This window comes from Chenopodium quinoa, unplaced genomic scaffold, assembly GCF_001683475.1.
Source record: "Chenopodium quinoa cultivar QQ74 unplaced genomic scaffold, ASM168347v1, whole genome shotgun sequence".
NCBI classification, from domain to species: Eukaryota; Viridiplantae; Streptophyta; class Magnoliopsida; order Caryophyllales; family Amaranthaceae; genus Chenopodium; species Chenopodium quinoa.
Window position 1 is genome coordinate 4,903,624 of NW_018742205.1, and position 110,647 is coordinate 5,014,270.

The 110,647-nt window shown below is 35.5% G+C and overlaps 9 protein-coding genes across 11 annotated transcripts; 3 read left to right on the plus strand and 6 right to left on the minus strand.

Moving 5' to 3' along the window:
- Positions 1-5,742: 5,742 nt before the first annotated feature.
- LOC110732399 (uncharacterized mitochondrial protein AtMg00810-like) lies at positions 5,743-6,252 on the plus strand. Its single transcript, XM_021912337.1, has one exon. The coding sequence runs from the start codon at positions 5,743-5,745 to the stop codon at positions 6,250-6,252; it is 510 nt and encodes a 169-aa protein (XP_021768029.1).
- Positions 6,253-13,561: 7,309 nt separating this feature from the next.
- On the minus strand, positions 13,562-14,849 carry LOC110725798 (transcription repressor OFP6-like). Its single transcript, XM_021905272.1, has one exon. The coding sequence runs from the start codon at positions 14,514-14,516 to the stop codon at positions 13,914-13,916; it is 603 nt and encodes a 200-aa protein (XP_021760964.1). The 5' UTR covers positions 14,517-14,849; the 3' UTR covers positions 13,562-13,913.
- Positions 14,850-17,240: 2,391 nt separating this feature from the next.
- On the minus strand, positions 17,241-26,639 carry LOC110730183 (lipid droplet-associated hydrolase-like). Of its 2 annotated transcripts, none has more exons than XM_021909962.1 (13): positions 26,177-26,639; positions 25,912-26,013; positions 25,507-25,580; positions 25,347-25,418; positions 25,229-25,257; positions 24,202-24,252; positions 23,316-23,366; positions 22,462-22,518; positions 22,273-22,355; positions 21,048-21,192; positions 19,983-20,033; positions 19,255-19,359; positions 17,241-17,585 (listed from the first exon to the last, which is right to left on the minus strand). In XM_021909962.1, the coding sequence occupies exons 1-13, from the start codon at positions 26,248-26,250 to the stop codon at positions 17,454-17,456; spliced, it is 1,026 nt and encodes a 341-aa protein (XP_021765654.1). In that variant the 5' UTR covers positions 26,251-26,639; the 3' UTR covers positions 17,241-17,453. The 2 variants fall into 2 exon arrangements, with proteins under 2 accessions (XP_021765654.1, XP_021765662.1); XM_021909970.1 differs by having other exon boundaries at positions 26,104-26,189.
- A 6,847-nt stretch (positions 26,640-33,486) lies between these two features.
- On the plus strand, positions 33,487-38,581 carry LOC110730200 (putative HVA22-like protein g). The gene is made up of 6 exons (XM_021909982.1): positions 33,487-34,013; positions 34,223-34,321; positions 36,949-37,005; positions 37,112-37,175; positions 37,256-37,468; positions 38,095-38,581. Exons 1-6 carry the CDS (start codon positions 33,982-33,984, stop codon positions 38,470-38,472), a joined length of 843 nt encoding a protein of 280 aa, XP_021765674.1. The 5' UTR covers positions 33,487-33,981; the 3' UTR covers positions 38,473-38,581.
- Positions 38,554-40,766, minus strand: LOC110730209. Its single transcript, XM_021909994.1, has one exon. The coding sequence runs from the start codon at positions 39,218-39,220 to the stop codon at positions 38,696-38,698; it is 525 nt and encodes a 174-aa protein (XP_021765686.1). The 5' UTR covers positions 39,221-40,766; the 3' UTR covers positions 38,554-38,695.
- A 7,054-nt stretch (positions 40,767-47,820) lies between these two features.
- On the minus strand, positions 47,821-48,795 carry LOC110732407. Its single transcript, XM_021912350.1, has one exon. It carries the CDS (start codon positions 48,793-48,795, stop codon positions 47,821-47,823), a length of 975 nt encoding a protein of 324 aa, XP_021768042.1.
- A 7,138-nt stretch (positions 48,796-55,933) lies between these two features.
- Positions 55,934-57,267, minus strand: LOC110730219 (transcription termination factor MTEF1, chloroplastic-like). Its single transcript, XM_021910004.1, has one exon. It carries the CDS (start codon positions 57,056-57,058, stop codon positions 56,060-56,062), a length of 999 nt encoding a protein of 332 aa, XP_021765696.1. The 5' UTR covers positions 57,059-57,267; the 3' UTR covers positions 55,934-56,059.
- A 4,983-nt stretch (positions 57,268-62,250) lies between these two features.
- LOC110730230 (2-Cys peroxiredoxin BAS1, chloroplastic-like) lies at positions 62,251-66,907 on the plus strand. Of its 2 annotated transcripts, XM_021910015.1 has the most exons (8): positions 62,251-62,616; positions 63,288-63,362; positions 63,519-63,600; positions 63,690-63,769; positions 65,298-65,384; positions 65,818-65,943; positions 66,294-66,407; positions 66,508-66,907. In XM_021910015.1, exons 1-8 carry the CDS (start codon positions 62,389-62,391, stop codon positions 66,622-66,624), a joined length of 909 nt encoding a protein of 302 aa, XP_021765707.1. In that variant the 5' UTR covers positions 62,251-62,388; the 3' UTR covers positions 66,625-66,907. The 2 variants fall into 2 exon arrangements, with proteins under 2 accessions (XP_021765707.1, XP_021765715.1); XM_021910023.1 differs by lacking the exon at positions 65,298-65,384 and having other exon boundaries at positions 62,259-62,616.
- A 1,704-nt stretch (positions 66,908-68,611) lies between these two features.
- Positions 68,612-74,378, minus strand: LOC110730245 (cytokinin riboside 5'-monophosphate phosphoribohydrolase LOG7-like). The gene is made up of 7 exons (XM_021910035.1): positions 74,038-74,378; positions 72,738-72,835; positions 71,044-71,074; positions 70,473-70,572; positions 70,270-70,340; positions 69,324-69,467; positions 68,612-69,031 (listed from the first exon to the last, which is right to left on the minus strand). Exons 1-7 carry the CDS (start codon positions 74,146-74,148, stop codon positions 68,936-68,938), a joined length of 651 nt encoding a protein of 216 aa, XP_021765727.1. The 5' UTR covers positions 74,149-74,378; the 3' UTR covers positions 68,612-68,935.
- Between the last annotated feature and the right edge of the window lie 36,269 nt (positions 74,379-110,647).

The window sequence follows — 110,647 nt, forward strand, 5'->3', positions numbered from 1 at the left end:
GGCTTGGGACCCCCTTTGGAATTTCTGGGCTTCTTAGCCTCCTTCTTCCCGGAATTTCCATGTCCCTTACCACCACTGGCCATTAATTCAGAGGCTTAATTGTTTGTACCTGTACTACCAGATGCCTTATGGCGCAATTCCCTAGTATGAAGAGATGATTTAACCTCTTCTAGGGACACAATATCTTTACCAACAATGAAAGATTGCACAAAATTTTCATACGACAGAGGCAAAGAAACTAACAAAAGTAAAGCAACATCCTCATCATCAACCTTAACATCAATATTACGCAATTCTATCAAAATCGTATTTAATTGATCTTGGTGATCTCTAAGAGGTGTGCCTTCATTCAGCAACTTGTTGTTAGAGACTTCATCATGTACAAACTCTCCAATTTCAACCACAGACCCGATACGGTATCCTCCTCTGTGACCTCGGTAATGATGTCGTCTTCAAGACACAACATGATCGTTGAATGGGCCTTCTCCTCCAGAATGGCCATCTCAGCGGTATTCGAAATTGATCACTTCTTTTCCAATGGTGTCCATAACCCTTGTTGCTTCAGCAACGCTCGCATCTTAATTTGCCACAAATTAAAACTATTCCTCCCAATGAATTTATCAATTTTCACATTCATCCCAGACATTTTTCCCACTCAGATTTAACCTAAGCTCTTGATACCAATTTGTAGTAACGGATGTGAGAAAGAACAAATTAACGAATGCAAAACAAATAAATAACACACATATTTACGTGGTTCGCCAACAGTGTGTTGGCTAAGTCCACGGGCAGGCGAGAGTAAAGCTTTATTGATCTTGAGGAATTCCAAATTGCAGATTCGATGATGTCAATTATCACCAGACTTAAACTATGAAAAAACCCTAACTAGGTTTATATATAGCTACCCCAAATAAGATAGATAAACGCATTAAAAAGACTCACACAACCCTAAGGAGTTGTGTGGGCTCCACCGCATGAAAATAGAGAGCTCTCGCTCACAATTGAGCGAGCTTTTACTCGGACCCCAGCCGAGCTATCGCTCATGGTCGAGCGAGCTATCGCTCGACCCCTAGCGCACCTTCAACCTTCGCGAGCTACCAAGCGAGCTACCGCTTGGCCTAGTTGAACCAAACTATCTTCGTGAGCTATAGCTCACTTGCATAGGAGATTAGGAACTATAGCTCCAAATTCGTCGCAACTTCAAATGCTTCCGAAACTACTGAGCGACCTCACGAGCTATAACTCGCTGCTTCTAAACCCAATTCAAGGCATATTTCAACATTTACAAATAAGGTCTTTCAGTTACTACAATAAACTTCAATACTGTACTTCATTGGCTAAACAATGCACCAAATTTTTCCTAAAAAACATGCATGACCTCAACCAATGTAAAAATGTTATGCCAACGTTTTGCACTAAAAGAGACACAAATGTACAAAAGATGTAATGTTGATGATCTATGTCTCTATAAATTACCTTTTTTAATTTGAAACCTCTCTATAAATTACTTGTACAAAAGATGTAATGTTGACGATCTCTAATCCCTAGTTCTCTACAAATTACCTTTGTTTCTGGTTTTTCCACTTGATATGCCCTTATTTAAGCTAATTATGATAGAAAATGATAAATATTCTAGATATTATTCTGTATAGAAGGATGTAGTTTTGTGAATATTATGTAATTATCTTGTGAGATTTCCTAACGTGATTAGGTCTCACATTTGTAACCCTATATATTTGGATCAATGGAATACACTCCAATATGAGGAGTTTCACAAAATCTAACATGGTATGATAGCTTTAGGTTACAATCTAGCTTCCGCAAATTTTTTTTTTTTTTTCACCCAGCCGATTTTTTCCTATTTAGTTTACCAATGTCTTCTTTCTAAGGCAACAATTAATTCGGTCCACCTTCTTTCTGTCCATTCACTAAATTAATTGGTTCACCAATTAGTTCTTTGTTCTCTTTTTACCTTTTACAATTAATTTGGTGTACCTAATTTCTTGCTACCATCATGGGTAAGGGGTGGTGATCCTTCTTCTTCCGACTTCCACCCAGCTCTAGGTGTTAATAATATCAAGAATGCTATTCTTCTTATTCTTGACTGAGAAAACGTACAATATTCAAATTTGGTGGAATTGTTTGAATGTCATGCTCACGCTTTTAATGTGCTTGATCATATTGACCCTAAAATGCCAAAGCCGTCGGACTTATCGGATGCTATGTGGAAACGTCTTGATTCCGTTGTCAAGAACTGGATTTATGGTATAATTTCTACGGACTTGCTCGAGACAATTCTGTGCAAAGGGGATACGGCTCAGCAGACTTGGAACAAAATCAAGGCCATATTTCAAGATAATTAATCAACTAGAGTCGTTTATCTTGAAAATCAATTTAATGCCTTGCATCTCTCTAATTTTTCAGACATATCTTCGTATTGTCGTCAACTGAAAATCTTAATGGATCAACTTGCCAATGTTGATCAACCCATATCGGAACAAAAGTTGGATATTTGTTTGGTTTCAAGGCTCGCGAATACCGACTTCGATACTGCTGCTGCCATGATATATACAACAAACAGAACCTCTTCCATCATTTGAAATTGCGAGATCCCGCTTGCTCCTTGAAGAAACTAGACGAACCAATGATGCTAGCACACAACAGTCATCATTTGTGGCTCAGGAAGCCTCTACAGCATCACCCACCAATGCCGCATCAACACAGCAACAGCAACAAACCTCGCAGGCAGGCCGTGGTGTAGCATCAGGTGGGCGTGGCCGTGGTCGAGGCAGGGATTGTGGTCGCGGACCAGCCCAACAATAGCAGTCCCATGGCCAGCAGCAGCAGTCCATTGCACCATAGTGGGGACAGCAGTAGCACTACGGTGCACTACAGTGGGGACAAGTCCAGTAGGGGGCACCTCAGTGGGGTCAGGCCTCTTTTCCATACCCGCAACAATGGCCTGAGCCCCGGCCTGGGTATGCAGCTCAGCAAGCCCTCCCCCCACCTGCCAACTATAGACCAAGTCAAGGTGCTTTCCTGTACCAGCAACAACCTCAACAGGCGTATATGACTCATGGGTCGGAGTACGGTTCAACTATGATGCCAACTAATTTAGGCAACGCTTTTGCAACAATGGGTCTTCAAATTTATGACCCATCATGGTACATGAACTCCGAAGCAACTTCTCACATGACCAACAACTCTGGTAATCTCTTACCTCTTTTTAATTTAAGCACTCATAATCATATACTAGTAGGCAATGGTCATCGCATTCCAATTACAGGTTATGGTCACTCTACTATTGCAAACAAATCCTTTTCCCTTCGTGATGTATATCTAGCTCCCTAAATTATTAAAAAATTTATTTCTATTCGCAAATTTACTACCGATAATTCTGTTTCTATAGAGTTTGATCCTAGTGGTTTTTCTGTGAAGGATCTTTAAACGGGGAGAATTCTAACCAAATGTAATAGTGCGGGGGATCTCTATCCAGTCACAAACACACCATCAACCTATCTAGCCTCATCTCTCACAGCCTTGTCTTCATCTACATGGCACAACCGTTTAGGACATCACGGAGCACCCACTTTAAGCTTTCTTAGGAGTAGAAATTTGATTGATTGTAATAAGGAGCAAGACTCCAATTTTTGCATAGGTTATCAGTTGGGAAAAAATGTTTGATTGCTTTTTCATAATTCTAAAAGTAGTATTGTTTCTACCTTTGATATTATTCATGTTGATTTGTGGACTTCTCCCATTCGTAGTGACAAAGGTCATAAGTACTATTTAGTTTTATTAGATGATTACACTCATTATATGTGGACTATTCCTCTTTTTTACAAGTCTCAAGCCTTCCAAACCTTTCTTAATTTTGACAATATGTGCTTACTCAATTTGAGTGTCTAATTAAGTCATTTCAAACTGATCATGGTCGTGAATTCGACAATGACCCGTTTAAATTATTTTGTGTCAAAAATGGATTGGTTTTCCACTTTTCTTGTCCACACACATCTTCCCAAAATGGCAAAGTCGAACGTATGATTCGTACAATTAACAATGTTAAAAGTACACTTCTATTCCATGTTTTCCTTCCACCATCATTTTGGAGTCACGCTCTTGAAACGGCTACATACCTACTAAATATCTTGCCTACCAAAACTCTAAATCAAATCACTCCGGCTCAAGCTCTTTTTGGGATCACTCCGTCCTATAGTCATCTCCGGTTATTTGGGTGTCTTTGTTTCCCTAACCTTTCCGCGACTGCTAAGCATAAGTTAGCTCCGCGTTCTACACCATGTGTCTTTTTGGGATATCCGTCTGAGCATAGGGGTCATAAGTGCTTGGATCTTTTCACCAACAAAATCATCATATCTCGTCATGTTGTATTTGATGATAAAACTCTTCCTTATCAAAATATTAATCAATTTAGAAGCACAGATTATGATTTTTTGGGGAATGATGAGCCTTCACCTTTATTTCAATACCAGCACCTCTTACATACCCCACACTCAAGCCCGACACCCCCTACATCACCCACAATGCAGAGCAGTCCGCAAGGAGGCCACAGACCTTATCCCGCAGCCAGAACCGACCTACGGAGCTCACTGCAGTGGCCTGGACAAGCTGCCGCTGGAAAACTAGCGCACACAGCAGTGTTGCCGAGGCCTAGCCCAACGACAACTGGTTCCCCTGCACCCCGGGCAAACCTCACGGCTGGCCCAGCAACAGCTAGTTCCCCAGTGCATTCTCCAGCCTGCACCACCACGCAAAGCCCCATTACACCTCCCTCCAACTCAACAGCCTATACTCCTCCTCCTCTACAAGGTCAACCAGCAATCACTCCCACTCGACCTTTGCCATTATCTCCACAAATGCAAACGAGAGATAAACACGGGATATTTAAACCTAACCTAAAGTTTGGTCTTGTTACTACTCCCGCGCATGCTACCTATCGATCTCCGCTTCCCAAAAATCACAAACAAGCCCTATCCGGTCCAAATTGGAATGCGGCAATGGTTGATGAATATAGTGCTTTAATTGAAACGGAGACATGGGAATTGGTGCCTAGGCCTACCGGGGGTGAATATTGTCAATTGTATGTGGTTATACTGTCATAAATTGAATGCTAATGGTGATCTAGAAAGACACAAAGCTCATTTAGTGTGTGATGGCAGGTCTCAGGTTGAAGGTGTTGATTGTGATGAAACTAATAGCCCGGTTGTTAAACCGAAAACTATTCGAACGGTGCTGAGTTTGGCTATGGCTCGTAAGTGGTCTATTCACCAACTTGATGTAAAAAATGCCTTTTTACATGGTGATTTGAATTAGTATGTTTATATGCATGAACCCCCCAGGTTTGTTGACAAGAGATTTCCAGGTTATGTTTGCGGACTTCGCAAGGCACTGTATGGCCTAAAACAAGCTCCGCGAGCTTAGTACCAGCGATTTTCTAACTATCTATTGCAAATGGGGTTTGTCATTGCTAAAATGGACAATTCATTATTTATTTTCCGGCATGAGAATGATATGGCATATTTGCTGCTATATGTTGACGATATTGTGTTGATTACATCCTCAAATAGACTACGTGAGAATATTATTTCTCACTTACAGAATGGGTTTCCGATTACTGACTTGGGTACTTTGAACTATTTTCTTGGTATTACTGTTACTCGTATTCCATCATACTTGTTTCTATCATAGCAAAAATATGCATAGGAAATTCTTGAGCGCGCGGGCATGAGCAGTTGTAAACCTGCACAGACTCCAGTGGATACTCAATCCAAACTCAATGTAGACTCTGGACATAAGTTTCATGATCCAGCACTTTATCGTAGTCTTGCAAGTGCATTACATTATCTCACTTTTACTCGCCCTGATATAGCTTATGCAGTTCAACAGGTTTGTTTATTCATGCATGATCCCAGAGAGGCTCATTATGATGCATTGAAACGAATTCTGCAATATATTCATAGTACCATTGACCATGGGTTGCATTTATATCCTTCACCTCCTACAAACTTGATTACTTATACTGATGCAGATTGGGGCGGGTGTCCTGACACTCGACGCTCTACTTCCAGATACTGTTGTTTTTTGGGTGACAATCTTATTTCTTGGTCGTCAAAATGTCAGCATACTCTTTCCAAATCAAGTGCCGAGGAAGAATACAGAGGCGTCGCAAATGTTGTTTCCGAGGCCTGTTGGCTTCGTAATCTGCTTTTAGAGCTACATTGCCCTCTCCGGTAGGCCACACTTGTTTATTGTGATATTGTCAGTGCAATTTATTTATCTCATAACCCCGTACAGCACCAACGCATCAAGCACGTCGAAATGGACATTCATTTCGTTCGAGAAAAGGTGGTGTTGGGGCATGTACGGGTCTTGCACGTTCCTTCTGGTATCAGTTTGCAGACATTTTCACGAAAGACCTACCTCGACAACTATTTTTGGATTTCAGATCCAATCTTAGCATACGTCCTCCTCCGCTATGACTGCATGGGTGTAATAAAATATGATAAATATTCTAGATATTATTTTATATAGGATATAGTTTTGTGTATATTATGTAATTTTCTTGTGAGATTTCCTAACGTGATTAGGTCTTACATTTATAACCCTATATATTTGGATCAATGAAATACACTCCAATCTGAGGAGTTTCACAAAATCTAACAAATTAAATTTGACTTATATGAAAGAACCAAACCTTATCTAAGCTTTCATAATTATTACTTTAAAAAATTCGTAATCAAAATCAAGACTTTTATTTTTAAACAAGAATAATAACATGGAGAATAATTCGAGATAACATTGATATGGGTAAAGGAAAACCATTTCTAAATGTTGAGTCAATGTTACAAATTATATGTCATTGAAAGAATTGTGTCTAGTAAATACGAGTACTTGTTAGTTGTTAGTTGCACATAATTAGAAATGACATCTTATTCAGTATGATCGAAAGCCATTAGCCAAATGTCATGGTAAGCCTGTCTAGTCGCGAGGCAGCAAGCTGACGGGCAACATACTACTATATGCATGAGTCCATGTCTAATTGACTATATCACATTATCAATGGTTATTACTGAATTAAATTAGCCAATAAAATTTTATAATATTTAAGACATTTTTAAAATTTAATGTTATTATTATTACTAACTTTTCTGTAACTAAGGCAGCTAATATCGCGATGCGCACACCATATCTAGCCATGCTCGGGGAGCTCTTTCGATTTGGTATAATATCCAACTTTAGTTCTTGGTAGTACTAATTAGAGAAAAGTTTTCCCGAGAGTTAAAAAAGAGAGACAATTAACATTAATGAGGTCAAAACAGAAAATAATTATTTTAAAGGGTATGATTGTCCAAACATTATTTATAAGAGTTATCTCGAACTTTTTAAAAGGTAGGATTTCAAAGGTTAAAACGTGAAAACAAGGCTAATTACACTATTATCTTTATTTACACAAAGAATTCATTTAGCTAGGAGATGATCGATAATAACTTCCACCTAACGATCAAGGGTTGAGCGAGGTTTGATTCTCATCACCTTCAATAATCCCCCAATACCTAGTGACTAAATGTTACTATAAGATAACCGACATTTTTACTACTAGTCTTTCGATACGCTTTTCTTTATTTAGGATTCAAATTGGGATAATCTCCTTCAACTTCAATTCATGTTACATTATTGTACCTTCCATAGTACGTAATATAGTACAAGTAGACTCCCAAATTATTACTAAATAAAGAAGAGATTTTTACGTACACCTAAATATAATTAGAAACCAATGCACCCGAGTGTCTATAAGAGTTACAGAGTATCAATATCAATAAGATCTTGTTCTCCTAGAAAAGGAAAAAAAACACAGCATCAACTTGAGGTTGATAGACTACACACTTTACTTATAAAAAGAAGCTTTTTTAAAAACTATTGATAGAAAATGACCAATTGGGTTAGGGCGTGTAATACCACGAGACTTAAGCAATGATAGTTTTTAACTTTTTTGTTGTTCAACTTTTTGATTATCTGACATTTTACTGGCATCTTAATATCATTGCACACAGCAATCTAATGGCAAGCACTGGAGCTCGATCGATATAGCAGCTTAGGACATGTTTCTTTCAATAAGTGGTAGTGAGAAACTATATTAACTTTTCAGCTACTTTTCTATTAAAAGTATAAAGTAAAAACAAAACGGCCATATTGTATCTATCGGGCTTGTTAGCTATCTTAATTGACATAATCCGAATAAATGAACATTGTTTTGTAAAGTTGTCATTTATGTGATTTAAGGCTTTAATTTGAGTGAAATTAACTCTATCCCATTCAATAATGACATACGTATGTTGTTTACAATACAATTTTTTTAATTGGATTTATTATCTTATATTATACCATAGGGATAGAGTTACATAGAAGCTATTCCCATACAACTACGATAGGGATAGAGTTACATAGACATTATTTCCATACAATTACGATAGGGATAGAGTTACATAGACGCTATTTCCATACAATCATAAATCATCTACTTCGTACTCCATACTATCTTTCAGAATATAAACGCTGATTTAATTCAAATATCTTTTACTTCTAAACATTAATTTAAATATGAAATACCACCTACCCATGTATATAAATCCATGCACAAAAATACTCTTCTCAAATTTAACAAAACATGGATGATTCTTATGATTTATACTATTAAATGTCATTTGAAATATCAATTCCCTATTACTCTAGCTTGATGTTGAAGTGCAAGTATTATTGTTTGTCGTTTTCAATTAACAAAAGTTACTTATAATCTCAAATAAACCAAGGTATGTGTAATTACTAATTAATATGAAATGGAGAGATCGAGTTTAATCACTATGTGTTTCAATAGAGAAGCAAAATATTAAAATTGTGGTACACTTGTACTTGTGAGACTTGTGTCCTTAGAGATCAGACCCTAACATTGACTACAGATTGAAACCTCAGTAACTGACTTATCACCAAGTTATCTCCATTCAAATGCAACATGCATACATGACATCCTCATTAATTGGAATTTATGGTTTCTACTTCTAATGCAAGTTATGCAACATTTGGTGAACGAAATCCAAGATATCTTCTGTAACTTTTTATTTAAGAATTAATTATACGGGAGCTTTAATTTACTCTTTTCTTATAACTAACTAGGGTGGTTAATGCGCACACATAGCTAGCCATGTTTTGGAATCTCTTTTAATTTGGTTTTATGTCACAACTTTAGTTTTAAAGGGTATAATTTTCCAAACACTATTTATAAGAGTTATCTAAATTTTTTTATTTTTTTTTTAAAAAAAAGCTAAAAAACTATGACGGTAAAAACAAAAGGAAAAAAAGAGAGAAAAATGTCACGCATGTGATTTGCATGCGTAAATGGGGGTATATATGTAAATAGACATTTTAAAGGGATATAGTTGGCACAAAACTAAAAAAAAAAAAAAGCTAAAAAACTATGACGGTAAAAACAAAAGGAAAAAAAGAGAGAAAAATGTCACACATGTGATTTGCATGCGTAAATGAGGGTATATATGTAAATAGACATTTTAAAGGGATATAGTTGGCACAAAACTATTCATAAGCATTTGGTTAAACTTTTAATAAGGTAGGGATTAGCAGCAATTTACATAAATCATATCCAAATTTTATATTTTCATACCCTTTAATTTTCAAGGGGAGAAAAATAATAATTACTGTTTTCATTCATATAGCAGTGAGCTACTGAATTTTATGAACTTTAAACTAAGGGCTTAATTGTTTGATTCCTATTATAGTTTTTAGTCAAATTTATTGACTGATTTTTAACTTATATCACATAGTCAAGTATAAATGGTAAAGCATTCACATTATTAAGTCATCTTTACAACTTATTCACCAATCTACATGAGGGATTAATGGTATAGTATAGGTAAGCCATTAGCAGTGGCGGAGCCACGTAGGAACATGGAGGGACAGTTGTCCCCCCATTTTTCAAACAAAAAAATTAATAATGTTTTATGTTAGCTTAAACAGATGCTGTAAATAAGAATAAATATCTTACATGTATACCTTGTATAACAAAGATAACATTTGGTCTGGTGGTTGATCGGCTTGAGTAAGGCTTGTATTTCTCTTTGATCCTAGGTTCGATTCTTTACCCAATCATATTTTTGTTTCTTTTTGCTATTTTTGGACTTTATTTTAATTTCATTTTATAGTTTATACAAAGTGCTCCATTTAACTTCTTTTTCTTGTTTTTGGATTTTGCCCTTTTTTTTTTACTTGTTTTTGAACTTCATTATATAGTATATAATTTATATATACAAAGTATTATAAGTCTTCAAACCTCTAACTACTCTCATTTAGCTGTTTAATCAAGTATCGCCTTGTTGATAGTGAATACTAATGTGTTATTAAACTATTTGTAATGAACACATGTCTCCGTATTTTTTTTTTTATCTCTTTAATTATGTGTGCCTAAATTCTATTCTTTTTTATAGCTTGTTTGGAATATAGCTTGTTTGGAACTAAGTTTCCAATTTTTTACCCAATCATATTTTTGTTTCTTTTTGCTATTTTTAGACTTTATTTTAATTTCATTTTATAGTTTATACAAAGTGCTCCATTTAACTTCTTTTTCTTGTTTTTGGATTTTGCCCTTTTTTTTTTACTTGTTTTTGAACTTCATTATATAGTATATAATTTATATATACAAAGTATTATAAGTCTTCAAACCTCTAACTACTCTCATTTAGCTGTTTAATCAAGTATCGCCTTGTTGATAGTGAATACTAATGTGTTATTAAACTATTTGTAATGAACACATGTCTCCGTATTTTTTTTTTATCTCTTTAATTATGTGTGCCTAAATTCTATTCTTTTTTTATAGCTTGTTTGGAATATAGCTTGTTTGGAACTAAGTTTCCAATTTTATTTTTAGTCAAAGAAAGATTTTTTTTTTTTTACCCAAATCCCTTTACATCTACTATCAATTTGTTTAAATGCTTATCATTTGATAAATCGTATTTATCGATTATTGAGAATTACATACCTTAAAATTGGGGTTTACCAGCAAAAAAATGATTTTTTTGGTTAATAATTTTCTTAATATGCAATTAATCTTTTAACAACTCCTCTTTCACCATATCAGAATAATTGTCATATCTCATAAGCGATTTCAAATATATATTAAACAATTTATGTGATCAATTTTTTTTCTTAAAATTATTGTCGATTATTAAACATCTAAAATTTGTTCCCCCGAATTACACATCCTAGCTCCGCCACTGGCCATTAGCCACATATCTATGAATACTCTATATGATTTTTGATGTCACAATACAACCAATTAAAACACCATTTTTTCACATCCCATCTATCATGACGTACATATATAGTCATTTTTTTAGGAAACAATATGGAGTTGTCATATTTGACACATACATCATAATAATGCATTACACGAGATTAAGAATAACTCCGTAGTCTTTTTCTTTTTTTTTTTTTTTATTTTTTTTTTTAGGGAGCAATATATTATACGAGATACACATGACATATTTGACATACACGACTGATGCATCACACGAGATTAAGAACAACCCCGCAGTTGATAAGTAACGCTAAAGAAAGTATCATTTTATGTAATGAGTTATTTCTTCTTCATTCATCACAACTGACAAAGAAATAAAAACATTAAGCCGACCTAGGGTTTTAAATTTTAATCTATTGTTTCACAAAATTAAGACACTAGGAGCTGAAAATAATCATAACATTAGACAATACTGTTTTATGAAAAAAAAATAAAAAAAATAGTAAGAGATTCTAGGGAGAAGAGCAAAGTTTGAAATAAGTAAAATTATAATTAAATGAGCATTAAAACGAGCTCAATTGAAGCAGACCCATTATCATAGCACTTCTTTCAATTGAATATTGATACTTCTCCTATGTAAACTCTACAAGACTACAATTATTATTCTGTTCCAAATCCCTATGTCTTTATTTCATCAAATTTATGTTATAAGACCATTCTCAGCAGTGAGGAAAAAAAAAACCTCTCAATCTCTCTCTACCCACTTTCTCACTCCTCCCATACAATTTCTCTCATCAAATGTTTTTTTCACCACAACAATGAGGAGAAAAAAAACCTCTCATCACTTTCTCCTCCACTATTTTTTAATTTATTTTTTAATTACGTTTAAAAATAATTTAATAAAAATTTATAATTACGTTTAAAAATATTAATAATACTAACTGGAAATTTTTTTTATAAGAAATAATTATAATAATAATAATAACAAGAAGAAATTGGGAAAATATGTTAATTTCTCTAATTTATGGGTTTTTTTGAAAGTATATCAAAATGCATGTCTATTTATAGAGAAAAAAATTTTATGGTCGTTGGTGAATTTTTTTTTTTTTTTAAAAATAATTACAACGGTTATATTTCAAATACAAAATATAACCGTTGTAAAAAAAACAACAAAAGCAGTGGGGGCCACATGTTACTGTTCATCACCAAAAGCCCTCAACTCTTGAGGGTTTTTATTTTCACTCATCGGTGAGTGTTTTTTCACTCACTGATGTAGTGTTCGGATTTTTTTTTTTACACCCTTATTTTTACTCGTGAGGGCTTTTCTCCTCACTGCTGGGAGTGCTCTAAGTCTTATAACTATACTTTAACCTTCTGCTTATTTTTTGGCTTTATCATTACTCAAGGCTCCAACTTATATTTTTTTTTTATTTGATAATAAAATAAAGATAAAATCTCAAGGCTCTTTGGGGGACCCATTGCCTCTCTTTTAGAAAAGATTTTTTTTTTTTTTAATTTTTTTTTTAATATTTGGAAAAGGTTATGTAAAAGAGAATGAAATACCACTTTTGACCAAAAATCAGTGGGCCGTTTTATAAAGATTTTATCAAGGACCTACAAATATTGAAAATACTACAATGAAGATACACTTGTCTCTTCCAAGGATTGCACTTAAACATACAAATTAAAATCTGATAATGTTAAAAATAAATAGAAACATAAAAAATTAATAATAAAAATAAAATAAAATGGTGAAAAAAAGACAAATCATGGATTTGAGTATAGTACGTTTGAATGATACACCAAAAAATGGGAGATTACAAATCCCAAGTCCTAGTATAGAATAGAATTTTAAATCTTCCCTTCAAGAATTGGCAAAAGAGCACTATATAGAGTTAAAGAAAAATTAAAAAAATACTTTTTCCGTTTTTAAATACTTGCTCTATTTTTACGTGTGCGGAGTTTTAGGAGAAATTGGAGAAAATAATAAAATATAGAGGTAGTGGGGTTGGTGGAAAAATAAAAAAATTGTAAAAAGCAAAAGTATGTGAGAGAATTGGAGGAGAGAAAATATGAAATTAATAAAATATGATTTGTGTTGGATCCACTAGTTGAGAGAAATGAATCAAATATTGTAAAAGCTTTTCAAATAAAGAAATGGAGCAAGTATTTAAAAACGACCGAAAATAAAAAGTGGAGAAAAGGGAATATAGATATACACATAAATTAAAAAAAAAAATAAGTAAAATCCGTTTGATTTCATACCAAATGGTAAAACATCTTTACAATTACTAGTCACATCACAATATGACATGATCATGACTTACAATCCTACCAAGTTAGAGATCTTATATATGTGCCTCAAAAAAGGAGGAATATTTAAGATCATACCTACAACCTAATACCTAATGCACTACTACTATTAATCCATCCTACTCATACTAATAATAACACCAAAAGATGATTACAAATGCTAACCAAATCAACTAAAAATCAAAGTAAAATTCTAGGACCCGTAGCCATCACTCTAGTCGTTCGTAGATGAGACAGAGTTTCAGATGTACGCAATCTTATCCCTGCTAGCAGCGGCTACTTAAATCTCATAGGAACTAGGCCGAATGAAGAACCGAGGGGAAGAATGATCAGGTCTCCCATTGAAGAAGAAACTATTCCAAATCTCGGTAAAAACCCGGATTATAGTCCCATGAAGAGAAGGAGAGTTCAACTGCAAGAAACAGTTCAAAAGCTCCTTAAGATCATTTTTAGTATAAATTTGATTCTCCATTATCATTTGTAACATAGATTGCCTGAAATCCAAATACGGGTCAGTCGAATCCTTCTCCACGGCCATTGATTTAGTCCCAACACGGCCGAACCCATCAACTGATGAGGACGGCTGTGAAGAGGAAGAGGAGGAGGTTGTGGTGTCCACGTAAGGAGAAAAGGTAGTGGAGTTAATAGTCGGGTAATAACACTCATAAGGGGAGGATGAAGAGAAGTTTCTAGTAGTTTTATCCCAAGTAGTGTTAGTACTAGAAGTTGAGGAAGAGTAGGAATAATTTTGGTATTTTTGGTATTTGGGTGTTTTTGATTTTGGTTTTGGGCTAAAAATTGAAGAAAGTTTTGGTTTTCTACAATAACAGCCTAGGTTTACTGAGACTGTGTTTAGGAGAACTTTTCTTTTGTTTGAGGACATTTTTTTAGAGAGAGAAATAGGAGTGAGTGAATTTTTGGTTAAATTGGTGGGAGAGATATATAATTTGTGTGCATGTATGTGAGTGTGAATGTGTGTATATATGTATGTATGGAAATCTAGGATGACATGTGGGTGTTTGGAGTGAAGGTGACAGCCAAGCCTACTATAGTTATAGTATGGGGACCCAATGAGTAATTAAGGATCCGTGTGGTGCATTTATCTTATTAATTAATTATCAAAGACATCATATAAAATCTAGGCATCATTTGATATAAATGAAACTTTTGATCGAATTGTTTATGGATGCAGGTTCAATTGGATCATTTATCTTACTTTGACAAATAGAATATTAAGATGCGCGAAAATGTTAAATTGCATAGTTAGTTGTGTTTGATGCATTATATATTCTTCGTTTTGTTTATGGCTAGTTAGTTTTACTTATATGATATTGTGTATTATTACATCATTACATAAATTATGAATGTCAATTAGTTTAGTTGGTAAAAGTCTTAGAATAATAATATTCAAGATTTGACATTAAATCACGTCTAAATCATTGTCCATATGGAGTATGGAAATACCTTATCACATAAACTATCCATAAATATGGACTAATGGAGTACATAGGCTTTAGATACGGGGTATACTACTAAATTATGAAAAGGCCTTATGTGAGTTTTATTAAAGTATAATATAATAGATACCCGTGAAATTTCCATGCAAAAACAAAGCCTTTTAAAAAAGTTTTGGTAGAAAGTATAATGGATTAAAGAAAAAGCCATGATAAACTTTCATATTCATATACATCTTTAATTAATCGTCTCTATCAAAATTAAAATTTATAAGTATAAAATTGTGAAGAAGCAACTGGGGTAACACAATTGATGCATCTTTAATTCAGTGTCCAACAAATAAAGCACGTATATAAAAGAACTATTACAGTACTTTATTCTTAAGTATACTGGGGGCCAGTATTAGCACCTTCTTAAATCATTCATAAACCACTCTTAACTTTTAAGTACTTTGTCTTTTTTCTACATATATTTTAGATAATACAGGCATGTCTTGTTATTAATGAAGTTACTTAGTAGTTTCAAGAAACATAAATCATAATAATATTCTGTTTTATGCATTATTAAAATCCTGAATGATTCCTGTAGTAGAGTACAAACTCTGTTTGCAGACAAGAATTATTATATTAACCTGTAGTTTACCTAATTAGTACCTTCTTTATAATATAATTTAATTCCTTGGTTTAATTTTTCTAAATCTGAAATTTTGTCAGGGAAGATTTTATGCTAATTATATTGTTTAATAATATGATGTTTAAATAATCAAGTAGGAGAATAAAGTACTGCTGCTACATTATACAAAGATCTAAAACTCAAAAGCTTAATAACTGTATAATTTAGAGATGAGATTAAAAAGTCTATGTAATTAAAGTGAGTAGATTTAATTAAGGCATTAATTAAAGCACATGAGGTAGCTAGATAAATTGCATATACATTAATGTCCATATCACTAAAAATTTAATATGATTTTGGCTTTGAAGTTATCTATGTCCCACAATGTTCACTTAATTTGTAACATGTGATTGTCTCACCTCAAAACTTATATGCTATGGAAGTATTTCTATCATGGTAAAGAATATCGAAAGTAGCATTGCAGTCGTAAAGATTGGATTCAATTCGAGTCATATAAGTTATTGGGTTAATTATGATAGATACACAAATCGATCTAATTTTATGTATGGTGTTTAGGGATTCTATACGTGCATGGTTTGGTTAGGGGTAAATAGCTACTCCAATCATGTTCGTTATTTAACACTTAGTAAATTAATTGAACATCCGAGTTTTGGTGAAGGTTTGAATGGAAGGGGCGCATATAGTATTTCGATACCGACATACCGTGATCCACACATAGTATGACTCTAGACTATGGTCCATAAACAATAAGAAGGCTATATACGTTGGTAATTATATGAGAGGCGCAAACTACCAACCTAGGATCCTCTTTGTATGGCTAGACAAAACTGCAAGTAGACTTCGACATTGCTGGGCCTCGGTTGAGGAAAATAACTCCAGCAGGCAAGACAAATATTTAGACTGATTGACATGCATGCTATGTATTAGTGACAAAATACAACCTTTAACTACAAAACTACCAAACAATTCATCTTGTCTTCTTATGAATTATGTATGATTAGCATATTTCACTAAAAAAAAAAAAAAAAAAAAGCTGATGTCCTAATATTTTGAGGTAGTTCACAAGACATCCCCGGCGATTTAAGTAGTTAAAAGGTTCCTCTAATCAAAATTTTAAATGCTAATACACTTGGATGCTCTAGTAATTAAGGTATTACTTTTTATTCAAGCATAAAACAGGTGGCCATAATGTCTAATTGCCGATCAGTTTAAGAGTTGGACAAGCAATATGATCAAGGAAATAATTAGCAAACCTGCATATAGTACTCTGCAGCAGCAGCAGCAGCAGCAGCTTACATGTTTGCATTTCGTTTACACGTATGATGAGGCCTCACCGTAGTCCGTAGACATGGATGGCTGCTGATATCCTTCAGAAGATGAAACAGACGATTGTAATGAAACTGCTGAAAAAAGACAATTTCTGTAACTTCCAAACTGATTTTTTTTTTTATTATTTGCATTGACTGTTCAGATAGAAGTAATATTTGATCAATATCTCAGAAATACAGGGACCTAAGGATAGAGCAATTCATTATTTCATTATGTACACAGGTGTAGCAGCAAACGAAACGTACATATGACAAACTTGTATCACTTAAGCCATTACAGAATCTATAACCAGTTAACTTTCAGAAGAAGTGTGGAGAATAAAGTAAAAGAAATAAGGACCAGGAAGGTAACATTCTCTTCATTGTTTACTCATCAAATGGAGAGCCAGACGACAGTACAGTGTTTACAAATGTTTCTTAAGCAAGCCAGCTACATGCTGGGCAACCCAAGTGGAGCCAGCCTCAGTGCAACTAAAAGCATGGTCGTGACCCTCTTTTTCGATTGACAAAGAAACATCAGGAACTTGTTTGGAAATCTGTAATTAGTGCAGAAGAAAACAGAGTTAGAAAAAATTTGTCCAACAGACAAAGAAACATCAGAAATTTGTTTGGAATATTCACATCATTGTCTGTTTATTTATCATCTGTCAATCTGTCATCACATAAGATATTATTTGTCTCTTATATCTAACAGAATACTGGACCTTCTAAGCAAATACTAAGTATGAAATGTGCTTTCTGCCATGAGACAACACTTGCAAACTTCCAGTTTTGACTAGAATTTAAAACTGTGACAGTTTAACTTTGCAGAGAGAGGGATCAAAGTCTTTTTTGCTCCACCTTACAGAGCTCTTTCTAGTAAACAATAAGCTCAATTCTCAGATACTAGACTTCTTCATTTTGTCTCAAGTACCACCATTAGATACCTGACACCCTATATAGGCACGGTCACTTGGGCACTTCAACTTCAGTCAGAGAAGGGAAATTTGAAACTCTCTCCGTTCCATAACATTTTGCATGCTTGTCTTTAGTATGGATTTTAAGAAGAGGATAAAAAGAGAAAATAAGAGAAACTTCACCTTCATAAGCAAGTGTGCAAAAAATTTGGGACACCCAATACAGGCAAATGTGCAAGAATATATGGGATAGAAAGAGTAATTCTCTACCAACACTATATGCCAATAGAAAAGGATATTGTCCTTTTCCATGGGCTAAATGATAATCGAATAATTCTAATTCTGTCCAGTATCCCCTTTTCTCAAGTTAAGGTAATGTATTAATGGAAGAACTCTGGATCTATAACCAAAGTTGACATTTGTACAAAAGAACATTGAGCATCACAGCATACAAAAGAAGCAACTACTATCTTAAACTGAAATCGGCATTTTGATTAGGTTTAGGTGTTAACCTGCTTCAAGAAGAGACTTATTGATCAAGGACACATTGTACAAGAACAAATAGAGACTAGAAGATATGACACCACAGTTAGAGAAATAGGGGAGAGGATTCTATTCATCAAATTTCCGTTTCAGACAATAGTTCAGCCTAATACTAAATTCCAACCAAAGCAACATAGATCTAAATCATACTGTACAATATCAAAACGGCTCAATCAACTATACAATACACACTCCGTCGTCAAGGTTAAGCAGCAGACAGTAAGTAAGTTCTACATCAGCAGTTAATCATAAACAGGCCCTGTTATTGTTTGGGTAAGGCTGTGTATATCTGAACCCCCCTTATCCTAGAATGAGCAAAAGAAGACCCCTTCAGAGGATTTGAGGTGATGCCTATCTTGATGTATTGTGTCTTAAGCTCCCAACTGCCCAACTACACAACTTTGACAACATTCCCAAAGAAGTGAGAATAAGAATACTATGGTCTCAGCTCAGCAGAAAAGATGTGCTCAACAACATTTGCATTTGGACATATACATATGCCATACAGAATGCAATTACAGTCACAAACTGATTTAAGTTTATGGTCAGAATCAACAAAATTTTCCAGAGTATATGAAGAGGCAGAAGCAACATTTTGGACGTGAATAAGGATCCAAACCATTTATGCATCTGCTGATATAAATTTACATAGACGTTAAATACGTAGTATGCAATTGCAATCAACAGGTACACAGCTAGGTGCTGAGGTGTAGCAGTATGGTTGAACAATTGAATATCTTAGAATGACCAGACTTGAATCACATACCTCTTCAAACAATGACAACGGACCCCAATGATCATCAATGCCAAATAAAAATGCTATTTGATTTGGCTTAGCTTTCAGGAAGTCCCAGTCTGGTGCTTCTGAAAACTGTTATAAAAAGCAATCAGAAAGCACTAATTATTCTTCTTCTACCCAATTTATCCAATCATTACAAAAAGTAAGACACTTCATTCATTTTTTTCACATACCAGAAACTTTATTAGATTTAGTTAAAGTTGCAAGGGTAATGCAATGTTGGCATATAATATTGCATTGTTTATGTAAATTAGCATATATTCTTATGTTGATTTGACTAAGTAGAGCATATAATGTTATGTTGTTAATGCAGAGTTACTGATATTTAGAAACAAGAAAATCAAATTAATATGGCTTAATGTAAAATAAGAGAGACATTTTCTTATGTACAACAAAGCTTTACATTTATTTACTAGTCTTCCAATAGTATTCTAACCAATGAGTTGTCTACAAATATACATTCTTGTTTAGACGGCAGAAAACTCTCAAAATAGAGAAAGATCTTCCTCAGAAATTGCAAACTATACAAGACACAATATATTAAATTCAATTCTAGGAAATTGTATTTCTCTTCCTACCAACCAAGTACTGCAAGGACATCCATAGCATCATGCTATCATATAAAACAAGAGAAACCATATTAAAAAAATACATATCAGAAGTATACCTACAGACAAATAATTAGACAAATTTACCTTCTCAAACTCTGTCTTTGCCATAAACAGCATATTTTGCATTGTATGGTACTGCATTTTTTAATATGAACAAACAATAAATAAGAATTCTTTCATTTCAAAATGTATATAACTTGGCAAAAAAAAAAAAAGGAGGAAGATCCCTCAAATATGGCATAATACAAAACAATAGAGTTCTCTTGTCTTAGCAAAAAGCATTCAAAAAGGGATGTGTTGAGTTCCAATTATTATGATCAAGAAAGCATTTAAGCTGCACAGAAGAACATAAATTTCTTGGTAGATGTACAGTCTGATTTATGAGCAAAGCCTTCATAAAACTGCCCCCAGCCTCATCGTACTGTCCACGGGAACGGAGGGAGCAATTTATGACCATCAAAGTAAATACTGATTCTAGGCTGTAGTGTAAGTGAAAAGTAAGAGAAACATAATCCCACATACAATAGATCTGAAGAAAGTCTAGTTGACCAGACCATCCTATGCTGGTCAAGATCACATTTTATGACCCAAACAAGTCACAGTTTTCTTTCGTCTAACTTAAGCTAATTTTTTCTCTCAAAAATTGAAGGGAGGATGGTGGATATGGTTTAAGCAAAGTTAATAAATTTTAGCAATGAGATGTAAATAAACAAATTGGATTACAAAATGTTTTGATGGCGTGAAATAAAAAAAAACAGATAAAACTAGTCAAGAAGTGAGTTCACTTGTGTCTCATTTAACATGTTTAAAATCCAAGCCCGACTCAATATTGTAGACCTTGTTTAATAACATCTCGATGGAAACTTCTAGGTAGACATCTATTCCTAACTTGTTACTTCCTCCGTTTTTTATTAGATGCATCACTTTCTATATATGGAAGTTTCAATTTAGATGCATCACTTTCCCTTTTAGTGAATAAATTGTCTCTATCTCTCTCATATCACATGGGCCCCATTTATTTTTTTTCTCTCTGTCTCTCTCTACTCCAAAAATTGCCTAGGAGTCCGCAATTTTCAAAGTGATGCATCTAATAAAAAACGGAGGAGGTTATAATAGCACACCTTCTTATCCAGATTTTGGAAGTCTTACCTTCAACAAGTGGGAGCAAGCAGCATCTATAGCAGCAGCAGACCATGAATTGCCTAAAGTCGTCTTCACAATAAACCTTGATAAACTGGGGACAACACCCAGCAGAGCTACTATAGAGCTTACCAATGAACATACTATTGAAGACCTGGAAATTTGACCAAGAAAATGGACCGTTCAACTAAGGTATGTAGGGTAAGGGGGTGGGGGGACAGCAGGATGCAGTCAGGAGCAATAAGTCTCGTGAAATCTCAATCTAGAAAAGAAATTATAGACTGCCTCATTTGTGCAAGCCTCACATTGTACAAAGATAATGCAAATAATGCCCACCACAACAGGCAGCAGCAGGACTGGCCCTAAGACAGAACGATAGCTCTTGCAGGTCTTAAACAAGAATTTTTTTTATCAATTTAGTTAGTGAAGCAACTCAATAGCCTACAAGTTGGCGACTTAATATCTAAGTTTGACAAAGCATGATTTTCTACACATGACGCTCATCACATTCAACTAGCTAAGTGAATAAAGACCTAAAGTGCCAAGGAACATAAGAGTAAAATTAATGTGCTATACAGAAAGCAAAGCACAGATCACCACTCATCCCTCATCTTTGTGCCGACTAAACACAAAAATTGCATCTGAGCAGTTGATCCAGGATGTGAAAATATAAGAATAAGCAGTGACGTCATTAAACATCAAGAAGTAAAAGCAAATTTGCAATATATATACCACACCATGCCATTGCCCAACACCTAGCATATCACTCCCACCTAAGGCGGGATTAAGGGTGTTCAATGTATGCAGAAAGAAGCTATTCCTGATGGACTCACAATGGGAAAGCCTACTACTTAATGTTTTATAAATACTCCATAAGCAATAATAGAAAGTCAGATATACATTCAAATTTGTTCATTCAGATGAAAATATGAGATATGAAGAATTAAAGGGCATAACACAAAGACAAAATATCTGCACAATAGCTAACAAGCAAATGTGTAAATATGTTAGAAAACTCCTAGACAATAATCAGAAGAAACTGAACAAAAAAACATTATAATTGTTTTTTTTTTAGTCATTTGAACGTCAGTAAAACAGCAACAACCTGGTATAAATACCATCAACACAAGAGCAATGCAGCAATTGTGTTTAAGCAACATTTTGAGTTGTGTAAAGTTGCTAAAATTAAAATGCAACTCTTATCTTGACGTGGAGTGTAAAGATAAAAATTTACTCTGCTAGCTTCCTGATTACAGTTTGCTTTGATGATTTGGAATTTAAAGCCAAGAAAGGGTATAGCCCAATGAAGTATATAACCTGGAAAGATAAATAGCATCCAGATTAATCAATTGAGAATAAGAAAGAAAAGGTATGAAAGTAGTAGTATATGATGATTTCTCCAACATAGTTAACTAAACACCACCTGTGAAGCTCTCTTAAACATTTCAGATGCTATATGAGATCCAATAGAGTGCCCAACCTTCAAAAGAACATACAAGTCAGATAGGATACTTCTGAAAGGACAGCTGATACAGGGCAATGAGAGAACCATCCCCAAAAGCTAACTCAAAGGGTAGAGAGCCCATATATAAACCCCACGTCAGCTTCCCATATGTCTGATATGGGACTGGGTCCCATACCTTGCAATGAAACCATATCAACAAGACAACAAGTATTGCTCAAAACTTTTAAAAGGCTAACTCCGTAGAACCACGCAAAAGTATTAAATTATGCATTTGTAACATTTGTATTTCTACTACATTATTGACCAATGGTTGCTAGAGTATTTCACCAAGATTACAGGGTAATCAGAACAATGACAAGCTAATGGAGAAAAATACACTCAATAATTAAAATGTCAGAAAACTATAATATTCTGCATTTTTTTTTTTAATTTACAAGTGCTCATAATGTCAAAGCTATAACAAAAACAAATTTTATTTCAGAAAAAAAAAAAAAAAAAAAAAAATATTAAATAAATTTATTAATCAAACAACAGTCCCAAAAGCTAAGACAAGCATTCAAATATCATATGACAACCAATAATGTTCAATTATCGCCAGGACTGTGCAACTACTTGGTAACGTGGGCTAAATGGATTTTTATTGCTTTTGGAAATGATGAGAACTGCTAAAAACCTAACATGAAGCCCTCCAATAGGTGCTTGTGGATATTGTTCTATCAAGTCACAGGGATTTAAATTCTTATCTGAAGCTTATTAATAGGAATCCAAAAAAAAAAAAAAAAAAAAAAAAAAAAAAATGGAAGTTCACCCACCAGTATGATTGGAGCACTATTATTTTGGAGTTCATGGGCAATATAATCAATCTGCAGCAACAAAAACATAGCACATCAATGATTCATCTTGCACCTCAAAACAGCTTTGCCAAGTAAATTAACTCTTTAACTCGACACAGAAAATTACTGTCTGTAACCACAAAACAGGTACAGGGCTTAATCAAGAACAATTACACATTTACATGACAGGAGAAAGTTCCCCCTGCAGTCAGCAATGCTCAATTACACTACTTTAGGGACGTATGCAAATAAGAATAAAAAGAATGATACTTTCGATGTGTCAGAGCTTGATCATAAGAAAATTGGAAAAAGTATTTTTGGTTCTTTCCACTCGCCTAATTGGTGCTAATGACTTGACTATTTATGAAGCAAAAATTAATTTTTAAAAATGGATGGAATTAAGGCCTCAAATCCATTTCCAACTAAGCATAATAAAATAATTACCAACACAATCACAAATAAATTACAGTGCAACGCAAAGCCAAAGCTAAAATTTCTCTTGTTCTTTATTTTATTTAGTGGAGTTTACGAAGCCAAAGCAAAGCTAACCCCAGAAAAAAAATCTCTAGTTCTTAATTAATGTACTGACTCCCATGTCCCAACCCTTTGTCATAGTACCAACAACGCCTAACTCCAGGAATAGAGAAAAACGGTATACAGAATAGTACATAAGTTTAAACTCAATATGCAAAGCATGTATAATTTTCTATTATCATATAAAACCAAATTATCCTTCGCCTTGTGGTTTTAGCACAATGTACTCGACAAATTAAAATCCAAAATGATATGTGTTAAATGGCCCCATCTCAGTAAACTGCAACCTTACAAATAATAACAAAATAGTAAGGGAACAAAAAAAGCCAACCTTGTGGTTAATTTGGTCTTCCAATGAGAATAAGCGTCCATGCTCCCAATCCTAGCACACAATCAAATGCAATAAGAAAGGCAGTCTGAAGCATTAAGTTATCCAAAAGAGAGGTGCCACGCCATATTTTCATTCATCGATTTTACACGTATACAAAATATTATTATAACAAGCCAAGGAGTATGCACACACCACTCCACAACTTTCTTTCTTCAAACAAGAAAAATTAACCAAAAAGGTATTTCCATCCATTAAAGGAAAAATACAACGATGTAGCCTAATATTGAGCTAATTACAATGAGATAACCCCATGAATTAATAAGTACGGGATACATATTTACAGTAAGGTAGCCTATTTGAAATACAACTATTGGCTAAAAATAAATGTTAATGTCCTTAATAAACTACCAACAAGATATTGGGAAGAGGGGGGGGGGGGGGCTGTTTCTTATTTTCTTCGCCGATCCAATACCACCACTTTCCCCAAATTATCGACCTACTTCTCCTCCCAACTCAAGCTCACAACATGGAACAATCATGGAGCTCTTTTTGCATTCCTTCACTAAATATCTCTCCACCATAGTCACCGTCATTACCCCTTTCCATCTACTAAGTGCTTAAACACATATTTACATAGAATATTGGAGTTGAATGAACTGACCAAAAAATGGAGGCACGACAGCTTTTTACACCAGATAGTTATAGAAAAATCAAGTATTGAGTTAAGTTTCTAAATAGACACCCTTAATAGTACTAGCCCAAATGTTTAAAAGTCAAGCCACTCACTCAAAATTTTCCATCATATAAAGAAATCCCATCATCAAATCACTACACGCCGTGTTTTAACAGTATCTATGTAGCTATTCGTAGCTATCATATGCATATCATCATGCATAACTATCATAACACGTAATCTTCATAACTTTTACTTAGAGCAAATAGTAATACAATTTCTCCTACAAGGATCAATTACATTTTAATAAGCAAGTCACTACTCAGACATAAGGTCTCAACAGTCAGCAAGTACCTTGCTTGTGTGGGATATGTGCCCAATAGCTGTGGATCAACACAACAGAAACAACTCCATTGATACATTTCGGGTCGAATATAAATGGTTTAAAAAGAGAAGAGAAGCCAAATCATGCCTGTAATTGATGCTTTTCCACCAAGTTCCTCATACAATGACTCCACAAAATCGTTGTAAAATGTTACAATACCTGAAATACAACCACCTAAATCATTGTTTACCAACCCAAGTTGAGGAATAAATCACATAAACCATAAAGAGAGAAAAAACAACAAAACCTGGATTTCCAGGGATAAACAAAACATGCATTGTGGGATTTGGAGCCTGAATTTCCAGCAACTCTGTCATATAACTGAATCCAACATACTTAGTACATAACTATGTAAAAACCAATTTACACAAACACATATTCCAAAAAGAATTCAGTCTTTTACAGACAAAAATAACAAGAACACACAAAATCGAAAATCCATTGCAATTAGAGAAAGGCAAAAACTTGTACACAACGCGTATGGGGTGTATTGTATACATCAGGATTAGTTTCCCAAACACGAGAGTACAGTAACACTTTTATGTGATCTTAAGTGACTAAAGACAGTTGTATAAAATACACCCGTTTTGTACAAGACCTATCTTCGGATTAGTATCACAGTATATATCACAAGAAATTGACCATCACTTACCCAGATACATTGCACATTCGAAACTTTGCAATTTTTGAATACTCAGGATTAACACTGCCAGCACCCATCTGTACCCACTTGCAATGTATGTTGTTCTTCAATCTGAAATAATCACAACTTGTGGAAATTAAATTAAGTAGCTAATCGGTGAAGATCAAAGTTTTAGGTTTTTTTTTTTTTTCAATTACTCACTTCAATTCAACTAATTTTTGATAACTCAATTTAACCACAAAAATTAGCAGAGAAAAATACAATGGAGAATTACCTGGAGAAGAAGAGTGGGTGTTGGGTGTTAAAGAATGATCGAGCAATTAGAGAGCATAGTAATAACCTGAACATGATCTAAGATTTAAACTACATTTTAGTAAATTTTTTATTTTTTATTTTTATTTTTGGACAGGAACGAGTGGAGAATTGATTCCAAGATCACCTGATTGAGAAGGGAGCTTTAAGCACTTGAGGTATCCCTCACTCTCTGGGCTTAGTCAATTGTTATTTCACAATTGGCATGATATCTCTTTATTGTGCTAGGAGGTGTTTTTGGAAGCTTGGTATGAGGAAGTTATGGGTCTTTTATAGTTTTAGTAATGTTGGATTGTTCTCGGGTTTGGGATTTAACCTCTATTCCTCAAATTCTTGTTTTCACGTAGTAATTGCCCCATTTGTACTAAAACAATTGGATGTTGCTTGAGTGTTTTTTTTTTTATTTTATATTTTTTGTGAAACATGATGTTGGTAGAGATGTTAAAGGAGAGGTGTAAAATAGATTTAATTCAAGTCTTGTAAGATCACCGGGATTAGGCTATATACTTATATCACATTAGGCTCATGTTGGGCCATGTGACCACATAGATCAAATTTTGATTGGGATAGCTTGTGGAGTTGATCTTGAGTTGGGTAAAGTTAGATAATTTCAACAACGGGGTAATTTATGTACTATTGTCTCATGAAAAAGCAATTTCATTAATTGAATAATGTGGATATCAAATTGTGTCTCCTCGATTAACACCCAACAATTGGGCTATGCTGTTTGCTATTAAGTTCGGTCTCAAAAAATTGGCAAAAAAAAATACTTATGTTATCAATATCGTAATAGTTGATGGGCCTGGAATCCAAGATTAAATTTATTTTAAGAGCCTAACTAGACCTTACTAGGCACATAAGGCTTTTCAAGACCCTCTTCGCATTCCTCTTGATATATTATGCTCTCTTCCACGTACACCAATTTGAAACATGAACGAAATATATTATTCCCTCCATTTCGAATTAATCGCAACAGCTGACATATATGTCAATACATAACTAAGTTAAACCATTATTATATTATACAAGACAACATTAGTTTTATGATTATACATCCTCTACTTTCGATCTTTTAAATGTAACACTTCTTATTACACCCTTGTTAATGCATTATTTTAATCATTAATATCTTATATTACTATTATGTAAAAATTATTTTTAAAAAAAATGATATTAATAAAGTATAAACGAAGACGATTTTACAAGATCACACATGATCAATGGCGGATATTTAAAGGGGCTTGTGTGGGCTTGGTCCCTGAAGCAATTGGAATATTTTGTTAATCAAAGTATCTAATGCATGGTAATTTGCATGCCAATTGACAGAAAAAGGTTAAAATATCAGATATTTATTTTTTTTTACATGTTTTTTAGCACAATATTGAAATTTCATTTAATTAGTTTGAGTACTCAATCTTAAGTTGACAATAGTAACCAATCATTAATGCAGTAAGAAAAAAATTCAAATCGATAATATAAAGATATATATTGAGATGTCACTGTTAATGGTTTGAAAATAATTTGAAAATAGATTAATCTAATAAATTCTTACATGACTATGTATTTCTCATGTATACTTCACAATTAATGGTCAACGAAAGGTATGTGAATAGTGGAATGTCCAATTGTTACGATATTTGAACGAAGTATAAGTTCGGGAGAAATGTATTTTTAATTTTTTTATGTTTATCTTAACTAACTTTAAGTCTTGTATATATATACTACGACATTCTATCTTAGAACATATCGGCCCCTAAAAGAAAAGGTATGAAGATCCGTCACAGCACATGATTATATTTAGTCTTAATCATAAATCATTAAAGCTAGTCAAAGTGGAGTATATAAATAGTGTAAAAGTTAAAGTGTTGCATTTAAAAGAATAAAGAGGAAGTATATTGGTAAAAAAAAATTATAATTGTAGTCAAAGTAAGTATGTAAATAATGCAAAAGTGAAACCGTTACGTTTAATATAAAGTACAAGCAAATCTAGAAGACTAAAATAAATTCTGAAGCAATTAAGTAACTCTTTTTAACAAAAAAAAATACAAAATACTTCTACATTAGGTAGCCCTTCTACAAGCTACTATATCCACGGGTGGCTCTTCATAAAGACATTCTTTTAGCTCTTGAGCATGGGATAAAAATATTCTAATTGAAAGTGATAATACCTTAGTAATTTAATGCTTCGTCATATCTTTCAGGAGTCAAATTAAGCAGTGGATTGAATTGCAAATGTTGGTCATTTAATTAGTAATAATATTTAATTTTTCTTTATCCTCATCCTTACTTTCGACTTATTAGGAATTCCCTTTATGAGGGTTTCTGGATTTTTTTTCCCTTATCATTATTTTTTTTCGAAAAAATATCCACAAGTATATGCATTTTAGAATGGGACATGCAGACGTATGACTTCTAATATTGACTACTTGGTCAACATAAATTTAATACTCAATTATGGAAGAACCTCCCAAAAAAAATATTTTAAAAAAAACGTAATATATTTACAAGGGTGCATGCCACATAATCAATTTTACAAATTTCATTAATTAATCAAATGATTTCATTACCGTGTTGATGTAAAATTTAAAACATGAAAAAAAAATATATTAAAAATAAAGAAAACAGCCGTTTATTTTCATTATCAGAGTTGCTGAAGTATTAATAAACAAAAAAATAATACTAAATCCAAGTTGTTGAAGAAAATTATAATATACTCGGTAGTCAACTGAAAATACTTCAATTCAAACACTCAAAAGAGATATAGAGACGATAATCGGTGAGTCATACACTCATACAAGAGTACATGACCAATAACACTACTAATAACTTTTTAAACTCAATCATATGTTACATCAATTAGTATTACACTTTTTTGTTAAACAATGCTAATACATTAGCTTTGAAGGAACGTTAAGGTATGCAACTATTATTCCTTTTTTTTTTTTTTTTGACAGGATAACTATTATTCTCTTTTTAATTTCCTCTTAAGCTATACAAGTTCACTCGCTCAAATATCCTCTTTATTCTCTTCGATCGTTTTATTGGTATGTTGTATTTAAATTATTTAAGTTTAATTACTTTACTAATGATTAGAAATTAGAATACACCATTTTTCTATCGATATTATGGTCATTATTAAATTATGGTCATTATCGATAAATGTATCTTTGATTTCGTAACAAATACAATAAAAATTTAATATTTAAAAAGTACACATTATTAATACGGATTACGGAGTATGAATCAAGAAGCATATCAATATACGGAATTTTTTTTTTTCTTAAAGATAAGTGTTAAAAAAAAGTCTTAAGTTTTTGGATCATAAAATCATAACATATCAAATTAGAATATAGTTGCCTGTACATTAAACTCTAAAAAGTGAGATGGTAAATTTTCCATAATCAATTCGCCAAATGAAAACAAGCCCATAAACGCCATGTGACGTACGATTTTTCTCCTTAGCTTTAATCATTCCTTTTTTTTCAATCTCTTTAAATTGTATAATTCCATTCCTAACTTAGGCTTTGCCTTAGTTTCACTAATTACAAGTAAGTTCAGATAATATATGATAAGTTAAGATAAAAATTAAATAAGATCTGATAAGTGAAAAATTAATAAATTGAACACACCCTAAATTTATATTTATTTTTTATTTTTTTTATTTTTTTTTTGTTGGTCATATTTCAATGGTCTATGTTGTCTTCTTCTCCTCTTAAAATCTTCATTTTTCTCATAACAAAAACAAAAACATAAACATATGGTAAATTTTTTTTGTTTTTTTTCAATTGTACTATTAACAATTCATGTGACATAAGGTTAAAAAAATTTAATTAGTAGTATACATTCTTATAAATATTAAAAAAGACACGTCATAATCTTCAACTTTTTATGGTTGATCATCTTTACACAACAGTAGCATCTAATTGTGAATGGGTCCGCCTATCGGAAGTTAGTATAGTGGATTTCTAACATCATTAATATTAACATAATTTAAATTTGTGTCAATTATTTTAGACAAAGTTAGATAAACTTTGGACACTATTAGGTATCAAAAAAGCAACTAACATTAACTAAATACTTCGTTACTTCGTATTATAATCAAAGCTTGTGCATATCCCCTTGGCAATTGACCAAATTTCCAATATATCAGCTTCATTATTATCCAATAAAATAATACTAGTATTACTATTATACATTTATACTCATACTCGTATATTATACGATTAAGATAATGAGGTATCAAACATCAACTTTTCTACTATTTCTTCAAGGTATGAGGTATCGTTATACTCGCATGCATTAGTCGTCGTATATTATAAGATTAAGATTTTATGATATTATTCAAAGCTGACTAAAAAGAAAGTAAACTTCATTTAATTTAATAGAATTGCATAGAGATCAAAGGTTCAACTACCGTCATAGTAGTTCAAGAACTTACCAAACACGTAACTAACGTTTTAATGTTTTATTTTATCCACCATTTGCAATTTAATTGGAAGTCTAATACCAAGTATTTGTTTATTATGCATGGGTTAACCGATGAATAATTATATCTAGGTTATTATTACGAAAAAAGTTGAGTGAATTAACTGAATTTGAAAGTTAATGTTCTATTTTATCTAGCTTAGCTCACCGAATCCAACCCGACCTAATTTTATTGAATCCGACTCAAACACCCGAATTAACACCTTTACATTTAATGAATAGGCGAAATTTAGTGACTAAACATATCCAATTCTATTTTTTTTCATTTTGTATTATTTATTAATTTTTAAGCAATTTTGAGGCCGGATTTTATATTTCATATGTTGAGTCTATTGACCTTGTAACAGGTTGCGAACTTGATGGAGACTCAAAATCCCTAAGATGTGACACAATCTTTTATTGAACCAATTTAAATTTAATATTTTTATCAAACCATGACATGCGATTAAACACATTCAAGAGCTCTAATTTAATGTATGGACGTTACTCTTTTTGTTCTTATTTTTAAAATTATTCCTATTTGAAAGATGACATTTTTATATTTTTCCAATTGAAGTTTTTTTTTCTGAGGGAATTTTCAATTGAAGTTGATATGGAGTAAATTACCAAGTACATTCTATGTTTCTATGTGTACCTTAAATTAATGTTTATCCTATTTGACTTATGTCATAATCATTAATATATATAAATCTTTGAAACAATGATAAGATCTAATATGAATAATCAAATATATATAAGGGGAGTTTTTTCCCGAGTTTTTAGAGAGCCACATAAGATAGAAATTTCTTAATGCGCCATGTAGGATTATAAATTTTAGTGATAGCCAATCAAATAAGAAAAATGTAATTTCTTTTAGAATTAAATAATTCAAATGCCATATAAGTAAAATTAGCGAATCAGATTTTTAAGTTTAAATTAATTAAATATAATATATTATTTTTGAAATTAGGAATTTTATCTAAATATATAACGAATGAATGGAAATTCACAATTTATAAATACAAAAAAAAATTATTTAAAAAAAATATAAACAAATCGTGCATCGCGCGAGCTACATCTAGTATTGTTTCTATAATATACTCATATTAATGAATACTTTAAGGTCAAAAATAAAGATATACCGTTAAAACAACCAATATAATAAGGAACTTGAAAAAATCAATTATAATAAATCTATTTTAAGGAGGGTGTAATTTATTAACCTAACTTTCACTAATTGACACAAAATTGAATGAACTTATTTTAGGTGTAAAGTGAACTTAATTGGTAGTTCAATCCTTATAAAACTATATTTGACAATGGACCAACCATTTTTTTTATATAAAAAAACAAGTAATGATCTCATGCAAAAAAAAAAAAAAAAAAAAAAAAAAAAAAAAAAAAAAAAAAAAGTTTGCTTAGTGTATATGCCTTAAAATACAAATAAAGTAATTAATTTTTAAAATACCGCAGGCATCGCAATAACACCCACAATGTCACACAATGTCATAGGAAGGGGGTCACTATGACACCCACAATGTCACACACAAGACAATCAACCAACAATTCAATTCAACCAACCCAAATTGTCACACAATTAAATCACCAAGGTATAACAGCAACAATGCAGTACCAATACCAGCAACAATAGGAATAAATGATAACAAATAAAACACATGCGAATTATACGTGAAAAACCCTTTTGATGTGAAGGATAAAAATTAAACCACGAGACCGTTTGAGGAGTCCACCCTATACTTCTCTTATTGATAAATTAAGGGAAAAAGAACCCTAAATCAGTCTACAAAGGATTCATACGCCCACCAACAACAACAATAAGAGATCAAAATTAGATAACAAAAGGTGTAGAATTCACCCAAAAATAGCAAGTCTGTCCAGCAGCAATTCTGACCAAACTAGAGCTCAATAAGACGATCTGACCGTCCAAAATGAAGTCTTGATGTCTAGAACAAGCTGGTAATATTTCAGCACGATCCAACAGTGGAGTTTTTGGCAACGATCCAACAGTGAAAGTTGCTCTAAAAAATCCGAGAATGGCTACTTCTAGAACCCTCACTTTGCTCTCTCTTTTTGTGTTGTGCTAGCTGCTGCTTTCCTCATACTCACTACCTTAAGGGTTACTCCATTAAGGCTTACTAAATAAGCCATCAAGTTTAGTCTTAAATTAGACTTTCACAAACAAGTAAATTGTCATAAAATTGAGCCAATAAATGGACCACAAAAGAAGCAGATTTTACCAACACTTGGGTGGGAACCATAACATCTCATACAACATAATATTCTCATAACTTCATAACATAAGATATGTTCAAGTTTGAAAGTGTGTTACGTTTCTAGATAATTCAAAGTGTAATAGAAAAGGTTTAAAATTTCATTGTTTGAATAAGGTAATTTCAGGTATAAAAGCTACATACGAGGTGTATGTATTTTCTACAACTAAATCTAATGAGAAGTAATATCTGACGGAAATACAAGTCACAAACTCACAACCATAACTCGCGTGTACTTCATATCTTATCAGCTTCATACCTCGTAGTATATGGACTTTAGGATGTTATTTTTGGCACCCAAATTTGGTTTTATTCCCAAATCAAGGAATTCTTCTAAAGTAGAAAAAAGAAAAATAAAGCAAGCAAGAACAATATGGAGGGAAATGAGTGAAGCAATAAATTAGTAAGACTAAAAGCGAAAGAATAACTGCCCAAACGGTGGACTGAATCTTCGCCCTATTTCATTATCATCATCATCCCTTCTTTTTTTTTTTTTTTTTCGCAGGCGTCCCCGGCAAGTAATATTCCTCCCCATTTTCTCTCTCCTTTTTTTTTTTTCTTCTCGAATTCAAATACTTTTATCCAATCATCATTCTTCATTTTCTTTAACCACTCTTTTTTTTTTTTTTTTATTAATCTTCCCCCTTTTTTTTCTCTTTTGTACACAATATATATAATACCCTTTGGCTTGTAAACTTCAGTTTCCTCCTTTTTCAAGTTTTCTTAATTTCTTTTAAACCCCCAAAAATTAAATTCATCAAAATTCGATGATACATTCTACTCTATATCTGTAATTTCCATTGAATCTTCTGTTCAATGTGATTGACCTCTGTTTTTATTTTTGTGAATATAAATTTCTGGGTTCTGACTTCTTCAATTACTCATTTTTTGTTAGAACCTTTGATCATTTCGCAGTTATATAAATCAATTCCTTATTCTTCTTCATTCATACTTTGATTTGTTGATATAGTATATGGTTTTTCGTAACGCAATCTGAAATTGATCATCAAAAATGTTAGGAGATTTCATCGGAAGAGGACTTTTGTAAGTGATTTGTTTCATTCTGTTTTTACTTGAACTTTCGATTACATTTGTTTGATTTTGTACTCTTAATTCGTTTTATACAAAAAATTGCGATTCAAGTAAAACCGTCTGATACAAGAATTTGCAATAGTAGTAGTATTAGTTGATTCGTGTTAGAGAAATTTTGTGATTCAAATTAAACCGTCTGATAGAAGAATTTGCGATTGTAGTATGGTATTGGGGTTTGCATACCCAGCATTTGAGTGTTTCAAAACGGTGGAAAGGAACAAAGTTAACATCGAAGAACTCCGGTTTTGGTGTCAATACTGGTACGTTTTTTGTACTACTATATTATTTTTATGATGGAATTAATATAAGAAGTTGTTTGATGATTTTTGTTTTTTTTTTTTTTTTTTGTGTTGATAATAATTGGATATATATCGTTTATTGATTGATAATTATTGATGTTAAATTGGTATATTCTACTGTATCTTGAAATTTAACAATTATTTGCTCAATTGAATATTGATTATTATATTCTCTGTTACATTTTCCCGTTACTTGCATCAAGTTTTCATTGATTGTATACAATCTTTACGAAATTCTGGTTCAAAATTTCATAATGGAGTAGTGTTATTATTAAAAGTTCTTTGTTCAATTGCACCATATTTTGTATAGAACGGGAGTATTACACACATTATACAACATAATGTCTAGTCTAGCCGTTCCAATTATTTATCGTTGTAGTTTATCAGATTATGTATTTCTAAAGTACAATGTAAAATATAATATCCTTTGTGCATTCATTTAATTTTAAGTTTATAAAATATTATTAATATAAAAAAATAAAAAGTGGGGGAACGTGGGAGAGTAATTTTGGGGATCATGTGATGAATGAGAGAGTTATGGGTGTTTTAGTTGGCTGGCCTAAACTTTGTAGGTGGTTGAGGTGGTCAACTGCTCTATTTCACAACTCACACTAACTTCCCTCACATTATACCCACCAAGGTGATAAAGATCAATTTCTGGGCATTATATGTCAAATTTTAACTTATTTGAGTAAAATATCAACATCTAGTAATATTTACTACGGAGTAATCTAATTTAGTTCTTTTGGCCGTCAGTGTATGTAAGTTTAGATAAGTGCTACGTAGCATTAAGTTCATTTTGAACTAGTAATAAGCATGGAAAAAAAAAAAAAAAAGAGTTTATGAGTTTGTGTGACGAGAAGTTAGGTCATAGAATGAAGCCTTAATCATAGTGAGAATTGACAAGAACTCGGCCCCTACCAAAAACTGCCTGAGTCACTATTTTGGTAAGTTTATTGTAGTTGAGTTGGTAACAGAGATTGGTATGATATGGATATGTAGGGAAAATTACAGAAAGAGCATTTTTCTTGCTTGGCTTAAAAAGGTAGTACTAAGAACCTAAGGCACTTTTGGACTCCATGGATAAGAATTAGGTTATTTTAACTTTTACCACCTTCAAATAACCACTTAATTGAATTTACCACCTCCAAAAAAAAAGATTTACTTTACCACCAACAAAATTTCCAAAAAATCGATTTTACCACCAACTAACGGATTCCGTCCACAAATCCGTTAGTAGGGCCCACCTTTTTGACGTTTCTTCTTCATCTTCCCCGATCTTCCGTGTAAACCAACCAGCAACGAAATCAACTACCTCGGTTGGTCGGAATTTCGTGTGTGACTAAGGAGGGGCCGGAATTTGGTGTGTGGGTTAGGGAGGTGGTCGGAATTAGGTGGTGGTTAGGGTTTTAGGAGTGCGAAATTTGGTGGTGGCTAGGGTTTTTAGAGTGGTCGGAATTAGAAGGGGATTTATGGGTGGTCGGGATTTGGTGGCTGCCAAAAACTAAGAAGTCAAATCACCAACAACAAGGATACAAATCGATTATCATCAACATTTCTACAAACCAAAGCAATTAATCCATTACAATACCCACAAATCGAAACCTCAAAACCAGAAAAAGAATTGGGTAAATCAAACCTTGTCAATCGTTTTTAGCATCAAGCTCAGAACCCCACTTCAATGGAGTCGATTCCAGGTGACTTCCATGGTTGAGGATAAGAAGACGACGGTCAGAGGAGAGAGAATGAGCGAGATGAAGTCTGATTAAATGGGTGCTGTTGATTGATTAAGGAATGCCAAGCCTTGGAAACGCATTTGAAGCGAAGTAGTGATTTAGTGGGTAATCGAAAAGAATGGAGGTGATTAACTCCATTGGAAGAGACGCCATTGTTGTGGCTTTCGAGAAAACAGAGCAAAAAAATAAATAAAAATTGGTGGAAAGGTGGTTGTGGCTGTGTGGTGCGGTGGTGGTGCTGGTCGTAGCGGTTAGGTGGTGGGGGCTGGTCGTAGCGGTTAGGTGGTGGGGGCTGGTCGTGGCTGGTCGGCGGTGGGGGTCCTGACGGTGGCAGCAACACCGGTTGATTAATGGGGATTTTTTTAATTTTTTTTAAAAACTTACCCAATAATATGGCGACACGTGTGCAAGGTAGGCCCCACTAACGGATTTATGGACGGAATCCGTTAGTTGGAGGTGATTGGTGGTAAAACTGATGTTTTATTTTTTTATGAGGTGGTAAAGTAAATCTTTTTTTTTTGGAGGTGGTAAATTCAATAAAGTCGTTATTTGAAGGTGGTAAAAATCAAAATACCCTAAGAATTATGCTAATCACAGTAGCAAACAACAACACATTATACTTGTCGTTATACAATTGTATTACTTTATTTTATAATCTACAATCAAGACTTGTTGATCACTCTTAAGTAAGATCAGAAATTGAAATACTAGTTAGTATCAGGTTTATAATGTTAACAAAGTAACTATATTGTACATAAGGTAATCAGTAAATTCTTTAAGTGATTTGGTTTAAATTTAAATAGCTTTAATCATGTTATTGTTCACTGAGTCCTCGATTGTTCATCTCTGTAGGATCATTATTGCTGTACTTTCAGTTTGTGAGAGGTTTGGTGATATATTCATATCATGGTAAGCAGAGGTTTCTCCTTTACAGAGGAAGTATCTCAAAATTGTCATCTAATTTACCTGTTTTTTCTTTCAATTACTACTAACATGATTTCATTTTCACCTAAAGGGTTCCGTTATATGGAGAGTTGAAGTTGGCTTTCATTATCTACCTTTGGTATCCACAAACAAAGGTGATTAACTAACTTATGTTTAACCCTGATGTGTAACTCTGATATTAGGGTGTAACTGACAGAAATGTGGTATGATGCAGGGAACTTCTTATGTGTATGAGAGCTTATTAAGGCCATTTGTGTCAAAACATGAGACGGACATTGACAAGAATCTGCAGGAATTAAGATATAGAGCTTGGGATGTAGCCATTTACTACTGGCAAAACTGCACTGAATTGGGATCATCAGCAATTTTCAATGTGTTTGACTACATAGCCAACCAGTCTTCCAGGCTTAGAGGCGGCAGCACTCAGGTATATCTTTCTCAATTTCTGTCGCCGTCTAAATAGGCCCACGAAAATTCTTCCCGAATCATACATGCCTCAGCTAAGGTCGAATGCCTCGTGAAAGAAGTCATAATTCACTATAATGTCTATGATTAACTGTTGTATGATGTATGCTAATATACTTCTTGAAATGTTAGAATTTGGACCCAGTAATGATTAACTATAGATCACACTGAATCCTTTAAATCATTCAGTTGTCTATGTTTCTCTCGTTCTCTCGTTGTCATAGCGTTGTCTTTCATTTTTAGGCAAGTGAAGCGATGAATTGTGATCATGCGAATTTAGAAACGTGCATTTCACAAACATATAAAAAAAAAGGAACAAATATTACTTTGTTTTTTAGATGAAGCATTTAGGAATGCCACGGGATTATGCAAAGTAGTGTATATGTTCTTTTTACCTTTGTATATACTCTAGCATTATAAGTAAGTCAATGCACATTGGATCCCACAGTCCCACACTAAATAAGTGCAAAAGGGAGACAAATTTCATGTATTCAAATATTAATCATGAGTAAACCTATAACACTTAACAACTTACACACACACACACTATTTTTGCTGAGCATTGATTTGTTATTTGGCACATTGCAGAAAGATGATCGGAAACGACGAGATGGCAGGGGCAGCCCACCACCACCACCTTCAAAAGGGTCCAGCCTTTGGACTCTCCGACAACGAAAATCAAAGCCTGAATCACCACCATCCGCCTCGCCACTACACCCCAATCACCGAGAGGAACAGCCAGCTCCATCAGCACCTCCACTTCCAGCTGCATTTCCTAGTTTGTTCAAAAATGAAGCCCAACTTTCCAAGTCCAAACTGGTCCAAATGGAACTTGAAGAGGCCCAAACTGAATACATCCGCATTGAAGAGGTTCCGGAAGAAGCCCATTCCAAAGGCCCAGAAAAAGAAACGAGCAAGCTTAGCCCGACCCGTTTAAAGTTTAGGCGATCAAAACCCATTCAATGATCACCTAAACAAACACCATTTTGACATTTTTACCCAAAAAAATCATACTGTACAAAACTCCATCGTTTATAATTCACCCAAAAAAAAAACACACTTTTTTTTACTTTAATTATTTCATTTTCCTCACGTTTGTAATTACATATTTGCCACCACACAAATTTGCAAATATTTTTTTTTTTTTGGGAAAAAAAAAGAAGAGAAATGAAAAGAATACAATCCGTCGTTATCTGCACAGGATGAGCCAGAAAGCGTCTACCAACCAATCATAGACACGTGTTACAGTCTCCGACACCGTTCGCCGGAAAAATTCGCCGGAAAAACAGAGCCGGCGAGATGAAGAAGAAGGAGAAGTCGAAACAGTAGGCTGAAGGTAGGCCCAAGCAGCCTGTTTAACCAAACGGTTACGAATCGAAATCTCATACCCCGAACCACACGAAGAAGATGAAATTCCGGCGATTGCGATCGCCGGAGTAGGAGAGAGAATGGATGAAGGACTGCACGGTAGAATATCTCTTAAAGAAGTGTAGTTATCTGATGATGGTAACGGCGGTGACTTCAACGGAAAAAGCTCGAAATCCGCGGCGGAGAACGACGGCGGCAACGGCGGCGATCTGTTGTTGCTGTGGCGGTTGCCGTTTAATGGTTTGGGTTTACGAGGCGGAACGATGACGGCAGAAGGGAGGCTGTTTCGACGTTTGAGAGTAGTATTATGATGATTATTAATATTATCATCTTGTTGGTCTACCATTTTTAACAATGTTGGTTGAGCTGGAAAGGGCTAAGAGCGTGTTAATGGAAATGAAATGAAGGAATGGAGGTTTTGGTTTAGTTTATTTTAGTTTTAGGAAAGGGGAAGAGAGAGAAAGTGGAATGATGAATAGTTGTAATTTATGAGAAAATTGTAAAGATTTGTAATGGAAGGATTGATTAGAATGAGAGAAATGTCAAAATGACGTAAATTGTCACCATCCATTTAATGTTGGTTATTGTTATTGTGATGGGTTGTTTTGATGCAATATTTGGGTATTGGATGATTGTTCCAGATGGTGTTTCCGTGTTGAGTGTTTTACACTTTTACTACTTCACTTTACTACTGTGTTTGTGATGAATAGTTGTAATTTATGAGAAAATTGTAAAGATTTGTAATGGAAGGATTGATTAGAATGAGAGAAATGTCAAAATGACGTAAATTGTCACCATCCATTTAATGTTGGTTATTGTTATTGTGATGGGTTGTTTTGATGCAATATTTGGGTATTGGATGATTGTTCCAGATGGTGTTTCCGTGTTGAGTGTTTTACACTTTTACTACTTCACTTTACTACTGTGTTTGTGATGAATAGTTGTAATTTATGAGAAAATTGTAAAGATTTGTAATGGAAGGATTGATTAGAATGAGAGAAATGTCAAAATGACGTAAATTGTCACCATCCATTTAATGTTGGTTATTGTTATTGTGATGGGTTGTTTTGATGCAATATTTGGGTATTGGATGATTGTTCCAGATGGTGTTTCCGTGTTGAGTGTTTTACACTTTTACTACTTCACTTTACTACTGTGTTTGTGATGAATAGTTGTAATTTATGAGAAAATTGTAAAGATTTGTAATGGAAGGATTGATTAGAATGAGAGAAATGTCAAAATGACGTAAATTGTCACCATCCATTTAATGTTGGTTATTGTTATTGTGATGGGTTGTTTTGATGCAATATTTGGGTATTGGATGATTGTTCCAGATGGTGTTTCCGTGTTGAGTGTTTTACACTTTTACTACTTCACTTTACTACTGTGTTTGTGATGAATAGTTGTAATTTATGAGAAAATTGTAAAGATTTGTAATGGAAGGATTGATTAGAATGAGAGAAATGTCAAAATGACGTAAATTGTCACCATCCATTTAATGTTGGTTATTGTTATTGTGATGGGTTGTTTTGATGCAATATTTGGGTATTGGATGATTGTTCCAGATGGTGTTTCCGTGTTGAGTGTTTTACACTTTTACTACTTCACTTTACTACTGTGTTTGTGAATTTATTTGACTCACTCTTTTGAAGTTATTAATATATGCCCAAAAGTCGTACATTCTTCTTTTAACTTTTGTTTTTCGTGGAATTAGACAAAGTATTTTTTAATTTTATTTAACTAGTGTGTATCTCGGATGATGCCCCTAATTGCTAGTTTGTGTAGTTTTTTAATTTAATATATGTTCAAGTATTTGTATAGTTAGTGTGTGCAGTGGTTCGGGCGTTGCCTTAGGTATCACATTTTTTTTTACATCATATGTATTTATATTCTCATCTTGTGTAAAATAAATTAATTATATCACCTCTAATTTACTTAATAAATGAAAGAAACATATAATATTATATGAAATTTGAAACATTAATAAAAGTTGGTTGAGATGATAAATGTATTACCTATATATATTGGAGGTTATGGCTTTGAATCTTGTTCAAAGCATATTTTATTTTGTTAAATGAAGTGGCTAGTTTACGTGACGCATATACTTTGGATGGTGACGTGGCATTGTGACATGACACACATACTTTGAACGGTGCCACGTGACACCGTTCCTTTAAAAGGAACGCCTTTTAATATATAGTATAAATGTTTCTACTTTTTCAACACCTTATCTACGGAATATGATTTCTTAAAAAAAGAAAAAAAACAATAAAAAAATAAATAAAAATCTACGCAATGTGATGTTGTATGTACTATATATGAGCATTGTTTCGGGATTTTTTGGAATCCCTCAATATACTGGTCGTGAATATAGTCGGACGGTCTTTGACGCCTGCAAAATAACGAATATTCCGGTATACGGAATATTTGCCTCTGACGATCAAGTTAGTGATTGGAAAGCGAAATAAATGTAGAGAGAGAAAGTAGAGAGAAGTTGGAGCTTTCAATGCTCTTATAATGATGTCTATATCCACCCCTCCCATCATAAATAATTGGGGTATGTATAAGGGAGGGAAAGTGTGCCCCTTCAGGGTTAGTGGCCTAGAATTCCGTGCTCTGATTGGCGGCGCAATCAAGAGAAGCACGTGTCCAAATAGGGGGCGCCGTTTTGCGGCTTTCTCGGGATTTAGGCCTCCTGATATAAGGAGGCCTTTTGCTCTCAATTCAGGTGTTCTTTATATTTCTTGACACGTGTCATCTTCCTATAGGTAGGGGTGTTCAAAAAAACCCGACCCAGTTGTCCTGTCCCGATATCCCGACGGGAAATTTTCAAAATTTTTAGTTTTTTTCGGGTCGGGTACCCATCCCGGTAAAATAGCACTTTCGTGGGCCGGGACATGGGACAAGCTTTGCAATTATCGGGTACCCGGATACCCGTTTAAAAAAAAAAAAATTACCTCAAAAAATAACCAAAAAAGTTACCCACCCACACCGTACCCTATCTTCTTCTCTTTCTTTTTCAGCCCATCCTCCTCTTTCTCTCTCTTCTCCTCTCTGCTTTCTCTTTCCTCCTTTTCTTCGTTGCTCTCCTTTTCTCCTCTCCTCCCTTTTTTCCCTTTCCTCTGTTCTTTCTCACGCCTCTTTCTTTCTCCTTTTTTTTCTCTTTCTTTCGGTTTTCATGGTCAAAACGAAGGTTTTAATGGTTAAATTCGACCATGAAAACTCTAGATCTAGAGTTTTCATGGTCGAATTTGACCGTTTTAAACCAAATCCGAGGTGAAATTCAAGGCCATTTTCGGTTTAAAAGGTATGGTTTCTTGTTTTTAATTTTCTTTCTTTTTTTTTTTATTTTTAAGAAATCCATTTATATGATATGATTTTTGGTAATTATCATGCTTTTTTTTTTTCTAAATTTCATTATTTTTGGTTAAATTTGGTGGTGGTGGTTTCGATTTGGTGTGGATGGGGTTTGGTTGGGTTGCTTTCGATTGTGGGTTGTGGCTATCGGTGGTGTTGGGTTGTCGGTTCGTTGTGGGTTTGGGGTTTCGGTGGTGGACCTTGGTTGGTGGGAGGTTTTGGTGGTGGTGGAGTGAATTTAGGTGGTGGTGGGTGGTGAATTGAGGTGGTGGTGGGTGGTGAATTGCGGTGGTGGTAGGGTGATTTTGATGGTGGCTTAGGAGGAGAGGAGGTACGTTTTGGGTTTCTCCATTCACTCCTTTCTTGGATAAATAAAATTCGGGTACCCGCGTCCCGTCCCGGATAATTCGGGTACCCGAATATCGGGTACCCGAATTATCCGATATTCGAGTACCCGAATATCGGGTACCCGAATTATCCGATATTTGAGTACTCGAATTATCCGGGATGGGACACGGGCCGACTTATCAACTACCCGAAGATCCGGGTACCCGGATCTGAACACCCCTACCTATAGGGACACGTTTCGCCCTTTGACTGGGCCACGTGTCACTATGGGATTGGACCGCGTGTTGGGGTATTTTTACCCTAAACATTTGCCCCTCAGAAGTGGTGACTCGTACCATACGGGTCGCCTCCTCTGATCTTCTACTTGTTCGAATACGTCCAAATACTTAGGTTTTCTGAGCACTTTTCATTTTTAGAGGGCGGACAGTTACGTCCATCTATCAGAGGGATCTCTCCTTTGGGCTGGACGCCTTGTTTGGTTTATAGAGGGCGGACAGTTGCGTCCATATGTCAGGATGATCCCCCCTTTGGGCTGTACGCCTTGTTTGGTCTGCCTAATTTCCTTAGAGGACTTTTAAGTCTTAAATCAGGCGGACAGGTTGTGCCGACTGGCTTGAGAGGGAACATCTGTCATTCGTATTTTTCAGAGTGGCGATTCAAATTCTGCTGACCTGGCCGTCTATTTTGACGCGCCGTTAGAGTGTTTGTATCTCTTCCCGTCTTAGATGACGAAGCGGTTTTTTAACCGTTTAAACTTTTTCGAAAAGTTACCGTTCGAATTCTTGGGCGGGAAAGATGGTTTTACCATTTTGCCCTCATAAATTCGGCAGAAGATGTTTGACTTCATTTTGGCATTTTGGAAATTTGAGAATTTTAGAGAGAATTCAGAGCCTTTTAAAGAGAGAAAGTAATCTTCCTTCAAATCTTCGAGACCTCAGCCGTGCGTTTGAGGTTTCCGGTCATATTTTTGAGTTTTCCGGTCAACTTTCAAGACTTTCAACGTTTTCTAAACATACGGAGGTAACCGCCTGCTCTTCTTTACTTCTTCCCTTTTTCTTTTACTTGTTTTTGTTTCTATAATACGAATTGGCTCAAAACTCTGCTTCGTCCGTTTCTCCTCATGAGGTCGGCCATTCGCCTGGGACTGAGGAGTCTAGAGTGGACGGGGACGAGTCCTCCTCTCTATGGAGTGGGTCCATTTCTAATGCGTACCAACTCACCCCCACCTATTCTTCTCTGTCCCTGCAGTCGAACATAGCGCTACGAGGCAAACGTACGAATGAGATGTCCCTAGAAACCCTGATGAGAGTATGGTGGACCCCTTAGTCCCCTATAATCCGAGTAAGGACAGGGAGACCACAAATACGACCGCTATTAGCGGTAGTGAATGCTCTGTGGTCGAAGTGACCACGTCCCTTGAAAATCGTCAACATCAGCCAGGCACTTCTTCTATCATGGGTGCATCCGGGCAAAATTCGGAATTACGTTTCCCTCAATTTTCCAGCTCAGTCATGATGCCGTCCGAGCTGCCATCTTCTGGAAGGCATCCTTCCTCTTTTCAAGCGGACGCTGGGGCGTCCGTCCAAAATCCTCAACGAACCCCAATCCAAACTACTAGGTCGGCTAGGCCTAGAACTGGCATCCACATTGCTGAACCGGCCGACCTGCCCCCTCGCAGCGCTCCTCCTTCTAGAGGCGGATGCTGGGGGACAGAAAGATAAGGGCAAGAGGCCCTTGGTGCCTGAAGGCATCGTCGTTTCTGGAGGCGGCCAGGCTCCAGGGGTGGGAGCTCGGCCGAAGGTGTTGAGTTGGACACAGCGCTGTCCTCTGAATTTGGGGCCACTCCTCAAGCTGCTGAAGGAGAAGTTGAGAACTCGTATGCTGATTAGGCGGTCGAAGAACCAAATGCTGATCAGGCGGTCGAAGAACCAAATGCTGCCTTGTCCTTCTTGCACTTGAAGTTTAAGGACCTGGGAGAAGGCTACGAAGTTGTAGCGCCCACTCGATCTTACTCGGTGGCCGCCTGGGAGAGCAATCGGAAGCAGAAGAAATGTTTCAGCGTCTATCGCGCTGCCTTGGAAGTGGGCCTTTGCTTCCCTCTTCATCCGTTCATCCATGAGCTCCTGGATGAATACAACATTGCAATCTTCCAACTGGTGTCGAACAGCTGGTTAAATATTTTTGGCTATCTGGTGACGAACCTTCGGCAAAGCTTTAAGCCGGACGTCCCAGTTTTATGTGAAATGCATTCCATGGTCCGCCTGGATGCTGGCACGGATGGGTGGTTTACTTTGAGCACCCAGAGAGATTTCATGGTGGTGATGGATAGGCCGTCCAAGTGGCGAGACTGGAAGAACCGATTCTACCGTATTAAGACAAAGGATGATTATTTTAACTTGAGGATAAATCGGTTCAATGCCGATCTAGTTCAACTCGGTCGCAGACAACATAGACCCAGCAAGCCACCCGTCCACCCTGACTACATGCACCAACTGGACTACTTCGGAGTCAGAAAGGTAGTCAGGGATGGAAATACGGTGACCGTGCCGCGCAACTGGATTCCCCTGGCCGTGTGGCTTAGGAACCTAGTTTTCATGTCGGCCTGTGGCCTATACCAGAACTACTCTCAAGGTGGAACCTTGTGACTTAGTCGTTCGAATGCTATTTGCAACATAGAAATATTCTAACATTTTTTCCTCTTTTTTCTTCCTCAGACGTAGCTCTCGGAATGCTAGATCCAGAGCAGAAGGGGGAGGTTGACATGACTGATCTGGACTTAGCGCAGTACAAACTCCGCCAACAGCAACATGACCAGGCTAAGGAGGTACTGACTATCTGTTCTCCTTTCTTCCTTTTTTTTCTTTTTTTTTTTTGCCGAGTTGGTGTGTGGGAGGAAGAGTCCTTCCCCATTTTAATCGGACGCAATTCAACTTGTTTTTGCGCCGAGCTGGTATGTTAGGAAAGGTATCTTATCCGGTTTCACTCGGACGCCGTCTTTTGCCTAAGTTTGTCGAGTTGGTTAGTTGGGAAGGTGTTCCTTCTCAACTTTACTCGGACACTTGTTCATTTCTTCTGACTTTATCTTGTTTCTTTCAGGCGGCCACTCCTACTTCCCGGTTGAAGAGAAAGCAGCCGACTTATGCTTTTAAGGACGGCCAGTCTTCCAAAGCCAAGAAGACAATAGCCTCAAGGGCCAAGTCTTCCACCAAAATGGCCAAGTCCATGCCGCAGACTGCTTTGAAGCAATCTGAAGGAGTGCAAGCCTAGCTGTCACCTAGTGGGGTCTCCAAGCCTGTGGATCCACAAACTGAGGCGGTCCACGATGAGTCCATCCATGCGGACAATGGGGGTAAGTCGTCCCCGGCAAAAACGACTGGAAACTTGGCCTCTGCTCTGCATGTCGAGGTGATGGATAAATCTAAGTGGCAGAAAGCTGCTTCTCAGTCGACCGAAGGACAACGCGACCGCTCACAACAGGAAAGGGACGAGCCAATACCCCCTCCTTCATTCAACCTTCCATCTCCTCCATCCTTCTCGGACGCTAAGCTGAATCTTCGTACGACTGTTGACTTGTATTTTTAAGAACTTGCTTGTTGGCTTGAAACTGGAATCTCAATGCATATTCAAACTTGTCTCCTTCCGAAGATTGACATATGATACCAGCGCCACATCCGGTCGCTGATGCACTTCCATTCACAAAAACTTTCCAAATTTGATCCCCTGCCGGGTGTAAGTCTAGTCGTGTCATTTCGGCCAAGAAATCAGCAAAAGCTTGGCCCTTGATTGCTTTTCTGGGTTCGAATGTGATATCGAATCCTCTCAATTCTAAGGCTCATTTAAGCATTCGGCTGGCCTCCTATGTTGTGAACGACTTCTTCAACTATTGGTACGTGTAGACCACAATCGAGTGAGCAAGAAAATAGGGCCTTAGCTTCTTTGATGCCATGAACAATGCCAAGCCGAACTTTTCAATGGGTGGATACCTAAGCTCGACATTGTGCAGGACATGGCTGATGAAATACACAGGTATCTGATGGCCGTCCCTTTCTGCAAGCAGGACGCCACTTAAGGAATGATCTGAAATTGCAAGATACATATACAACTTCTCATCTTTCAGTGGACTAATGAGCTGAGGAAGGGTATGCAAATGATTTTTCAACTGTACAAAGGCTTCCTCGGCCTCCTCTATCCACTAAAACATTGCTTTCTTCTTGATAATCTGGACAAAATAACGGCACTTATCCCCTGATCTTGACAGAATCGTCCGAGCGCAGCTAAACAAGCGGTCAGCCTTTGAACTTCTTTTATGGTTCTGGGCGATTTCATGTCTAAGACCGCCTGAATTTTCTCAAGATTAGCCTCAATGTCGCGCTAATCAATTAAAATCCGAGAAATTTGTCGTACTCAACACCAAAGACACACTTCTTTGGATTTAACATCATCTTATGCCGCCTGTGTTCGGTAAATGTTTCTTGGAGGTCCTTCAGATGGTCGGCCAGCCTCTTTGATTTTACAATCATATCATCAATATAAGCTTCCATGTTTCGGCCGATCTGATATCTGTAGACCGTATTCACAAGTCTTTAAAACATGGCAAGGGCATTCTTCAGGCCGAATGGCATAACCTTGTAGCAATATAGTCCCTGCTCGGTCACAAATGCTGTTTTATCTTGATCTTCTTCCCACAAGGAATCTGGTGAAATCTAGAGTATGCGTCCATAAAGCTCATCAGGGCATGCCCGACCGTTAAATCAACCGTACGGTCAATTTTAGGCAAGGGAAAACTATCCTTGGGGCATGCCTTGTTGAGGTCGGTGTAGTCTACGCACATTCTCCAAGTTCCATTAGGCTTCTTCATAAGAACTACATTTGCTACCTAATCAGGATAGTGACATTGCGAATGAAGTCGCTGTCTAGCAGATTTTTTACTTCAGTTGCGGCCGCCTGATTCCTTTTTTCACCATGGTTTCTCTTTTTCTGCCGAACAGGCCTCATTGCCGGATTTACAGCCAACTTGTGAACAGCTTAGTCTAGGCTAATACCCGGCATCTCATGAACTTCGAAAACAAATACATCTCTGAATTCTCTTAACAAATCCACCAAGTCATTCCCAAGCAAACTCATGGCCATAGTGCCCACTTTGACCGTCCGATCAGGCTGGTATGGGTCGAGCACTATGTCCGTATGATCGTCGGCCGACTGTGGCCTTAACTCTTCTGGCCGGCCGACGGTCATTAACTGCTATTCTTTCTCTTTCTTAATTGACTTGCGCTTCTGGCCGACCTGGTATGTTTGGAGTGACTCTTCTTTGAAATTTAGCTCGGACGCGTTTCCTCGTACACGAGCTGTTGGCTTCACGGCTAACTGATTGCATTCCTTTGCCATCTTTTGATTTCCTTGAATGGAACCTATCTTCCCATCAGACCGCTCAAACTTCATCAGCATTAAATGTGGGGCGATTACTGCCTTAGCTAATGTCAAAGTGGGGCGGTTAAGGATGACATTATAGCCTGTAAGTTCCTTAACAACTAGGAAGTGGACGACCATATCCCTTCCCTCTCCCTTTGGACCAAGTCGGACGGGAAAGTCTATCCGTCCAACCGGGTGAATAATGCTCCCACCAAACCCAACCAACAGGTGGGAAATATCCTTAAGGGCATCCTTTGGAAACTTCAAGTTTTTCAAACAAGCTAAGTTGATTATGTCGAACGAGCTACCTGTGTCTATCAACACTCGGCCGGCCTTCAAATTGGCAACTTTCAAGATGAACACCATGGGGTCATTGTGAGGGGCTTTGAGGCAGACCGTCACCTCTGGAAAGGGCTCCACCTTTACCCCTTCAGTGTGAATTACATTTTCAAAATTACAAGCATCTTGCTTAATTTCATTCATGGTCGGGCCACCTGCAGCAAAGCCGCCTGATATAATGGCCACAAATCCTGAATCAGTGTTATTTCCATCACCTTCTTTCTCTTTGTTTTTCTTCTTCTCGGATTTGTTGTCCGTCCGAGAGTAGGTGAACTTGGACTTTAGAACGTACGAGTTGAGAATGCCCTTCTCGGCCAACTTATCCAATAATATCTTCAAATGGTTGCAGTCGTTTGTGTCATGCCCGACGTCTTTGTGGTAATGATAGTACTTGTTCTTGTTTAGGTATTGGGCCGGCCCTCTCAAGGATTGAGGCTTCTTAAACTCGAACTTGTTTTTGATCTCCATCAAGATTGAATAGCAATCCTTGTTATACTCATACTGGGGCTCGTACGTCTAAGCTTTCTTTGATTTCATCCGTCGGCCACCCAGACTTCTTTTCTTTTGTTGCTTCCTTCCTTCTTTTTGTCGACCAAGTCTTGCTGAGAAGGTTGTTTCTTCTCGGCCCCCTTGGCCGGCTCTTCTGATTTTGTAAGTGAACAATAATTAGCGGCCTCTATATATGATTCGGCCTCCTGGTGAACACCTGCGTATGTCCGAATCTTTTTCCTAAGCAAGTCAAACTTGAAACCATTATGCCTTAACCCTCGAAGGAACAACAACTAGGCCATTTCATTCGACAGATTCTGAATTTGAGCTTTCTCCTGATTGAACCTCTGGACGTACGAGCGCAATCCCTCTTTCTTTCCTTGGAGAATGGTCGCCAAGTTAAGACTAGTCTTCCGGGGTGGAATATTATAGGAAAAGTTTCCAACAAATAACAGACTGAGAGTTGTAAAACAATTGATGCACCCGGCCGGCAAACTATTGAACCAGTCTTGTACCACACCCTTGAGGGTGGCCATAAAGCATTTGTACCATGTGGCATCATCCACACTTTGAAAGTACATCAGGTTTCTGTACGAGGTGACGTGCTCTTCTGGGTTGCCCATACCATCATAGGCACCCACAAATACACTCTTCACTTTTGCTGGTTGAGGGGAGTTGAGAATTTCTTGAGAAAACGGAGGCGGCTTGTCACCAAGATTCAACAAGCGCATTTTCCAATCAATAGGCTCAGGTTGTGCGGCCGGTCTACCCAGGTAAGCTACCTGGTCTTACGGTTGCCATACTACCCGTACTGTCCAAAGACAGGGGGAGCAAGCGGCAGAATTGTGCCATAATTCTGATATTGGAATGGTTGAGTTAGAGGAACTGGGGTTGGAGTACAGTGAGCTTGACTTCTGCTGGTTCCGGCCGAGCTGGTATGCTTGGAGAGGTTATGATCAGAGAAATCATCCGGCATGGTGGGAGTGGAGGCTATGTCCGAGTAGATTACCCGCTCCTGCTGCTTGTGCCGGATATAGTCTCTCGCATCCCTCCAGTATCTGGATGGCTCATTCAGCTCTTTCTGAGGCTGCTTGGTCTGCCCCCCAGCCGACTGTGTTTTCTCAAGGAGCCTGGACCAGTTCGTCCAAGGCACCCTCGGTGACCGTGCATGTCGTCGGAATAGAGTATTCCCAGCATCTTCAGTATTGACTACCTTGCTCTGAGTTTTCTTTTGAGCACCTTTTCCTTCCCATTTGGACGGCTGTCTAGAAGAAGAAGGGATCTTACTCTCAAGCTCCCTTCGAAGCTTGTTCAAGGCGGCCTTCAAGGAACCAGCAGTCACCGGAGGATCCTTAGCCTCATGAAATGAAGCAGTCAGAGGATCGCTTGTATTGATTGTAGCAATTAGATTCTCTACATACCCGTCCTGACAAGGACCGGGTGTCTGGCCATCTTTAGCCATTTCAGACAAGTATCCCCACAGACGGCGTCAAATGTTTCGGGGTTTTTTGAAATCCCTCGGGATACTGGTCGTGAATATAGCCGGACGGTCTTCGACGCCTGCAAAATAACGAATATTCCGGTAAACAGAATATTCGCCTTCGACAATCAAGTTAGTGATCAGAAAGCGAAATAAATGTAGAGAGAGAAAGTAGAGAGAAGTTAGAGATTTCAATGCTCTTAGAATGATGTCTTAATCCACCCCTCCCATCATCTGCCAGCGAACCCCACCAAGCCCCACCCCTGCTCGCCCGACCACCAATCACCTTTCAATTTCATCCTTGATTTTTGGGTGTCCTACAATTTGCAACACCAACCGGAACCTACCATCGCCGGCGACTCATCCTACCTCAGAAACTGTTTCAATGGAGTGAGAGAAAGCTAGCGCAGAAGCCGTTTTAATGGAGAACTCAGAGTGCGCTTCAATGGAGGCCGCTCAAATCTGCATTTCATCAAACAACTTGGGGGAGAATTTTCAAGAAAGAGAAAATCAATTACAAATGGTAGCAAATCAAATCTTAGAGTTGCTTCCAAATAAATTGGAAAAGAAAATCAATTTTCCAGAAAACCAAATCGTTGACATTTTATTTTATTTTTTTTAGAGTGAAAAGGGGAAAAGAAGGTATATACTTGTGGGGGGCTTGGTAGGGTTCGCCGGCAGGAGGTGGCTAGGTTAGGTGGTCGGACGGGTCGGTAAGGTGTGGAGGCGCTAAGGCGGTGGTGGCAGCGTGATTGAAGAAGCAAGGGGAAGGGGGAGGCTGGTTGGGGTTTTTTTGTTTTTTGTTTTTAATTTTTTTTTAATTTTATTAATTTTGCCCAATAAAGTAGTGACAAATGGACCCTTTAGTCGAAAAACAGGCCAGATTTCGTAAAAAATTGGTGGTTTTTTAGAATAGAAAAATGGTGTATTTGGGGGTGTTTTTAAAAAAAAAAATTCTTAATATAATACGCTATATAATGAGAACATATTAGATTGAATTTCATGATTCATGAACTCTATTTGATAACATCATATTAGATTGAATTTATCTTTATTGTATGGAGCACTTTACATATAACATCATAAATCTACTTGCATTATAATTTATAAACAAATTGTATTACTATGCCATTTTTGCCATTTCTTTTGTGTTTATGGAGTACTTGCTATTTGATATGGTCCGTATTGAAAGTCTTTACAAATTTTGAGTGTGAAGAGGATCTAATATAATTTCAATAAATATATATCATGTGATCTTAATTGATTCATCTTAATGTGTAGTTTTCACATATTAGATATTAATAAAGACATTTATGCTTAACTATATGCATTAGAGACCAAAATCTAGTCGTCTCTCTCTATTTTTTCCTCTTTAGGGTTCTTTAAAAAAAGTGTTTCATAGGCCAGAACTAGTCAAATTTCTCCGGAAATTTGGCTAGTTCCGACCCTTTCCCTTTAATTTCTTTATGCTTTTGTTATTGAGTTCAGTAAATCTACACTCTTTGAAGGTATTAAGTACCCCTATAGTGGGTTTGAGTGTAGAAAGTGCCCCTATGGTGGGCTTTGTTCTAGTTTTGTTTTTGTTTTTTTAGTTTAATATGGTACAAGTTGTTTCATGGGTAAAGATTTGTGCGGGATCGAAAAAGAGGTTAATCCTTCGATTACAATCAGATGAATCAGATGAAAATTTTCTTCACGATTACAACAGATCGATAGACCCCCTCGTCGAAAAAGGCTGTAAATCTCAGCGATATAAAAGAAGGTATGAAAAATACACTATTTGCAACAACAATCGTAACTCTGCTGAAAGGAAGCTTTTATTTGATTCAATTGTCATGTACTTTTTAAATTTAAATCTCTTTGTAGATGTCGTATGACTTTTTATTTATGAATCAATCTTTATTATAAAAAAAAAAAAATTGCATTAGAGACCATGAAAAAAAGTAAGCATACATAAAAATAACACATAAAAAATAATCTAAGACCAAATTAAAAATAGTTATCATGGCAACATTTGTTTTTTATTTAAAAAATATAATCAAAGTCTTCTTATGATTTAATGAAAGTATTAAATATTACTTCATCTGTTTTTTTTTTACTTGACCAGTTTGTTTTTATCACGCTTGCCAATGCAAAGCTTTAACGATTAATAACTTTAATTCTTCATAAGTAAAAAATTATAATAGTTATATATTAAGATAGAACTTATTGAGACGAATTTAAAAAGATCTCACATGAATATGTTTTTCCTTACATATTATTCACAAAAGACGGTCAAAGGAGGGGTGGTGAATAGTGTAAAAGTCAAAGCATGTCAAGTAAAAAAGAAAGTAGAAAGTATGATATGGATTTTAATGGATATAACCTTCAATCTCGGTTGAAAGGTTTGTAATCTTGAGTCTCGGTCAAGAAATGCTAAGCAACACGAGCTTTAAACCTTAACAAGGCCAAGAATACACAAGCACAAGGTTACGTAAAACTTTATAAATTTCAAATCAATCAATCATACTTTTTGTTAAACACCATCACGTATTTATAAGCTAAATTATTAGCCTAAAAATCGTGTAGAACAAATTCTAATCTAACTAGGAAACTAACCCAAACTTGTAAAGATAATATTTTGCAAATATAATCTTTAAAGTTAAGCTTATCTTCTGCTAACCGAATTAAACTAATAAAAATATCCTAATAAATTCGATCACCTAATAATAAAATTAAAAATAACATAAAAATAATTAAAATAACAATATGTGATGCCTTGTAACCACATCATATTATATTTTTATCTTAATACTAGTTGATTATAGACTTATAATATACAGAGTACGAGTACTGGTATACTACAATCATGCACTTAAAATATTGGTTATTCAACCACCAAGTTGAACATAGGTCCACATTCAGCTTCTTTCATTGATTTATGAATAATTTAACAACTACTCTTAAGATTGATGTACGTTCCTGATTTTCTCAATAAGTATCCTCCAATCTTATATTCTTAACATTGAAGAATTCTTCTTGACTCGTCTTTTTCTTCCTTAATCATGATATTAATTACTTGTAATATTCGTATATAATTGGTTGAATTTAGTACAGAGTATATTTTTAAGATAAATTCAGTACAATCGGTTGATCTGGTATTCTGTATGTAATAGACTTGTCAAAAATCAAAGGGTTTTGTTTTAATCAGTTGTATTTATAATTCAAGACCCAAACTTCTCTTGATTAAAATTTATTTTTCTATTATCACTCAGTATATTTTTATGTTTGTAAAAAAGAAAATGAAAATATAACACAATTTAATGGTAAGACATTATTTTTAAAACTTGAGGTTTGCGAATTTGCTAATTGGTTGACTTGAAGAAATTAAAATGGCAGCAGAGAAGTGTGATCAAAGGAATGCATTCAATGGAAAAACAAAGCCAAAGATTGCATGGCATGCGAACACATGGCCTCTCTTATCTCAAATTCTCAACCAATATCGGTTCCATGATTGATTACACTGAGCACGCGCGCGCGCACACACAAACGGCAAGTAGGAAGTTGTCAAGGGCAAAGATTAACTCACTGCGAATGGTGGTTTAGTCCAAAACGAGCACAGAATGGTAATGGTTAGGTATTAGCAGAAAGCAAAATGTTAATCTCCATATTGTAGTAGAAGCTTTGGGGTTGTGGACTTCCATGTGGTTGAGGTAACTTACTATGGGTTGTACTAGATGTGCAACAACACAATGTACTTTCACACAAATTTATTACCCAAAGACGTTATAGAAGCCTAATTTCTTCTTTTGAGTTAACGCATCTTTAGTTATCTCTGGAGAGGTAAAGAAGCAATAATTAATTAGATCGAAAAGCAAAAGAGTAATTTAAGTCCTGACGGATTGAAGTTTGATGCTAAACAGTAAAAATGACCCTTTATGTATTCAGGTTCAATTTGAGAAAGTCTTAAGTTGCACGACATCATAACTGAGGCGCCAATATCACCCTTATATCCATAATATCAGATTATCAACACAAGATTCTCAAAATGAACCACCCGCATGTGAATTCAACCAACCACGATATTGAACTCTACTCTTCAAAGTTCACCCTCGTATAACAAAGATAAGAATGCATCATGAGTCATGACATTGGTTGTACAGATGAAATCACGAAAGCATGCCAAATATCTCACTGGATTAACATCACAGATAAACCAAGACTATTGGAAAAGAAACAGCCCTAAAAACTACAAAAGCAGGATGTAGTGAGTAATGCGCAACAGCAGTTTTCCTGTTTTTCCATACAGAACATGAAAGATTTACTGCTTTGACAGTGAGTACCAAAATTCTTAAGAGTTACCAACATGAGTTTACTAAACAACATAACCCAACACCACTAGCAGCTAACTAAAAAGAAGATCAAAAACTAACAAAAGAACAAAACTACCAATACTTTGCTTATTCTCTCGTGTAACAAACTCAAAGCAACAAGATAACATTCTCTCCTTTCCCAGCTCATATTCCTTTTTCTCTCTCTTATCTCAAATTCTCAACCGATATTGGTTCCATGATTGATTCTAATAGCATCAATTTCCTTTTTGTACACTAGCAGGATTTACCAAATAGAAAAAACTCAATAAGATAATTAACTTCCATAAATTTAAATTTTCAAAGAGTCTAGTAAGAATAAAGCATCACATTCTGAGAACCACATGATTCATATAGAACCTCTACACCTCATTCTTCAAATTATTTATCCTCTCATTATTTGCAGCTTGAGAAAACTGTGATATTTGTCAGTTAGTTTCCCCTCAAAACACCTGGCAGCTCTTCTATGAAGATTGGACCTAAGAAACTATAGACTAATATATGAACAAATCTTCTACAACCTATTTTCACAGCATCCATTTCCTCTCCAAATTAGCAGTTTGTAAATTCTACAGGACAGTAAAACTCAATATTTCAACCCAGTACAGTCCTTAGCTTCAATTTTGAAAGAAACTAGATGATCTGTATGAAGCATCACAACCCCAGACCAATATATCCACATTGAGCCTATCTTCCTCATTTAAAACATTTTTGACATCTAATTCTTCCAGCATCTATAAGATATAGATAGCTCGACTTACTCAGGGATATCAACACGTTTACATCAGTTAGAGAAATTAGTAAAATTTCCTCTGCTAATTTCTTAGAGATACATGCTAGCTCTACCTGAAATATCGCACCTAAGTACCTAACCATAGACTAACTGAATACTATTAAAGCATTGCCAAATGGAGAAGGAAAGCATTAAAATCCACCTCCATGTCAAATTTCATGAAAGATAAAGGTTCTAACAGCCTGTTCTTGCAAGTTGCAATACAAAAGAAAGGAAATCGGGATAAAGGGCAGGCGTAGCATTCAGTTACTTTGGTAGTTAAAGATTGAGCCAGTATTGAACAGGAAATAAAAACCCAACAAACTACACACAATGTTGAGCACCGAATGATAGTAATTAATGTATGAGAAATCGTGATATCATCCATCAACTTCCATACGTTCAGAGTGTTAGTATTACCATAATTCGAAGGTGATAACACATTAACACTTGGCATATTGTAGCAGTAAGCTCAGCATTTGAGGCCGATTTAGCTACATATGATAACACTTTTAACAACATAGAACTCGAAAGAACATCATGTATTCATCTATAAACCTTCATATATTCACTTCATCATTATGTTACAGTAGTTAAAACAATGAGCAATCTACATTGTATCAACAACAATAAATTCACAAGTCATTTGCAAATTTGCAAACCCCACAAAGGGGAATTGCTCTTAGGCATAGAAGAATTACAACAAACATCCAATCGCTTTCGAAAATCCTCATCCTTCATCTTCAACATCAAAGGAAGAGGAAAACAAACACCCCTTTCTACACAACACTGATGCCTAGGCTTAATCCTCTTTTCTAAACTAAACGAAAAGTATTGAGGAAACTCCTTCAATTCCTTCAAATCCCTCCCCATTTCAACCACAAAGTAATTATATTTGGGCTCGAAATTATCCTTGACACTGTAACAAAACAATGCAGGAAATCTCCTAAACATAGACACAGAATCATGATACGCAAAACCCACTTTCTCAAAATACTCAATTTTAGGCAAATATTTATCTTCAACAGAAGCGGAAAGAAGATCAGTATGCTTATATACCTCATGAATCCCAATGCTCTGAAGAAAATACAAGGTGGGTCGAAGCCGGGTTTCGACATCGGACACGAGAAGGCGGGGACGACGGCAGATTACACGAGGAAGGTGATGAGCTGGCACCTTGACTTCTCGAAGGAGGAAGGCGAAAACCGGGGCCGTATTGTGGAGGCGAAGCGAGAGGATCTCAGGACACATGGTGGTGATGCGGCGGAGATGCGGCGGAGAGAAGCCGAGGGAAGAGAGGTAATCGAAGAGGGTTTTGAGGTCGGAGAGAGAAGAAGCTGCTGCAATGGCGGAAGGGGGGAGGAGAGAGAGTGAGTCTAGTCCAATGGAGTCGAGAAAGAGGGTTTTTTCTTCGAATTCAGGGTCAGAGGAAGTGGGGATGGTGGTTTTAGGGTGGGAGTTTGGGGCTGAGGAAGGTAGAGGTTGGATTTTGGGTGGTTTTAGAGGGTGGATTGTGGTGGTTTTGGAGGATAAAGTGGGGAAAATGGTGGTTTTCCGACGGAGAAATGAAGGGGTTTTGGGGAGGAAGTTGGGTTTGAGGAGTTTTCCGGTGGTGGTGGGGAAATTGAGGGTGTCTTGCATTGTTGAAGTGGGGTGGAATTACATGGCTAGGAAAGGGAGAGAGAGTGTGAAGAAGAGGGTGGTGTTTGTCTTTTAGGTGGATAAGGTGTTATGGGAGATTACAGGTTATCTACAATCTAGAGCTATGGCGTTTCCTCGAACTAAAGTGAAAGTAAACTAGTTCGATTTCCACTTCACCTCCCAAATGTACTCGTATGAATTTTCACTTTTCACTACTTCAATTTCCTTTTGGTTACTCGGTAGACGGTAGTAGAGTAGTAGACACACAGTATTACTCAATGTCTCAACTCTCAACTAAAGATGGCACTACAACCCAGCATGAAAAAAGCACGGCCTGACACGCATGTTATTGTGTGTGTCGGGCCTAGGCCGCCTTTATTTGGAAGAAGCACGATAAGAGATGGCGCAACAAATGACGCTAAAATCAATGAAAACTAGATTTATGTTTAATAATTTACAACAAAAGTTTAATATTTTTTTTTTTGCTATAATTTATAATGAATTTATTAAATATAAATAAATTGTAAATATGATATTTTTTCCGTTATATAAAATCTTTAATGTGAAACGATAAATTTTTAATAATTTAAAATCTAAATCATTATTCATTGTTTTACCATATCTTTTATTTCAATAGAATTACCAACCTCGTCCACAACCAACCTACTACATCAATGGATAAAAATGTTAGCCAAACTGAAATTGATATAAATTAAATCTTTACATTTATATAAGAAAAATCAATATATTTACCAATAAATGAAAAATTGTTGCGATATAAAATCAAATCTATGCATTGAAATTTTTTCATCATCTCTAAAAATAACCAAAGTCATCCATATATTAAGTATATAACATTAAATCGTATGCCATTACATAAACAAATAATTGTTAAGTATCCTAAATAAATACAATGTAACTAATAATAATAAATATAAATTTAAACATAAGATTTTAAAAATTACCCGTACATTGATGACCTAAAACTAACACAAAATTACTAACACAAAATTCGCTTGATGGGGTATTGTATTGATATGAAATTTTATTTGTGTCGTATGATGTGTTAGATCTGCATATAAAAAAACATTTAGTAAATAAAACATAAACATATAATCGTTGAGTATCCCAAATTAATACAATGTAAGTAATAATTAGAAATACTAATTTAAACATAGGATTTTAAAAATTAAGCTAAAAATTACCCGACCATTGATGACCAAAAATTAACACAAAATTAATAACACAAAATTCGCTTGATGGGGTTTTCTATTGATACAAAATTTTGTTTGTATCGTATGATGTGTCAATTTAGAATGGCTGGTATCACAAATTTTAATTTAATTATAATTAATGAACAATTTGTATTTCTTATCATAAATACTATCAAAATTTATCTTATATGATTGGTTTCAAACTTTATTATAAGCGTTTATCATTTTAATATTTTTTAGTATATTTTTTTTGGATTTCTTATACTCGTAGTATTGAATTAATAAATTTATCTTTTCCTTATATTTTTACTTTATTTTTTTCATTAAAATAATTTAATTCGTGGATTTTAATCTACGCGGCATTAAAATTTTAGATATATCAAATATAATTCGTTACTTTTATCTAGGTGACGATGCACGGTTTTTATTTTTCATACATAAATCTCAAGAAAAGATATTTTCCTATACACTTTAAGTTTATATATATATATATATATATATGATTTATTTTACTATTTAATAATTTTTGATGAAAAAAACACATAATAATTTAATTAAAGTGTTATTGCCTATTACAATAGTATAATTTTTTTTAATGTAATTTATTATGCGACTTTATTTATTGTTGTTTTGTATTTTATTCGTCGTTGTTAGTTATATGACAACTGAATTTAATAATATGAATAAATTGTAAATATGATATCTAAAAAAAAAAATTGTAAATATGATATTTATAGATTACATATTAGGTTGAAATCTTTAATGTGAAAAGATAATTTTTTCATTTTTTGAATAATTTAAATCCTAAATCATTATTAGTTGTTTTTTAAAAAATACAAATAATAAAAACTTGTATACTATTTATCTTCTAGTTCAATAGAATCACCCGATCACACTCATATCTCTTCCATCTAATCAAAGTGGATAAATAAAACATGTTAGCAAAAAAAAAATTATATAAAATTAACCGTTATAGTCTTATAAAATAAATCAATATATTTACTAGGAAATGAAAAATTGTTGTGAAATTGATCTAAAAATTGTAATTGTACAAAATCAAAACTATGCATTGGAATTTTTTTCATCATCCCTAATCGCCCGAACAATAGTATTTTGGAAAATTGAATTATTATTTTGTTGTCACTGACAATGCGTGCAATATTGCTTCTTATTTGTAACGAATGAAAAGTATTTAATTGAGTAAAATTTTATTTTAACTAATTTTGGACGAATTGTACAAAGTTGGCTTTAATTGAGGTATGAACGTAATCAAAATTAAGTTAATTTGATGACTTGATTAAGGTACCTAAATCACAAAAAATTTGTCCTAATCATAAAATTAATTAATATAAACTACAAAGGTTTATAAAAAAATTTAATAAATGTAAACAATTTATAAAGATATAATACCTTCTCATCCAATAGGACCATCAGGCGATGCGAGAAAGTCGTACTTTGATTTTCAATCATTTTGCTTGAATCTAATTCTCTGATTAAAATCAAATCTGCGTGTAAAAACAAAATTTAGTAAACAAAACATAAACATATAATCGTTAAGTATTCCAATTAAACACAATGTAAGCAATAATCACAAATATACATTTAAACATGGATTTTAAAAATTAAGCTAAGAATTACCTAGCCATTAATGACTAAAACTGACACAAAATTCGCTTGATTTGGTTTTGTATTGATACAAAATTTTGTTGGTGTTGTAGGATGCGTCAATTTATAATGGTATGCATCACAAATTTTAATTTATTTATTATTAAGGAATAATTTTTATTTCTTATCATAAACACTATCAGATTTATCTTAGATATATAAATCCTATATCTAAAGATGATTTTTTAAAAATAATTTTTAGTTTTTTAAATAAATTAAATCCTAATAAATCACTATTCGTTGTTTTAATTATGTGGCAAAATTCTTAAATCTCATTCGCCACTTTTTCTTAGGTGGCGAGTGAATTTATTAATTCTAAAATAAAATACAAATCTAATTTTTAATTGGTCGAAATAATACCTTTGCTTATGTGGCGCGCCGAATGCTCTAGAAAAATGCCTACTTTAGTTATATATATATATATATATATATATATATATATATATATATATATATATATATATATATATATATATTAGATTTTGCTTAGACATGCAAGTTTGACACGTGCACATGCCAACCTTTTGAAAATTTTGGCCCAGCTCAACACGACATATAACTCGTGGCCCAGGCCAAGGCACGGGCCTAGCTAACCCCAAAGCACGTGGGTTCGGCACTACCCAAAGCCATCTTTACTCTCAACTCTCAAAGGGTCAAGGTGGCAATCGGATTATTTAAATCAATTTTAATTCGAGCCATGTATCAATTATGTGGAGATTGGACTTCTTGTAAAAAAGTTTGTGATTGTTCAGGTACAACTCTTCTTGTCATTTAACCACTATACACTATAGAGATACTTTAACAAAACACATACTTCCTCTGTTTCTTTTTAGTTGACACGTTTCTTTAGTCACGTTTGTCAATCACAAATTCAACCATTAATATCTTTAATTTTGGATAATCAAAAATTATAAAAAGTTGATATTTAGAAAATACTAGAGGTGATCATTGGGCAGGTCGGGCCGGGCCGAAGCTAAAAAATTATGCCCACTTCACAGGCCGGGTCAAGCTTCGGGCTGGAATTTTTGTGCCCAAACCCGCCCAAAATGGTCGGGTCGTGCAGGCTTTTCGGGCCGAGCCTAAAAAATAAACTAAATATGCATAAAAACGCATTCCCAAACCCGCCCAAAAAAAAAAATTGGGCCGAGCCGGGCCCAGCCCAATTTCGGGCCAAAAAAATCTAGCCAAAATTGGGTTGGACCAACGGGCCGGGCTAACTTTGATCACCTCTAGAAAATACATATCGTGACGATTCTAACAAGATCCCACATCACTATATTTTTCATTACATGCATATAAATCACAAAACACGGTCAAAGGGAGGTGTGTGAATAGTACTAAAGTCAAAACATGTCAACTAATAAAAAACGGAGGTAGTATATCATAAAGTTAATTAGAGAGTCAGGTCAAGCAAGATTCAAGTAATTTAATCCAATAGATTGATGAGCACTTTTTAGGCCATGTCTATGAGTCGAACCAAAATTAAGGTTAAATGCACAAAAAAATCAAGTTTTTCAAGCTTGCATAAGACTATTGAGCTAGGTTTGACCAAGGTTTTGGGACAAATTAAGTTTGGATGCAATTGATTATTTATAATGTATCAAGATATCATAAATACTTCTCTCACATTTTGAAGGTTCAATATACATATGTAAATGGTATGTCTAATGCATAAACAAAATTAGAAGCTTGCCATCTCTTGTTAGTTTGACGCTATGTTTCCATAGAAAATTGTTTTGTTGATGAGGATTTGTGCGATGTCACAATATAGGTCAATTCTACATCTACAATCAATTGCATCAAATTTTATTTGATTTCAACACTACAATATCAAAAGAACCCCACGGAAGGTTGTATCAAATAGTATTATAGAAGAGGGTTTTTATCAACGTCAAAGATGATCGTAGTTTAACGCGTGATAAATTAACATTACTTTTTTTTTTTTAAAATATCTTTAATACATTGTAATTAAAATTAATGATTTATTTGAACCAAATAATTGTGAGATACAATCCTTATCATTAGATCAAGTATTACTTGAATAAAACATATTCATTTTTTTTTTTAGGAAAAAACATATTCATACTTGTACAGCTTCGAATTTATTAGAACTCGATTTCTGTATAAGTCAGTTATCCCCCCTCACACACGCACACGCATTTTTTTTTCCAAAAAAACGACAATTTCATCAATTTGTGGAGAGAAAAAGAAGTAGAGTGATAAGTGACCATTTTCTGGAAAAGTCTAGAAAAAATACTTTACTAAAAAAAAAAAAAAAAAAAAAAAAAGACACATCATCACTCACCCAAGTAACCAATCTTCCATTTCCACACACTCAAACAGTCTACTTATCCACTCTCTCACCAACCTTTTTCCTCACACCATTCATATAATCTCACTTCAATTTCACACCCAGAAATTCGAAGAGAGAGAAACTCAACATCAACAACAATGGCGTCTGCAGCTTCTTCCTCTGCAATTCTCTCTTCTAATCCTAGGGTTTTCGCCGCTAAATCTCATGCTCCTATGGCGGCTGCTTCCGTTTCTTCTCTCCCTAAACCTTTCTCTCAAACCCTAACTCTTTCTTCCACCTTCAATGGCAAATCCTTCCAACCTCCTCGCTCTTTGTCTTCTCGCCGCGCTCAATCTTCCAGACGCAGCTTCGTCGTCCGCGCTTCTGTAAGTCCTTTCCCTTTCAATTCATTCATTCATTCTTCATTTTTCAATTAATTTTGCTAGTTGTAATAAAATACTGTTTTTTTTGTTGTTGTCATTTTGATTGGGAAGACTGTTGGTTTGAATGGTGCTACTAATTTCTCGAATTCGCTTTGATTGACGATTAATTGTAATGTGTCGTTATTGATAGACTGTAGATTGTTGGTGAGATTGCATTGGTATTGTAAATATAGCCTCATTTATATCGAATTCGCTACAAATGTATAAAATGAGGTGAATTGACGACGGGTGATTTAGGAATCATGGACAGTTTGAAGCTTTTTGCAATCTTTTATTACGAAAAAGTAACGTTATAATTAAATTGTGTGGTCATTCTATTTTACTAAATGATGATTTGCAAAAGTGAGTATAACACTATAAAGTCAAGAAGTGTTACTTTTTTGTTGTAAGAAAATACATTTTGGCAAAATGTTATGGAATAAGATGGTTAATTTTGGCGACGAAATTGTGATGTGGCCTATTATATTGGGATGGAGGTAGTAATCATTGTTGTTATTCCCTTTTACGCCTTTACGCTATGATTATAGGGGTACTGACTGTTTTCTCGCAGTTATTATATGATTAAACTATCAATGTTGGCTATAACTTGACCTTTTTTTGGTCTAATTTTTCAGGCTGAGCTTCCCTTGGTTGGAAACATTGCGCCAGACTTTGAGGCAGAGGCTGTTTTCGACCAAGAATTCATTAATGTAATTTTCACATAGACAAAATCTCTATTACAAAAGTTGCTTACATTACGAACATGCTTCACCCATCCGAATTTGGATTACTTTGTTTTATAAGTATTAGTTCCAGTCAGAAAAGTAGGAGAGGGTTGGAATCTAATTGTTTTAACTTTCTTGCAGGTTAAACTTTCTGATTACAGGGGAAAGAAATATGTAATTTTGTTTTTCTATCCTTTGGACTTTACATTTGTTTGCCCTACTGGTTAGTACTCTGAATCTAAAAGGCTAGTTGATGTTTGTAATTTCCAAATTAGTTCCTTACACCCTTTGCTTCCCTTTTCGTTTTTGTAGAAATCACTGCTTTCAGTGACCGTCATGCAGAGTTTGAGAAGTTGAACACCGAAATACTAGGTGTATCCGTTGACAGTGTTGTAAGTATCTATTGTCTTTCTCTCTCTCTTTTATTTTTTTTTCATTTGCTACCCTCTTGTGCTGAGTTACAGCTGTTTACTGGTTGTGGCTTGCTTACATTGTTCTCATCTGTAATGCATTTTGTGCTCAGCTAACAAATCCAAATTTAGTAGGAAACTATATTACTTTCTCTGATTCTCTTCACCGTCTCTCCTGCGGTTCTACCCTCTTACTTATTGATTGTGCTTTTTACATGCAGCTTACACTTTTTTATTCTGTTAATTTTTAGTTGCCAAATATGTCTTTGTTGATGATTGGGGACCAAAAAAGTATGAAAAAGGGGGACAGGGGGGCACATGACATTCCTTTTTTGCAAGAAATAAATGGGGGATACGTCAATGTGGTAGTCATGGAGGACAAATGAACAACCTTACTTACATGGATGATGTTTCTTTGAAGATTTCTGTTACTAGTTATGTTCTGTTACTAGTTATGATTGTAACAGAAAATCTGTTTTACTATAATAGTGTAATGCATAGAACAAAACAAAAAACAAAATTATTGAAAGAGGTAGGAAGACCTGGGAGGGTGGAGAGGCAGGAGACTACAAATTGATGTTAGTTTCTATTGAATTTGAAACCCCTCTACACCAAACAACTATGAAAAGACTAGTGTTTCAAATAAAATTTTTGCTACTGAAGAACAAATGTGGGCAAAATAAGCAAGTTCTACTTTAGGTTTTTCCCATGAAGGCTCTTCGCTTTATTTGCAGACAGGAATTTAAGTTTTGTCAAATGATGGTCTAGAGCCCGAATTATTTCTATCTGGTGATTTGGTTAAGGGTTATGGGAGGATAACATGTAATTTGTATTATTCATTATTTGGATGGCAGTGGGGCTTTGGTTAAGCAATTATTTTAAGCCATACTTTCTTAATCAACTCAACTAAATCTGACCGCCTTATCAGATGCATAATTATACATACTTAGGTAAAGGGAATGTGAATTAACGCTCACACTGTCCTTTTGCACTTCATCTGTGAATCAGGACTGCGAAAAGATAGTCTGGAGTGTCTATAACCTTTGGTATGCATAAGTGGACCAAGCCTATTGGAGTATCGGATGACTTTTTGGGAGTCAATGGAGGATATCCTCTAGGAAAAATTTCTTAGTAACAAAGCATAAATTACAATGAACTTGAGAAAAAGCATGTGGACCAATTGCCTTGAAGGAACACCCAGGAATCACATCATTAATTTGGAATATGGCACACTTTCAGATTGTCTTCCTGAATAATCCTTTTGCTATCTAAATTATAGTTGAGTTGAGCTAAATTCTTCACTGTTTTGGTGTGCAACAGCACAGCATTATGTGCTGTAGTCAATATATCTGGCAACTTGAACATTTCCCAATTATTTACTTCTCTTGCTAGTAGGGTCATTGTCAATGGGAGGTAGGGATGAGGCTGATGCAATTATTTACTTCTGTATGTGAGCTGCATTGCATTATTATTATTATTATTATTATTATTTTTTTTTTTTTTTGGGCAGAGCAGTGCCTTGCTGCCTAATTTTGGAATGTTGGGGGTCTTGAGGCTTTATATTGAAGCAAATTTCTTAGAAAATTCATGGCATAAGGTGGATATTGTTGTTGCGTTTTTTCCAGATAGCCTGATTTTTTAAAAAATCATTTCACAGCCTGATTTTGCCCTTGAATGTTAACCCTGCAATTAATTTGACTTCATCTCTTGCCTTTTCTATTGAGATTAGATATTACTTAATTCAGAATAGTTTTCATTTAACTTATATTATTGAAGGACAACATTATAATTCATGGAACATGCATCAAACCGTATTCCATGAACCATACCTAAGCCATTACACCAAAACTACTAATTAAAAGTAAAGGCGATATTAAGTGCCGACCAATTTATTCACAAGGTTTATGTACACATTTCCATGTCTGATATCCTTTCCGAGTAGTATGTTTTGATTGTAACATTTTTAGCACTTTCCTCGATTCTGTATTAGTTTATCCATGTAATGGTTGATATAATTGTTTATTGTGCAGTTCTCACATCTCGCATGGGTCCAAACAGATAGGAAGTCTGGTGGTTTGGGTGATTTGAATTATCCCTTGGTTTCTGATGTCACCAAGTCTATCTCAAAGGCTTTCAATGTTCTGATCCCAGACCAGGTATGCATGAATCACTTTTACTGTTGGAATGGTAACACTCAGCTTCTCGGTTTTCTGGCTTCAACCAGTTGATAATGTGTTTGGTAGTCTTTCACAATTTCACACTTCTGCCAAACTGTTTAACTAGTATTAGTAGAGTCTGTGGCTCTTTTGCAGTCTTCTCTTTTGGGTAAAACCAACGTTCCCTGAAATTCATGAGGAGTGGATGTAATAAGTACATGTGTTCAGCAGCCTCAATCACTGATGGATGTTAATTAAAATTTTAATCTTTGGCCTCCTAATGCATAAATATGCAGTTATAGTTGTAATATTTCTGTTTATTTGATTCATCTTTTGTACAAATTTACCAGGGAATTGCATTGAGAGGATTGTTCATCATTGACAAGGAAGGAGTCATTCAACATTCAACCATCAACAACCTTGCTATTGGTCGTAGTGTTGATGAGACTCTGAGAACACTCCAGGTATATGGATCTCAAATTGCCATCCCGTACTTATCCTTTCACTAAATTGGAGAAATGTTGAGTAGTGTTGTGATTCATCTCTTTCAAACTGGTTTTGCAGGCATTGCAGTATGTGCAAGAGAACCCTGATGAAGTCTGCCCTGCAGGGTGGAAGCCTGGGGAGAAATCAATGAAGCCAGACCCCAAGCTTAGCAAGGAGTACTTTGCTGCCATTTAAGGGACACGATTGACTCTGCATGACTGTCTCACATAGGAAATCCTGAATTTTTGTTTTCTGTATCATGATCTGTAATCTTTTGCGAAATTTGAGCTGATTCTAGGGAATAAATGTCAACAGTTTATCTATGTATCACTTTTATAGCAGATCCAATTTTAATGGTTTAAACTATTGTCATTGAGCTATTTGGATTGTGTGCTTGGTTGTAGCTAGCAGTACAACTGAAAATTGTTTATTAGAAGCAATGCAAATTGCTCAATTTTGAGCATCGTTTTTGTATGCATATCAACCTCTCCTTAGTTATCGTGATTTCAAAACTCGTAGTAATTTATTATGCTGTCAAAGCGTCTTTTAAATAGGATTCCACCTATTCTGATACATTACGGTAGTAATCTTGTAATCAGATCCACTTGAGGAAATTGGAGTGGGAATAATGATTTGAATTATTTTACATAATTGCAATGTACTTGTTTCGTTCAAGATTTTTATAGCCGGAGCGGTAAAAACTACGGAGTATCTGATTTCCTTCTGTACAACTCCATCAATGCTATTTTTCATACAAGTATTAATCTCTTGCAATTTGCCTCTAGGCCCTCTACTGTGTTAAAGTAATGCTAAAAAATTGTGTGATAAGACTGATAATGCTCATTTGTTATTAGCACACCTAAAGGTATTACTAAGGTGTCAAAACCACACCCGATCCGATTCAATCCGAAACCGATCTAAAAATATCCGATTCAGATTTGAACTCGCATGGACACAATATTTTAGCACGACTCAACTTTAAAAATTGACCCGACCCAACCCGACCTCATTAGACTCGATCCGATCATCCGAATTGACACCTCTAGGTATTAGTGGGTGTTAATGGGTTAGTGGGCTTATCGACATTCTAATCACATACTACTACATCAAGGCCTTTTACTCTGAATCCTTATTGTAGCCTCAAAATCCAATAAAATGCAGTATTTCTACTCTGTTAGTTTTGATGGAAACCATTTTCTAGAAAATGATTTCCTATTCTCCACTCTGTTTGTAAAGGGAAGAGAAATAGAAAATAGTTTTTCTAATAGTAGAAAACATTTTCCATTTGAAAATGAAGTAATACCACATTTTTTTCTCATTAGTCTTAATATTGCTTTCCTCTCCTCTCATCCATTTTCTTCATTCCACTCCTATATTAAGTTCGTGTTCGTCAATATGTCCAATTGTTATACACATACGGAATAACAAATAAGGAAATGGTTGATTGGCATAAAACCTAAAATGCACTAAATTCAGATTTGTTAAGTTGGGGGCTAATAACTCAATAAGTACATACTTGTCAAAAAAAAAAAAAACCTAATAAGTACATATTAATAAGGATAAGGGTGTAAATTGGATGGGATGGATTAAACTTAGCCAAATTCAAATCCAATTTAGTATTTTTTGGACTTGGATATGGGAGTCCAAGTCCACGATCCAAATAAATTTATTTGAGCCCAAAATCAATCCACTTCGATGCATTTTTTAAAAACCATTAGTGGGAAAAAAACACAATGAAGCTCAGAAAACTTGACCAGTAGACTCTATAAAAGGAAATGATACAAGTTATACAACTAAAAATTCGGAGGAAATACCATGTACTTTGAAGAACTATTTTTAATACGAGAACATGACTACTTTTCCGAACATCAGAAAAATAATATCGAATAATCTAAGTTTGATTGGAGTAAATTTTGCACACTATCACCCATAAACTATGAATTAGTTTTGGTTGCATTGGGAAGCACAAAGGCTATATATGAGAGTCGAAAAAAATGTGGAAGCCAAGTTAATTTATACAATAAAATATCCTAGAACTATTACTTGCTAAATGGCTGAAAGCCAGAGATACAATTTAAATAAAGCTGAGATTGATAAATAGTAATCCTAAACTTACAACAAAAGTTTGCCACAATTTACATTTGATCAATCTACAACATCACATAATGATGAAGAATCAAAAAGTGGCAAAAAGTTAGGATAATTCAAAATCAAATTTGTACATTCAGAGATTGACCAAGTACCTAATAGTTTAGGCTAATTTTTTTTTGCTTCATTTTTTCATTGATTTTTGTTAAAACCATTCGTTTTACGGTCACGTATACAACCAAAATGGGGTGGTCAATTCATTTGTCTAAGTACCAAAAAACCAAAGGCCCCTTTTCCTTCCTATACTAAACATTAGATTACCCCATATCAGCATCACATATCACTGTACTTTTGTGTATGCTATAGGCCTAGGCCCCCCCAAAATTCCGAAAACCAGCAGCAGCACACATGAGCACGGTTATGTTGTGACGCCCGATTCAGAGACATAATTAGGCCTCTCCACTTCCTCCCAGATCAACTTAGACGACAATTCATCGATCTCGGGGACATACTCCTGCTAGCCCAAAGAGTACAGAATTATTATGTGGAGTAATTAGCAAGATTGCTAACTTCGATAATGCATAGGACTAATTAATTAATCAATTCTAGCCACCCTAAGTGTTGATATATTTAAGACAAAAATTTGATACATTCCTTCCCTTGATTATTATATGAAAACAGCATACTTTCGTGCATCCCCGCGACCAGACAATCGCGAGTTTAACAGTTCTAAATATGTTAATGTATTCGGTCTGTCAATCAAACTGTCTTACTATTGGTGTAATTATTGGATATTGATTAATTACCTCAAGCTTTCTAAACAATTCTTTGGCTGTTGGGGCTGACACAATGATCCCACGAGAAGTTGGAGAGATAAAGCCTTCATCAACGGCCTTATCGATAAAAGATAATAAGCAATTGTAGTACCCATCCACATTCAACAGACCCACCTGTATTATAAAAACAACTAATTGCACAACTTCAATGAAAAGATACTAACCATGCTTTTCAATTATATTCTTATTAAGATCAATGTTGTCACGACATACATCAATCAATAAAAATGTTTTTAATATGTCGTGAGAGATGGAGGAGTTCTTAGATCACACGCAATTGAAAATTCGTCGAAAAAAATCTGATTCCCTAAGGGAGATACCCTCAGGAAACCTCTCAATAATGATGCACCATGACTATGTAACAGCATAAAATCTTCTTAGCATGTTTCCATGTGAACTCACCCAAAGAATCACATGCAATTTCCATTATCTATCCTCATCAAATCTCCTATTTGATCAAATCTTCATTAAATCTGATATTTATTTCTATTATTAAAGCATTTATACATAATCAGTCGTATAGTCGGTAGATGTCATGGCAAAGGAAGATGTTGACTACTATGTACAAAAAATTATGACGACAGTCCACAACGAGCATTCAAAAAACAATCTCATATTAAAGCTTGGTCAAAAGGAGGAAAGGAATCATTCTTTTAACGGAAAGCCAACAATCCAACCGTCTTAATCCATTACACACTTGTTGGTTGTTTCATACTCTAGGGACATTTACACATCAAAAGCTTGATAGGTAGTTGGTCTCTCCATAACCCATGCATAAAAACATCTTCATTTTTTTTTAACTCTGGCCTACATCTTTTGGTGTCTACTAATTGTTTCTATTCGCGAAAAGAGAGGATAATTTACACACGTCGTATTTTAAATAAAAGAGCATTTCAGATAAAAGTAGGATTCATACAGGTTTTCGGTGTATTCCTAGCTGAGCGTAAGTGATGACTTCTAGAAGTTCTTCAAGAGTGCCGTATCCACCTGATCACACAGAAAGAACAAGCTAATTTAATCATCATTTAATAATCAAATCAAATATATTAAAGCAGTATGATACCATCAATCCAAGGCTTATCCACGTTAAGCTTAGTTAGACTAACACGAAAAACATACCAGGTAGTGCAATGAATGCATCAGCTTGTTTTGCCATTTCAGCCTTCCTCTGGTGCATGTTTGATACAGTTTTCACTTCTCCAACCGTTTCACCAGTTATCTGCCCAGTAAAATATTACGTTAAGAAAAGCTATTATCAATTTTTAATTACACCACAATCCAAACTAATTCCAAGTTATTTTGACAGGATCAAATTGCATGTATGTTAATTATTAACAAAACCGTATCATTCAATCAAACTATTTTTCCTTACAGTATTTTTAACGATTAAGTAATTAGTGGGTCCACTAATGCTCCTCAAAAGATAATTAGCACCGAAGAGTTTATAATAATAAAGAGAAACTCAAGTGTACGAATGTTTTGACTAACAACATGGAGATAAATACAAGCTGACTTTTGCTTTAGAGCTGATTAGAGGCAAAGAAAGCAACACATGTATGGAAAGCCAAGGATGTCGCCTTTATTATTCCAGACGACGATGACTAGCCTACGTAAGCAGAACAACTTAAAGAATATCCCTTTATTATAAAACACTAATCTAACCACCCTATAATGAGAATGAGATTATTACCTCTTTAGAAACAAGGCTCTTTGGAATGACCCTGCAAGTTAAAAACAACCACCAAAAGCAAAAAGTAAGTTAACTGATTTGTTGGCACGTCAAACTTCTAAACGGAATCATTATGATCTAATTAGCTTTAATTAATATTCAACAAAGATGTTCAAACATTCAAATAGCATACACGTCAAAGCATTTGAGTGCATTTGATTGATCTTTACAATAAGATAGTAGATAAATATAGATTAGCTTAGACCACAAAGTTAATAACAGAAACTACAAGGCACTATTGTTTAAAGTAAACAAGAAAAGAAGCCATCGAAAATTTATCAATAACCCGCTCACCATTTCCTTAAACAAAATACATCTAATGTTTAAAATGACAGATTTAGACATCAATGAAAGGTATTTTTATTGAACTTATGGTCATGAAAATAAATACAAGTCATGATAACCTCATCTCAGAGATGCGCAAAATCATTTAATCTCGAGTTTTATTGTTCTACATAGTCATAATAATAATAAACTTCCCCTTATGGATTTATAAACCCTCAAAGGTAAACTTCTCATTGATTGATTTATAGGTAAAAGAATGGTGCAAAGGCATGCTGGCATGTAGCTTAGGTTAGGTACTTTGAACTAAAAGATAAAGAAATTTTACTAGTTTTTTTTTTTTTTGAAAGAAATTTTACTAGCTACTAGGATGAGGTTAACACAGTGGCAAAATAAAAAAAATCCAAGAAAGGGGGGGGGGGGGGTTATGTCATAAGAATCAAAGCTTAAAAATAATATGACAAGTGTATCTGCAGAGTGAAAAGTTAATCCTTCTACCAAACCTTTTCATTTCAAAAAAATATGTATGGGAGTAGGGAGAGTTCCTGTAAAAATAGCCTGACATGGGCAAAACCCAATGGATTCAACTTTACTTTTTACATCTGATCAGATCAAACTAAAAGGGTATAGCAACTTTGTACCAGTCATTTTGTAAATACTTAATCCATGTAACACATACAATCAAACTCTTCCTTTTTTCTTGTATGGGTAAAACATTCTTCACATATCCCAAGAAACTTTATTTTATGTGCTTTTTTGGTAATACAAAGTTTTCTTCTTTAGATATAAATCCCAAAAAGAACTCAACGTTCAAGGGTGGTCATATTGTCTACTCGAACATTCTTTAAGTGGTTAGATAATATTTAACGCGCTTATATATTTATTAAAACCATCACTTTTTAGGTTATGTAACTGAGATTTGGATACAATGTTCAACATGTGTACATGTTTAAGCATTCAACTCGATCATTTTTATGGTACAATTGTTCAACCCATATTCAAATACTACTACCAAGGATCCGACATGGGCACTTGATGTGAAATGATGAGTCGAGTCTAGCATAGTTCTTAGAAGCTCAATAAAAATAGTTTTTGCATGGTCTAGGTCTCAAGGATGAAGAGAAGTTTAGTGACACACCCACTTCATCATAGAAGAAGAAGAAGAAGCAAAGAAAAGGGACAATTATGAAGGGGGGCAGGCAAAGCAATGATGTTGCTAGACTTTGGAAACTTAGCATTTAATCTTTTAATTGGTTGACATATCCATTTACAACTCAGTAAACAACACATACTAGCATACTACTCCTAGATAAGTAGATAGTCTCCTAGTACTAGTAGTAGTAATTTTTAGAGAGAGAAAGTAAGGAACATACCCTAGAACATGGCGCCCACCATCATGAGCTGCCTGAGAAACAAGACCCATCAGACCCACGCTGCCACCTCCATACACCAAATCAATCCTTCTCTCCACCTTCAACACACACACACATCCAGAGGTTAATTAAAAATTAAAATAGTTTAATATTGAGAACAAATCAAATTAGTTCATTGGACACGTGTCAGAAACCCACATCTCACACAACATCATTAAATAAAAAAGAAAAACAAAGATAATTAAAATAATCATGATTGTGAACCATATGCCTAATCTATAACAAGTCTGCTAAATATAGATTTTATTAAAATAATTGTATAAATGTATAATACTAATCCGTATTAATATTATTGAATAATGTATAATTGATTTCATGGCATTAAAAACAAAATATATGGATTTTTAAATATAAATTAATTTCATTTGTTGGTGGAAAATTAATGGAAGTAATTGAAACCCCATTTGTCACCACCCCACGCTTTTATGGGTCATGATATCTAACGAGTACGTTTGTTTCCCTTGAGAGCACCAAGGGAAAATCATAAAGTTTTAATCTTTTTAATTTCACTACCAATATTTTTTCGGGTTTTGCTAAACATAGTCCTAAAATGTACACGTCGATAATTTATGACAAAATCACATGCTTCCTCGGTGAAATTGAACGTCTACTAATGTGCCTATATCTTATAATTGAGCACTTTAACATATAATTTGCTTCTCTCTTCCCTAATTAAGTCTGTTTAATGAATATAAATATAAAATCAAAAACTCTAGGAAATGAAGGGGGAAGAAAATGGGGGGAAAGAGGGATCATGCAAGAAGGCTGTTCCACTGACAGACAGATTACAGCTAGCAATATGTTTCTCTCTCATGTCAAAAATAACCTTTAATCTTCCTCCATTTTCACCAAATTATTACAACAATTTTACACAATTTTCAAATTTAGAAACAAAAAAGACTAGTGTAAAATAATAGGGTTAAAAGTGGGTAAACCAGAAAAAGTTACAATTTTGCACTCATTTCTGCTCAATTTAAAAATTCCATCAATTTTTTTCATAAAAATTCTGTCTTTTTCACTGTCATTTTCACAGATTTTTGTGCAAATGTTGTATAATACAGAGCATAAAAAGAATACCCAGAAAGATTATTCAACTGCATTGCAAATCAGAACTTCTAGGATTATAAATTTACCCAAAAAAAATAGTTTATTTACAACAAAGATGCAATTTTTAAGCTTCTTAATGCAATAATTCAGAAAATAAAATACCCAAAAAAACAGGGATTAGTAAAATTGTTACCAGTTCTTTGCCAAGCTCAACAGCAGCTTCTTGGTAGCTTAATTTCTTGCCAGAACTGCTTCCACAAAACACACAAACCCTATTGAATTTTGACGGCTTTGTCTCTTCCATTTTTTTTTTTTTTTTTAATTTAAGTTTCTCTCTCCTAAAAAAATGTATAAATAAAATTCAGAGAGTTTTGGAAGAAAAAGTTGAGAGAGAGAATAATGTAGGAGAAGAATGAGAATGAGAACAAAAGTGGGGATATGTTTGCATATGCAATGTTCTCCTATAAATATAAACCCACCGGCCCATCCGGGTAACGCCTCTACCAAGTAACCATTTTTTTAATGTCTCATTAGTTTTACATTATAGTTTTATTTATATGATTGTATTATATTATATGGTTTTATTATTAACCTTTTTATGTTATGGGGTAATAAGATTTGTTTTGTTTTAATTAATATACAGGTATGTGATGTTGAGTTTTACTTTTGAATTTTGGGTCAAAGGACTTAGAAGATTAACTTTGATCTAATTGGGTCCCATAATGAGTATATATGCTATGTCTAAGTGCAATACAATTAGAAAATTAATTTTTTAGAAAATGAAGATTATGAATGGAATCGTTTACCATCTTTGATGGAGCTTGGTGGTTACATACTATTGAGAAAAGAAATTTAATTATGTGATTATAACTTATAAATGGTTTTCCTTGTGAGAAATTAACTTCTATATAAAATCAATTTTAAAAATTAGATTATATGAAACTATTTTGTAATATACTTTGTAATAAAGTATACGTGTTCATATGTTTCAAAAACTAAAAAATAAAATAAACGAGTTCATACTTGTTATGTTTTCATGATAGAAGTTTAGAAAGTATAATACAAACTGATGTTGACTACGGAGTATTACAGTAGTATTACGTGATTTATCCATTTTGATCTTTCTTTGTCCTTTTCTACCATTTTTTGTACAAATATATACAAGTATTAATATACCCTCCTTTCTACAATTTTTCTTTTTTTTTTGAAAGAATACCCTCCTTTCTACATTTTTTTTTTTTTTTGAAAGAATACCCTCCTTTCTACATTTTTTTTTTTTGAAAGAATACCCTCCTTTCTACATCCTTGTATTTCTCCATCATATTTGCATTATTATATTCTGTTCTCATACTGTTACCCTATAAACGTCTTCTTCGATCTTTCATCAACAGTCAATAAAATATACTTTGTACTAACTTGAAATAACAAATACATCAATGAATCAACTAGTAAAATCAGTTTTCCTACTTTTGCAGATTAGATTATTTTGTGCTTATGAGAACTCATTTCTACTAATTGAAATATAGCCTTAATGATTAAAATTGAAATTCAGTTTTACCTACTTTTGCCGATTAAATCGGTTTGTGCTTATGAAAACTCATTTTTACTAATTGAAACATAGCCTTAATGATAAAAATTGATTGTATACAATTGTTTCTTTATTACTATACGGACATGCTTGGATTGAGGAAAATGTGTTATTAGGGTATAAAAATCAAACTAAGCAAAATCCTAGCCTCCTCTCCCTCTCTTCTCTCTCCTAAACCCTAGCCTCCATTGTTAATTTTGAAGGGGCTTCCATCGAATTTTACCAGTGGAAAGCCCCAATCGTTGTTTCTAAGTTTTTTTTTTTGTTTCTTAGGTTATAATAGTAATGTCTCCCTCAAAAGAAAGGATTTATCTCCTTTGAAAGACGAGGTTTTTCCGATCTCCTTCGAAAGACAAGGTTTTATTTGCGTTTGATAGAGACTTTAGTTTTGCGGACGGAGCTTCGATTGATCATTGCTTGGATTCGGGTTACAAAATCGTTACAAGGATTTTCTTCCCTACAAGCGTCGACAGATCTACTCAAAAAGTTGCATGAGACAACGAATCGAGAATATGCCGAATTGTTATATCTATGTATTTGGATTCTTACCACTTCCCCGATTAATTCTTGTTTGATTTTGTTAAAACAGTTTTCATTATCGTCAATAGTCAATTGTAGATGCCGTATAACTTTTATTAATGAAATATAGTGTCCTCTAGGACTTCTTTCAAAAAAAAAAAAAGTCAAACTAAGTAAAATGAAAGTAAATAGGGAAGGAGGAGATAGTGACAGTGTGCTTGTAACATAAGAAAAATTATATAGTGATAGTGAGGTATGAGATGAAGAAAGAGGCTCATTTTGAAGGTAATAGTTACACTAGGGGGAAGGTGTATAACTATTACCTTAATTATGAGGGTAATAATTCCTCCATTTCTGTTTTTTTCCTCATGAAACAACTACCTTATGGCATTTGTAAACACCATACCTCCTACAACAATACCTCTAATTACTTGAATTTTTTCAAGTTTGATTTTTATTACTCCCAATCCAAACATCCCTAATATGTGATTACTAAATTTATTTGACTAGCTAGTTAATAAAAAGAAAGTATAACATGACCATTAGAGATATTTTCATACTTAAACCAAGGAGAGAAGAAACTTGCTAACAAATGGAAAAAAGACAAAATGGACAATCCACTGATTTTATGCTCACAAATAGAATTAAGAAAATGTGGAATGATGTAAAGGACAATTAAGGGGTGGATAATTGTTTGTGCCTAAGTTTTTCAGAGCACAACAACGTTGAGTTTAATTGGTGATACATACACGTGGAGTGCTAGGCTAGAAAGTGTAACCAAGTTGTGCACCAAACAACCAAAAATATTAATGGTGTCCAAAAACATAATCACTGCTTTCATTTCAATATTTCATATCTATTGCATTTGCATGCTCTTTTGAGTCTTTTCCCATCACTTAGTAGCTTACATGGCTTAGTATATCCTTGACTAAAATGTCCTTTCTCCCTTTGGTAGTATCATGTTGTCATCAAAACATTCGACATCTTTTGAAGGCTTTTATCGGCTTAATCCATTTATATCCTTGAAACTACAGAGAAAAGCTAAGATAAGGTAATTCTTATCGTGCTAAGTACAAATTCTTTCGTAATACATTTATTTGAACACACATAAAATTAATTATCTCTATTTTATATATATATATATATATATATACATTTAATCCAATTTGAATGAGTGAAAAATACGAAGTAAGTTAATTTAAATGAGCAGGAGATAGCCTTAAATGGATATTCAGCTTCCAAGAGCTTTAAAGGTAAGATCAAACGGTTATTGCTAAAAATAATGTTGGGTAAATAATTAAGGTTTTTGAACTATCCAGAATTGTAGCTAAATATTTGACACCTTATTACTACGTTTCTGAATTTAACACCTTATTGGCTTATTACTAACTTCTCATAATTGAATTGAGTTCACTAAAAGAATATACCCTTATATTATGCACGAATCTTTTCCTCCGATTCTCATTATTTTCTTACATTAATTTTTCCAATATGAATATATGATGTAATAGGTTATATGTAGGGGTGTACAAAAATTGGCCCGGACCTGAAACCGGACCTGAACCGACCTGAACCGGATCGGACCTGACCCGGACCTGTTGATTCAGGTCCAGTCCCGGTTCTTAAAAATCCAGGTTCCCGGTCCCGGTCCGGACCCGGTCCAAACCCGGGGTTTTCAGGTCCGGACCTGAAACCCGGGAAAATCGTAATTTAAAAAAAAAAAAAAACCAAACTCTGAAAAATTGAAACTGAGTTTTCGTGGACTTATTTGTATTTTCGGTGGACTCATTTGTATTTTTGGTGTTTGAGAATCGGGACTTTATAGACTTTATGTAGTTTTGTAATTGATAATTTTGGTTTGTATGTAATTATTAAATTATGCAACAGGTCTAAAAATCACAAAACAGGTCCATATGCAGGTCCATATGCAGGTCCAACAGGTTTTGTATTAAAAAAAAAAACGAAAAAGACACAAAACAGGTCCATTCAGGTCCAAACCCGGACCGGACCTGATTTTTCAGGTATGGCCCGGAACCGGACCTGTTAATTCAGGTCCGGTCCCCGGTCCTCATAATTACCCAATTCAGGTCCCCGGTTCAAACAGGTCCGGTCCAGGTCCGGTCCGGTTTTGGACCGGTGTACACCCCTAGTTATATGCAACTTAAATTAGGCTTTATAAATGATTTTTAACTTCTCTCTCTAAAATTGAGAGCATCTCTTTTTCCTAGTTTGTCTAGGGTTCTAGAAAGCTTCAAACACTAGGCGAAAAATATAAATGGGCACTGGTTCAAAACCCTCATATAGCACCGGTTTTGAACCGGTGTAGATTTGAGGGATGCCAAAAAAAAAAAACTTTAGCACCGGTTCAAAACCAGTGCTAATAACGTTTTATTCGAACCAGTTCTCTCAAAATCGGTGCGAAAAATGGCCCAAAAAAATTAAAAAAAAAACTTTTGGCACCAAAACACAAAACCGGTGCGAATAATGGCCCAGAAAAATTTTAAAAAAAAACTTTTGGCATCGGTTCAAAACCAAAACCGGTGCCAAAAATGCCCCAAAATTTTTTATTTTATTTTTTATTTTTCATTTTTTTCACTTAAATTGATATAGAAACACTAACATATATATAAAGTTACATATTTTCATTAAAAAAGACTATAATATTACAATTTTCGTCCAAAAAAAATAAATTAATTTCCATGATCTGTCTTTTGCATAGACTTGTACCTGAAGAAGGCAAAGTGATGGAGAACTCTAACTCTTCATTGATAGTCTTCAGATTAAAGGTCAGAGAACACTGCAATCTGCGTCAATTTAATTTTATGCCAAACTAATCAAACATGCGCTTCAGCTTTCTATATATCATTATAACTTCAGGATTACAATGAGACCATTGAATTCTATTGGGCGCCCTTCCTGCTTGAGTCAAACTCCGATGATGCTGTTGTACACAGAATACAAGACAGAATGAGAGCACTGTCCTTGGAATAGAATAATAAAGAATGTGTTTTTTTTAATGCTGCATCAAAATGAAGATTTGATTCTTTCTTTGATTCTCTATTTTCAAGTAATATGGTTCAACTTCAACAGAGTACAAATTTGGAAAAAAAATTCCAATTTTACAATTGGTATGTTATGATGTTATATATGTTTACAATGATTGATGAGTACGTTGCACCAACAGAGGGTTTAACTTTTGAGCTTCTTTGCAACCTCGGCAAGATACTTACCTTGATAAAATGCTTGCTGAAGTTCCAGCTCTGGCGGTTGACGAGATCCGTCTCCTGCAAATGTTCCTTTCACCTCTTCCATTTCAAACATGCCCTTCCCAAAGGTGTATCCCAGAGGAACATATAGCATGCCATGGTGAGAAAGTTGAGTCACGGCTGTGAATCTGTTAAATCAAGCAACAAATTCACAAAATTCTAGTTAATCTGACAGGAATTTCACATTTAGCTACAATTAAAGCAAAATTCCATAAGCCAATGCCTCCTTTCAAGCAAATTAATACTTATGCTCTTGTATGATGCTAGATTTTGAAATATTTGCTAACTTTTACAAGCAAAATTACATCACACAACTTGTTACAATAGAGACAAAGCAAAATATACAGAAAATAGGAAAATTATGGATGTATACATACTATCCTGATTTCTTTCCTAGGATATAACCAAAGAAGGCAACCAATAAAAAGCAAAGCAAGAACTAGCTATCATGCTTTAAACTATAATTACGGCAGTAGTTCCATTACTTTCACTAATACTCCTCTCATCAAGAACAAATTATCAAAGGCAGAATTAAATTAAAAGACCTTTAATAATTGGGTCATTCTTACAACCCCCTCGACATATAACATTGATGAGGATGTTTTTGAAAAGTCAATTAGAAACCATTACTATATACTATTTAAGAAAAAATGACAACTTTTTTCTAAATATTATAAAAACAGTAGAGTAGGCGACTGTTATACTTGGACAAAAAGACCAAGGGAATGCAGCTAGACAATATTGCTTAGACTTGTAGAAGAGAATCAGGACAAGTTTGGGTGCAAATATGAGACCTAGATTGGTTATATACAGGGTTTTCTCCTATTTCTGGTCCAAATTGAAGTGCACATTTAGTGATCATACAGATATGAGCACATCAGCAGATAAAGATAAAAAAAATACCAAGTAGCTCATAGAAGACGTGAAATGTGGCTGTTATTATGGTAATTTCATAGATGATTCTAATTTTAATGATGGACAAGATGTGAGCTTCTATCAAATAAAGGTGAATCAGAAAGAAATTCTTAATCTTGTTATTGGAGCTTTTATTTTGAAGCTCTATAGAGCACATTGACATCATTGTCTTTTTTGGAGAAAATTTTGCAAACCAAATAATGGAAATACATGCCTTTCTTATCATAGTGCAAAACAAAGTATAAGCAGATTGTGAGAGGAATAGTCCAAACAGAACTTAGCTCAAACTTTATTCAAGTGGATAATGAAATAAAAGAAGAATGAAATATACAAGTATATACAACCCAGCCTGCTGAAGTTATTAACAGAGAAGGATTATCAGACCAATAAGGTAATGATGTGCATCATAACACGTCACATCTACCACCGGGAAACCGTATGCATCACCAATTTATAGTCTATCACTATTACAATTATCAATCACTGAACATAAAATCAAGCAGAAAAACGAATTACCTTGTCATTACAAAGACAGTCACAGTACTTGAGCTTCTCCACATAGATGTAATCCCCATTACTTACCTTAAATTGATGTAGTCCAACCTACATCCCAAAACAAAGTAAGAACCCCAATTAAACCCTAAAATAAAAACACACCAAATATCAAACAAAAATTACAAAATCATCAAAGGAGCCCCAAAAACCACAAAATAATCTAAGGAGACCTAAACACCACACTAAATTCTTGTCGCCTCAGAATATCAAAGTAAATTATACATATCAAAATTACAGCATCAAAATTGACCTTTAAAATTTCTAATAGCTTCACTAATTGTAGCCATAGTTCAATAATCTAGCATAGAACAACAAAAAGTTGACTTTCCTCACAATTAACTTAACGATAAACCCAAAACAGAAATTGATATTCGATGGTTTTGAAAAAAAGTATCAGCATAAGTTGCTTCAATATAATGGAGGAAAGAGAGCTTCAAGCTAATGGAGAATTAATTCTCTGCCTTCTTCACCTCGTAGACAAAAAATTAGGATTCTATCAACACCAAGTTCTTGACTCTTTGCATTGACCTCATCAAATACTTACCACAACAGAAACAGAAATAGAAGCAAAGGAGTATTCAAGCAACACATTTAATGTATTCAATTATTTACATCAGAAAGCACTCATTCAGCAAAGACTATACAATTTATGAATATAGGTGACTTTTTACAGAAAAATAAAAAGAAGATATTTATCATAAAAGGGAAATTAGCTAGTTATTTAGCAGAAATTCTTGGCCTCAACCACCACTTCATCAAATTCAAGCCACTTTGGCTGCTGGCTTAGTCATAATTTCCTTGTTCTTTTTCCAAAGACACATATCATATATACCACCATAGTCCTAGAGGACTCCTCAATTATTAAGCTTATATAAACAGTTGAAGACTCAAAAATTAATCGATCATCACTAAGCCCTATCAAGTATGCCAATTGGACTAAAAAAAAAATTGTGTTTGAAGGTAAAGGAAATGCAAGTTCACGTGCTTGTGATTTCACACATGTAATTCACAGCATCAGGTAATGTAGTTATGTGACAGTATGTTAACTGATCCTTTATAAGGACAAGATCAAGAAAACTATAGTTAAAAAAAAAGACTCACATGAATCACATTTCTCAGGCCAAACAAACAAGTCCAACATCAATATGAGCAACAAAGCAAAAGCAGAAAAAGAAAAAAGATAGCAGATGCATCATTGTTAACACTCTAGAACCAAAATCAAGCGATTAATCACATTACTGAAATCAGATTGCAGAACCAGATTGCAGAAATTCTGTCCTCTGTAAACCAACAAGCCCAACCAGATTGCAGAAATCAGCTCCTGATCATCACACACACACACAAGGAAAACATTGCAATTAGTAGGTGACCAATGTACACACATGCAACACAATTCAAATACTCCGTATACCCATAATTCATTCCGTTTTCCATATATTCACAATTCCAAAAGCTCAAATTCACAAAATCCTAGATCAATCGCAATTATTGAAACAAATTAACAAAACCCTAGATCAATCGCAATAAAACTGAGTTGTGGAATTTGATTTCAAACCCTAAAACTTACTATCAAGTCTACTAAGGCTACTAAAACCCAATTAAACCATAATCTAAACTAAGTGAAAACATCTAAATATCAAATAAAATTACAAGAAAAATCAAAAAGGGGGTTTCTGGGAATAAAAAAATTACAATAATCATCGAACAAGAGGGACAAAATCAAACTCAAAATCAAACATCACATACAAATTCAAACTCAGACACAACAACCAAATCACGAAATCCAAAATCAAAACCCAAAAGTCAACGAAATCGAAACCCTAACCCAAATTATACAAAATTAACAAAAAAAAGGAGGGATAAACCTTATTAGATGACTGCAGTGGTGGTGATTGGTGGTGGGAGAGATAGTGAGAAGAGTGAGAAGACAGAGAGTTCGAGAGGAGCGAGAGCGAGATGAGAGAGAGGCAGATGAGAGAGGAGGAGAGATCGAGGAAAGAGAAAGAAAGAAGATAATTAAAGGCCGTTTTTTTTTTTTTAACAATAGCATTCGCATCGGTTCTAACCGAACCGGTGCGATTAACATCGTTTCGCACCGGTTTGGTTTGAACCGGTGCGAATTCCCCTTTCCCTCAATCCCGCCTATGCTTTTTGGCACCGGTTTTTAAAACCGGTGCGCATTTAGCAGTGCTCATTTCTGTTTTGTTACTAGTGAAAGCTTGTTCTTCTGCATGCATGGGGTTCTTCTGCTTTTCTGATTATAGTTGAGGTGGATAGGGTTTACATAACTCCTTCTAGGTGGGAAGAATCTCAATCGTTTGGCTTTGTCTGTGGATTACCAATACCCTTTTATCTATTCAAGACAATCAGTTTTTGGTTTTTTTCAAACTCCTCGTCTATAGTAAAAGGGTTAAACCTTTCTCCAGCTTTTCTCTCCCTTCAAGGATTCTGAGTGCCACCTTGTTGGTTTTCACAACCAATATTTTTCGAGCAGTATTTACTCTTCTTCTACTGGAGCAGTGAGAGTATAGCTAGAGTAAGCTATTTATGTCTGGGAATTAAATTCTCTAGCCCTTGCTCCCCATGCGTGATTTTGTCTCAATTCTCAAAAACTCAAGTTCTTCTATAAATGCAAAGGAATTTTCAATATTCTAACTCAACCTTTCTTATTCCTTTTCTCTGCCGTTTTCTCTTTTTCTTTCTTCAATTCTGATAAACTCTTTAACTCTTTTATCTTCTTTCTTCTCTGTTTCATTTTCGTGTCGAAATAATGAACAACAACAATAACTCAAACAACGCTCATGATGAGCATAAAAACCAAAATCTGGATCTTAGAGGGGGCCTTCTTATCCCTCCACCACCAGATTTTAATCTGGAAAATACTAATATAAACTTCAACATGTGTGTTATTGGGATCTTTGTTGGTCCACACCCACCTTCTGAACCATTCGTGCAACACATGATATATTCACGATGGATAATGAGGGGGGAAATAAGGGTCCACAGATCTAGACCTTATTTCCTCTTTGAATGTAGAAATTGTCAAGATCAAGAGGGGCTAATTCAAGTGAGTGCAGCAATCATTGACGACATGATTATTAATTTCAGAAGATACCAAAGGGACTTCGTGCCCCACCAAATGAACTTTACTCTCACAAGGTTATGGGTGAGAGTATACGGGCTCCCACTAGCCTACCTGACTTTAGGGTGGGCTAGACAAATTCTGCGCCATGTGGGCTACATAGAGGAGCTCGACCATGAAGGTAATAATTTACCTCTACAAGCTGAGTTGAGAGCTCGAATGCTTGTCGATCTATCAATGCCTCTTATCCCTGGGTGCTTTATACTGTTGGAAGGTAATAGGGTCATCTGGGTTTACTTGAGATATGAAGGAGTCTATAGATTCTGTAAATCTTGTGGATGTGTTGGGCACGCAACGTCACGGTGCCCACTCCATACTGTCGTTGCAAGGAGAAGGGTGAGACGCCGCCTTGATGAAGTAGAAGCGGATGGAGTTAGGGTGCTGTATGGGCCAGCAGAATACCCTTTTTATTTAATCTTCATTTGTGGGCTGCCTGACTAGTATAGGTTTCGTAACACGGGATTGATTTAAGGCAGTATGAAGCACCTAAAGATTCTCCGCTGTATGGAAGGGTTGTGAGGGAGTACATGGGCTTTGTTGAAGGCCACCCATATGACTACAATCAATTGTCGCAGGAAAGCGATGACAGTGAACGCTTCCATACAGGCGAGGAAGAGCTTTCAAATGATGATTCTGAAATTATAGAAATGGAGGTGGAACTGGTGAGGCCGGATCTCGCGCTTTCACCAGGGAAAAGATTGGGTTTAGGTGGAGACCCTTATGCGGAGTGTATTGATGAAGGGCGGTCGAACCCTAATGCTTGTGATTTTTTAATCAATGGTAGAGGCCTGCAGCGCAATGTTGATAGTGAGGCAACACCAAGAAATGGCGTGGGCTTTAGTCCAAGCAGGCCCGTGGGTGATGGGGCTATCAACTCACCTTTGCCCGCCAGCCTACCTCTACTACCGAGACACTTTTTCTCGGGCTCAGTTTATGAAGTAGGGGAATCATCGTCGGCACAACAACCAAATCAACAATGAGGCGGCCCAGGGACTATATTCTACACGTTGGGAATATCGGAATGGGCTACTTTTCCTGCTGAGTTAGAAAGGGATAATGGAAGTTTTCAGGGAGGCTGGCTTGAAAATAACAGGAATGAAACTGCTCCGCTTGTCATGATACATCAACAAGGAATCGAAAGCTCATCAATCATGGCTACTATGAGAGTTGATGAGGAATAATTGGTTGATGAAGAATATGCAAGTATTGTAGAAGCAAGCACTATTCTTGCATTGGGAATTCGTAATGCTAGGAGGACAGAAATCCAAGAGATCCACCGGATCACAAGGGCAAACACTCATCCTTTCTTGCGGCTGACTTCAGAGGATTTGGCGGGGCTCCCAGATCTCCCTCTCATGGAATTTGATCCGCCTAACACTCCGGTATCGCATTTTAGCTCTTTCAATTTTACGAATTTATTTAATTATGGAAGAGAATAAGAAAAGCAGTAGGACACTTACCACATTCTTGTGATGGTGAGTCCATCCGCTATAATGAGATGGACTATGAATGGGTTGAACGCAAGCGGCTCATAAGACTTCATAGGTGGTCCGAGAAGAGGGGGTTTAGCATTTGGCTCAAGGACGAAAGAGGGGCAAGCAAGTTTGCTTCAAAAGCAATCTCGGATCAGAATATGGCTCGTGAGTTTGGTGTGGATATTGATGATGACATTTAGCAAAAGGCAAGAAACAAACGGCATCAAGAGATCTCTTCTTCTTCTTCTAGTTCGTACAAGAGGCAAAAAAGTGAGGAGGTGACCTCGGCTTTTAGGGAAATTAGAGATGATATGGATATTGATTTACAAGTGTTTATTTTTGAATCGGTGAAGAGTTTCTCAAGGGGTGAGGCGGCTGAACCAGATTTGCCCCCGAAAGCAATATGAATATTGTGGTGTGGAGCAGTAGGGGTCTCAATGATCCACACTCTCTTGAAGTTCCCTACTTAGTGTGGCTCTACCGTTCAAAATTACCTTTGTTTATGTTTATCTCGGAAACTAAGATGAATTATGTTCAAGCAGCAGCTATCTTAGATGTTCTAGGCCCTACTTCCACTTTTAGGTGGGATTCGGTTGGAAGTAGTGGTGGTTTGCTAGTTCTAGGTTGGTCAAATGATGTAGTAGAATGTTTGTACTCTTCTAAGAACTTTATCCTTTGTAAGATCTTTGAATCTAATGGTTGTTTTAAGTATGTCTTGTTTCTTTATGGCGAGCCCCAAGTAGAAAATAGGAGGTTAGTTTGGGAATAACTCCAATGGTTCTTGAATGAGTTCAAAAATGTGTTAGTAATAGGATATTTTAACCAAGTGGAAAGTGGAAGTGATAAACTTGGTGGATCAGCCATAATTAGAGGAATCGATGCATTCCTAGATTGGAGGTTTAGTAGTAATGCAACAGAAGTACCTTTCTCGGGACCAAGGTTTACTTGGAGTAACAAAAGGGAAGGAGATGGCCTCATTCTTGAAAGACTTGATAGAGCATACATAACGGAGGAGTGGTTCCAACATTCTCCAGATGGGAGGATAACTCATGAACCAATCTTATGCTCCGACCATGCCGCAATCACTTATGTTCCGCAACCGACAGCTACCACCTCTAATAGGCCATATCAGATAGAAAACTGGTGTCTCAAATTTCCAGAAGTTAAGGAAATTGTGGGAAGCTCATGGAAGGATAGTGTTCATGGATCATGCATGTTTCAACTTTCAAAGAAGTTAAGTAGGGTAAGGTCAAGACTTCAATATTGGTGCCTGGAAAACAAGAAAAGTTGGGGGTCAACTGGAGGAAAATCGGCAAGGAAATTCAGAACTCGGCGACGAATATTAATTCGATCCAGGAAGGGGAAAATTACATCCACCATATTAACCTTATCATACCGGAAAGCCAGCTAAGTTACAATTTTGGGAAGCAGAGAATGAAGTCGAATTGGGTTAGATTTGGGGAATGCCCTATGCCTACAATGTACAGGAAGGTGAAGCAACGACAGCTTCACAATGAGATTATAACTCTAAGGAATGATAGTGACACTTGGGTGGAGGGTCAAAAGGAGGTGGAAGAGGTGATCTATAACCTTGTCATTCTGGATAGTCATGGAGAGGACATAGATCTCTTACTTCGACAACTGGATATCCCTCAACTATCGGTGGAAGAACAGATAGGGCTTGACCGACCCTTCACAGATATGGAAATAAAAAAATTAATGTTCAATATGCGTTGCTATAAGTCTCCAGGCCCGGATGGGTTCACAGCTGACTTCTTCCAAATTTACTGGAAGGAGGTAGGGGGCTTGTGGTAGACAGTGTCCATCAATTTCTGAGAAATGGAAACATGATTAAAGAATGGAACCAATCTTTACTAGTGCTGATCCCAAAGGTTAGAGTTCTAGAGACATCTAATCAATTTAGACCAATCAGCTTGTGCAACACAGTCTACAAGTACATTTCCAAGTGTCTTGTCAATAGGTTAAAGGGTGTTCTCCCGGGCCTAATTTTTGAAAATCTGCATGCTTTCATTCTAGGGAGGTACATGGAGGATAATATCCTCTTAAGCCATGATCTTATGCATCTTATTAACTCGATGAAAGGTTCGAACTTCACAGCAGTTAAAATCAATATGTATAAAGCATATGACAGAGTGGACTGGCTCTTTCTTCTTAAGGTCTTACGAGCTTATGGTTTCTCTAGTCAATAGATTAGGATGGTCTCACAATGCATCTCGACAGTTAGTTTCAAGGTTGTCATCAACACTACTAGAAATAGGGCAATTTACGACGGACGCGTTCTGACGGACACGAAAATCCGTCGGAAAATACGCGATTTCCGAGGGATTTAAGTTCCGTCAGAAATTTCCGACGAATTTAGATTATCCGTCGGATATTTCCGATGGAATTATATACCATTCCGACGGATTTAGAGAAAAAAAAAGAAAAAAAAAACACCCGGTTTTTAAAGCGCCAAACCCTACTCTTACCCCCTTCACGCCTCTTTTCTCTTTCTCTCTCCTCTCTTCTTTCCTCTTCCCCTCTTTCTCCTTCCTTTCCTTCTCCTTCTTTCACCTTCCTTCTCCTTCTATGGCGGCGACGCCCTTCTCTTTCCTCTCCTTCCTTTCCTCTTCCCCTCTTTCTCTTTCCTCTTCCCCTCTTTGTTTTCATTTTCAGTTTGGGTTATTTGGGTTTCAATTCAAAATAAATTCAAGATTTTCAAGAAAATCAAGGTTTTCATGTCAAATCATGGTCGAATTTGACCTTGAAAACCCACTTTCGACGGTTTTTTTTTGTTAAAATTAAGGTATGTGTCTTTTTTTTCTTCTTAATTAACTTGTTTATTTTTCTGATTTTGAATTATGGTGTAGTTGAATTATGACTTTTATTTTTTTATTTTTTTTGGGTGGTTTCGATGGTTGTTTTGGGTGGTTTCGGTGAGGTGGGTGGTGGGTTTGGGGAGGTGGTGGGAGGTGGGTTTTAGGGTGGTTTCGGTGGGATTCGTGGAGGTGGGTTTCGAGGTGGGTTTCGGGAGGTGGTGGTTTCTGGGTTTCGGGGAGGTGGGTTTCGAGGCGGTGGTTTCGGGGAGGTGGATATGGTGAGGTGGGTTAAGGTGGTAGGGGGGCTGCTGGGGGGTCTGTGCTGGGGGGTCTGTAGGTGGTGGTTTGGGTGTGTAAGGGGTCTAGGTGGGGGGCTGCTGGGGGGTCTGTGCTGGGGGGTCTGTGGGTGGTGGTTTGGGTGTGTGGGGGGTCTGGGTGGGGGGCTGCTGGGGGGTCTGTGGGTGGTGGTTTGGGTGTGTGTGGGGGGGTGGGGGTGGGTGGTGGTGGGCTGGTGGCGGGGTGGGTCTGGGTGGGGCTTTTTTTTTTAATTTTTTATTGACTTTTCCGATGGAAATTTCCGTCGGAAGTAAGTAGATTCCGACGGAAATTTCTGTCGGAAGTGGTCTATTCCGATAGAATATTCCGTCGGAAGGTAACTCATACCGACGGAAAAGATCTGTCGAAATCTTGCGACGGACTTTCCAATCAAGTCAAACCTGACTCCGACAGAACGAAATCCGTCGGAAAGGACCTTTCCGACGGAATTTCCCTCGAAATATCCCGAAATTCCTACAAAAGGTATTGCAACGATGCCTTCCGACGAAATTTCAGGGTTTTCCGACGGATTTCTTCCGTTGTTGATCGACTGTTTTCTAGTAGTGCAATAGGAAAACTACAGAACATTTTTCTCCTAATTGTGGTTTGAGGCAGGGGGACCCTCTATCCCCTTATCTCTTCATTTTCTGTATGGATATTATCTCTAGAATTCTGACATTGGCTGAGGATATCAATCAATTCAAGGGGTTGTAAGTTTCTCGTCGGTCTCCTTCAATTTCTCATCTGTTTTTCGCCGATGATGCAATGTTGTTCTTTAAGGCAAATGAAGAGTCATGTATATGCATTACTGACATCCTTCACAGATTTGGTAAAGCTTCTGGTCAACAACTGAATCTCCAAAAATCATTTGTGAAGTTCTCTCCAAGCCTTAACCTCAACACAAGGCTGGCTTTAAAGCAAATCCTCTCTATGTTAGAAACTGACAATATGGGAACTCATCTTGGGGTTCCAATAGACATACAAGGAAAGAAAAGGTTGGCTTTTCAATACCTACTGGATAAAGTATCGGAGAGAATAGTTTCATGGGCTTCGTTGCGCCTCTCTCAAGCGGCAAAGCTAATCCTTATCAACACTGTCTTAGTAAGCATATCGGCTCATGTCATGAAGTGTCTGAAGCTTCCACAAAGCATTGCCAACAAGATCGATTCGCTCCTTACTCGGTTTTGGTGGTTCAACAATGGGAATAAAGGAAAGCACTGGGTAAGTAGGGTAATTACTCAAATCCCTAAAAGTATAGGAGGTATAGGGATTAAAGGTACTTCGATTCTTAATGATGCCCTCCTTTTCAAACAATCAATAAGGATGCACCTTAATCCGCAACTTCTGATCTCAAGGGTTCATAGAGGGTTCCATCCATGTGATACCTGCAATATGGCTAAACCATATGTTAGAATGGGGAACCCTTCAATGGGAAGGACAAGCCTACAGAAGGTTACTCGGTCTTTCAAGGATGGTTTCGCTTGGAAAGTTGGTAATGGGAGGGACATTAAAGCAATCAGTATGCCTTGGGTTAAAGGGGAAATACCAGTTGTGAACTCAAATCAAATGCTAGGGGTCTCCTTGAATTGGAAAGTGAAGGATTTTATCAATGAAGATATGACTTCTTGGAATGTGGGGAAGGTAAGGGAGTGTTTTGACTGGAATAGTGCAAAGTCAATTATGTCAATAGAGCTGCCATATTTAAGGGAGGATGATTTCCTTTATTGGAAACACCATCCATTGGGGAGATACACAGTCAAGACAGGGTAGTACTACCTCTCAAAGGAATTGGGGCTTGAAAGATCCTCCTTCTCCACTACGAATCAGACTTTTGTGAAGCTGGTGTGGAGATTGAATATTTAGTTGAAATGGAAGCTCTTCTTATGGAAACTGTTTCATGATGGCATTGCAGTTTAGGTTAACTTAGCTAGAAGAGGAATACAGGTCAATGAAACTTGTGACTTTTGTGGGATGGAAAGGGAAGATAGCCAACATCTCTTTCGATTTTGCATTCTGGCAAAGGAAGTCTTGGAGAATGGCTTCCTGATAATTTGCCCTGACTCTCCTGGGTCCAACTCTTTGAGGAAATGGATTTAGAGCTATATCCTGCTCTTTTATAGCGAGGATGGTAAGTATAGCACCCGTAGCGTCTTGTTCATTGCGACATTATGGGGCTTATGGAAGACTAGGAACGCAAGATGCTTCAATGGTGCTAGTGGAACCGCTAGCTTAGTTACGGAATTCACAAGCTTAGCGATGAACGACCACGAGGTTTTCAGCCAACAAAGTAGCCACCACGATGATGACATGGCTATAACAAGAGATGACCCAAGCATCCCTCCAGGTTTTAACCATGTGCAACTAGGAAAAAAAAAAGGTGGGCTATGACACATTCATTGTAGAAGTGGATGGTTCTTAGGATAAGAATTCTACTAGAGCGGGGGTTGGTTGGGCAGTCACAAGAAATGATCAAGGCTACACAATGGATGAGGGCGGAAAACACGAAGCAGCCTCGTTAGCTATTCAATGTAAAGCTTGGGCTTGCCTTGAAGCCATGAATGGCCCAAGGAAAAGGAAAACAGGGGATCATGATCCTATCAGACTCTATCTCTCTTCTCAACAATCTACAGGGTAATTTTGGTAAGGACATTACGATAACTTGGATGTTGAAGGAGATAAAGGAAGTGGGGGCTAAGTTTCATAGGTGTGCAATCTTGAAGGTTCCAAGAGAACAGGTGCAAAGGGCAAACAATGTCGTTTTTCCATGTCTAATTATGTGTAATTTCTTTGTATTGTACCATTTGCTTTTGTAAAAAAAAAAATTAAAAAAAAATTAAAATAAAAATAAAAAATAAAGTTAGGCTTTATATATTTCTCATCTTATTAAAAAAGTTGCAGCAAAATTATACTCCGTATTTAATTTGGCAAAAATAAGAGTTAATTGTACTCGTAGCAAATACTCCATACAAGTAAACATAACTACACAAGTAATAATGTATTAAGCACTACAAAAAGTAGTATGGAGTATATCATTTAAGAAACACTAAGGCAAGTTAAGTAATAATAAATTAAATTTAACAAAAGTACTCACATGTCATTTAAGCATACAAAAATAAGTTAAGTTTGACCATAGAGTCATTTGTTGGGATAAAATTATCAATGACAAATTGACAATCTAAAAAACTAGATTCGAAATTCCATAAAAAAACAATATTAGAAAACCTCAATAATAATACCCAAATAAGCCAATGAGGAAGCATGAAGGCCTCTATTGACAACATACAAGTATTTTGGAGTAGATTATGTGGAGAAATAGTTATATTATATAGTTATTATAAATTAAAAAAAAAAAGTTTATTTAGATAGCAGCATTTGAGAAAATGGTGGTGGATGCATGATAATTTTTATTCTAGGAATAATTAGTGCTAATGTAAATTTTTTAGCATTTTAAAACATAACTACACAGTCTACACAATCTTTCTCCTTCTAGATTTCAAAGTAAATTGAGTTTATGTTATATCTATCCGTATATCTGGTTTTTATCTCTCTTTTGTGAGAGTTTGGGATTACATGTTTAAATTCTACAGGAGAAAGTGATTTTTTTTAATTTTTTTTTTAATGAGGATTTATGCAATGTCGTGAAAGAGATCAATTCTACACCTACAATCAATTCATCAATTGCATCGAATTTGGTTCGATTTAAAAACTACAATATATCAAAAGACCCCTCATAAAAGGTTGTTTCCAACATCGATGTGAAAGAAGGTATTTATCAATGCCAGAGCTCATACATAACGATAGTGGATTTGCTCAATCATAATCTTATTTTATCTAATTTATTTTGTGTTTATTAAGAGTTTTGTTATAATTTTTTTTACATCCATTTATTTATTTATTTTTTTTAAAAGTTTTAGAGGAGGCACAAGGGCGGATGATGAGAATCGATCCCAAGATCTTTTGAAACCAGGAGGGGAGCTCTAACTACTTGAGCTATTCCTCACTCTCTTTTTTAGATATATATGTCGTATGCCCTTCTATCAATGAATTTTTTTTTGAAAAAAAAGCACTAACTTGCCAAATGCCACACTTCATCGAATAGATTGAGTTTTGACCACAATTACTTAAAAATTTATTGGCAAATTAGAACGGTGAGAATCAAACCCCTTCAATAACCTAAAGATCAATTTTAAAATCTCGATCTACTCGTACAGAAATCTATTTAAACAGGAGATAGTTTAACATTTAATTTCAATACCGTACCATAATTATTATTTTGACCCGAATTTGAAAAGGCTAAAAAGCCCAAAACTAGGCTTATTTCCAATGGATGTAAGTTAGGAGTTGTAGTACATTAGTATATGTAGTACTAATAATTAAGTACTAGACCATACTAGCACGTTAAGCGGTTAAGGGTATCCATCTTATAAAATAATACAAAAAACAATTGCAATTATGGACGGTAGAACTAGAAAATTTATGAAGAGATTCCAGACATTAAATTAATTGTTCCAAAGATTTATGAATCACTAATATTAGATTTGTAAGATCTTGGTTTCGATTGTACAGTTAGTGCTTAGTTACATTATGATTATTTATAATTTCCTTTACGTTGAGCATAAATTGATGAACAATCTAATCCTTAATTTGTAACAAATATCAATTAATTTAGACTTATGTACAGTTGTCTTACAGCCAAGCACAGATCAAGACAAATTTATAATCTAAGAACAAAGGAGAAGTGGACAAAATAAATAACAAAAATTATATATAAATCCCTAAAAAAAGGAATGTAATTAGTAGTTTTTTTGTTTATTAATTTGTTTTATAAGTTGAAAATACTCAATTTTAGCAGCCAACTGGTAGATTAGATATCATGAATCGTATGTACGTGAAAAATCCAATATATCTTCGAGAATCTAGGGATGAATTAGCCAAATAGTTGCCTTTGGAAGAAATTTAAGACGTGCTAATGGATCATCTAGAAGACTAGAATTCTAGAAACCTTAATTTCTTTTGAAGTTTTGGTAATTAAAGTTTTGAGGGAGTGATGCTCGTATACTGTACAAATTGATTTTTGTTTATATCATTACCCTTGAGTCTCGGAGTACTGGCTCTTGAGTATTGAGTATTGAGTCTTGAATCTTGATCTACTTATTCAAAATTATTACTCGTATAAAGGTAGGGAATTGAAGAGCCACAATTATTTCATGAAAATGGCGAAGTGATGATTTTAAAAATGGTGTAGTATCTTTATATAACGTTATAGGTGTTTCTTCACCTTTAAACAATATCAAGGATAATTATGTGTATCAAAGTTGATCAAATCTAATCAGATGTAAACATAAAATGAAAATCACAGCTTATTAGGTTTATTTATGTCTAATAAGTTAAGTTTAATAAAAGAAAACATATATAACAATACAACGTTTATTTGTTTGCTAAGTATTCATTTGTTTACTTTTTTAAAGCTTATTTATTTATTATTTATTTTTATTTTTACAAAATAGTTTGGATTTACTTGAGCATCTCCAATGATAAGCTACAATAGCTTGTAGCTTACCTTGCCACATCAAATATTCAAGCTAGTATATTTTGTAGCTACAAAGTGCCCCAATGGTTAATTGTAGCATACTGTAGCTAGGAAGAAAAATAAATAATTAAATAAGTTTTTATTATACACGTTATATTTTAAATGGGTGATGTTATCTTTGAAAAATCAAGCAACGTAGCTTGTTTGAGCAATGTTGCTTAATCTAGCTACATCAAGTTTCCACTCCAATGGTAAGCTACAGGTTTGCAATTTTAATTAATTTGCAAGCAAGTCCCTAGTTTTGGAAAACAAATAATTATTATTATTATTTTTTTTATCTAGAGAGAGCCCCATTATTTTTTTGATAATCGATTAATGTTTATTTATGGGGTAAAATCGTAGTATCATAAGGGAAACTGTTACTTCAAGTAGCGGTTTTAGTGTTAGATGCTATTTCAAGTTTTCAAGTAGCAGTTTCACTTATAAACTGTAAAAAAAAAAACATGTATACTTATTTATGATATTGCCATCAAATATATTTATCATAAAAATCAACTTGTATTTCCCCTTTACCCAAAGTTCATATCAGAAACCCAATTATACGACGTAATTTTTTGCACTGTAAGTTAAAAGCCCAAAGAGTTTCAACCAGAAGTTAAAATGACTAAAAAGTTCAACTGCACTTTTTTTTTCAATTGATTCGATCCAGCAACAAATCCAGCAACTAATGCATGTAAAGCTGGGCGTGGGCCAAGCATGCACAAGTAGCTAGGCCCAGGAAGGCACAACGGTTACATGAGTAAGTAATACTTCGTATAAGCTTATTTTGGGTACCTATGTCAATGTGCTGCAGTGCTGGGCTATAGCCAAGTAGAGTTATTGATTCAATAAACCACAAGTCTTAGTTACATCATGATGCAATTAGGACGCCCTATAAAATGAACATTTAATATAAAAAAATATGAATACGTATAAAAAAATGAGTATTCGGTAAAAAAAAATATTGAACATGTAAAATAATAAATATTTAGTATTAAAAAGTGAATATCTTAAATAATAATAATAATTATTATTGACCAAAATAGTGCAATGGTGTTAGTTTTGGATTGGGTATAGTATTTTACAAACTTTCATATGTGGCTGGCCACACCGTGCGGCCAGCCACAATTATTTTTTTTAAATTTTTTTTTAAAATTCTCTCTCTCTCCTCTCAAATCTCTCCTCTCATTTTCTCTTTCTAACTTTCTCTCTCTAACCTTCACCGAAAATTTTTGCTTGTACTCCGTACTCCATACTTCTCTCTCTTCGTACTCCGTTAGGGATGTTAGTGGGGCGGGTCAATTAGGAGACCCGCCCCATCCGAGGATGGGTCTCAATTTGGTGGGTGGTGGGGCGGGGATGGAGATGAAAACCATACCCGCCATGGGAGATGGGGCGGGGGTGGATTTTAGGTTGTACCCGCCCCATCCCCGTCTCGCCCCACCCGCCTAGCCCCAACTGCCCTACTTCGTACCCCCCCATCCCCACCCCATACCCACATCTATATAATTTTTTAAAAAAAAGAAAAAAAAATGTATCTTATATTAATTATGTAGGATTGTGTATATTTGAAGCGGGGATTAGGTGGAGGTGGATATCCAAGTGGGGGTGGGCGGGGATGGTTTTGGAATTGTACCCGCCGGGGTGGGGATGGGGATGAATTTTGGACTCGTCGCGGGATGGGGATGGGGATGAAAATTTTAGGTGGGAATGGAGATGGGAAAGCCAACATACATCCGCCCTGACTTGCCTCATTAACATCCCTATACTCCATCGCCGGAAAATTGGTCGTGGTTTCTTAAAAACAAGTTAAAGGTTTCCATGGTCGAATTTGGCCTTTTTAGCCATATTTGAAGTGAAATTTGGAGCCATTGCTGATTTTTAAGGTATTTGTTCAATTTAATTTTTATTTTTTAAAGGGTTTTTAATTTTTTTTTTCGTTTGTTTTGTGTTTTTTTTTGTTGTGCTGTCATGGTGGGTCTGGTTCAGTGTGGTTTGGGTGGGTCTGGTTGGGTGGGGACCTGGTGGTGGGTAGGGTTTGGTTGCTGTTGTGGTGGGAAAAGGGTTAGGTGGGGATCTGGTTGTTAATGTTTCGATTGGATTTGGGTTTGGTTGTGGGTTCGGTAAATCGTGGTGGTGGTGTGGCGTATCGAGGCTGGGGCTGGTAGCATGGGGCAGTGGGTATGGGAGTGAATGTGCAACAACAGGGTCAGGGTTGTGTGATGAGTGAGGTGCAGCAGCTGGTGGTGGTGGAGTTTATGGCTTTGAGGTGGTGTAGGATTAGGGGTTACTAGGTCGGGGTTATTAGGTCGGTCAGGGGTTACTGATAAACTTGTTATTTGATATGATTTTAGGGTGTTTTTGAACCTTCATTTCTTGATAAATTGGTGCTTTAGTTCACTTTTACCCTATTTTTTCATGCATTTTCTATGTATCCTTTGTTTCACGGGTTTTTAGTGTTTTTGTTGAGTGTTTAGGTCTAAAGATGACCAATTGAAGTCCTAGGATGATAAACTGAGGCTGGAAGTAAGAAAGTGATGGAAAGAAGCCAAGGCAAAGGAGCCAAGTCAAGAAGAAAAAGAAATCTGCAGTGGCGCGGCCTCTCCATAGAGTGGCGCGGCCTCTCCTGGTCTGTGGAGAAGCCTGTCCAAGCTCCACCAAAATTTCTTGCCTCAATATTGCAAAATGAAGAAATTAGGAGGAGCGACCTCTCCTGATAGGTGCGCGGCCTCTCCACATGGAGAAACCTCTCCAGGTCAGTGGAGAGGCCTCTCCACCTTGATGCAAAAGTTCCTGCCTCCCTTGGCAGATTCAAGAAATTTTGTGGGGAGTGGCCTCTCCAATATAGGTCGCGCCCTCTCCACCTATTTGGAAAGCCCTCTCCACCTCGATGCTGAACTTCCGGCCTCTTTTTGGCAGATTTGAAAGAAGAATGCAGAGAGGCCTCTCCAACATAGGTGCGCGGCCTCTCCACCTGGGGAGTGACCTCTCCAACTTTTTGGAGAGCCCTCTCGACCCTGCTACTGAACATTCTTCCCCAATTTCTCCCAGTTTGGATCGGCCTTTCCCAGTCATGGAGCGGTCTCTCCAGGCCTTGGAGAGGCCGCGCCTGATAGATCTTGCGACTTTTCTTTTGCGGAGTTTACTATGTAATTGGGGGTTATAAATAGTTTTGGGGGTTCTTTTTGTACGGGATTCAATTTCCTAGAATCCTTTCTCTTAGTTTGTAATTTAGAACATCAAAAACTCTCAAATCATTGCTTAGTTCTTAGTTCTTAATCCTGGAAATTTCAATTCAATCATTGTAGAAGACAAGTTCCACCATTGTTATTCAAGTTTGAAGGTTCTAGTAACTATTTCTCACTCTTTTCTTCTATCTTCTCTACTTTAATTGCTTAATTCTTGTATGCTTAGATTGTTAATTAGCTTAATTCTTAGTTTGAATCTATTCATGAGTTGCTTGAAATCTTTAATTGCTTTAACTTTCATGGATTGTGACTAGTCTAATTTTTTAGGGTTTGGGTAAAACCCTCAATGTAGTCACTAATAACTTGTTGCAGGTAATAATTTGGTGATTGTGGGGTGTTAATTAGTTGATCTTAAGTGGTTTCATGGTTAGTTCTTGCATTTGGCCAATGTTAGAACTATTTATCCAAGCTTTCTCAACGAAGGATCGAGAGATGAACTTGAGTTAGCTCTCTTATGCTTAATTGACTTGAAATGCCATGAGAATAGGAATTTCCAGTCAAGGGAATGTTTATGTCATCGTGATTATGCTTTAACACTTGTTTTATGCTTTGTAACCATGAGAGTTGGTTGTATTCATGATTCAAGTAATCCCTCTAGCTTGAGAGAGTAGTTGGGTGCCTTAGATGACTTCCCCTATTTTTTCCCCTTAATTCACCTTGATTGTTGCATGCTAATTGTGATTTGTGATGAAGTTGAGTGGTATAATCCGAGCCCTAGATTCCTCTAATTATTGTTAATCTCCTCTTAGCTTTAGTTGAATTGAACTAGTAGAAGTTACTTAAGACCAAACCAATATCGACTTTATTTAGCTTATTTAAATGGTAGTATCTCGGTGGATGATTTAACGCCTCTCTTGGGTTCGACCCTTTCTTACCTTTGCTATTAGTTAGTGAGATCAAGATAGGATTTATCTTTTGTAGGCTAGACGACGGCATATCAGTTACTAGGTCGGAGGGGTTACTTAGTCAGCGGTTACTAGGTTGGTCAAGGGTTACTAGGTCGGTCAGGGGTTACTAGGTCGGGGGGGTTACTTGGTCAGGGATTACCAGGTTGGTCAGGTGTTACTAGGTCGATCAGGGGTTACTAGGTCGGAGGGGTTACTAGGTCGATCAAGGGTTACTCGGTAAGGGGTTACTAGGTCAGTCAAGGGTTACTTTGTCAAGGGTTACTTGTGTGTTAGCTGGCCACACCGTGTGGCCAGCCACACACAAAACCTATTGATAGTATTTTAATTCTATCTTTTTCGTTTCAAATCGTAATTTGACTTATGATATATTATTGCAAAACTTATTTCAAGGGCTATCCATCCACTTAAGAATTGGATAAAGATTAGGAAATTTTGTATTTTACCACCCACAAATAACCCACTTTTTTTTTTTTTTTTTTTTTAAATATTTTAAGTTACCGCCAAAAAAAAAAGTCCCCAAAACCGTTAAATCTAATGTTTTAAAAAAAATTCTTTTATTTTCGTTCCAAAAACATGATCTCTAGAGGTTTTGGGGGTCATTTTTGCCCCAAGATTCCGATTTGTGGTCAAAATTGACAAATAATTATCGAAAATGCCTCATTTTGCGTGTGTCACACAAACCAAGTATTTATTAGCTAGTACGCTAAATGAGGCATTTACAATCTTTTTTTTTTTTGTAAATTTTGATTTCAAATCGGATCCAAGGGAAAAATGACCCCAAAGCATCTAATGAGCATGTTTTTAGCACGAAAATCGAAGATTTTTTTTTTAAAACATTAGATTTATCGGTTTTTTAACGCAAAGTGTTATATGGTGGTGAAATCAAATTTTTTGTCTTTTTTGGGTGGTAATTTCAAAAAGTGGGTTATTTGTAGGTGGTTAAATACAAAATTTCCTAAAGATTATGAGGCACGAAGATTAGATTTACTTGATTTTGTACTGTAGTTACGAAAAAAGAAAATTAGGCTAAGCCTTATGGATTTTGGGCTAAGAAAAAGGTTTGAGCTATTGAAATGGCTAAAATGACTTAGAAATTGATAGTGGGATAGAGAAAAAGAACTATTCATGCAATTCTTATAAATCGGACCAAATTAGACAATGAAGGTTGTTTCCTCATTGGGCTTTATTTGTGGTGATTTTAGGTGTCTACAATTGCCTTATTACAAAATCTAATTGGAAGTTTGCAACATAATTTGAGCAAATATTTCTAATCTTGTCTTACAATATGTAGCATTTTGTTAAGAGTTGGTTATTTTTGGATATTTTGTTAGTCTGTAAAAATCAGTTGAGAATGTTTATCCAATTGAACTATAATAGTACTCATGTGATCAAATAACCCTTTATTCTCGATCTCTCATTATTCTATTTTGATCCAATTTCTTACTTTTCTATTTTGATCCAATTTCTTACTTACCATTCCATTGGTTTTGACCTTTATTTTGTCATTTAATTGATGAAGGTAGTATAGTTTCCTACTACATTAGTATCATATCCAGTGGCGGTTTCAAGAATTGCTCGTATGGGTTCGGACTCTTCAAACAAATACAGGATATCAAATATCATAATTCAAAATAAAATTTGCATTTTCTAATTCGGGTGTGCACAATACATGTCAATTACAACAACAAAAAAAAAAGTTTAACTAAATTACAATTGAACCATTTTGAGGTGCTGGAGGCTCACTTGAAGTGTTGAAGGTTCTTTTGAGGTGGTTCATCAATCGAAATGGAATTTGGGGATGAACAAGTTGATGATTTTTGCGATTTTGACCCACGTTCTTTCCAAAAAATACTCTAAGCCTTTCATCTTCAAGCTGTAAAACACAATGCCAGAATATATACGTATTAATATTCTACTTTCTGCTTCATAAATTCTGATTTCATTCACAGTTTCACAATTCACATCATTTACCTAATTACCCATTTATTAAATTAATTTTGAACCCCTGACTTTTCTCCTAAAAAGTAAAGCTCTAACCAGTAGTCCGTGCGTTGTGTATTGAAAATAAGCGCATAGTTTAATATTTAACCCTTGTTTTATTTATCTTAAAAAAACCTATTTGTTTTTTTTTATCGGATTCTGTATGGGTTCAGCTGAACCTACTGAACCCATACTGGAACCGTAACTGATCGGAATATCAGATATATATTGGGCAACAAATGATGATGGACAAAATTTATTAGCAATTCATTTCTTGTTAATTGTGAATCAATATTTACTCGATTAGTTTAGCCATAATTAATAAATTCTATATTTTGTGATTTATATATTTAAAAAAAGTGTTTTGGTATAAATGTATAGTGAAAACATAAATTAAACTGAGAAATTAACTGAGCTAAATACAAAGTAAGCTAAGCAACAAAAGTGGCACATTATTAATGGGAGATTTCCAATTATTGAACCTAAAAAAATTCCACAAGACAATCATTGAAAGATTCCACTATAATGAAATTGTGAGATTACAAAAAAAAAAAACCTCGTGATAAAATAAAATTCTCAAACTCTATGAAAATAATTCTCAAAAGAGGTTTAGAGAAACAAGTAAATAATAAAAGGATGAAGGTTTTATTTTTGAAGAAAAAAGGACGAAGGTTTTGAGTGTAAAATAAAAAGCATGCTTCCAATTAATAATCAACTTTTAAAGTATATTTTCAATATATCAACTTATTATAATTTTTAACTTTTTGATAATTACATGTATTAATATAAGAAAATTTTGACACTTACCACCTACTATTGTTGTTGTTTTAACAATTACCACCTATAATTTTATTTTATTTTTTTTTTAAAAAAAAAAAATTTACCACCAACTATTTTGTAAAGCACCAAAAGTTCCCACCTAGTTGGGTCTCAACTACTATGTGACGTCATGTGGGCCCCACAAAATACCTTCCTTCCCTCCCTTTCTTTCTTTCTCACTCGAATTCTCATTCCCTTGTCTCCCTTCTTCTCTCAAAATTAGGCAAAAACTTGCAATTGATTTCTGCATAGAAAAATTAAGGAACAACATTGCTGTTGCTGCAACATGACAACAATTCCACAAAGAAAGGTATGTTGTTCATCTTAAATTAAGGGCTTTCAATTTGTTTTAGGGTTTAGGATTTTCAATTTGGGGATTTAATTAATGTGGTTCAAATTAGGGTTTTCAATTGAAATTAGGGGTTAATCTCTTCAATTCATGAATTAATTAAGAGCAATTTATAAATTATTACCTGGTTCTATAACTTATAAGTAGTTACACTTAAGTATAGGTTTGATTTTGTGTAGACAAGCTTTCACATCTGCAAGTGTGGATATTCGGCTTCAAATATCACTTCATGGACTAAGAAGAATCCCGGGAGAATATTTCAAGCTTGCCAATTCTACGAGCAAGACACTGATAGCAGGGGTTGTGACTTTTTCAAATGGGTGGACATTGAAATGACTAAATGGCAAAATGATGTGACTAATTCACTAATGGATGATGTGAACATGCAAAAGATTGAGTTGAGGATTCTCAAGAAGGAATTGGCCGATGTTGTTGTTGAAAAAGGCTGCCTTCAACTTGAGAATCAAGCACTGAAGGATCAATTGCCACTAATGAAGAAGCATGGACTCATGCTCCCTGCATTTTGCTGCCTACTAGTGTTTGTGGTTGTTGTTGTTATTCTGTTTAGGTAGATTATATAGATTAGGTTAGTTTAGAGGTTGATGAAACCATGTTGGGGATTTACTTTTGTTGAATTAGCTAAGAATCAAGCACTATGTTGCCTAGAATCAATGTAGTTAGTGTAATGTTTTGAATGAACAAATGTACCTTTTGGATCCTTTAATGAAGAAATGGCAATTTCATTTACCTTTTGTGCAAAGTCAAATGGTTTACATTGTATTTCCAATAAAACACAAATAATTTGGGCATAAACTCCAAAATTGGCACTTTCATTAATCATGTTAATCATGGCATGTTATCATTGACAAAATATCATTAACAAAAACTGACCATAGTTCAAAATAGCAAAGATGTACTGCTGTTATCATCCACCCCAAAAAATACAAACTACATAGTTAGATTACTTTTTCATGCATACACTACTACTACTACTACTTATAAAGGCTACTTATAGCTTTTGTTTTCCCCTTTCTAATAGGAAGCTTTTCGCTAGCCCTGCTTGGTGTTTGTTGCAGTTGTGCTGGTTGGTTCTGACTTTGCTGTGTGGAAGGAAGTGGGTGGTCAACAACAGATTGTGAAGCAGGCTGAGAAGAAGCAGCTTGTTGTGTTCCATCTGCAGCCACTTGTCGTAGAAGACAATAACATAGTCAGTGATTTAGTCAGTGACTATTTTTATAAATGAATGAGATTAAGAGAAAATAGAGTACCTTGATGCTTGCCCTGGCTTGTCTCTTCTTTCTTTGTTCTTTAACCCAAGGTGTGTCTAGAGGAGGTTTTCCACCTTTGTCAACTTCTTTGAACTCCACAACAAAAGGAATTCTTGCAAGTGAGTTTGTTGTGTCCCAGCTGCTTGCACTTGCTACATTTTTTTTGCATCTTTGGAGGGACAGGTTTATCTTGATCTTATACCTGCTCTTTCTTTCTTTTTTTTTTAGAATTAGGTCTTCCTGGTAACACTCTTATGGCAGGGGGCATCGGTTTCCTGATGTTCGTCTTCTCCCAGTGCTTAGCTCCTAGTACAGGAAGTATAGGAGTACTATAAGCTTTCAGGTAAGTCTCCCTATTGTATGCCTCATCCACATAATCATTAGGATCTACTCTTTTATCCATTAAACAAGCATAGGCATGGATGCAGGGGATGCCAGTAAGTTGTCAATGGTAGCATGTACATGTCTTTGACTCTAGATCAACTACCACCTGATCCCCTCCAAACTCCACCTCATAGCTTTCATCCCTTGACACTTGCACTATGCATGACCTGGACACATGTTCAATTCTTTCCAGTGTCTTGGTGATGTAAGGCATATTCTATCCATTCATTTTCTTCACTGCTTCCCATTTCTCATTGCATCTTTTCATCATATACCTTCTTAGCCACTCCATCTGAGTGAGAATCGGTTTATCTCTTGCCTCTTTGATGACAGCATTGAATGTTTCACACATGTTATTTAATAACATGTTTGACTTGCAACTGGTTTAGAATGCATGCCTGCACCAATGTCTAGTGGGGATGCTAGCAAGGTATTCAAATGCATCTTCATTCAGAAATTTGATGCTCTCCATGGCAATTTCATGATCAACTTGGATTAACATAAGTCAGTCAGCAAAATAATTCATAGATCAATGCTGTAACATTGAAACCAGAACCAATCAACAAAGAAAAAACATCAAACTGAGTGGTTTCCCTTGCTACTTGCCAGAAAATTTCTTTGAATAGGGTCCTAGTGAACTGAAGCTTGAAGTTAGCCCAAATATGCCTCACACAATATCTTGTTTCTACTTTAGGCACTACTTGGTTGAATGCTTTAAGTACTCCCTGATGCATTTGGGAAATATATGTAACTGACACACATAATGCAATCTAATACTAAACTAACACATATAATGCAAACCAAAGATAAAGAGGGGGGGGGGGGGGGGAAGCAATACCTTTTGTCTGTCTGACATGAAGGTCCAACCTTCACCTTCCTCACCAGACAAATCCTTCATCAGCATTTGCAAGAACCAGCACCAAGTCTCAGTGTTCTCCACTTCCATAGTTGCCTAAGCAAATGGGAATATATTGTTGTTCCCATCCTTCCCAACAGCTACAAGAATCTATCCTGGGTATGCACCCTTCAAATGGCAACCATCTACACCTATGATTGGCCTACAACCATTTGTGAACCCCTCTAGCAGTCCATTAAGAGCCATATACATCCTCATGAATAAAGGTGGCTCTGGCCCATCTAACCCATCCACTACTACCCCTACTCTGCTGCCCTTGTTGTATTTGGTTATTGTTTTCCCATAATCCCAAACCCTTTCATATTTTTCGGATGTAGAGCCATAAATCTTTAGCTTTGCCCTAGCTCTAGCAAACCATGCAGTCCAGTAGGTAATCTTGACTCTAGTTTCTAACAAAACCCTATGCCTAAAAGCTTTTAACTTCCAATTTGGATCAGCTCTCCAATGCTTTAAGTATTTTTCTCCTAGGTACTCTACATTCATCTTGCTATTTGTAGTAGATCTAACAAAGTTGTGGTCTAATATCATAGATCTAACCACCTAATAATCTTGCCTAGTTAAGCATCTAACATACACTCTAAAAGGGCACTGATTTGCACAGCTGCACATTGGTTTTCTACTTTTCTATAGATTCCAAGGACAACCACATTTGTTCTTACTATAAGCTGAAATCCTAGACTTATCATTATGCAAGAAATAGAAGTCATACCTATTTTCTATGACATGTTGTCTCAGTGCTTGCCTTACAACAGTGCTTGAAGTAAACCTCAAACCCACATTCAATTGAATTGGTTTGCTGAAATTAGTGAGGGCATTAAATGTTGTGTATGGTTCCTCTTTAGAATCTGAACCATGTAAACTCCTTAGCTCTTTATAATCAGCATCTTCTTCTTCTCTCACTTCAGCCCTGCTCTGATCTGGAACCACATCTCTTCTGAGCCCACCAGCTAAACTGTCCTGTATCTCCTTCAATAATTCATCCCCTCCCTTGCTTGCAAAAAATTCATCAACATGCAACTCACACTCTTCTTCTCGAGGATTCTAGTCAGCATCTAATAAATCTCTTGATTTAGAACTAGATGACCCAGATTCTTTGTCATCCTTTTCAAACAGCCTCCTCTTTATCTTAACCTTATCTGTTTCTTTTTCCCTTTGACTATCTTGCCCTTGCCCTTTCTTGCAACATGCTTCACCCTAGGAGTAGTTCTTCTCTCATTCACCTTCTCTAGATGCTTATTGAACTCTCTTTCAGATATCAACACTGCCTCCTTAAGCACACTAGGTTTTCTGGTTGGTTTTAGTTTTTGAGCTTTGGGCTTGGAACATGGTTGTGCAAAAGGTAAGATGGGCTGAGATTGTGCTGCATTTGGGAGTTGATGGTTGGGCCTAGGTTCATTAATGGTCACTGTAGGTAACTTTGTCCTATATGTTGACAATGTCAAAGGCAAAGATTGTGTGGGATCCAAAACTGGCTCAATTGTACAATACATGTCCAATATCCCCATCTTATCTACTATGTTTAGGAATTTGTCAATGTCCAAATCTTCCTTGAACTCTCTCCTCCCACTGCCTAGAGTTCTACCCTTAATCCTACACCATACCTTAAACCTATGGGACATCCATTCCAGCATCCCTGAAACCAGTGGCAGCAGCATATCTAAGAGTTGAAACCCTCATGTCTCTCACACTAACTTGTGTAGTCAAATATGTCCAAACTCCTTGATACTCAACAACCTTCCTGCTTTTATGCACCTTAGTAACAAATTCACCTCCTAATCTAATCCTAATATCAACAAACTTGGGATAAATACTCTCCTCCTCCATACTGCAGCAACCAATGCAATATAAACAGCAAACATTATTCAATCAATTACTTGGTCAAAAACACACACACCAACCACAGTAAACAACAAATATAACAATCACATGCACCACATTTCAAACTAGTATTTTAATGGCAAAGTAATCAATACTCAAAATCGCAACAATTTGCTTTGAATTTTTAATTATATTCACTAATTTAACAATAAAAAACCCTAATTTACAACTAATTCATCAATATAATGATACATTACACAAATTAGCATGCAATTGCAATGTTACGTTTTCTAGGAATGTTAGTGTATAAACTCAAATTACCTTGCTTTTTAACTCCGTTTTGCTAATTCCAACACACAAAGTCCTCCTTAGCTTGGTCCCCCTTTCAGCGCTGTCGTTTTTGAAACAATTGAACTCTCCAACTGCCTAGAATGAGGTACAAATTTGGAAATTTTTCAATGTTTTTTAACCAGGAATTAGGAGAGAGAGAAAAGAAGTGACGCATGAGAGTAAATTTCCTGAAAAAAATTAGTTGGGTGACCTAAGATTAATTGCCATTAAAGCTGAAGGAGAGAGAAGGGAGACAGGTGAGTGAGAATTCGAGTGAGAAAGAAAGAAAAGGAGGGAAAAAGGGAGGGAAGGTATTTTGTGGGGCCCACATGACGTCACATAGTAGTTGAGACCCAACTAGGTGGGAACTTTTGGTGTTTTACAAAATAGTTGGTGGTAAATTTCAAAAAAAAAAAAAAAAAAAAAACTGTAGGTGGTAATTGCTAAAACAGCAACAATATTAGGTGATAAGTGTCAAAATTTCCTAAATATAATTATTAAATGTAAAATAGAATAATTTGTTCCAGAAAAAACCTTTTACATTAGTCATTTTGTTAGAAAAGACCTTGTAATAAATAAAAATTTGGGAATTTGGGACCTTAAAGTACATTTTTTCTCTTCTTTGACCGTAAATTTGCCAAATTTTGGCCATTGACCACCACTTTTCGGCATTGACCACAACTTTCCGATGTTGATTGACTGTCATGTTCAAAGCATTTTCCATCATCAAAAGCCTCTATTTTCTCTCTTTCTTCTATCCAACCACCATTTTTTCCATCCCACCGACCACCACCATAATGTTACCATACAATCACTATCGTACTCAACATCATGCATAAAATTATAATATGGTTCTTAAATCCAGTTTAATTTTGATTTTCTTGTATAGATGAATTAGAAGAGGAGTGCAAGGAAGAGATAGAAGACGGATTGTGCGAGGCAATGAGAGATTGTGTTAGGGTGTTGACTGAATTTGTGAAGAAGAAAGAATGAAGCTAGAAGGGAGGGAGAGAGCGAGCAAGGCAGAAAAAGCTTTATCATGCTCTTAGAAAGAAAATTTTTGCTTAAAATATACACTTAAAAGATTACTTTTGTTTATCTTAATTCCTAATTAATCTATTTATTATGACATTCACAAAACAAACATATGACATGTTATCCGATTCCAACTACTCTTGCTTGAACAACAAGCCTATGTGCATTCTGGATGGCCTGCCTAAAAGTAAAGAATAAAGTACAAAAATAAAAACAACTATCCTTATTTCGAACATCCATGGAGGAGAGTGTATAGATGTGTCGGTGCCTCGGATGGAGATTCAAAGTAATGAATGATCAATCGCAATCCGTAATGAAAGCCAATTCCAACAGGTTCACATTTATAGCCTAGTCAATCTGAACTAAGAGGATCCCTCGGATTTTTGCTTCTACTCGTATTTTATTTTCTTTTCAAAAGAAAAAAAAAGACACATTTCATAAGGGATAATAAAAAATTTAGAAACTTACATAATTTATCTTTTCTTGGTTCTCACCTAAAATAAGTAAATTTAAATTATTTACAAAGTTGTGAAACTTATTTTTATTCCTTTAGAGATAAATTTGAAGTTTATCTTTTTAACGTAATCAAACTTTTCACCATTCATTCCAAAAAAGAAAAGACTTCTAATAGCTTACTTAACCATTACCATATGGATAATCAACTAGCTTAACTGGTTTAAATCTTAAGGAGTGGTACTTAAGACTTCAAGAGTTGGATCAAATTCTGTCTACATCATTTGTCCTTGTATCTCTTAAAAAAAATAAAAAAATTTGACTTTTACTTCCACTAAAAAGCAGCACTTTGATTTTTGCTACCTATCGAAAATTTTATTTTATTTTATTACTACTTAACGTTTTCATTGGGGGTTGAAATCTTAACCTAGGTTGCCAGGGTAAGAAAGCCTAAGAGGAGTACATTTTGATTTACGACGTTAACATTTATATAAAAACGTTTGTAATTTAAATCTAATAGCTAGGAATATAATTTGATTTAGGAAAAGTTGCCCGGAATAATACCACCTTTGGGGCGTCCGCCCAAAATAATCCCACATTTGGGTTATTTTCAAAATGATCCCAAGTGACCAGTAACCGGTTGAAGAGGTAATTTTTTTTATTAAGTTTAATTTACATCTATCACAACTTGATTTGTCCAAATTTAAAAAAAAAATTAAATTAAAAAAAGTAAAATCAAATAAAAAAAAAAACACCACCACCACCTAAGTTTCAGCCACCATCATCCCCACCACCACCCAAACCCAAACCCCAGAACCACCACCCTACCCAAACCCGAAACCACCGCCACCAGAAACCACCGCGCTGACCGAGATCCCACCCCAGCCAACCCAACCCCAAAACCCCCTTCGAAAAATCGAAAACCCACCAAACACAATGAGTTGAGATTGGCGCAGCCTGAATTGATGTCGGGGAAGGAGGACGCGGTCGGAATGGGGGACAGGGAAGGTCGGCGCGGCCGGAAAAGGGACGGGGAGGGGGCTAAGATCAGGACGGGAATGGAATTTTCTAGGGTTGGGGGATGGTTTTAGGGCTGCCGGTGTTTCCGTTTTCGTGGGGGAGGGAGGGGATTGGTGGTTTAGGGGAGGGGGGTCAGTTGCGCGCCGGAGCCGGCGCTGGGGTTAAGGGCTGGCTGGCTAGAGCCGCGTGGCGGGGACAACGGTGGCTTGGGCGGTAAGTGGTTTTTTTAATATTAATTTTTTTATTTTATTTTTTCTTTAAACATTAAAATTTTATTTTATTTTTCTTTAATTTTTTTTTACCAATCACAGGCCGCCACGTGTCTGGTAAATTTAACAAGTTACATGACCGGTTGGGACCATTTTGAGCGGATTGGGTATAAAGGTCGGATTATTTAAAAATAAGCTAAAGGTGGGATTATTTTTAGCGGACGCCCCAAATGTGGGATTATTCCAAGCAATTTTTCCTTTGACTTATGATGTTGACATTTATTTGTATGAAACGTTTTCTATGAATTACCCTATTATTAACGTTTTTTTTACAGGATTATTAACGAAATCAAGCTTTCGTTGATGAGAGCGGATTAGATTAGGTTGTTGGATTAACTATCCCTCTACCAAACAATATTTATATACCTAAACCTACACTAGACAATTCTAATGGTAAGTAAAGGGTCGATTTGCAGAGACGACTAAATTATTACTAACACCACCACCAACTAAGCTAGGTCAAAGAGATTTGAGGAGTGGATTTGCACAAAAGATGAAAACTAACTAACTACGGAATTAAAATCTAAAAGATAAAGTCACTAGGGAAGGGGAATCAAGGTAATCATTGTGACGAGTACAAGCATAGCAATTAGCATGGACATTCTCAATAAAATGCAAGGGGCAAATCTTAATCATCTAGGTCTCTCCTGAGCACGCTACACAATCAAGCACCCAATCCAAATCAAGCATTAAATAGGCTCGTGATCAACTCAAGGGGTTCACTTCAACCTAAATAGCTCTTTTCTAAGCAACTAAATAGGGTAGCAATTAGATCATGCATTCAATTAGCCCAAGTGAAAGCAAGCAGTAAACACACCTTAATGAGCATATCCAAATCATTAAGAATTAACCATACACACTACTATACTAGCACTAATCAACCGCAAACAAACAATCATTGATAATCTAATCGGTCAAGTAGGTAAAATTAGAGAATTGTCTAACAACCTAGGTCACTCCCGCACACTCTAGGTAGTCAAATTCTCAACCCCGCCTATAAGGTCGTGGTCAACTAAGCAATGAAATTCTTCTATTAGACTAGCTCACTCTCACACAACTAGTATAATAGCGATTAAATCATGATATCTATTGGCTAAAAAGACACCAAGCATTAAGCCCTTCATTCTTAGTTCAATACACCAACAATCCCAATCAAAACATCAATAAAATGTTCATTTTGCACATTAATCAACAATCATCCTTAACCCTAGCTAAGAAACTAAACTAACAGGATTGAACTAACTAGACAAAGAACTAAGCTCATCTAAACTAACAAAAATAAAGAAGAACAATCAAGAAACTAATTAAAACCCAACTAGCAAGAACAAGTAAACTAAACCATTAAACTAAATAAACAAGAAATTAGGGAAAACATTAAACTAAGAACAAAATCAACAACAAGAACAAATAATTAAAATAATAATTAAAGAAAACAATAAATTTGAGATAGAGTTTAGAATGATCATTGAAGTATTTAAAAGGAATCCAAAACAATGTCACATTTTGCATCTTCAACCTCTTCAATCCACCATTGAAACTCTTCACTTTCTCTCTCTAAACTACTCTAATCTACATTTATAATCTAAAGAACAAGATTACAAAACAAAGATTAAAACTAAAGCTAAGCCTAAACTAAGTGAAGAAATGATAGAGGAAGCAAGAGGGTTCATCCTCTCCAAGAGGAGAGAGAGAACACGCCCCCCTAGCTGCTACCCTCTGATTTTTTGCTGCCTTTTATAAGGGGAAGAAACGAGGAGAAGGGCTGCTGCGTAACCCCTTCGCCGCACCCTCTCCTCTTGAACGCTGCGCCCGCGGCCTTATCTGGACAGGCCTCTCCAGACCA

Excerpts from the sequence above, each read along its gene's own strand:
- LOC110730230 (XM_021910015.1), top strand. The coding sequence starts at position 62,389 with ATGGCGTCTGCAGCTTCTTCCTCTGCAATTCTCTCTTCTAATCCTAGG. Across the intron at positions 63,601-63,689 it reads TACATTTGTTTGCCCTACTG|AAATCACTGCTTTCAGTGAC; the intron begins GTTAGTACTCTG and ends TCGTTTTTGTAG. Across the intron at positions 63,770-65,297 it reads GTGTATCCGTTGACAGTGTT|AGCAGTGCCTTGCTGCCTAA; the intron begins GTAAGTATCTAT and ends TTTTTTGGGCAG.
- LOC110730183 (XM_021909962.1), bottom strand. The coding sequence starts at position 26,250 with ATGTTCAGGTTATTACTATGCTCTCTAATTGCTCGATCATTCTTTAAC. Across the intron at positions 25,419-25,506 it reads GTTTATCCCTGGAAATCCAG|GTATTGTAACATTTTACAAC; the intron begins GTTTTGTTGTTT and ends GTTGTATTTCAG. Across the intron at positions 24,253-25,228 it reads ACATATCCCACACAAGCAAG|GATTGGGAGCATGGACGCTT; the intron begins GTACTTGCTGAC and ends ATTGTGTGCTAG.
- LOC110725798 (XM_021905272.1), bottom strand. The coding sequence starts at position 14,516 with ATGTCCTCAAACAAAAGAAAAGTTCTCCTAAACACAGTCTCAGTAAAC.
- LOC110730245 (XM_021910035.1), bottom strand. The coding sequence starts at position 74,148 with ATGGAAGAGACAAAGCCGTCAAAATTCAATAGGGTTTGTGTGTTTTGT. Across the intron at positions 71,075-72,737 it reads GGTGGGCGCCATGTTCTAGG|GGTCATTCCAAAGAGCCTTG; the intron begins GTATGTTCCTTA and ends TTTAACTTGCAG. Across the intron at positions 70,573-71,043 it reads AGAGCCTTGTTTCTAAAGAG|ATAACTGGTGAAACGGTTGG; the intron begins GTAATAATCTCA and ends TTTACTGGGCAG.
- LOC110730219 (XM_021910004.1), bottom strand. The coding sequence starts at position 57,058 with ATGCAAGACACCCTCAATTTCCCCACCACCACCGGAAAACTCCTCAAA.
- LOC110730200 (XM_021909982.1), top strand. The coding sequence starts at position 33,982 with ATGTTAGGAGATTTCATCGGAAGAGGACTTTT. Across the intron at positions 34,014-34,222 it reads TTCATCGGAAGAGGACTTTT|TATGGTATTGGGGTTTGCAT; the intron begins GTAAGTGATTTG and ends TTGCGATTGTAG. Across the intron at positions 34,322-36,948 it reads CGGTTTTGGTGTCAATACTG|GATCATTATTGCTGTACTTT; the intron begins GTACGTTTTTTG and ends TCATCTCTGTAG.
- LOC110730209 (XM_021909994.1), bottom strand. The coding sequence starts at position 39,220 with ATGGTAGACCAACAAGATGATAATATTAATAATCATCATAATACTACT.
- LOC110732399 (XM_021912337.1), top strand. The coding sequence starts at position 5,743 with ATGAGCAGTTGTAAACCTGCACAGACTCCAGTGGATACTCAATCCAAA.
- LOC110732407 (XM_021912350.1), bottom strand. The coding sequence starts at position 48,795 with ATGGAGATCAAAAACAAGTTCGAGTTTAAGAAGCCTCAATCCTTGAGA.